General features: G+C 43.3%; 1 protein-coding gene across 2 annotated transcripts; it reads right to left on the reverse strand.

Annotated features, from left to right (window-relative positions):
* Positions 1-38,313: 38,313 nt before the first annotated feature.
* On the reverse strand, positions 38,314-95,267 carry PPARG (peroxisome proliferator activated receptor gamma). 2 transcript variants are annotated; one of them, XM_066596480.1, is made up of 7 exons: positions 95,073-95,267; positions 68,786-69,035; positions 65,318-65,487; positions 61,184-61,322; positions 48,253-48,452; positions 43,843-44,293; positions 38,314-39,110 (listed from the first exon to the last, which is right to left on the reverse strand). In XM_066596480.1, exons 2-7 carry the CDS (start codon positions 69,018-69,020, stop codon positions 38,863-38,865), a joined length of 1,443 nt encoding a protein of 480 aa, XP_066452577.1. In that variant the 5' UTR covers positions 69,021-69,035; positions 95,073-95,267; the 3' UTR covers positions 38,314-38,862. The 2 variants fall into 2 exon arrangements, with proteins under 2 accessions (XP_066452577.1, XP_066452578.1); XM_066596481.1 differs by lacking the exon at positions 95,073-95,267 and having other exon boundaries at positions 68,815-68,983.
* Positions 95,268-135,283: the final 40,016 nt, after the last annotated feature.

Genomic DNA, 135,283 nt, shown 5'->3' on the forward strand with positions numbered 1-135,283 from the left:
GAGGGCCATTTCCGCTGTTATGGACTCCGTAGACCTAGTCATCTCGTTATATATTAATTCTACATTACTCCACAATTCTCTAACTGGGGGGCACTCCCACCATATGTGGAACATTGTTCCGGGGCCATCTTGACACCTCCAGCAAGTCTGGGGAATCTGGTTATCGAGTTGATGCAGCCTCCACGGTGTCCAATACCAGCGGGATAAGACTTTGAAATTCTGCTCCTGTAGCCTGCCATATTTAGTACTTTTGTGGCACATGAGGAACGCTCTCTAACAGTCGGCCTCCGTTTGATTCCTGCCCATCTCCTTCTCCCACTGACTCGTGTAGCTAGGAGGTTCGTCCCCTGTCTCCCCCCTCAGCAACAGCTTGTATATAGTTGATATCCCATGTTTGATAGGAGTCGGCGCCATGCACAGGGACTCGAATGGCGTCAGCTGTTTGTTTCCGCATCCTATGGGCACCAGGGACTCCACGTAGCCTCTCACCTGGAGGTAGCTCAGCCAAGCCCCTATTTGGAAGTGATTATGAGTGAGAAAATTGATTAAATAAAACAGCTTTCTCAAGAATTGTGTTTCTTTTTTTTTTTAATTGAAAGATATGATTGACATTCTGTGTAACAGATCACCAGGAAACTGGAGATTTCATACAAAGATGTCCACTACTGCCATTATCTAAACAATGAAGAGGCCACAGCACTCCCCAAAGTGCGACGGAAGAACCAGGGAGTTGAACCTCCATCATTCTGGTATTGATGGTCTATCCTTAAGGGCTTCTGCTCACGGCAGAGGGATTCAGCATGCGGTATCATGCAGTGTAATCCGGCTCTGCCAGCAGCGCTGTCCGCATGTATCTGTTTATTTTAGTTTTAATCTGTACTGCGGATGACCTGCATGGCGAGCCATCAGGCATGCGCAGTACAGATTTTTTTTAAATTCCTGCTTTTCCCGCATCATCACCTAGCGAAAACGCGCAATTCGCGACCTTTCCGCAATGTGATTACGGAAGAGCCGTGGATCAGACTGCTTCCATTGACTGCATTGGAAGCCGTCCATGCAGAATCCGCAAGAAAATGGAGCATGCAGCAATTTTTCCTTCGCTTGTGCAATTGGTTTCCACAAGTGTGCAGGAAGAATCGATTTCCCATAGCATGCTATGGGGGTTATTTGCTGCAGATCCGCGGTGTGGATACCCGCCTCGGATTCCGCAGAAAAAATCCATCTGTAGGCAGGAGCCTTAAGGGTGCAACTATATACAAAAAGTTGGGTGCAATCTAGCTTGGTACTTAATGTAATAATTTTTTGAGATTTTGATCTCCACTTTTCAAATTTCATAACTTTTTTATTCTTCTTTTTAAATAAGCAATGAGGGCATGTTTGGTGCACGGTGTACGTTGCCATACATATAATGCATTGTCTACCTTTTAGTATTTTTTGGGAGGGGAAGGTATGGTAAGGGCATATTCAGAAGGAAATCTTTTTTTTTGTCTGTATTACAGTACTGGGCAAAAGTTTTAGGCACATGTGGAAAAAATTCTACAATGTAAGAATGCTTACAAAAATAGAAGTGTTAGCAGTTTTCTGGTGAATGAACAAAATAAAAATGTAAATCAAATCAATATTTGGTGTGACTTCTTTTTGCCTTCAAAGTAGCATCAATTCTACTTGCACACAGTTTTTGAAAGAACTCAGCTGGGTGGTTGTTCAAACATCTTGGAGAACTAACCACAGATCTTCTGTGGATTTAGGCTTCATCAGATCCTTCTGTTTCTTAATGTACTCCTAGACAGACTGGATGATGGTGAAGGCACTGCAGGGGTCATATCATAACTTCCCGGACTTCTTGTTTTTCCTTATGCTGAAGATTGTTGGCTGTGTGTTTGGGCTCATTATCATTCTGCAAAATAAAATTGGAGCCAACCAGATGCCTTCTATTTTAAAAAAAAATATATTTTTCAGATTTTTTCTTCACATCTGACTAAAACTGCTACACAGTACCGTACCCCCGTATTTTGTACAGACAGCATAATCCATTGATTTTCCATGGAGTATTCAGATGAGCCTTTTTTTATGCACCAAAAGGTCGCCCTTCCTTTTGTGAACCATATAAAAAACCACAATCAACATTGATAGAGACATGCAAGGGGTTAACAGTGGGGATCGTGCTCTCATTGATCCCCGCTGTTGCAGCAGGAGGCTGACTGTAACTCACAGACAGCTCTTGCTGCAGATGGCATGGGCTCAGCTTCTGAGCCTCTGTCATCTATAGTACATAGGTTTATATCTATTTGCAGGAACCCCTTCCTAGCCAGGATATAAAGTTACATCCTGTGGTGGGATGGGGTTCAGTATGTACTTGGTAGATAACCAGTATGGGGAACCTGTGTGCATAGGCTCAATCACATGGCTTACCGGGGATCAACTGGTAGAATTGGGCCTTTTGCCAAATAGGCCACCTCAGACAGGCTAGCTTGAGGCAGAACTGCTAATTGAAATGGATGAGTAGCAAAGAGTCTCAAGTTTGGTTGCACCAGATTGCACAGAGATGGAGGGCAGCAGGCAGGTGAGGTAGTGAAGCGTTTAAACACAAACTCTTGGGAAATCCGCAAGGATACTAGACAGATCAAGATGTGTCTTCCCATTCTATGAAGCCGCTATCTTCAGATGTCTCCTTCCTCTTGAGGACAGAATTGGCAATGGTGCTCGGCACCACAAGTACAGGGAGAACACAGCTCTATCCCCATCACACATTTTGAAATTTCGCCCCTGCACCCTGACAGAACAAAACATGACATTTTATTTACCTCCAGTTGCCTATCAACGAGATGATCCACCCAGCTATTGGTCCCACTACTCTGTATTTGAGGCACTTACTTATAGTAGAATATAACATTAAAAACATTAAAGGCATAATGAACCTTTGTAAACAACCATTGCAGAAAATAAAACTTTAGCAAGAATTCTCCTGCACATAACACCGTCTTACACAGCTTTTGAAATTTAGTATTGTATGACATGTAATACATGGATGGTCCACGTCCAAGATGGAGCCAGTGATTATCAGTAGTTGTCCACTCTGGCGTATAGACAGGGGTGCCAAATGGGATAACCTCTTTAAAATAAGAGATAAGGCCAACCTTGTCTGAGCCCTCTCTTTCCAGGGGTGCTATGTAAGTGTAGGTGTTTGTGCCCCAAATTCCAGCAACCTGTTTCTGACAGAAGAAGAAGCTGCTTATTATAAGCCATGTGTCACGTCCGTGCTGAGGCGCTGTGCTTTAGTGTACTCAATGGATGTAAGATGATATCATGTTCAAACAGGACACGCTGGCTGGAACACCAAAGGGACAGTAAACTGCATACTAGACTCATATTATATGGACTGACAAACAACCAAAACACACACCTTGCATACCCGCATGCATAATCAGATGGAATAGCTATCACATGTAGGAGGTATTGGTTCATAATTGGCCAAGTTACTTAAGCCTGTGGGCCCACGTCACAGGTCCTTGTTTTGCGGGTCCCTATTCTAACGAGACAACATCCACAAGAACCCTGCTTGCAAGTAGGGCGATTGTCCGAATAAGGATGGAACTTAAGGACCTAACTCGCACAGAGATGGTAAATGATCCACAGCAGGACAGAACATAGTTCACACCAACACTAGGAATAGCATGCAACACAGAACAGGACTGTTTTCATACCTCATGTCTGGCCACCTGCGCAATACACAAAACACACCACTGTTCACACATATATACACTAAATAAGCCTTGTCACGCCTGATATCTGGCCACCTGCACAGACACTGAACATGACACTGTTCACACCTTTGACACAGAACACATAACAGGCATGCAAGAAACCCAAACCCTAAAGTGAAGGGATACCAGCTTCCTTTTCTAGAGGGACTGGCATATATATGCAGCAGACCAGTGGAGATTGGCTGGCTGGAAAACACCACACCCAGCCAGCTCAATCATGCCACACCTGTGGAAATGTGCTCCTGGAAACCCATAATACTACAAGTCTCAGAAACAAAACCTAGGACCATGTAGGCTAGTTTCACAAGGCAGAGTGTGCTATCGGGCCATGAAACTCGGCCCGAAATCGTGCTCGGGAACGTGCAATGTACCTGTGGATGCGAGGCATTTTTGTGTCAAAAACGCCTCCCAGCAATTCAGTAGAGTTTCGATCCTCCGGCACAGCTTTCAGCCATGTCGGAGGATCGGCCAGTGTTTCCCATTGTTTCAATGGGAAACCTCGCATGCACATCACACGGTATGCTCTGTATTTTCCAGCCCCATTGAACACTCAAAGATAGGACATGCCATGAAAGGATAAAATTGTTTATGTATATTCATCCATTTTTACTTGTTGAACACAACTGTAATATATTCACATTTTAACAGCTGGATTTCTCATGCAGTCCTGTTGAAATAGAGTTAAATAACCATAGGATTTTCTTGTGATCTAAGTTTGGTGCAGGAGAACTGTGGGAGGTGGGTGTTGCAACCCTACACATGCTAAAATATGGCTGGTCTTGGCCAACGTGTCCCCTAAGTCCTCCTGCTGTCGGTCGTTGCCAGTGCCGTCTCCATGTCCTATGTAGCAGACACTGTATCTCCTGTCAATGACTTGGTCACCGTAGAGTGTGCAGTCAACCGGCCCGCCTGCTAAAGCAACGGGCACACCCAGTTTTTCTGTGCCCATACAATTTGAGCAGGTCTTTGGCTATTTTAGAAACCCTCTCCCACTAGCAGGTGCCTGAACAATTAGTCTCCTAATGTGCAAATGGGTTACAGCGTTTGGTCTGCTCTCCTAGTTTTGATCTCTACCTGGTGCAGGCAGCTTTCCTGATTTGGCCTGTTTATTGACCGCATTTACTCTGTTTGCTGCCTGCCTTGACCCTCAACCTGTTTCATCATTACAAAAGTATTTCTCGTGTCCTGACCTCTGCTCTGTTCCAGGTCCAAGTCTTTGTCTGTACCCTCCAATACTACATTATAGAAAACTTGTGCTAGAATTTCGCTTGTCCTAACTTCAGCTCTGTTCTGCCAGTGGCCTCAGATTGCCAATAATACTGCCCTCTTATTGATAAAATCTTCTGGTGATTGGCCGCCATGTTCTAGACTGGGTTTCATTAGCACACGAGTACAGCATCGGGGTACTGTACCCTCAGGGAAATGTAAAGAGCAAGTCGTGTCTTATGAATGGAAATATTACCATTACTTATTGCATTGATGAGGGAAATTGAAGACAACTATAAAGTGTAACATGTCCTCAATAAAGCTTCTTTTATATGCCATAAGCAACAGTGAAAGAAAGAAAAACAAAGTTTCCCCATTTTATTGTTACATGATAACTTTTCATTCTATTCAAAAATACATAGTAGGTTAACAGGCTTTTTCCTGTCCTTTTTTATTTGTTTGCATTTGCCTAGTTCAGAAGCTGATCTTACTACTGCTGACAAGGGCAAGCTCTGAGATAATGTAGATGTCAGGGATTTTAATGTGATTCGATGGATGTGAAGAAAAGGGGACTATCTGCCAGACATTTACAGTCTATGGGGACTTGTGACGGAGACCCCCTCCAAAGTCCCCTGCTCTCTGCGGTGACTACAAATTCCCACACACACAGGAATGACATAGATCTTCTCAGTGGTTCACCACTGCTCTCTTCCACTTGCCAAATTCAACAATGGAATCTTAAAAATATGTCTTTCCTAGATAAATTTCATGCATTTTTACGACTACACTGGCTAAATTCTCCCTGTGTACCCAATGTATTTCTTTCGTTTCAGTTCACGACAAGCTTAGTTATTGTGAAACTCCCGGTGGAATTTTGGTTAGAAAAGAATTTTGATTCAGAATATTTCCCTGTTCCCCTAAATTATAATGCAAACACTGAAATAAGGGGCATTTTGTGGTTTGCCCCTGGTCAGCTTAAAAATAGCAAGCAAGTCAAATAAAGTATCAATGCATCAAGTCGCCTAATCTGCTATAGGACAACATTTTAAAGTATAATTTATTTTATATGATATTACTATTATATCATATTACAAGATGTAGTTTTTATCAGTTGTGCACACTGAGGAGAGAAGACCCCATAGAGAGGGGACAGAATAATGGCACTACCTCAGTTACCAACCTTCCTTCAGGAGAACATGGGCTCTGCTGAAGACACAACACACAAGATTATTTTCTGGTAATGGACACCTTCCATTGCACTTGGAAGACGGACCTACATGCTAGCCTGCCAGTAGAGATTTTTCATTTTTTCTATTCTATTTTTTTTGTTTCCACCTTCCAAAAGTCATAACTTTTTTTTCCATTGACATAGCTGTATGAGGGCTCGTTTCTTGCAGCACAACCTGTATTTTTTAATGGTACCATTTAATGTGCCATATAACTTTTAAAACTGCAAAGATTTTTAAGTGGGGTGAAATTGGAAATAAAAATTAAATTGTACCATTTTTGGGGGGGGTTAATTCGCTGTTTGCTGTACAGTAACAATTAAGAATGAACTTTCATGGAATAGTATGATTATAGTGATATCAAATTAATATAGTTTGTTTTACTACTTTTTAAAAGTAAATACACACTCTTTAAATATTTCCATATTTCAAGACCGATAATTTTTTACGTTTTTTTATTGATTAGGCTGCGTGAGTGCTCATTCAAGGTTTAGTTTTTATTGGTAATATTTGGAAATACACAATCTTTTTTATCACTTTTTATTTAATCATTTTGGGAGTTGAGGTAGCACAAAAAAAAACACAATTCTGGCAATGTTTATTTTTATTTAATGGCATTTAACTAGAGATGAGCAAGCACCAAAATGCTCGGGTGCTCGGTACTCGAGTCAAACTTTTCGTAATGCTCGAGAGCTCGTTTCGAGTAATGAACCCCATTAAAGTCAATGGGGGGCTCGAGCATTTTTGTATGGGACCGATGCTCCACATAGGGGATGATTTGTGAAACACCTGAAAACATCAGGAATTCATGGAAACACCACAAAAACGGATAGGGAACGGCAGGGGCAGCGTGCATGGCTGCATCTGAACATCCCGGTCCCACTATTAAGCTGGCCTCATGCCACACGCTTGCTTCATAGCCACACCACCCTTATGTAGATTTATAAGTGCGTCTGCAATGAGGAGGAACCAGAGACACACACTGTAGAGGGTTGGCAGGACCAGGCAGCGACCCTCTTTGAAAGTGTGGGCGATAGCCCACAATGCTGATGAGAATTGATGATAAATTGGCGTACGATCATCATTCCAATCCCGTGCCACCTCCGTCACAAAATTGTCAGAAGCCGCAAACGTGGGCATAAAGGGGACTCAGGTGCCAGCACTTCTACACATCTCCACAATGCAGCACCGCATACTAACACCAAAGATTGGTTTGAAGCCGGACGTGTCGCAAAAGTAGCCACCACAGGTGTACAGTGACCCTCTGAAAGTCTCATGAAATCTCTTTCGTTTCCTGTGAACGCTCCAATCCAGTATCTCGGATAACTGTAGTAATTTGTGGCATGAGAGATAATACATGTCGCCCAGCGCTGATCCCCAGAACCCAAGCAGGAGGAGGAGGTGGCATAATAAGCCCGAGAAATGATGACCAAGTTAGGACCCGCAATACTTGAAGTACGTGAGCGGGTCCAGGGTCAGGCTCGGTCCCAGCCTCCACCTTGTGTGACCCAAGGTGCCGTGAGTTACATAGCTATGGGAAATCCATATGCCCCAACACACTTCATTCTGTGTATGTGTCAGATAGCTGAACACTGCGCTTGGAAAGCCGTCTGCACTCTGCACCCTACCCATCTCATTCAGTGTATTTGTGCCAGATAGGTAAAACACCGCAATGGGAAGTCTTTGTGCACCCACAGCATAGGTGAGCCCATGAAACTAAAAGACAGTATTACACAAAAAGAAATCAGAGTGCCCAAACATGGCAGAGTTTAACCCTGCCAAGGACCTCGGCATCGGCCCACACCCTCAGCAATTGTGGGCATAAAGCAGATTCGGATGCTAGTACAGCTGTAAATGTCTCATTAAATCAGTTACAGTGGCTTTAATTGCTCCAAAGACTGGATGAACCACAAAGAAGTTCCACAGGCCAAACCTTGCGCAGTTGATTCTTTCCCTCCAAGACCTCGGCCTCTGCCTACACCCTCAGTAATCGTGGGCATAAAACTGACTCGGATACTAGTACAGCTGTGAACTTCTCATTAAATCAGTAATGGTTGCTTTCATCGCTCTAAAGACTGGATGAAACACAAAGAAGTTCCACAGGCCAAACCTTGCACAGTTGATTCTTCCCCCCCAGGACTTCGACCTCTGGCCACACCCTCAGTAATCATGGGCATAAAGTGGACTCAGATGCTAGTACAGCTGTAAACGTCTCATTAATTCAGTAACGCTTCTTTTGTTGGTCCAAACCAGTGTCTCAGATAACTGTGGTAAGACGAGTGCAAATACATGTTGCCCAGCGCTGATCCCCAGACCCCAAGCAGGAGGAGGAGGTGGCATAATAAGGCCGAGAAACCATGACCAAGGTAGGATCCGCAATACTTTGTGTGGGAAATATGTGAGTGGGCCCTGGGTCATTCTCGGTCCCAGCCTCCACTTTGCGTGACCCAAGGTGCCGTGAGTTACATAGCTATGGGAAATCCATGTGTCCCCACACATTTCATTCTGTGTATGTGTCAGACAGCTGAACAACACTATGGGAAATCTTTGTGCACCCACAGTATAGGCAGACCTCTGAAACTTTTCTGTTGCAAGAGTATAGGCGAACCCCTCAAACCTTTCAGTAGCAAGTGTTTAGGCGGACCCCTGTAACATTTCTGTAGCAAGAGTATAGGCGGACCCCAGTAACATTTCTGTAGCAAGAGTATAGGCAAACCCCTCAAACCTTTTAGTAGCAAGTGTATAGGCGGACCCCTGTAACATTTCTGTAGCAAGAGTATAGGCGGACGCCAGTAACATTTCTGTAGCAAGAGTATAGACAAGCCCCAATAACATTTCTGTAGCAAGAGTATAGGCAAACCCCTCAAACCTTTTAGTAGCAAGTGTATAGGCGGACCCCTGTAACATTTCTGTAGCAAGAGTATAGGCGGACCCCAGTAACATTTCTGTAGCAAGAGTATAGGTGAACCCCTCAAACCATTCAGTAGCAAGTGTATCGGCGGACCCCTGTAATATTTCTGTAGCAAGAGTATTGGCGGACCCCTGTAACATTTCTGTAGCAAAAGTATAGGCGAACCCGTCAAACCTTTCAGTAGCAAGTGTATAGGCAAAAACCTGAAAAAATTTGGTTACCAAGAGTGTAGGCGAAGGCCAGAAAAATTAATTCAATAACCGTATAGGCAAGACCCTGAAAAATTGGTGTACCAAGAGTACAAGTGTACCCCTGAAAAATTGCTGAACTGCGAGGGCAGGTGAAACCCATAAACATTTTAAGATACAGCTCGTTGTTGCTTAATTTGTAAGAGAGCCTGGAGGCAGCCCTCCGAAAAAGTTGGTTTCAGTTAAAGTATAAAACTTTTGAAACTTTAGCATCACTTTTTCCACCAGGGCCCTGTGATATTGCATCACTCTCGTACCCTTTTCCTCTTCTGGAATGAGAGGGAAAAGGTTCTCCTTATACTGTGGGTCTAGAAGGGTGTACACCCAGTAATCCGTGTTGGCCAGAGTGTGTCTAACACGAGGGTCACGGGAAAGGCAGCCTAACATGAAGTCAGCCATGTGTGCCAGGGTCCCAGTACGCAACACTTCACTATCCTCACTAGCAGGATGACTTTCAGGATCCTCCTCCTCTTTTTCCTCCTTCTCCTCCTTCTCCTCCTCCTCCTTCTCCTTCTCCTCCTTCTTCTCCTCCTTCTCCTTCTTCTTCTACTTCTCCTCCTCCTTCTCCTTCTCCTCCTTCTTCTTCTCCTCCTCATTCTCCTCCTTCTCCTCTTTCTTCTCCTCCTCCTTCTCTTCCTTCTTCTTCTCTCCCTCCTCCTTCTCCTCCTCCTCCTCCTTCTCCTCCTTCTCCTCCTCCTTCTCCTCCCCCTTCTCCTCCTCCTCCTTCTCCTTCTCTTCAGCCCATACACGCTGAACAGATGAGAGGCAAGCAGCATGGGTACCCTCTACAGTGCGGCCAGCAGTCTCTTCTCCTTCCTCCTCCTCCCCCTCCTCCTTCTTCCCCTCCTCCCCCTCCTCCTCCTTCCCTTCCTCCCCTCCCCCTCCTCCTCTAAAACGCGCTGAGATATAGACATGAGGGTGGTTTGGCTATCAACCAACATACTGTCATCCCCAGTCTCCTGTTCTAACCACAAAGCATCGGCCTTTATGCCTAGCAGCAAACCTCTCAGCCGGCAAAGCAACGGGATGGTAATGCTAATGATGGCCGCATCGCCGCTCACCATTTGGGTAGACTCCTCAAAGTTTCCAAGGACCTGGCAGATGTCTGCCATCCATGCCCACTCCTCTGTAAAGAATTGCTGACTACCACTCCACAGCCCAAGTTGCAGCTGGTATTCCACTATTGCTCTATGCTGCTCGTACAGCCTGGCCAACATGTGCAGCGTAGAATTCCAGCGTGTGGGCACGTCGCACAGCAGTCGGTGCTCTGGCAGCTGAAACCAACGTTGCAGGGTCCTGAGGGTGGCAGTGTCTGTGGTGGACTTGCGGAAATGTGCGCAGATGCGGTGCACCTTGCCGAGCAGGTCAGACAAGTGGGGGTAGTTTTTCAGATGCCGCTGAACCACCAGATTGAAGATGTGGGCCAGGCATGGCACGTGTGTGAGGCTGCCAAGCTGCAGAGCCGCTACCAGGTTACGGCCGTTGGCCAGTTGGAGGCTCAGTGGCGAAAGCCAGAGGTCGGTCTGCTCTGTCAGACCCTGCAACAGCTCGGGGGCCGTGTGCCTCTTGTCACCTAAGCTGATTAGTTTCAGCATGGCTTGCTGATGCTTGCGGACCCCAGTAACATTTCTGTAGCAAGAGTATAGGCAAACCCCTCAAACCTTTCAGTAGCAAGTGTATAGGCGGACCCCTGTAACATTTCTGTAGCAAGGGGGGGCTTTGGAAAACAGTCTTTGCTCTGGCCCTGCCTCTACCCCTGGCCACTCCACTGCCTCTTCCAACCTGTCCTGCTGCTGCACTTGCCTCCCCCTCTGAAGCCCTATCCTCAGTAGGCTTTGCAAGCCAGGTCGGGTCAGTCACCTAATCGTCCAGCAGCTCTTCCTCCAAATCCTCTGTGCGCTCCTCCCTCAGACTTACTGCCCTTACTACTACCTTACTGACAGACAACTGTGTCTCATCCTCCTCATCCACAAAAAGCTCTTGAGACAGTTGCCGGAAGTCCCCAGCCTCATCATCCGGACTCCGGGAACTTTCCAAAGGTTGGGCATCGGTCACGACGAACTCCTCAGGTGAGAGAGGAAACATTTTTTTCCCACTCAGGGCAGGGACCCTAGAACAGTTCCTGGGAGTCTGCCTGCTCAGAATATGTCATTTTCATAGAGTAAGGAGGCTGGGAGGAAGGGGGAGCAGCCAGAGGATTCAGAGGTGCAGTCCCTATGCCGGGAGTAGTGAACTGTGTAGAAGACTGGGTGTTCGATACATTGCTGGACGCGTTTTCTGCCATCCACGACAGGACCTGCTTGCACTGCTCTGTTTGTAATAAAGGTCTACAACGTGGACCCGCAAATTGTGATATGAAGCTGGGGAGCCCAGAAACGTGGCTCTCTCCTAATCCCTCAGCAGCTGGCTGTGATTCACCCCGCCCAGGAACTCGGCCTGTGCCCACACCCTCACTTGGACGCCCGCATCCGCATCCTCGACCCTTACCCCTACTCCTCATCATGGTGGATTAAGGATAGAGCAGGGCCCAAATAAATTACCCCACTGTACAACGCTGACAACTGTGGCTAATTCACCGCACACAGAGACTTGTAGATAGCGGAGGCTCTATGCTGTGACTGGAAAAAATTAAACCACTGTCTTGCGCTGATACCTAGGGGTAATTTACCGCTCACAGTGACTTGTAGATAAGAGAGGCTGTATAGAGTGGGAGAAGACTCTAAAGCCAGTGGATAGTGGTGGTAACTGCGGCTATCTCAAGCACCCCAAGGAAAGGGTATTGTGAGATGCTCTGCACAGCGGCAGAGCTGAAATACTTTGCAGTGGCCTAGGAAATATAAGAGTACTGTTTCACGGTGAGACCTCTGTCTAATGCACTGCAGACTGGGAATGGTATAACTGAAAGGCTCTGCACAGGGCTGGATGCTTAAAAAAAAAAGGGTGCACTACTGCTCCCAGCCAACCACAAGTATAATGCACATGGTGAGGAGTAGCCCTAAGGAGGACCGTTGGGGTTCTTGTAGAGAGGATCCCGACTGTAAAACCTTTCCTATCTCAGCAGCTCTTTCCCTAAACTCTGCGTAATGCACTGCAGACTGAGAATGGTATAGCTGTAATGCTCTCCACAGGTGAATGACAAAGGCTTAGAGGGAAAACTGGCCAAAAAACTGTGTAAAGCAGCTACAGTACAACATATGATAGCTGGAGGGCTCTATATAACAGCTACAGACCCTATAGTATAAGCACATTGTTCTTACAACATTGTTAGCTGCAATACTCAATAACACAACCACAATACCCCCACAATGCAGCTGCCGTGCCCCATAAGAGTGACAGCTGTAATGCCAAAGAAACACCCCTAATGTCCCCACAGCCACAAGGATCACACAAGAAAATTGCCCCCTCTACGCTAGAGATCTTTGCGCACTGTTTCTTTCTCAAAAGGAAAGTTAGATTGCCCCCATCTGTCTCAACCAAGCAATGTCTTAGAGATGACAGTCATGATCATATGCTGGCAACATGTAGAATGGGGAGCAGACATCAAAAATACAGGACAATTGAGAGGCTATTGTTTAGAGACCAAGTGTGGTCTATACCCATGACATGACATTGTGATTTTTTTTGCTGCAGATTTACGTACATTTTTCATTCTCTAAATGTAAAGAAGGGTTAAATGCCCATTATCCCCTTAATGACCACTAATACGGCTACTTATGGCGGTCACTGAGGGGCCTTATTCCAGTGCATGTACCTTTTTATGGCAAATCAAAATAAAGCTGGCATGGGTGTCCCTTGCTCAAAAGGAGTCCCATACAAAATAAATAAAAAAAAACATGCCAAAATTGCAAATTTTGTTAATCTTGCCTCCATAAAAATGGAATAAAAAGTGACCAAAATGTTATATGTTCCCAAAAATGGGATCAATGAGACTGGCTGTAACATTCAAAAAAATCCTTGAGAAGCCCTACTAAATAAACGCATAACAAATATCTCTATAATTTCCCAGAAACTAAAGGCCCATTTAGACACAACGATTCTAACTCAAAATTCGCTCAAAGCCAAGTGATAACCGTTGTGTCTAAACAGTTTTCTAGAATTGAGTGATGAACTCTTATCTGTGGTGGAGGCTGTTATCACAGTTGGCAGCGCTGATAAGATTCTTTCAGCTCGTGTCCCACTGGAAGGTCACAGTGGGACACAAGCTATAAGGACGGAAAACAATGCAGCTGTTTGCTTATGCAAAACAGCCGTATTGTTCGCCGAGCGATAGTGGTGGTGTCCCGCTCTGCCTGCAAAGCTCTTTAGTAGATAATTAGCTACTATAGACTATGCAAAGATGATCACTCAAAACGGTCACTCAAACTGTCGTTTGAGTGATTTTTGAGCGATCATCTTTCATGTAAATGGGGTCTAATCAATCTATTTTTTTAAGCCAACAAACAGACTATAGTTCAATCCTGGTGAAAGGCTTCTTGGGACTTTTTTAAAGGAAAAAAGAAGAATAAATTGGTATCTCATTAATAAAAAACTAACTTCAATATTGTTAGACTGCCATGAAGCTTTTCGGAGTCTGGAATCCATGGGTGAACTACCGGTATATTCTGCACTCTCAATATGGCAGATCCTTAATTTCCTTATAAATCTTGATATGAAATATTTCTTTACTACCCTGCACAATGTGTTTTGGATTGTAACCCCGTGAGAGGTGGGGACTCCACCCCTTTACCTTGCTCCCCTCAAGGATACGAAAGAGGCCTTGGCCAGGTGACTAATTATCTAGAAATCCCCTATCACATATAGAAGTATCATTCTAACTGACAATGGCCAAATGGGGATCTGTTATTTAACAAACTGTTTAACTTTTTAAAAATGCTTTGTTTGGCACTTGTATTAAGGCATACTATGATTATATTGTAATGTGTTTGCTAAACACTTATGGATACTATGCTAAACTAAAATAAAAAATTGAAAGTGAACAAAAAATGGGATCAAACAGAGCTCATCTTGCAAAAAAAGGCCTTATAAAGCTCCATCGAAGGAAAAATCGATGAATGCAGCAACACAAATCCATTTTTAAAGCATTTTTTTGTGTACAAAAGTGTTAAAGCAAAACTGTTTAAGCTTGGTATCACCAGATCAAGCTTTATGCCAAATCATCTTTGTGGAACAGCAGGTGCAAGTCTGCTGTCTTGACAAAAACTTTGTGCGTGGCTTATAGAGGCTGCTTGCTTTTACATATTTTGTCAAAAGTTTAAAAAAAAAAACATATAGCGAATGCGATAAATTGATTAGTCCAATAAACGATACATATGTAATAGTTGCAGGGTGAACAAAGGTAACATGGTGGCTTGGATGTTTATCCCTAGATACAACTCACACTGGTGATGGGCAAAAACCCTGGAACAGCTGTCTACGTATGGTATTCTGGCTTGGCTTACAATTCCCAGTCATTGTTGTAAAGCTTGTTTACAGAGTCTGACATTGACTTGCAAGAATGCTGCCTTCCAATAGGTGGCACTGCAGATGCATTGTTTCATCTTCCCTATTTACATATTTCCCAGAGGAGCATGCATGGCTTTATAAGTCTCCTCACACTTTCTAGGTGCTCTCCTTAAGGAAAAACGATACCCTTCTGGGCTCTCCATTTTATTGCTATATGATGACTTTTCAATCTATACAAAAATACATAATAGGCTCACAGGAAAAATGTCTGATAGGTGTCCCAACCCCTGTCAGTCTGGTGAGGTGGTCACTTGTTGCCACATCCAGGTGAAGGATTAATGGAAAGATTAATAATTATGACTTACTCCTAAGGATGGTCAACTATAGTGGGTGCAGTCGCACCCAGGCCCTGCAGACTTACGGGGCTTATATGGTTTCTCTTCTCCATAAGAAAATAATAAATATAGCCTCATAGTTGGGGTTCATGTTACACATCTTACATTAGACCCCAACAGCCTGAAGTTACACGACTGCTTTCTCAATTCACTTCTATTGGAGTTAAGAAGACAGCCAAGGCAGGATGGGGTCAGTGGAGCTGCATTCTCAACTCAGGCCCCTTTTACACAGAACAACTATCTTTCAGATTCTCGCTGGATTGGGGGAATTGCAATGATAATCGTTCAGTGTAAATTCTGTCAGTAACTGAATGAAAAATGATAATTTGTTTGCTCATCATTCCTCATTCAGTTTGTGCAGGCCTAAAAATCAAACTATGATCGGCCCGTGTGAACAGGCAGTCGTTCATTTATGAATGGTGACCTGTTTACTGTGAGTAGAGGTGGGTGGCTGGAGCGATCTGCCACCTACTCCGCCTGTATTCATTGAGCGATCATCACTCCTGTGAGAAAGCTTCAGTGCTTGACAGTTGTCCCATGTAAAAGGACCCTAAAGCCTCCTTCCCACGAGCGTGACGGGCTCCGCCGCGTAATATTACGCAGTGAAGCCCGTCACGGCGCCCCCCAGAGCCCCTATACTTACCTGCGGGAGATAGCGTGAAAACGCTTCCCCGCCCACCGCCGCCGCGTCACCGCCCGTCACCGCCCACCGCCGCCGCGTCACCGGCCATGTCACGTGCGCGGCCGGCCGTGTCACGTGACGCGGCCGGCCGCGTCATATGGCGTCATATGACGCGCGTCGGTGGGCGGGAAAGCGTTTTTTCACGCTATCTCCCGCTGGTTGCAGCGGGAGATAGCGTGAACGGACGGCTTCCATTGACTGCAATGGAAGCCGTCAGCGCGTACAGCCCGTCCTCACCCGCAGAAAATAGAGCATGCTGCGGGTGAGGACGGGAGAAATCGCGGTGCGTAATTCCGCGGTGGAATTACGCATCGTGAGCATTGTGCTATTAGGTTCAATAGAACCTAATAGCATGGTGCAACGCAGCGGATTTTTGCCGCGAATTTACGCGGCGTAAATCCGTTCGTGGGAAGGAGGCCTTAGGTTTGGGTCCTATAGGAACCTACAATTGTTAGACATATATTGTCCATCAGAGGCAAACAAAGCAGTTTTAACACTTTTTTTGTTTAAGATTACCATCTTTTTAAGTTGGTGTGACCAGTAGGGGGAGAATACTCATGATGTTAGGAGGAGGAAGCTGGGTAGGTTTTGGTGTGTATGGGTGGGGCTCAAACCATTTATATATGTAAACATTACTAGAGCATGTCAATGTTACAGTCACAAACATCATGAGGTAGTTTGGGGATAGGCCATTATTTGTTTGCTGTGTATTTTTGCCAAACTTATAAAACTTTTTTGCAGATCAGGGACTTTTGGTTGAGAACGTTTCTAAGGAATTTTTGCAAAGCCGATTGTTCAAATCAAGGATGAGAATGAAAAGAGATAATATTTTAGTGGTTTACCATACACACATCGAAGTAGTAAAGTCAATAGCAGTTATAACCACAATAGTAGTTAGTATTTCATGACAATGAACCACAATTATTTTGCCTGTAAAACAGTTTTCCCATAAAAATGTGGATGCTCAAAATATTTTATATGTGAAATGACGCAGGTGAGTAAATAGAATTACTTGTCACAGGTGTACTACAGGTATCATGTGCCTGGAACATGAGAAACAAGAAAAGAACATTTTATTTGAAATGCCAGTAAATCAATTACAGAATTGTTAAATGTTCAGAAATCATGCAGTGCATTTAGGCCTGTCTGACATGGGCATACTTGCACATGAAAAGTTTGCACGTGCAATACGCAGTAAATGGAACCCATTGATTTTAATGGTTTTGTTCCCAAGCAAGTATTTTGCATACGCAATTACGTTACATTAAAAAAAAAAGCACGCTCTATTTTTCTGTGGTGCATGTTTATTTTGTAACCTACTTTTGCAAAAAAACACGACAACTCTATTTTTGCACATTGCACACACACATTTATATCACAAGGTCCCATGACATACAACAACATACATTTTCCAGACATAACCCAGACATTAACCCATTCAGTGCTGCAGAGATGCAATACACATACCAAATGCACACTACAATTAAGACACTGACAGGACAATGGCACCAGACAAACATATAACATTATAGAGGGGCCCCGCTGGTTCTAGACCACTACATTGCCATACAATTTGTGGACTTTGGATGCATTGGGAACCTTCTGGAGAGTTAATTAGTGAACCTGATTTTTAGGTCCATTAGTTACTGCAAGCAACCCAGTGCTCCATTCACTTTCAGTGGGGCTGCAGAGATACCTGAACAGCACCTATTCAGGTATTTGCATCAGGCCCATTGGAATAAATGGTGCGCTGACTGCGCATGCTTGACCAATGCTTCCTTCATGCTGACATTACTGCAGAGAGATTAGCAGGGGTCTAAGTAGTGAGACCCTCACCAGTCATCAAGTTATCCTCTATCCTATGGATAGGGAATAACTTGCAATCTTGGTGCAACCCCTTTATCTGTATTAGCAGTATTAACAGATGCACTGCAGTACCACTACCTGAACATGTGAATGTGCCCTAGTATGAACACAATGATAGCTGAACAAAACATAAAAAGTAGAGTGCCAGGCATCTCCTACCAAAACAAATATAATGGCATAAATTAAAGGGAGCATAGGCGTACATGATACATTAAATAAGATATTAGTTTGACCATATTGTAAAGAATGCGGCTTATTTATTATTCAAAATACAACAGTTTTCTGGTGGAAATTAAGCCAAAAAACTGCCTTACATGCTTGCGCCACATTTGTCATTTGCTTTCGAACAGTTTTTTTCAATTTGTCTAAAAAGGGGCATGGCCTAAGTTACACTAAATATTGCACCAAATTGCGCCAAAATTTTGATCTAAATTAAGATAAGTAATAAGAAGTCTAAACTTTAGACTAGACAGTCTTAAAATTCAACAGAATTATCATGTACTGATAAATCTGGTGCATTTTAGTTTCAATGGTTTTTATTGGAATATTTTCAAAAGTGGTACAAAAACATACATTCTTACGTCCCCTCGCAGGGGGCTAATTATTGTTTTCTTAGCGTAAACTAGATTTTAATATAACATTTTACTCTTAGTATGGAGTATTGGGAGGGGATAAAAAAGGGTATAAAACAGGTCGTCAAGGGTCCACATCAGCTTCCTGGCAAAGCCTAATAGAGAACTGGAGCTGGCTTCCAGTGGGGACATTTTAGGTAGATGAGAAAACGTGACGTAATCCTGGGACTTCAAGATAGCTAATCCAAGGTTGCCATGTAGCTAGAAAATTCGTCAAGGTATCCGTCCGAATCGCATGGATCCTTTCATATAGCATAATTGTAGACAATCTATTGATCACCTCTGGGAAAGGGAGGTTCAGGGATTTCCATCTTGAGGCGATGTAGATCCTTGCGGCCATACAAATAACCTGTATAAGCTTATGTGCTCTAAATCTGATCCTATAAGAGCGATCCCCCTGGACCGTGGATAATTTAGTTATCGGACCTACAAACAGCTGGTTTAGCAAATTATGAACTTGCGTCCACAGTTTCTCCACCTTCGGACAAGACCACCAGGTGTGAAGCATACTGCCCAAAACCTGACAGCCTCGGAAACAAAACAGGGAGGAGGATGGGAACAGGTGGTGCAGTCTCCCGTGACACCAAATACGTTCTGTGTAGGATTTTGACAGAGGTTTCCATGAGGGGAACCTGGTGGCTGCCCTAAGTGATCGCGGTGCAACAGTGCAGCCATCTTTATAGGGACATTTCCTTCCCCACATCCTCCTCCCATCTTCTCATGAACGTTAATTTTTCCTTGGCCTCAGGCATATTTAACATACTATAGATATATGAGTGGGTTCCTCTCTGGGAGGGATCACTCGCACAAAGCTTTTCAAATAGGGTGGGTAGGGGAGATATAAGGGGCACAAATAAGGAGTGGACAAAATGCAATACCTACTTGATCCTAAGATATTCTTGTGTAGGTGGCTTGAATGGGGCTATAAATTGTATGGTAAAAAGCTTTGTTTTGTTGTAGAAATGGCGAAGCATGGTTATATAATTAATTCTCCACCATGTAAAAAGAGATAGATCAAGACTGGGAGAGAACTGCGGGTTAGGGATTATCGGTAGCATTAGGGAGAAGAATTTAGATGATAGATTGCACTTAAAATGGGTGCTTCTCCACAATAGAAGAGAATAGTATGAAATGGGGCTCATCTGTAGCAGTCGCGGGGGAAGGGGATTCGTGGACCAGATTAAGAAAGATATTGAGTGTGGATTTATGCGTCTTTTCTCTATGTCCACCCAAAGCGGGCCGTCTGCGCTACCCAGGCAGACTGCCCATTGGGCTATTTGTGCTGACTTGTAATATTTAACCAGATTGGGCACCGAAAGACCTCCCAGATGTCAGTGATAGTGCATTACCGTGTACCTGATTTTAGCGTTTGTTGGCCCAGATAAATTTAATTATGACGCGTTGGAATTTGCAGAAAGTAGGTATAGGGATAGGGACTGGCAAATATCTGAAAAGGTAAAGTATCCGTGGTAATGTGACCATTTTAATTGCATTTATTCTTCCCACCCAGAACAGATAGGGTTTATCCCATTTTAATAGATCTGCTGCAAGTGTATTAATTAAGGGAGGATAATTCCACTTGTAGAGGGACTGTATTGAGGTGGTTAAATTGATACCCAGATATGTTATGTAATGCAGCTTCTATTGGAATTAGAAATTAAAGTTAATTAATTTTTTTAGATGTTCTGGGGTATTAATAAAAGCTATGTCCGATTTATCTATATTTACTCGAAGCCCTGAGAAAGTAGCCTATGTGTCTAATATAGACATTAAATTCGGTAGGGAGGTTAAAGGCTGGGATAAAGTCAACAAAAGGTCATCTGCAAATAGGCTAACTTTATATTCACTATCTCCCATCCTCACCCCCCTCACGTTTGGGTTATAACTTATTGCGAATTGCCACTGCCAACGGCTCAATAGCCAGAGGAAACAATACCAGAGACAGGGCAACCCTGTCTGGTCCCTCTATGGATTCCAATAGGGGTTTTTACTTGTGGTGGCGAGAAAGCAGAGAGAAAGGCCCCCCGATTCCAATGCGCTGAAGAACCCATAAAATGTAGCTCCATGATAAAGTGTCAAAGGCCTTTTCCAGATCAAGCGCCAGTAAGGTCATCTGGGCATTTATTTTGGAAGCATAGTCTATAACGTTTAGGACCTTGTGTATGTTATCTGAAGCTTGTCTTGTCGGTATAAATCCCACCTGATCTCTGTGAACCAAGACTGGGAGCAGGCGGTTTAATCGTGTAGCGAGAATGGAGGTGAAAATCTTGTAATCAAAATTGAGTAATGAAATAGATCTATAGTTCTTTGGTGACAGGTGGTCTTTATTTTCCTTCGGGATAACTGTGAGTTGGGAATCTAGGAATTCGTTAGGTGGGATCTCTTCCTTCAAAAGATCTTGAAATATTTTTTTCAGGGGTTGTAGTTTAATATCTTTACATTTTTTGTAATAGATGGTGGTAAAACTGTCAGGGCCAGGTGCCTTTCCTAGTTTGAGATTTTTTATAGCGTCTAGTATTTCCTCTTCAGAAACCACAGCATTCAAGGAATCCAGTTAGGTACTTTATAGGGAGGGAAGATTCAGTCCTCCTAGAAATGAGGTTTCTGGGAGTGGCACTTTACTCGTCTGGGCCTTATAAAGTGTGTCATAGTAGTTGTGAAAGGTATTCTATATTAGGTTAGTGTTACCATACATCGCGGCACGGGGTCCCGCGGTCGGCGCGCGTCGCTCCGGCGTCGGCTCCGGTGGCCTGGAGCCCTGTGTCGAGGTTATCCCAGCAGCTTGGGGCGGCCGGTGGGCGGCGGCGTGGGCGTGTCCGCCCGTAGGGTGCCGTCCGCACTCCTCCGTTCTTGTTATACAGCAGTGGGTGGAGTTGCCTCCTCCCACTCTCCGCCCCTGGGCGGAACCTTGTGGTTAAAAGACTGGCAGTGATGTGAGTTCACTGCCAGTTATTGGTTCTGCTTGCACCTAGCCAGTCTGTCTGCGGTTTCCTCAGTCAGTCCCTAGTTGCCGGTCAGCTCCCTCTGGTTCCCTTTTTTCTGTCTGCTCTTGTCGGTTCTGTTAGCCTCTAGTTTAGTCTGGCCCAGTCAGCACTAGTTGCTATCCAGTATCCTGTCACTTTGCCTGTGAGCTCCATCTCCAGCTTGGTAGTTTTGTTGGTCGGTTCCATCTGCCTCCCCTGTCGGCACTCTGTTCCCCCCATTAGGTAGCTTGCTTCTTGTCAGTCGCCAGGTCCCTAGCCAGGGCAGGGACCGTCGTCCAGTTGTCCGCCTGGGGTTAGCCAGGGCCGAGGCAAGTAGGCAGGGACAGTGGGGTGCGGGAAGATCAGGGCACCCCATCTGGCGCTCGGGGGGGCAGAGTGCCGTAACATAATAACTGGCCCTTAAAATACTGTTTTTCTTTTCATGGCGGCGATCAGCGCCCTTGCAAACCAGCTGCAAGACCTGGTGCCGGTGATCAGGGATTTGTCAGCTCGCATGGTGGCCCAGGAGCAGTGGGCATTGTCGCAGGGGCAGAACGCCGTTACCAGTCCCGAACCCAAGTGCCCTCTTCCCGAGGTGTTCTCTCGGGAGAGGAACAAGTTTTTCGTTTTTCAACAGGCGTGTCGCCTGTTTTTTTCGGATGCGTCCCCGTTCTTCCGGCTCGGAGGCCCAGAGGGTCGGGCTTATAATGTCCCTGCTGCGGGGCTCTGTCCAGACTTGGGCCTTTTCCATTCCCGAGGGTTCCCCCTCCCTGCAGTCGGTGGACTCCTTTTTTCAGGAACTCGGGGGTATCTTCGATGAACCGGACCGAGTGGGGTTGGCGGTTTCACGGTTGCTGGCGCTGCATCAGGGGTCGCTTTGTGTGGAGGATTATTGCTCCAATTTCAGACGCTATGCGGGTGACACTGCATGGAACGATAGTGCCCTGAAGGACGTTTTCCTGCAAGGTCTCTCGGACGCGGTCAAAGAACTGTTGATCTCCCATCCCGTTCCCGGGTCCTTAAAGGAGGCTATGGAGCTAGCGGTGAAGGCAGATAGGAGGCTCAGGGCTGGGAAGCAGGACAGGCAGACCAGTAGAGTCAGGGAGGTCGTTTGTCCTGTTCCCTCCCCTTCCTTACCAGTCTCTGTTCCCGAGCTTATGGAACTGGACCCGCTGGACCCCAAGGAGCGACGCCGAGTTCGGTTATTGCATCATCTTTGCCTCTACTGCGGGAAAGCTGGACATCGGGTGATAACCTGCCCCCTGAGGCCTCAGCGTCCACAGTCTGAATCGGCAGAAAGATTTCCAGTCCTAGGCGATTGCAGGGAGGGTCGCCTAGGACCACAGGTACGTCCTAGACTTCTGATACCCTGCCAGGTTAGATTCCGGAACTTCTCCCGCCTAGGGCAGGCGTTTATTGATTCCGGAGCAGCCGCTAACCTGGTAAGCATGCGTCTCGTTGAGCCCCTGAGGGCTGAATTTGTGGCGCTGAAGACGCCAATTCGTTTTGCTAGCATTGATGCTACTCCTCTTGCTTCGGGCTTGGTACGATGGAGGACCCCAGTGTTACAACTCACGGTGGGGGGTCGCCATTCGGAAGGTCTATCATTCCTGGTGATGGAGAAAATGTCGGTAGACATGGTACTAGGGATGCCGTGGCTGGCGTTGCACAACCCCCAATTCGATTGGGCCACTGGGGAGCTAACCCAGTGGGGGCCGTCCTGCCATAGCCATCGCGCTTCCCTTCCTCCCTGCTCAGTTGATACCGCACTCAGTCCCCGAGGTCTCACTTACCGTCACACCCCGTCCACCTGCCCTGCTGCTGATGTCGCCACCGATGCCCTGCAGGGGGGACGGAAGAAAGGGGTGGGGTCTCGTATGCAGTTGCGTTGTGAGGAGAGTCTGTCCGTATTTGAGCCGTACAGGGTGGGACTGAAGGGGTACCTGTCCTCTGGAAATTGCAAAAGGAGGGGTCGCAGGGGGTTCCATAAGTCTTTGTCGAAACCTGTTGTCCCTTCGGAGGTCCCCCGTCAGAGGGGGGGTAATGTTACCATACAGCGCGGCACGGGGTCCCGCGGTCGGCGCACGTCGCTCCGGCGGCCTGGAGCCCTGTGTCGAGGTTATCCCAGCAGCTTGGGGCGGCCGGTGGGCGGCGGCGTGGGCGTGTCCGCCCGTAGGGTGCCACCTGCACTCCTCCGTTCTTCTTATACAGCAGTGGGTGGAGTTGCCTCCTCCCACTCTCCGCCCCTGGGCGGAACCTTGTGGTTAAAAGACTGGCAGTGATGTGAGTTCACTGCCAGTTATTGGTTCTGCTTGCACCTAGCCAGTCTGTCTGCGGTTTCCTCAGTCAGTCCCTAGTTGCCGGTCAGCTCCCTCTGGTTCCCTTTGTTCTGTCTGCTCTTGTCGGTTCTGTTAGCCTCTAGTTTAGTCTGGCCCAGTCAGCACTAGTTGCTATCCAGTATCCTGTCACTTTGCCTGTGAGCTCCATCTCCAGCTTGGTAGTTTTGTTGGTCGGTTCCATCTGCCTCCCCTGTCGGCACTCTGTTCCCCCCATTAGGTAGCTTGCTTCTTGTCAGTCGCCAGGTCCCTAGCCAGGGCAGGGACCGTCGTCCAGTTGTCCGCCTGGGGTTAGCCAGGGCCGAGGCAAGTAGGCAGGGACAGTGGGGTGCGGGAAGATCAGGGCACCCCATCTGGCGCTCAGGGGGGCAGAGTGCCGTAACAGTTAGGATTAGAGGTCACTTTTCCCTGGGTTGTATTTATTTTGAAGGCACTATAGACTCTTGCTCTATTTCGGAGACTGGCTGCCAGAAGATGGTCTGGCTTATTGGCAAATTTATAGTAAGTCGCCCCTGTCCACTGGAATCTGGCTCATTTCAACCCCAACAACAGCCCATTTGTCTTTTGATGGCAGCTGCATGAGAATCGTAGTGTGGGTCTACTGTGCCAGGGAGAGACAGTGCTTGGCTATCTAACACTGGGAATCAAAGAAACCTCAAAAGATCTCAGTGTTTAACCCTTTACATGCCATGATCAGTGTGACCATGGCATTTAAAAGGCTGACAGAGGGAGGGGGCTCCCTCTCTCACCCATCAGACTCCCTGCGATCCCATTTATTTGCTATGACAACCTGAGGCTTGAATATAGTCTCCGGGTCTGTCGGCTACAGTGGCCTATGAGCCCAGCCTATGGCTGAGCTTCATAGGCTTTTTAATACACTACTAGTCTTCACTATAGTAGTATATTAGAAGAATGATAAAAGATGCTTATAATCAAGTTCCCTAGTGGTTGTCTATGGGGAATCTCTGTGAAAATCCCTATAGCCCTGTCCCTAGCCCCACCCACTCTCTCTTCGCTATGGGGATATTCCTCGGGGGTCCCCATAGCAGGGAGAGAGAGAACAGAACGATGGATTTACCCATAGCAGGTAGAGAGAGTGGAGAGAGTGGAGCTATGGGGGGTTTCCCCATAGGAAAAAAGAGCAGAGCAATGGGGGATTGTTACGTGTGCTGCTGAGACATGTTGTACTATTGTGATTCCAGCAGCACAGCACTCTCAGGGTTAATGATTGAGCTGGCTTGGTGTTGTACTGTCTGCTAGCCAATCCCCTGGATCTGTGCTCACATATAAACCCAGCACCGGTCAGTCACTGCATGGCCCCCTCATGTGAGTAGTCATGAATGCTTGTCTGGTGGAGTTTGCAGTGTGACCTGGTTCATGTCTGTTTGTACGTTTAAATTCTGTCAGTTTTGTGTTAGTTTGCTGTGTGTCCTGCAATCTGTGTCCTGTCCTGTTGCAGCGTGCGGTGTGAACTCTGTCCAGTTCTGCTAAACTCCTGGTTAGTGTAGGGACTAGCAGTATAAGCAGGAGCCGTGAAGTGGCCTGCTAGCTTTCAACATATTGTACAACATGTCAACTAATACCTGGTATTTATATTCAGCTTCCTATCTGTTACTAGTGGTTGCATGTTGTATGCGGTGTATTCTGGGTCTGTCATGTGGCATATGAATGCATCCTGTTCTGGTGCGTGGCTCCTAGGATCAGCTAGGGTCCAGATCTGAAGACCACTGGGCTGCCCTTATTGGGGCAATGTCCCCGCTTAGGTAGGGCCATTTCTACCTCCCGTTAGCACAGGGCCAGTTGCTTGAATCCTGTGTGTGTCCCCTTTGGTCACAATCGTGTGGGTCCCGTGCTTTGCCTGCCCACACGATCGTAACATAATGCCCCCCCACTTACAAAAGGGGGGGCATTATGTTGTGTGTGTGAACAGTGACTAGTCCAGTGTCTGTGCAGGTGGCCAGACGTCAGGTGTGGATGGTCATGTTCTGAGTATGTTATATGTTGTGTGTGAACAGTGACTAGTCCAGTGTCTGTGCTGGTGGCCAGACATCAGGTGTGGATAGTCATGTTCTGTGGATGTTGTGTATTCATATGTATGGTAGACACACTGTTGTAGTGTCTGTTGCATGCGGTTGTTGGAGCAAGTTTCCCCGTACTTCCCCACAGATGGTTTGGACACCTGCTGTTCCTTCCCTTCCTGGCGTTCTGGGGTGGTGCACTCAGTAGGTGTGGTACGGTGACCGCGCGAATGTGTAGCCACTCGCAGGTTTCTCCTTTCCCTTGGCAGGTGCGGCCTCCGAACATCTGATTTTGTGTGCGTGGTGCGAGCTGGTGATGCCGGCCACGATTTTCCTTATAGCCAGATAGGAGTTCTGGCGGTCCTGCCCCTTGTACGGTGGGTGTGGTGGCTCCATACAGCTTTGGTGGCATGCATGTTGTGTCTGAGTTCCATCTCAGTCTGTATTCCTGTTCCGGTGTCCGTTTTGGGGGGAGGTGCACCCTGCGGACGTAATTTGTTGTAGCCCCCTGTGCGGGAGGTACCAGGGTGTACTTCCTTCTCCTGCTGACAGGCTGGCGTCCACATCAGGCCGTAGTGATAAGTCCTGTTCACGCTATGTCAGTAGGGAGGGTAGCCATCTTTCCCTCTGGATTGTGCATATTCTATGCAGGCTACTGTTCAGTGGCCTTTTGGTATAAGGCGCAGTGGTCCTGCTCAGTTATTCCCTTACTCTCTCCCATTTTGTCATCTTTGCCTTGGTGTCAGGTCCTTTTTAGATAAATCCTGTACACGTGCGTGGTTTGGAGGAGTTGCATAATTTTTTTTGGGTTATGCTTAAAGGGTCCAGAGGCCCCCTTTTTAAAGGGGAGGTACTGCTATGTGTACTGCTGAGACATGTTGTACTATTGTGATTCCAGCAGCACAGCACTCTCAGGGTTAATGATTGAGCTGGCTGGGTGTGGTACTGTCTGCTAGCCAATCCCCTGGATCTGTGCTCACATATAAACCCAGCCCCGGTCAGTCACTGCATGGCCCCCTCATGTCAGTAGTCATGAATTCTTGTCTGGTGAAGTTTGCAGTGTGACCTGGTTCATGTCCGTTTGTACGTTTAAATTCTGTCAGTTTTGTGTTAGTTTGCTGTGTGTCCTGCAATCTGTGTCCTGTCCTGTTGCAGCATGCTGTGTGAACTCTGTCCAGTTCTGCTGGACTCCTGGTTAGTGTAGGGACTAGCAGTATAAGCAGGAGCCGTGAAGTGGCCTGCTAGCTTTCAACATATTGTACAACATGTCAACTAATACCTGGTATTTGTATTCAGCTTCCAATCTGTTACTAGTGGTTGCATGTTGTATGCGGTGTATTCTGGGTCTGTCATGTGGCATGTGAATGCATCCTGTTCTGGTGCGTGGCTCCTAGGATCAGCTAGGGCCCAAATCCGAAGACCGCTGGGCTGCCCTTATTGGGGCAATGTCCCCGCTTAGGTAGGGCCATTTCTACCTCCCGTTAGCACAGGGCCAGTTGCTTGAATCCCGTGTGTGTCCCCTTTGGTCACGATCGTGTGGGTCCCGTGCTTTGCCTGCCCTCACGATTGTAACAGGGATTAACCAATACATAGTAACATCGTATGTTAGGCTGAATAAAGACAATGTCCATCTAGTTCAGCCTGTTTCAACCCCCCACTTGTTGGTCCAGAGGCAAAAAAAAAAACAACGAGCCAATTTAGTTCATTTAGAGAAAAAATCGTTCCTGATTCATAGCCCCTCTCCGTCTCTCCCTGCTATGGGTTAATCCCCCATAGCGCTGCTCTCTCTCCCTGTTATGGGGAAATCCCCCATAGGTCCGCGCTCTCTCCCTGCTATGGGGAAATCCCCCATAGGTCCGCGCTCTCTCCCTGCTTTGAGGAAATCCCCCATAGGTTCGCGCTCTCTCCCTGCTTTGAGGAAATCCCCCATAGGTCCGCGCTCTCTCCCTTCTATGGGGAAATCCCCCATAGGTCCACGCTCTCTCCCTTCTATGGGGAAATCCCGAAGCCCTGCGGGGCTTCTTCTCTCTGTGCTCCTGGAGCAGCTGCGCTTTTCAAAGTACAGCTGCCCCAGTGAATGGGCGAATTTATTGCTTATGAAACTCGAGTCTTCTGCGCTTAAAAAAAATTGCCCATTAATGGAATGTCTGCAGATGCAAGCGGCGATTTTTTTTTTTTTTTTTTTTTGCGCGCCTATTGGGGTGCAAGAAAAACACTCGTCTGTCCGAGGCCTTACTATGTAAAGAAAAAACACATGTGGTATCAATGTGTTCATAATGACCTAGAGAAAAAAGTTGGTACATTATTAAATCCGCACAGTGCTGTCATGAAAAAAAAATACAAAAAACATGGCGCAGATTGCTAATTTTGCCTACCTCACCTTAAAAAACACAGAAAAGTGATTAAAACATTGTATTGAAAAAAAAATAGCGCTAGTAAAAAGTACAACTCATTTTGCAAAAAGAAAAATGTTAGGCGGCTTTCAATGCTGCGATAAACAAAATGTACATTTAAATAAAAATTGGGAAAAAGTTGCAAAAACAAACCTATATAAATTTGGTATTGACATAATCATACCATCCTGCAGAATTAATTTAACATATCATTTATACCACAAGGTGAACGCTTTAAAAATAAAATAAAAATGCTGGAATTGCAGATTTTGTTAATCTTGGCTCTAGAAAAAAATGGAATAAACAGCAATCAAAATGTTATATTGGATAAATGAAGACTAGAGTTCATCACACAAAACACAAAACCTCATAGAGCTCCTTCGATGGAAAAATAAAAATGCTGTGGCTCTTGGAATGCAACAACACAAAAGCAAATCTTTAAAAAAGTGTTTTTTAGGTAGAAAAATGGCAAAATATTAAAAAACTTTATCAACTCGGTATTGCCGGAATCTTGCTGACCCAGAGAATAGTGTTATCACATTATTTATTTTGCACACTAAACGCTGTAAAATTAAATAAAAAAAAACAAATGGCAGAATTTCTCTTACCATTCCGTCCATCCTGACAGCGCACATTGGAGGTTGCTCTCTGACCCTGCTGGGACAGGAAGACAAGAGTACAGGCCACCTCCTACTACCATTCTCCAGTGTTCTTCCTATCCCATCGGACACAGAGGAGCTTTTAGAGGATGGAAGGATCGCTAACTAAAGCAATGAAGCGCCGGATTCTGCGCCCGCTCAGTGAGCAGAGGCAGTCTCCGGGTTGCTGGGCCCCTCCTCACATGCACAGCATCCCTATGTATGGGCCCTACATCGAGCAGGGGCACTGAGTGTCAGCCCCGCCAAATTCAAAAGAGTGGGGACTCCACTACCTCAGAAAGCCTCTCTGCAGGATTACGGCGCAGAATTCACCTACGAAAATGCTATGGACATGAAAGGTGACATGGCAAACCTACAAACCGTGAGTAGTCCACTTGGACAAAAAGCTTATTTCCACTCTGTCTATGTTTGGTATAATGGCTTCTCCTGTTGGATGAAACTCCAAAGCTTGATAAAAGGATAAAGAAATGTGCATTATGCTTAAAAAATTAGACGATAACGCAAAGAAAATTAATTGCGCTGACTGTACGACAAATATAGTCAGGGAGCAGCAGGAATCCTTAATGGATAATCTCCGCCAGATGGTCAGAAAAGAGGTTCAGGCAATAAAAGCGGAACCAGTCTCCCAGCTGGGCCCTTCTAGACCAGCAAAATGGTCTATGCTCAAGGTTACATGTCCTCTACATCTGAATTATCGAAGATAGAGTTATCTGAGGGAGAGCTTTCTAAATCAGCAGCCCCCCTGATCGTCAAGGACAATGAAAAAATATATTAGTTTTTCACCCATAGTATCGAAAAATTGCTAAAAGCAGTTTGAAATACTATGGAGGTAGTAAGCGCCCAACAACTGCGTTTAGTCCAGGACAAAATGTTTAGGGGGTTAAGGTCACGCCGTTAAATAGTCTTCCCAATAAAAAAAAGTCAATTTAAAATGAAAATGAAAAAAGAGTTTAAAGATAGGCTTTTGTTCGCGCCAGAAGATACAAAATTCTGGAGTGAAGTGCCCATGTGACAAGGAACAGCGCCTACATAACCTAGACATTAAACGCGCAGTCCTAACCTACTTGCAGGTTGCACAGACTTTTTAGAAGATCTAATAACGTATTTCTTCAGATTCTGGGCCAAAACAGCCCAACAGCCCAAATTTGCAAAGCTGCAATGTGGTCTAGTGTCCTCACCTTTTCTAAGCATTAACTCTTGGATCTCCAATCTGGTAGGGAACTAGCCTTTGAGTGAAAAATACCGTTATAATTTGGTATTGCCTCCTGTCTGCTGTCAGGATGGACGGAATGGTAAAACTAGGATTAATCTTGCTGTTAATCCCTTTTCCATGAGTCCATCATAACAGCACATACTTACCCACCCTGGTAGATTACTGTATACCATAACAATACATTGTATTTCCAGCAGCAATTAAAAAATTGGGCCACATATGCCTTGTGATAATTTGAAGCCACTGGAGAATGGTGGTGGGAGGTGCTATTTTGAACTCTCCTCTTCCTGTCCTAGTGGGGTCAGAGGGCAACCTCCATGTGTGCTGTCATGATGGACTCATGAAAAAGGGATTAAAGGTAAGATTAATCTTATTTTTTCCCCCAATTCCCATAAAAAGTTTTTTATGAAAGTTATACACTACATTAAATGCAAACAAAAATGATGAGATCGCAGGGAGACGTGTGGGTTTCATGGCTGCTGGGGGCCTTCTGAAAGGCCCCAGGGCTGTCTTAGCTGACTGCCTATCAAGCCATCCCCGTGGGGTGGCTTGATAGACTGCCTGTCACATTGCAGTATCATGTAATGCGATAGTATTACATCATACTGCAGGAGCGATCAAAGCATCGCTAGTTGTGGTCTCCCAGGGGGGCTAAGAAAAAAAGTAAAACTTAGATTAGTAAAGTTTTTTAAAAAAGTTTTAAAATTTTAAATCAACCCCTTTTTGCTAGAACTATAATAAAAAAAATCTAACTCATAGAACAAAAATACATATTTGGTATTGCTGCATCCGTAAAAGTCTGATCTATCAAAGTAATGCATTATTTACCCTGCATGGTGAATGTCATCTGAAAAAAAAATAAAGAACGGCAGAAATGCACTTTTTCAGTCACCCTGTCTCACAGAAAAATGCAATAAAAAGCGATCAAAAAGTTGTATGTATTCTGAAATGGTACCAACATAAACTACAGGATGTCTCGCAAAAAATGAGCTCTTGAACAACTACGTCAACGGAAAAATAAAAAAGCTATTGCGCACAGAAGACGCAGCAGAAAATACAAAAGAAAAATAAAATGTCTTTGAAAAAAATAAAGTAGTACAGCAAAAAAAACTATACAAGTTTAGTATCTTAGTAATTGTATTGACCCATAGAATAAAGTCATCATGTCATTTTTGTTGCAGTTTGTGCGCCGTAGAAACAAGACGCATTAAAATGATGGCGGAATGTCATTTTTTTTTTCATTTTACTCCACTTTGAATTTTTTACACGTTTTTTAGTACATTATATGGTACATTAAATAGTACCATTCAAAAATACAGCTCGTCCCGCAAAATAACAAGCCCTCATGTAGCTACGTCGATGGATAAATAAAGGAGTTATGATTTGTAGGGGGGGGGGGGGACAAAAATGGAGAAAAAAAAGGGCAGTGTCATTAAGAGGTTAAGGGAATGAATAAGTTGTAGTACCAAGAGATTTATCAAGTCTATCAATCTCTTCATATGTATTGCTATAAAGGTATAAGCTTATGATAGGTTGAACTAGACTAACATAGACCTTGTGTACTGGTGCATAGATCACCAATGATAGTATTACTTGACAACATGTAACATTCATCGATTATGTCATCATCACTATATTCACAGAATATAACAGAAAATTTCCTTTGCATGAGGCCAGTCTCACATGAATGCATGCTACTTTGTTTTACGCACGTAGTACCAATCTCCCTTTTAATTGTGCTGCATACGTAATATGTGTGAAATATGTGAGTGAAAAAAATTCTGACATCTTTTCATGTATTACTCGCACTTACATATAAAGATAGTGTATGGTGATTGGTGGCACGCAGCAAGTACATATGCCATTGTGTACTTGCTGCGCGCTTGTGGGATACGTTCGTGGCCAGCTGGCAAATATGGTCATGTGAGCCCAGCCTGACAGTGAAAGTTTTGTAGTACGATCTGTGCAAACATGTATTACAGAAAACAGTCAATTAAATAAATGAGGAATATTTGTCACATCAATAATAAATCTTTGTGTATGCCAAATTTCCGAATCGTCATATAGACATACTAGTAGGTAACATCAGCAGATGTCTGTGGATTTGGAGCTTCAACACCATGAATGGTGGAGCGCAATCTCTGATTTAAGATTAATGATTACAGAACACGTATTTCTGCAGTGAACTGATCTGGAGGATCTACAGAGCAACACGGGACATGTGTGTTTGGGGAACTGGTGGAGATCCAAATCCATAATAGGTCAGAAGATACATTTTGCTGGGTGTATTTTCTATAGCTAAATATACTCTTTGTAAAAAAAAAAGCAACTAGAAGGAGTTGTCATTTTGCTAAAAAACTCGGCAGACATGCAAATGATTAGAGTTGTGGCATGATTAGATGACCAGTCTTGCCACCAGAAGCCCTAAAATTGGTTCCACCCTTGGCTTGTAAAAAAGCTCTCAGAGACTCCTTGTGTGTAGTGACCTCTTTGTCCACATGTGTAAAGCTTGTTGACCACTACACACCTCTACAACGCAATCAAAGAGATTTCACCAAGTTAACCGAGTTTGAGAGGGGGCGCATTATTGCAGTGTGAAAAGCTGGATGGTCGTATTGATGAATTGCCCACTACAGGACGCACTTGACAGACCACCAGTAGAGAGGATCATCTGCAAAGGACGAGCAGCTCCAACTGTTTCTTTGTCCACTATCCAGAGACAGGTGGGGCCATCATTATAGGCCACCGTGTCTGCCAGAACCAATCTCAGACACTCAGTGGAAGGAAATTTGGTCTCTTAGCACCCATTGCTTGTACTGCATTTGACACCCACCCACTGTCCCCTCCATTTGTAGTGGTGTAATGACCATGGAAACTGGACTGCTATGGAGTGGAACCAGGTTGTCTTCAGTGACTAATCCGGGTTTAGTTTGGGCACTGACTATGGCCGTGTTCGTGTCTGGAGACCTAGGGACGAGTGTCTCAATCTTGCCTTTGCTGTGGAGTAGCACACTGCCCCCCACTGTTGGTGTGGTGGTCTGCGGGGCCATCGTACCTCTAGAAGTGGTATGAGGGACAATGACAGCTCAGTGATATGTTCAGGACATCCTGCAACCACATGTGTTCCCTCTCATGGCGACTTCCAAGAGGCATTATCCGGCATTACCTCGGCTGCACACAGCAAGGGTGTCACAGAAATACCCCCACAACATTGCCACACTTCAGTGGCCTGCCCGGTCGCTAGACTTATCAGCAATAGAACATGCATACATTCTGTTATGTTGCAGCATTATGCAAATTAAAAGAAAAATCTACTTTTCCCCATCATTCTGCACTCAATACCTCATAATGATGAGGTGATTTCAGAATGTTTGAAATCTTTGTAAATTTAAAAAAAATCAAAAACTAAAATTTTGCATTAACATAAGTATTCCTTTTGGAATGACACTTGAAATTCAGCTCTGGGGACCTCCCATTTCTCTTGATCATCTTTGAGGTATTTCTACATCTTGATTGAAATCATCTGTGGTAAATTCAGTTGATTGGACATAATTTTAAAAGACACATTCCTGTCTATATAAGGTCTCACAGCTCACAATGCATATCAGAGACAAAACCAAGCCATAAGGAGGAAAGTACTATCTGTAGAGCTCAGAGATAGGATTATGTGGAGGCATAGATCTGGAAAAAGCTACAAAAAAATTTCTGCTGCACTGAAAGTTCCCAAGAGCCCAGGGGCCTCCATAATTCTTACATGGAAGAAGTTTGGAACAACTAGGACTCTTCCTAGAACTGGCTTACGCACCAAAATAAGAAAATGGGGAAGAAGGGCCTTCGTAAGAGAGGTGACCAAGAATCCAATGGTCACCCTGGTTGAGCTCCAAAGATTCTGTGTGCAGATAGGAGAAACTTCCAGAAGGTCAACCATCACTGCAGCACTCCACCAATCGGAGCCTTATGGCAGAGTGGCCAAGAAGAAGCTTCACCTCAGTAAAAGATATGTGAAAGTCTGCAGATTGCCAAAAAGTATCCAAAGGACTCTCAGGCCTCGGTCAGACAGGCGTTTGTTCGCGCGATTTGCGCATGCGCATGCGTCCGGCGATTTTATAAAACCATTGCTTTGCAATGGTATCGGACACATGAGCGCTTTTTATGCGCTCGTCCGATAAATTATAGAACAGAAATTGCAGATCGCACCTATCTGCGATCTGCGATTCCTGTTCTCTTCTCTATATGCGCTCAATGGGGCAGGCGGCAGCAGCGCCGACCCCATTGAGAACATATAGTAGACAAATCATGTAACAGCTGTGGCAGAGAAGAATGATGTTTGCCCATTGAATTCAATGGAGCCGGCAATACAGCCGGCTCCATTGAAAGCAATGGGCTGCCGGCGATCGCACGATGAATTTTCGGGAAGGGCTTTTTTTTGTTTTTACACATTTCTGGATGAATTTCAGGGAAGGGCTTATATTTTTAAGCCCTTCTCGAAAATACATCATGAGATCGCCCGCAGCCCATTGGTTTCAATGGAGCCGGCTGTATTGCCGTCTCCATTGAATTCAATGCGCTGGACAGCTCCGGCCTGTTTCTAATGAAATGCGGCTAGAAGCAGTTTTTTCGGGCGATTTTTCAGCCCCGGTCACGCAATTTGCGGATGCGCATCCGTCATGCAATCCGCAAATCGCAGGAAAAAACGCCCGTGTGACTAAGGCCTCAGACTGTAATAAACAAGATTCTCTGGTCTGATAAAACCAAGATTGAACTTTTGGCCTCAATTCTAAGCATTATGTCTGTAGGAAGCCAGCTACTGCTCATCACTTACAGTGAAGCCTGGTGGTGGCAGCATCATAATGTGGTGTGTTTTTCAGCAGCTGGGACAGGGAGACTGGTCCGGGTTGATGGAAAGCTGAATGGAGCAAAGCACAAAGATATTCAGAATGACAACCTGATCCAGAGCACAAAGGACCTCAGACTGGGCAGAAGGTTCACCTTCCAACAAGACAATGACCCTAAGCACACAGCCAAGACAACACAGGAGGGGCTTAGGAACAACTGTGTGAATGTCCTTGAGTTGCCCAGCCCAAGCCCTGACCTGAACCCAATGAAACATCTCTGGATAGAACTGAAATTGGCTGTCCACAGACGGCCCCCTTCCAACCTGACAGAGCTTGAGAGGATCTGCAGAGAAAGAATGGCAGAAAACCCCCAAATTCAGCAGTGCAAACCTTGTGGCATCATTCCCAAGAAGGCTGGAGGCTGTAATCGTTGCCAAAATGCTTCAACTGAGTACTGAGTGCAGGGTGTGAATTTTTATGTCTATGCAAAATGGTAGTTTTTCATTTTTGAGAAATTTACACAGATTTCTACAATCTGCTTACCCTTTGTCATTATGGGGTAATGTGGGGAAATGTAAAAAGAGTGAAAGGATCTGAAAACTCTCCAAATGCATTGTATGTTTTGTGGTATTGAATATCTGTAAGGTGCATTAAAAAATTAAAGTGTTCTATATTTTTTAATGTAATTCTGGCTGTTGTATGCCAATTCATGTGTGATTAAAGACTTCTTCATACAACCGTATTTGTGCATGTTTTTGAGTGTAATATATACATGCACAAAACACTGAAAATAGAACCCATTGATTTCAATGGGCTCACTCCCATGAGGTAGTACCTGCTCTATCTTTCTGCTATTAGCGCAGCAAAGGGTGCCATAGAATCATAGAATGGTAGAGGTGAAAGGGAACTCCAGGGGCATCTGGTCCAACCCCCTGCTCAATGCAGGATTGAAGACGTCTATGGGAAGATGCACAAATACGCAAGGGAAACACTGTGAAAAACTACTGCACCTCATTAGGCTGAATAGCCTTTTAATCCTGGGAAGGGAACTAGCCTTGCATGCAAAAAACATACAGTACTATGCGCAGACACATGCGCAAATCATCCTCAAGAATCTCATTCATGCGCAAATACATTGCACTGGGGCAAGCATTTTCATGCTTATGGGCGTGTGAAGCCACCCTAAATCAACTTTACTTTTGCACAATTGTTTCTAAATCGCCCTGTATAGTGATTACAACTGTTGAAGTTACCGCTGACTCTATGGCATATGTTCTGTATTTTGATTCTTCTAGGATAATCTCCTGGTACTGAAAGTGGAATTAAGGCTGGATTCAGACGAACGTATATCGGCTGGGTTTTCACGCCCAGCCGATATAGGTCGTCTCTCTCTGCAGGGGGGAGCCTGGAAGAGCCAGGAGCAGTGCTCTGAGCTCCCGCCCCGTCTCCGCCCCTCTGCACTATTTGCAATGTGGAGAGGTGGAACGGGGCAGGGCTAACTCTCGGAACTTAGCCCCGCCCCGCCTCCTTTCATTGCAAATAGTGCAGAGGGGTGGAGAGGAGGCAGAGAGGGGGGCGGGAGCTCAGTTCCTGCTCCTGGCTCTTCCATCCTCCCGCCCTGCAGATGAGGACACCGTATATCGGCGTGAAAACCGAGCCGATATACGGTTGTCTGAATTGACCCTAAACCTGATTATTTTGTAGTTCTTTAACTAAAAGCATTGATATAAAAAGGGCTGAAAAAAATCGCTATCATCACAATATGGCTACAAACTACTAGCATGAAAGTGTTCACAGATGTGAAGATAATTCGGAGCGAATAGCTTTGGTTCTGTTTTGACAATGTAATGTTTTGCACAATAAAAAAACTTTGCTGGAAGTTTGTAAAAATATTTTCATCACAAGTCACCAAAGTCACTGTAATTGCTTTAAAATATTTTTCCTTATGCGAGTCAATGCAAAAAATTAGTAGGTAAGTTTTGTTTTTTTTCTATTTGTGGTAACAGTTTTCCATGATAACTATATATGGAATCAGTTGCACATTCCAATACCAAATAAATATTTAATCTTCTATGCTCACCAGGTTAAGTTACCTGATTGCCATATTATTTTAAAGGAGTGTTCCAGTTTTGAAAATTAGTTTTTATATACCCTGTTAAGGAATTTTGTTTATGCTCTGGCCAAGAGATAAAGAAGATATTAGAGAGTGGCTACAAAGAGCATCTTTCATCCAGGTGGACGTCTCCTGCCCCACATTATACAGGGGTCCCATTGATTTTGATGATAACTGTGCAATTTATTTATATCTATTCTATTAATTAATACAGCACCAGCATATTCAGCTGTACAGAGTTTGTGATCCCTTATATCTGTCTTTGTCCAGATTGTGAGAGTCCCAATCGAAATTCCAAAATAACTTTTCATTATGTTTGTGTTGCATAAGTTTTTGTTCTGTGTGCTTTTTTTCTACCTCTGTGTGCCATTCGTTTTTTATGTTCTCAAAAAGAAAAGACGCAAGATGGTCCAACTGATTTTTTTTCCCACTGGCTCCTGGCAACATGAGTAAAAAATGAAGCATATACACATGTAACATTTGTGTTTATTGCAGTTGGCTCCAATAGAATTTCATGGGCAATTTTGTCTTGTGAATACGGACCAAAATAGGGCATGCTGCAATTTTTTTTTACGCAGATAATTGGTCCGCAAAAAAACAAAAAAATCATGTGTGCATAGCTCAATTCACTTTGATGGGTCTTTATGCTGTCTATATTTAATCAGTAACAATTATTAACCACACAGACAGGACAAATGTTGGTATGAATGGACCTTTACTGCCAGGTTCCCCACAGATTAACACTGAAACTTTGGGACCTGCTTATTGAAATGGGACCTTTCTAGCAAATGGACTAAAGCAGACAACTGCCTAAATCAGCTTTGTGGCCAATTGTATCCAAAGTATCAGTTCTAAGTATCAAATTTTCTGGGCTGCCACTTAAAGGGATTTTCTGGTTCCTAATGAAGCAAGGTGCAGTAGATCACGTGTCCTTCCTTATCTTTCCTCTTGGCTGGATATGATCGGATACACATGTTATGTGATAACCAGCTTTTCAAAACAACATGATTTTGTGATACTCAGTCATGAGATGTCTGTCCTATATGTGTCTATTGTGGTCATCCAGTGGTTATGTTGTATGTTGCAGAATCCAGGGGTTTTTCTAGCATATCAAGATTCACAGAGGAAAATTAAATGTCAGATGAGATGCGAAGTGATAAAGTAAACTCTCCAGTAAATATCACCAATCAAATCCAGGAAGAATTGCAGAGTCATTTTAAAAAGATTAAACTAGACAAATTACCCGTTCCCAAATTAAGGAAAAAAATCCTTCTTGACTCCAAGTCTGGCAATCAGAATAATTCCTGGATCACCAAACCTTCTGAAACAGCAAGGACAACTGACGAAAGGACAACTATGTCATATATGTCTAAATTGTGACTCTTGATGGCAAAATCAACTAAGATCCATATTTTCATAAAATATTTTAATATTAAAAGTAATTGTACATGTGCTTTATAAACCAGTTGCATAAAATAGACCAGTTTTATGAATGCTTTACTTCTTTTAAGGCTTTATCACAGTAATGTATCTGTTACTGTTTTCCTCCTAAAAATAGTGCAAATTGTAAAAAGACACAATTAGAAAAGGATAGTTCAGCACAGGTCCCTGTAGTTCTCTTGCAGGAGTGGTGGAGGTTCAGTACAGATCGTTATAAATCTATTACAGATGCTGAGGTTCACAAAATACTTATAGCTGGAAGAGTTGTTTGTAGATCAGTGGCAGGTGAGATTGGACATTCAGAACAAGTCTTTGTAGATCTTTTTGAGATGCGGTTGTAGATTCCACACAAGTCTTTTTAGTTGTGGTTGAATATATAGTAATAATGTGGATAAAGTTTCTGTATATATCCTTATCAACCTCTTGTAGACTTGTGTGGAGACTCAGCCCTTGCAAATTGCTTGCATTTATATAGCAGTTAAAGAAAGACAAATCCTTGTTTAAAACTATAGATGATATTTCAATATAAGTCTTTATAGATCTCTTGCAGGAGTGGATGGAGGTCCATGTCCACCTCAGTTTTCCTTATAAGTTGCAAATACTGGACATGCTCTGTCACAACTTGTCGAAGGTCTGTCATCTTTTGGAGAAGTTTAGCAAAGAGCTGAGAGGAGTCCGGATGGTTCATCTTGAGCTGCAGTTCAAGGGCCTGTAGCAAAGTGTCCTGAATATCTTCTATGGGCTTTACATTTACTAATCCAGGCCGATCTGAATAAGGAATGAGATAAACAGCAATTAATCCACGGCAAATTGATATTTGTGGTCATAACAAGTCATTATACTGTACTGCAAGAGTAATAAATATAATGGAAAATGGCACACGATTGACATACAATTTATATACACAAGTAGACAATTGATATTTATAGGAAGTAACTGTTGTTTCATTTTTTCCATCAATCAATAGTACATACAAAGCTAATAAACTTTATAGTACTCTCATTGTCAAAAAAAAATCAAGCCTATAGAAGGAGTTGTTGGAATTGAATAAAACTTTCTCTATGTGATTGTAATGTTGATATATGTGATTACAATATCAGAGCAAAGGCATCATTTATTGTTGTAAACTGAACCCTTCGAGGGAAACTCTAGTATCTGTCGGGTCGCCCATAACTTGGATACAAGATGTGATACGGACTGGCATGGAGACTCTAGTACCCTGTTGGGCCTCCTCTAGCGTGGATACGAGATCTGATACGAGTGGGCATGGAAACACACAGGTTCTGTATGGTTTCCTGTGGCATATTGGTCCACATTTGTTGTAACTGAGCCTCTAGATCATGCAAACTTGTAGGCTGTCAAAGCTGGCTTCCCAGATGGTCGCATACATGTTCTATTGGCAATAAATCTGGTGACTGGACAGGCCACGGAAGTGTGACAATGTTGTGGAGACATTCCTGTGACCCCCTTCTGTGTGCGGCCGAGCATTACCCTGCTGGAAAATGCCTCTTGGAAGCCGCCATGAGAGGAACACATGTGACTGCAGGATGTCCTGAACATATCGTTGAGCTGTCATTGTCCCTCATATCTCTACCAAGGATAACCAACTGTTGTATGCGATGGCCCTCCAGATCATCACACCAGCAGTGAGGGCAGTGTACCTCTCCACAGCAAAGGTATGATTGAGGCGCTCATCCCTAGGTCTCCAGGCACGAAGATGGTCATCACATTCCAATAATGCGCCCCCTCTCAAACTCTGTTAGCTATGCGAAATCTCTGTCCACAAGCGGAAAAAGAGATCCACTACACACAAGTAGCCTCTGAGAGCCTTTTTATAGGCCAAAGGTGCAACCAGAACCAGTTTTAGGGCTTTAGGTGGTCATTCTAGATGGTTGATTTTATTTTGACAAAGGGTGTATATCTTATTGCAGAAAAATGCCTCCTTCTCCACCAATTAAACTCCTCTTGTCCTCCTTCTCCTGCCTTCTGATTTGATCAATCACTTTGAATTCAGTGGTAAAAATCTGCCTACAGTGAGACAAATATGAAGACAGATTATCAGCTTCCCTGAGAGATCAGGTTACAGTTGCTCCCATAAAAGTGTATGGAAAGGGAGGAGGAGGGAGCAGCAACACAGAGAGTAAAATGCACATAAAACACTGGACTTATGTTTATGAGTTGGGTACATTCATGAAGAGACTACCACCCCTCACCCTGATATTATTCAAATTAATGGGAACTATACACAATACTGAAGAGTTGCCTTAACAACCTGACAGCCCAGGAGGTTAGGCAAAAGAGTATGCCTGGACAACTTTTAATTTCTATACACAAAGAGGATAGATATATATTTTTTAAGAGACACCTTTTTGATCTACAGTCTTGATTGACTCCTACCGTTAGTAGATTAATGAAAGCAAAGCAGTGCATATAATATGATGTCTTCTCTGAAATGTAAGTATTATATTCGCTAGCCTTCATACGGTTGCCTAGGCAATTCATCTTCCTAGCACGCAGTTGTGCCTCTCCATACCCAATGACAAATCAGGCAGAGGAGTATGCCTAGACAACCTCTTTAGTGATAGTGAATGCTCTCATTAAGATAAAGTTTCAGCCAAAAAAGTTTTGAAGCAGGTGCCATTACTCACGCAATCATGACATACAACAGTGTGCCTCAAACGGTTACAATTGAGCAACATGTGGCTGACAACTTGCTGGTAGTAGCGGACACTATTATGTAATAGTGCCACCAGGAATTAAATAGCATTACTAGAACTTGGTACTGGGATTAAAATCATATCACTGAAGTTAACAATTCAATATTAAAAGGGCACTAATTTTTAAGACAACTCATACTCATGTAATAGTCTATGTGTGTCTCATCAATCTTGCAATATACTTCTATTTAAAATGTTGCTGTTTTACCACTGTAAATAAAATTGAAGTGGCTGCCACTAGGTGTCTCCTTTCTAGTCCCTCTGCAATCCACTGTCTATTGTTAGGTATTACGTTTCTGTAGTTACTGAGATGCTAGGATGTGCGGTAGGGGCTATCTTCACAGGCTGTTTTCTGCAATTACCGGCTGACAGATCTGTAGACACAGTGTTCACAAACTCTGCCTTTCCTGCTGTTAAAGCCTGTGTGTGCATGAGAACACACATTACATTGGATTTACAGAATGTCTCTAAATGCCTGAATTGTCCTGCGAAAGCAGAATGGCTGACATTCACCTACTGCCTCCCTGCTGATTGAACCAGAAACAGAAGTCAGAGAAAGGAAGTCAGGACAGTGTACTACTGGCAGAATGCAAGGCTTGCTACACGCTACACCCCTGAAAGTGGATTGCAAACAGCAGGACAGCAGAAAAATGGGGAAGACCATCTGAGAATCAGAATTTCTAAACATGAAACAGGGTGCAAGCAGCTACAAATGAGACTGCTTTGAGTGCACTCTACATTGTTTGCAGTAAGCTTACCACCTACACAAGGTTGGAGAATGGAGATCTCTAACCTGCAGCATGAAATTTTCACAAATTTGCTTTGATCCTACTGTTACCCCACTTGCCATGTTACATTGAATCAAACATAAGAATAAACAGTTCTTTGCTTTTTAACAAGAGTTCGGTATGGACTTATGACAACAGCCAGCAAATGCAGCAGCAGCTGGCCAATAATTCATTGTATGGAATCAGTTATGGATGTCCAGCAGACTTGATTTGGTCAACAAATAAAACGTTCCATAGCATGTGCTGTTCCTTTTATAAAAATGGCAGGTTACACAAAGTTACCTGCATCAACAACGGTAATTTACAGTAATTGCACCTTGTGTCCTATTTAACAGCTGTCTTCTACCACAATGTTGAATTAACAGATACTTGTTATATTTTTATTTGCTTGTCTTTTTATATTTTATGTTGTAAGCCTGGAATGTTCTACTTTAGTACATATAATGTATCCCTTAACTCTATAGTGTTGCAATTCTGAACATTTCAAGAGTACCTAACATTAAAAAAAATCATAATCTCTTCTTTGGCTGATTTATATGTATTAGATGTAGTACAGCTATAAATAGTGGTTCACATTTACTAAAATTGGTGTAGCTTAATGTTAACAGAGGCAGTTGGTGTCACATTCATTAAAAGGCGCATAATATATTTGGTGCACTACGCTTGCTACGATCTATGACTTTTTAAAGTGCTGTTTAAGGCAAAATCTGACATAAACTACTTTGTAACTGTGGGCCTTTGTGTCTGACCTACATCTTTGCCCCCCCCCCCCCCCCCCATTTTTGTATCTGCAAGGAACACATACCGCTGGAATCTGCTGCTCCAGCTCATGGCCCCTCACTAGACCGCTGCAAAGCTCTCGGCTCCTCTCTGCCCTCACTGCTGACAGACGAGGATGAGATCTAATCAGGAGCTTTGGGGCATTACTCTAAATCACATATTGCACTAATACCCAGGAAAACTATTCAGTGGAATTATGAAAGCAATTTTAACGGAAAGCTGTCAGCAAAATTGTATATGGCGTGTGTGTATTATATATATATATATATATATATATAATCTACCATATTTTTCCATGTATAAGTTGCCCCCATGTATAAGACGCACTCCCTACTTTCCCACCCAAAATTAAGAAAAAAAGATTTTATGTATATTGTATGTATGTACTGTATATGTGCTGTGTGTGTAATATATATGTGTGTGTAGTGTGTATGTGTGAGGGTGCAGGCATACTCGCCTAGCCGCACTGCTGCCCTGCTTCTCCATGCTGCTGCTCTGCGCGCCGCTGCTCTGCCTCTCCACTTCAGTAGTGTGACGGAGCTCTCAGGGCTCCCGCACACCCGTGAGCGATACCTTGCTGCCGACATTCATGTAAGTTTTCATCGGATCGTTTCCAACGAAAACTTACATCCTGTGTATAAGATATGGTGCGATTTTTGAGGAAAACATTTGTAAAAAAAAACGCGTCTTATACACGGAAAAATACAGTATATATAATATATAAAATAAGGATTTAGGGCATACACTGTTGATATGCCGTAAATATGGCACCTAAAATAGCACAAAAACAGAAAACAAAAACCTGGTAAAGCATACTAGTTGTTATAGTCTTATAAAATGTCACTTTTTAATTAAAATATGAGTGAAATAATCTTGAATTTATGACATATAATAAAAGGAAAATATTTTATAGGCTATAATTCGAAAACACGCTACGTTCCCCTCATAATCTACTTTTACAAAATGAGTCTGGTTTGAACTTGCTGCTATTATACTTTCTACACCTGTACTAAAGTACACACGGTGAACTTATCCTGAAATGACATTGCTTTCATCTGACATTTACTAGATGGTTATACTTTAACAAATCCTCCCTCCCTGCCCAGTATTGAAGTCATATCTCATAAAATCTACTCATTACCAAGTATAGCTGGGAAGGATGCCATGCTATAACTACCCAGCACACAACACCCACAGGCACCGAATATATCTTACCTCCGCAAAGTATGATGACAGCTATGAAGATGGCGAGGTCACTGTCATCCAATTCTAGTGCATTAAATCTTACGGCAAATTCAAACTTGGACTCCATAAATTCACCAAATGGTTTCCTCAAACTCTTGAGAAATTCTCGGGTCATGAAACCTTGTCCATCGGCGATGAGAACACCATCCTTATTCATGAGAGAGGCCAACATTGTAAATATGATCTCATGTACCCCGTACTTAAGGAGAGTTACTTGGTCATTTAGGTCAAGATTGACAAATCCTGGGATGTTTTTAGCAAATTCAGTGATTTCCCGCACAGATTCCACTGATCGAGATTGACATCTGTGGAAAATGCGAATGGCAACCTCTTCATTTTGCTCCCCATAAGGTGTTAAGTAATTGCACTTGATTTGATCCTCTCCCCTAATCAATGAGTTCATATCATAGATCACCACAGGCTAAAAAGAGAAGACCAACAGTATACATTAGTCATATGTCCACATACCCATAATATTTCACAGATATGCACTGTTACATATTTAAATATGTAGAAGGCCAAGTTTCTGTACTATGGTCCGTCCATGAATATTAGCAAACTGCAATTCAAAAATAGAGATAATATGAGTCATACTGTAATTAGAGATGAGCGAGCATACTCGCTAAGGGCAATTACTCGATCGAGCATTTCCCTTAGCGAGTACCTGCCCGCTCGGAAGAAAAGATTCGGCACCTGGCGGCGGGTGGGGAGCGGGGAGGAACAGAGGGGAGATCTCTCTCTCCCCCCCGCTCCCCCCTGCTCACCGCCGCAACTCACCTGTCACCCGCGCCGGCAGCCAAACCTTTTCTTGCGAGCGGGGAGATACTCGCTAAGGACAATGCTCGCTCATCTCTAACTGTAATGTTTTCAAAATTAGTCAGGACCAAGACTAATTATTATTAAAGATTCCAAACTTTAAAGGGGCTGTCTAAAATTAATAACATTTTGCTGCGTTCTTTCCTTAACAATATCATACCTGTCCACAGGTTGTGTGTGGCATTGCAGATCAGCTCTATTTACTTGGAGATGAGCAGCACTACCAGACACAACCCATAGCCAGGTGTGGTGCTGTTTCTGAAAGAAAGAAGCTATGTTTTACTAATCATGGAAAGCCCCCTCAATGGAAAAACCCACATTATATTGTTATTTGGCTCCAGTTATGCAATGGCTTTACTTCTGTCATGTCTGTCTCTCGACTTTAACCCCTTCATGAAGGCCATATGGCTATATACTTCCTAACTGCAAACATTGCCAATATATGCTGTGTATGGAGTGGGCCCAGAAGCCGAGTCCGCTCCATATACAGTGGGTATCAATTGTCTGTGGCAGTCCACGCCTGCCCACAACAGCCAGTACCAGCATTTAAATATTCAGATCAATCAGGTTTGAGAAGTCCCATACGCCCATTTCCCTACGATAAAATTACAAGGTGCTGTCAGGGTTTCATGGGCGCCTGGGGTCTTCTGAAGCCTCCTAAGATTGCCATGATTGCTTGCCTGAGGCAGTAGGATGTAGGATGTCTGTTAAAATACAGTATAATTTAATACCAGAATTGCATTTTATTGTATAAGCAATCAAACAATCTCAAGTTCAAGTCCCCTATGAAAAAAAGTTGAAATAGATAGAAAAAGAAATTTGCAAATCTTAAAAGTAAAAAAAAACAACTTTTCACAGTCTTCGTATTTAAAATTTACAAAATGTAAAAATTAGTATTGGTGCATCTGTAAAAGTTCAGCTTATTAAAATATCACATTATTAATCCCGCACAGTGAATTTTATTAGAAAAAAATACGGAATGCCAGAACTGCATTTTTTTGGGTCACTCCATCTCCAAGAAAAAATGGAATAAAAAGCAATAGAAAATATGTACCCCAAAATGATCCAAAAACAAAACACAGGTCATCTCACAAAAAGCAAACCCTCAAACAGCTGCATCAACAGATAACTAAAAAAGTTCATGGAGTTAAAAGATAGGGGCAGAAAATTCTTTTTTTAAAGGTATTTTTTAAGCATTACTGCATAAAAAAAACTATGTTTGACATTGACATAATTGTAATAACCTACAGGATAAATATAACATGGCATTTTTACTGCACCGTGAAAACACCCCCCCTCCCCCCACACACACCTAAATGGCATAACTGTCTTTTTTTCTATTTCACCCATTTAAAAAGTTTTTGAAAACATGATATAGTACATTAAAAGGTGTAATAGAAAAATACAACTTGTCCCACAAAAAACAAGCCCTCATATAGTTGGGTCATCTCCCACCTCACCACTATATTCAATCTTTCTCTGACCTCTGGCATTTTCCCATCCTCATTCAAACATGTTATCATATCACCGCTGCTAAAGAAACCGACTCTTGACTCGACTGATGCTGCCAACTATCGACCCATCTCAAACCTGCCGTTTATCTCTAAACTACTAGAACGCCTTATAAGCTATCTCTCAGATAACGCTCTTCTTGACCCCCTACAGTCTGGCTTCCGTCCCTTAACACTCGACAGAAACCGCCCTGACTAAAGTGTCAAACGACCTCCTGACAGCCAAATTGAGGAGCGACTACTCCCTACTGATCCTCCTCGACCTCTCTGCAGCATTCGACACTGTTGACCACAAACTTCTCCTCAGTATGCTTTCGCTCCATTGGACTAAAGGACACTGCCCTCTCCTGGTTCTCCTCCTACCTATCCGACCGCTCCTTCAGTGTCTGCTTTGCTGGCTCTACCTCCCCTCCTCTTCCCCTTGCTGTTGGGGTCCCCCAGGGCTTGGTCCTCGGCCCCCTCCTCTTCTCCATCTACCCAGCCCCCATTGGACAGACCATCAGGAGATTTGGTTTCCAGTACCATCTCTATGCTGATGATACCCAGTTATACACCTCCTCCAGGGACATCACAGCAGTATTCCTCCAGAACACCACCGACTGTCTGTCTGCTGTCTCTAACACTATGTCCTCTCTCTACCTAAAACTGAACCTCTCAAAAACTGACCTTCTCCTGTTTCCACCCTCTACTAACCGACCTCATCCTGACATCTCTATCTCAGTGTGTGGCACCACCATAACTCCCAGACAGCACGCCCGCTGCCTTGGGGTCATATTCGACTCTAATCTTTTCTTCACCCCCTACATCCTATCTCTGGCCCGAACATGTCAGCTGCACCTCAAGAACATCGCTAGAATATGCCCTTTTCTCACCATAGACACGCTAAAAATGCTCACTGTTGCCCTCATCCACTCTTGGCTTGGTTACTGCAAGTCGTTGCTGATTGGCCTTCCCTGCACCAGACTCTACCCTCTCCAATCCATCCTGAATGCGGCAGCCAGGCTCCTCTTCCTGTCCAGCCGCTACTCGGGCACCTCTGCCCTGTGCCAGTCAAATACAGAATACAATTTAAACTCACTACCCTCATCCACAAAGCCCTCCACAGCACCGCCCCACCCTACATTGCTTCCCTCATCTCAATTCATCACCCAGCCCGTGCCCTCCGCTCTGCTAATGAAATCAGACTGAGTGCCCCTTTAATTCGAACCTATCATTCCCGCCTCCAAGACTTCTCAAGAGCAGCACCTGTCCTCTGGAACGTGCTACCAAAAAATATCTGGGCAATCACTGACACGATAAAGTTCAGGCGTGCTCTAAAAACGCACCTCTTCAGGGAGGCATAGCATATCCCCTAAACCAAACCCCTCTGTACTCCGCCTGATAACATGCTCCCTGTCCCACAGACTGCAATCCATGATAGCCGTAATCAACCGGCACCTGCAGTCATCCCGATTCCGCCACTATACAGCTTGACCATTGTCTGTATAGCATCCCTCACTCTCCAACTCGCCATACCGTGCACATCTGCAGCCCCTTTACCTTCTGTATCACCCCATTATCTGTAGTATGTAAGCTCGTTGGACCCTCACCCCTACTGTTTCCATCAATTGATTACTTCATGTAACCGTTGTCTTGTTTTATTTCCCCTGTATTGTAAGCGCTGTGGAATATGTTGGCGCTATATAAATAAAGAATATTATTATATCACCAGAAAAGTTATGATTTTTTTGAAAGTGGGGATGGCATACTAGAACTGCAAAATGTGACCGAAACACATGAGTATCAATAACTCTTGGTCATGAAAAGGTTAAGCATACATCTTAGTTTTTTTTTCAGCTTTCTAAATAGGTTAGACTGGAAGTCCAAACTAAAGACATAATGTGCCAAATAAATATGTCCTGTTATTTTTCATCTATATGAATATCTCAAGATTTCAAAATGTATCACAATTATATAAAAAGAAAATAACCTTCCGAAAATTGTTCCGGTCAAGTCTTACAACAGTAGAGATTACAATCGCAGTAAATCATTTACACTTCTAACTCCCACTTACTGATTTGTCTGTTGTCCTTCCTGTCAATATGGCTCGGGCTTTAGCTTTTGTTGTAGGGAAGGACTTGAGATATGAGTCATATAAATGCTTGGCCAGAACTCGTTGATCAGCGCACTCTGGATTCAGCTGGTCGATGTCACTGGAAATCTCAGCCAGAAGCTTCTCCTTCTCTGCCTGAGGCATCCGTCCAAACCTGATAGCTGAAAACACATTTTTTTTGTGTGTTACTGAGACTGAAATTAACATTATCAACATTATGGAGAGTCACTATATGATGGTAAAACAAGACTGTAGTGTTATAACACTGTAGTATTATAAAACATGCAATAAATGCAGTCCAGTGCATTTAGAGGTGTGTTGTTTTACGCAATATCTCATGCAAAACATGTTTAATCAGTGCCATAATTTTATTGAACTTTGATGACTCCTATCTTGAAATTTTATAAGTGTAGGAAGGAGATGGCAGAAAAATCTCTCCATTTTTATAGAGAATACAATATATGGCAGTGTTTTTGAACTTTTTTTTAGGATACTGATCTCTGAGACAGAGAAACTCCATGACTTGATTAAAAGGTTTCTCCACTTTGGACAGTCACTACTTGTTAGAAAGGTCACTTGACAATAAATAGATTATAGAATGTCCCTCTGCTGGGACTCCCATAAATCTTCTGTAATCTGTGGGGAAACCTGGCGATAGGTGTTCATTTTCCATGCAGAGCCACCGTTCAAATCAATGGGTTATCTATATAATGCAGAATAAGGCAGGTTCTGTAGAGCAAAAACACTCTTTTTAACCTCTTTTCCCCTTGGTCAAGAGATGAGAATCCTGAACAGAGAAGCCCACTCTATTAAAGGGGTTCTACAAGACTTCTACTATAGATGACTTATCCTAAGTATTGCTCATCGATAGAAGATCAACTGTAGTCCGCCGCTTGGGATCCTTACTGAGCAGCTGATCGCCGGGCCAGCTGTCAGTGCAAATCGCAGTGGAAGCAAAAAGCGTCTGTATTGTAGTGGCCCGCTCTGGTACTGCAAGTACAGCTCCCATTATATTCAATGGGAACTGTGCCTGTAGTACCAATGTGGGCTGCTGCAATGCTTACAGTGCTATCTGCTTTCAGTGCTGTCCTCACTGACAGCAGGCCCAGCAATCAGCTGTTCGATGGGGATCCTGAGCGATGGATCTCCGCCAATCAGCTACTGATGACCTATCCTAAGAACAGGTCATCAATAAAGTCCTAGACAACCTCTTTAACCCTTTACAGACCAAGTGCCAGAAATATTCAGCGCTTGGTCCTGGGCTTTAATCCCATACCATAGTAAAAATACGGTGTGGGATTAGAGCTGCTACTCCTACAGTCTAGCAGGAGCAGGTTGGGTGTTTGGTTGTGAGAAACGTCCGAAGACACAAAAGAGAAGACAGAAGCGATTTTTAACCACTTCTGCCTTTCCTTTTATAGGCTACATAGCACTCAATGAGCGCGATGTAGACAATATAGGAAGTGGCAGTGCCGTTTCTTCTATGGGAGCGGACAATCACATTAATGCCAGGGACCCCCAACTTGTCAGAGTTGCAATGTCTTAGCAGATCCCAGCCCAGTTTTCACAGTGACTGCTGTCACTATAGGCGGATGTTTTCCCCTATAACTGGGACTCCATATCCGATCTGTAATCAGAGACTATACAAATTATGTATCAAGGTCCAAAAACAAACTGGCCTATTCCTGTACTTTATTTTAGTGTAAATATAATAATTTTTAAAAATAAAGAACTATAAATTTAAAGCCTTTAACTTTTTCAACACATTATTCCTAAATAAACAAAAAAAGCGGGGAAAAAATTCAGTAAAAGTAGTATTAAAAATAGCCTTATATATCAGGTTAAAAAAATGCAACAAATATCATTTTGGCAGTGCAAGGGAAAAAAATAGAGCCATAAAACTACCACTTGCATAAAATTGCTAAAAAGCGATTGGTCCTTTAGGCCTGAGTCATTTTGGTTTTTAAGGGGTTAACTCAGCATTCACTAACAGGGTATTATAATGGTTTTTGTAAACCGGAAAAACCTTTAAGGTGTGGCTGACAGTAAAAAATCATATTTCAGCTACGGGCGAATCCAGTTCTGTGACGTATGTGCAAATGAAATGTAAAACACACAGTGAAAGTTCCACTGCAGAACCAGAAATGATTCAGAAAGTTATTACATAAAGAATAGCAGTGTTAGAGCCATAACAGACGAGCGTGTTACGTAATACACTCGCTCCAGTGTAATTTTTTTGCGCAGTGAACGAGTGTATTTAGTTAGCGCTCTTGCCCTGATTTAAAAGGCTAATTACCCTAATGCGGTGCCAGTGATCGCGGGTATGCGCTGCGGGTGGGCAGATGTGAGTGTTAGACTTCTATGGGGCTCTTCCGTGCGCAAACACGCAGGTCCTACTTTTTGTGCCCATAAAAATAATGGGCACAAAAAAAACGAAATGAGAATGAATACACTGAAAATCAAGTATCACTGAGTATCACGCTGATCTGTTGAAGCCCTTAGGCTGCCTTCACATCTGCGCTGGAACCTCTATAGAGCATGTAACATACTTTTTATTACCCCTATGTAGGAACATGAAGATAGAACATGCTGCGTTCTTTTTTACGCGCGTAGTATACGCAATAAATATACACAAGTGTGAGTGGAACAACAATGTACTTTCATTAGTGCCATTTACCATATATGATGCGCGTGTACATACACCGCGTAATACGCAATGCAAATACGTTCATGTGTGCCCAGCCTTCCAAATACGAACCAAGCAGATTACAGTTCATATTTCTGTGAAGCAGATAAGTTAATATAGGCAGAGACCTCAATGGCCACAGCTGCTAACTCCATAGTTGTGTGAGCCGCTGCCATAAAGCGTCCTATTGTTCTGGTAATATGACATTTCTTACCCTGCAATAATACGAATGACCTCTCCGAGATCTGCTAAACAAACAGGAAATATTTCCCTTAAAGACAATGTGAGCTGCCAGCCCAAAAAATGTGATCTCCACAAGTATCTCATGATTTATTGGTCACTTGACAATGTTTTTGCAATACCCGCAGTAGAAAACAAGCTTATGTTCCTACAGTTCAGGATCGCCGCCAGAGAAGCCTCTTGTATGATCCGTGGCATGTAATAAACAAAATGCCACACTACAATTAAGGGCTTCGACAGACAAGCGTATTTCGTATTATGCTTTCTCCCACAGATCTGTATGGGGCTATTTGGTGCACAAATATGCACAAAATAGAGCAGGCCCTACTTTTTTGCACCCGATGGCACAAAAGTAAGAAGTGAGAATGATCCCATTAAAAAATCAATGAGTTCTATTCCCCACGTTTTGCAGGCGGAATTTTCCCGTGGCGCAACGATGAGCAAAAACATGCTCATCTGTCGAAGCCCTTACATGTGCGATGTATGTGTGTGTGATACGTGGTAATTTGCAGGCAATCAAATACATTGCTTTACGCTGTTTTGCTCGCATTTGCGTGTATGCATTAAGGAATATGCAAGCACAAAAAGAATGCAGCACGTCCAATTCGCCCTATCTTACGCATAAGAGAGACTATTGTTCTCTATGAATGCATAGTCAATGGGAGAATAATCAATGTAATTGCGTTTGGGCGACGTATATGCGCGCCATTGCGAGTAGTCAGTGTGGGAAATTTAAACAAAAGAAAACAAGAAACTTCACATGACAGCGTGTGTGAGATACACTGTCATGTGCAGTACAATATTGCTGCCGTACGCAGTGATAGGCCAGGTCCCCGTCAAATCCACAGCGGTGAAACTCTGCATGACTCACACAGCGCTTTAGGTCTTCTGAGCCTGGTATAATTCTCACGACTGAAATCTGGAAGATTTTTTCAAGAAAACATCCAATACAGTCGGGAAAGAAGATGAATGAATCGTTTCATGTAAAAGGGCCCATAGTCTTCAATCAGATGCTTGCATTGCACTCGTGTTTAAGTGTCTGTATGTTTCAGATGTCATGTCCAGATCCTTATGACCAGAAGTACAATACTAATATCTGCATAAGGGCTCCCACCCATTGGAATTTTTTTCTCCACTGCGATGCGATTCTAAAGTAAAAGTCTCGCATTGCAGTGCGAGAAAAACGCAGGCAGATATCCCCAAATCGCTGGGATATCACTGCGACATCGCCAGTCTTTTCAATGGGGCCAGCCGCAGCAGCGCTAGCTCCATTGAAAAGATATGGAGAATGCCGCGGACTACAGCCGGGGATGAAGGAGTCCTCTGTCACAGCTGTGACAGTTGTCACAGCTGTGGCAGAAGTCCGTGGCATGCTATCCCATTGAAAGTAGTGGCTTCTGACAAGCCCTGCAGAATGATTATCGGAGAAGGGCTTGAAATATAAGCCCTTCCCCGATAATCATAAAAAAGTGGTTAAAAAAAATAATAAAAAAGTTACTCACCTCTCCTGCTGTCAGCCGCGTCCTCCGGCTGACTCCCCGGCACTGCTGTCCAACACTTTCAGCAAACGGGGATTTAAAAATCCCTGCCTACTGAATGGGCTGTGCAGATTGGCTGAGCGCTCAGCCAATGACAGATAGCTCTTAGCTATTCATTCATGAATAGCTAAGATATTGCTATTCATGAATGAATAGCTAAGAGCTATCTGCCATTGGCTGAGCACTCAGCCAATAGCTAAGCAGTAGCTGCTATTGGCTGAGCCCTCAGCCAATCCGCACAGCCCTTTCAGGAGGTGGGGATTTTTAAATCCCCATCTGCTGAAAGAGCTCAGTAGCAGTGCCGGGGAGCCAGCCGGAGGACGCGGCTGACAGCAGGAGAGGTGAGTAACTTTTTTATTATTTTTTTAACCACTTTTTATGATTATCAGTGAAGGGCTTATATTTCAAGCCCTTCTCCGATAATCATTCTGCAGGGCTTGTCAGAAACCACTGCTTTCAATGGGATCGGCAGCAGTGCCGATCCCATTGAAAGCAATGGGATAGCATGCTGCTGACTTCTGCCACAGCTGTGACAGAGGGTTCCTTCATCCCCGCGGTCCCTGCGGGGATGAAGGAAACTCCTGCCACAGCTGTGACAGCTGTCACAGCTGTGGCAGAAGTCTGCGGCATTCTTCAAATCTTTTCGATGGGGCTAGCGCTGCTGCCGCTGGCCCCATTAAAAAGACTATCGCAGCGATTGTCTTGCACTGCTCTGCGAGAGTTTTTACTTACTCTCGCAGCACAGTGGAGAAAAAAAACGCTAAGGAGGATTTCCAAAACTATAGCAGTGAATCTGAAAGTGATTGTGGAATTTCATAATATAATAATATAGAATTCTGAAAATAACTTACGTACCGTATTAGGGAATTGCTATTCAACGCCTAATGACCTATGATGGGTATACATGATGGGTATACTTATCATGGGTTGCTAGGGCATATGGAGCGGGTTTGGAAGCTAGATCTGATCGGGACCACTTGAACGCCACCGTTAATCCTGACCACAAACTCTAAGCAGCTGACCAAAAAAGGGGCCTTCAGGTCACCCGTCAGCCCCTCCTGACGCAATCATGCTGTGCCAATTGTTGACAAAAGCAGTCTAGGGCCTATTGAAGGTTCCCAGGCCTGACACAAAATTTTACCTATAAAGCCGTGCCTGTGGCAAGACTTGATAGGCTGCAGGAAAAGAACAATATACTGCAATACAGAAGGATTTCAGTATACTATACAAGTGATCAGATTATTATCACAAGTTTTTAGTCCCCTTGAGATGGTGGGTTTAATAAAGAAAAAGTTAAAAATCTTAAAGGGTCAAAAAAACGTTTCTCCCAGTTTTCACATTTAAACCAAGACAATAAAAAATGCACAGTTACTATTGCCGTGTCTGTAAAAAGTCTGTAATAAAACTATATAAATTTTGGTATCCCAGTTGTGCTCACCCACAAAATAAAGTTAACATGATTTTTAACGTATCGTAAACACCAAAAAAACTAGACCTTCCCAAAAATGACAGAATTGCGGGGGTTTTCCATTTCAATTTTTAAAAGTTTATTAATACATTATATGGTAGTTTAAATTATTGCATTAAAAAATACAACTGGGCCCTCAAAGCACAAACTTTTATAGGACACTGTCAATGGAAAAATGTAAAACTTATATCTCTTGGAAAACAGGGATGAAAAAATGAAGAGGGAAAAAAACAAAAAAAATGGCTGGTCATCAGGGGATTAAGCAATAGGAATTTCCAAGAACAATTTCCAGGATCCTTTTACCAGTATTTCCCACAAAGTTCAAAAAACTCAGTCGAGTAGGCAGGTTTGTATTACAACAGTAAAACAAAACATTCTGCACCAAAATTCACATGAATACATGTGGGTTAGTGCGGCCTCAGACGAGTATATGTGGAAATATGCATGCTTCAGCGTAACATTTTTGTGCAGTGCATGAGGTTGATCTATGGCTAGTTCTCCAGGATTTTTGAAAAAAGTGCCCAGCTTTTGTTCCTTCAAAAACTGCGTGCAAGTGCACCTAGAAGAATTGAGGCCGTTTAAATGCTAATCGACGGTCACACTAAATATTGATTTGATTTACATTTCTCTTTTGTTCATTCACTTTGCATTTTTTTGATTGACCAAAAATCTATTAACACTTCCATTTTTGAAAGCATTCTTAATTGGTATTTTCTCCACACCTGCCTAAAACTTTTGTACAGTGCTTTACATATTAAAATCCATGGAAGACATTGAACTCATCACAGGGGTTTATATGGGACTGAAAATGGCAAAAGATTTATCAGATGCCTCCTAGTAGTAAAATGGTACTGTTTTTATAATACTATAAAATGTATAGTCAGCTTGATCTGTTCACAAAGCTAAGAGAATACAAATAAACAGTCTATCTATCTATCTATCTATCTATCTATCTATCTATCTATCTATCTATCTATCTATCTATCTAATCTCATATCTATCCTATCTCATATCTATCTAATCTATCTCATATCTATCTAATCTATCTATCTCATATCTATCTATCTATATATCTATCTATCTATCCCATATCTATCTATCTACCTATCTATCTATCCCATATCTATCTATCTATCTCATATCTATCTATATAATCTATCTAATCTATCTATCTATCTCATATCTATCTATCTATCTATCTATCTATCTATCTATCTATCTATCTATCTATCTATCTATCTATCTATCTATAATAGGGAAATTAGATTGTGAACCCCGTTATGGACAGGGACTGATATTAGTGAGGATATGTGCTATGATATATATGTTTATTAGCCACTATAGCAACATCTTTACAAAATGCCAAATTGCAACCACAAATCATCGCTATATAGAAAATAGTCAGTGAAAAACAATATTAGGCTGGGCTCACGTGTTTGAATTGCGTAGTACACGCAGTAATTCACAGGCCATCAAATACATTGACTTATGCTGTTTTGCTCAGACTTGCGTGTATGCATTGCGTATTATGTGAAGGACGTAGCATGTTCTGTTTTGATGCATATTACGAGCACGAGATCCCATTGTTCTCTATGGGCCCGCAATCAACGCTGTCCACATGCAATTACGTTTGCGAAGCGACAGTGTCGGAAATTTAAACAGAAAAATAAACAAATCAGACTGTGCCTAAGAGCGTGCGTGAGATATACTGTCACGCACAGTAGAAAGTCACTGCCATATCGGATATAGGCCGGCTCTGCACCTCTGTAAATTGTTGAGTAGAGATGAGCGAGCGTACTCGGAAAAGCACTACTCGCTCGAGTAATTTGCTTTATCCGAGTATCGCTGTGCTCGTCCCTGAAGATTTGGGTGCCGGCACGGAGCGGGGAGCTGCAGGGGAGAGCGGGGAGGAACGGAGGTAAGATCTTTCTCTCCCTCTCTCCCGCCCGCTCTCCCCTGCTCCCCGCTGCGACTCACCTGTCAGCAGCAGCGGCACCCGAATCTTCAGGGACGAGCACAGCGATACTCGGATAAAGCCAATTACTCGAGCGAGTAGTGCTTTTCCGAGTACGCTCGCTCATCTCTATTGTTGAGTCACACCACGCTTTACACATAAGGTCATGTGAGCCGGCCTTAGTTTGAGCATTTTTGTTCCTGTGTGTAGACATTTCTTTCCCTGTTACAAAAAAACATTAATCCTATAATGAGGTCTGCTGGATTTTTGGCTGGTACAAAGGACGATTAACCTGTACGTTTTATCTGAGGCCATTTGTGCTTCTGCGTACGGCTAATGTGCAATCCATTTTGATCACAGCGATTAACACTGAATTACAGGTCCGTCTATCAGCACATTCTTCCCGGACTGCTCATGCTGATTAGGGACTCGGCGATCTTTCTAGAACTAAACCCACACAAAAAGCAAACACTAAATATTAATAACTGAAAAATGACTTCTCAAGAGTCCACACCTATTGTGTTTGCTAGAGAAATACATCAGTCAGCGTTTCCTCGTTGGTTTCATAGACACTGGACGTTGATACGGATCTAATCCTGCAGCTTCCAGCAGTAAGATGATTTTATTATAGAAGATACAAGAAAGTATAGGACATATATTGTAATAAGATTCTAAACATAACGCTGTGTAAAGGGTTGTTTCACCACAAAACCCATGTCCGAATGTCATTTGGGGTATGTAGACATCATAGAAGATCATACTTAACACAGAAACCCCCTCTAGATGCCAGGACAGAGGACCATTTTGCAAAAGCGGCTCCAATTCTGGCAGACCTAGCACACCCCTGCATTACATGAATGACTATTTCAGTAGTCTTAGGCCAGTTTCACATGGCCAAGAATCTCTCACGAATATGAACCCCATGAATGGGGTCATACATATGTGCGATTTTTTTTTTCCAGCATTGTGGTGCGGGAAAAAATCACGGCATGCCCTATCTTTGGGTGTGCCCTTGCATTGCATCGCCCATCGTTTTCAATGTGGCTGGCAAAGCATCGCACGGCCTAAGACGTGCACGTGAGTACAATTCAATGCAAGGTTTCCCAAACCTGGAAAAAAAACAGTGGGAAACACTCCGCAATAAAAAAAAACATCTAGCAGCCATAGAGAAATCAGCTCGATATTACACTCACCCGTGTGAAATTAGCCTTAGACACTATGCACACAATTGCAGAATTTAGTTGTGGATTCGCTGTGGATCTCACTGTGGATTTCACCCATCGCAAATGGCAAGATGAAGCAATGCCTCCAGAGTACCACCTATAGGAAGGTAGTAATTCTGCAAGTCAATGTCAGACCTTTTCATGGGCCTTGGAACAATGACTGGGAATATAAGCCAATGCCAGAGTCTTCTCCAAAAAGAAAAGATAGTCTGTCTGTGCTTGGTTATCTTTTCCTTCTGGAGAAGACTCTGGCTTTAGCTTACATTCCCAGTCATTGTTCCAAGGCCCATGAAAAGGTCTGACATTGACTTGCATGAATAGATGGTGCTGCAGAGGTATTGTTTCGTCTCCTCATTTGTATATCTCCCAGAGGAGCATGGATGGCCTTGTAAGTCTCCTCACACCTACTGGGTCATTCCCTAAGGAGAAAGTATTCCCTTCCTGACCCATCTACATTGAAAGAGGCAAAATTCAGGATAAAAATACGCACCAGAAACTTACACGCAGTAGATTTCAAAAACTGCCAGAGATTCATGGTCCAAAACACTAAAGAGGGGTTAATCCTACAAGTAACTCACCTTACTGGTTATATCTATGTGTATTATTTCACTGACGGCATGCTACTGCGCACTACCACTCCATTCATCACCATAGCTCAGCCCTTCTACTGGGTTATCTTAGTCAGTCCTATAGAAAGGAGTAGAGCCATAGTACACATGCATAATCACTGCTTGCTTCCTCCCGGGTCACTATGGACCTTCTGGCCGGCTTTACGTGAGCGTAAGCGCAATTGTGCACGGCTCAGCACTGCATTTTTTGCTCACTGAGCTAGGCTTTGTTGCACGCATTTCGGCATATTTAAGCGCACTTTTTCTGCCTGCAGGGCAAACGCACTGATTAGTTCCAGATGTGTCCTCCTTTCAGTGGAATTATGCAGTGTTTCACGTATCTACTTGCATTTTGTGTGCGTATTTGCGCCCCCCCCCTATTGACTCTATTGACACTGGCTGATCCTCCAATGCGAGTGAAAGCCACACCAGACAATCGAAACTTCAGGGCTTAAACAGATGGGAACGTTTTAGACCCGTTATGCATCTGTGAAAATTACGTAACGGGACAAAAGTGAAATTGTTTTGTTTCCACTATTGGGATTCTCGCGTATTATTGCTACGCATGAGAAAAGATAGGGCTCGCCCCACGTTTCTCACACAGAGTTAATACTACGTGGGACAGAGTGATAGCGCAGGACCTATTTTCCTGCTTTTTCTTTTTCAATTTTGTGTGCTATAGCGCAGAGTCTGAATAGACCTGAAAAAAAACAACTTGATACATGCGCTAATAAGCTCTGTAGCGGCAAGTGTATTAGCGCATGCACCCATGTGGTTTTTGCCCTCATAGAAGTGATGGGAGGAGTTTTTGACACCACACGTGCGCAATATTGGGCCGAGTTTCACAGCTCAATATCGCGCTTGGCCGTCTGTAGGTAGCCTTAAACAAAAAGGTCACTGTGTTCTAAAATACATCTTTCTGAAATTAACTGGATTTTCTGGAAATCTCCAGCACAACACACGGTAGAGCCACCAATTCTAATGGCACTCTCTTTAGATTATAAACCTACTGTAATTTAGAAAACATGTCTGACAGGAAAACTTGCTTGTTGCCCATAGCAACCAATCATAATGCAGCTTTTATTTCTCCAGTGCAGGTCAAGAAATGAAAGCTGAGTTCTGATTGGTCGTTATGGGCAACAAGGCTTACTGTATCTTTCTCTGAGGTAATTGTGACAGGAAATTAAACACGTGTAATGGGGAAAAAAAGGCAAGTCATGACCAGTATCGATCGTCACCACATATTGCTGATAAGCCTGCCTGCCGAGAAATAGCTGACACGTTTCTCATAATCTGAATGATTTAGAGCTGCGAACCGGAGGGAACGTAGTGACAGCACCAGACGTTGGTCGCCTGGTGACATGTTTGCATTACTTCGCAATTCATGTTTAAAAGCATTGTCCACTCAGCCAGCTTAACCGGTTTCCCTTCCCGTAACAGTGATGGGATGAGACGAAGGAATGAGGTAATTCCTGTCAGACTCCTCCTTTCTAGCCGGCCATTCTGGTGTGGGCTCTTTAGTAATGGCTGCTTGGTATGCCTGAGCACGCATTGTCACGGATGTATGCTGTTTTGAGCACATTCGCTACACCAGTCCCTTCAGAAATCGCTAAAGCAACATGAGAGAATCAAGGCGGCAGATGCAGAAATTCAAGGTGAAAGCCTGAGGGAAAATTAGCTGATTGTGCAACAAAAATTCTACAAAATGGACATCTAAGGCTAACTACACATGGGCAAGCGTGATAACGGGTTGAGAAACTTGGACCAATATCGCGCTAGGAAATCTGCATTTTAGGTTGCTGTCACACGGTTGAGAATCTCGCACAAATATGAACCCCATTCAGTCACATACACAAGTGATGTTTGCCCGAACCGCATCGCGGTGCTGGAAAAAATCGTGACATGCTATATCTTTTCACATTCCTCAGAACGCATCGCCCATTGATTTCAATGAGACCTTTAATACCTCCCATGCATTGATGAGCATGTGAAGTTTCCCACTGAAATCAATTGTAAACACTTCCTCTAATGCAAGTAAAACTTGCGTGCAAGGATCAGAATTTCATACATAATATGAGCCTAAAAAAAAATTGTCTCACATCCGTGGGTAAAACATAGGCTGCCAAGCACTACATTGGCCCGAGTTTCTCGGCCCGATATTGCACTCGCCTGTGTATAGGTAGCCTTACAAATGCGAGGCGATTTTCAGGCAAAACCGTCTTTCATCGCATCTGTAAAATTCTGATCCTCTCATGAAATCAGTGGGCAATGCGTTCCGAGGAACTCAAAAAGATAAAGTATGCCACGATTTGACATCGCTCGTGTATATGACTACATGCAAAAGAATGGGGTTCGTATTCGCGCAAGATTTATGTCTCACAATGAAAAAATCTTGCGCGAGTTTCTCGGCCGTGTGATAGTGGTCTAAGGAAGAGACCTGTCCTAGGTTGGGGAATGACCCTCTACAATGGAGCCTAACAGCACACAATTCGGTCTTGCCAAGCTTACTATTCAGGAACCCCAAATTGAACCGCCATGTATGCGAGATTTGTGACATATAAAGGAATAGAACCCTAACGAGGATATGTACCAGTGGGGAAAGGGGGCGTTTTGTTACAGTGCCTTTCCTCCACTGACAGCTCAGATTTCTTTAAGGCTGGGTTCACACAGGGCAGATTTGCCGCGGTTTTGCCGCAGCAGATCCGCCCGCGGCAAATCCGCCCGCGGCCGCTAATCTCGGGATTAGCCAGCCATGTGGATGAGATTTCTCAGAAATCTCTTCCACACGGGACAGCTAATCCGCTGCGGTAAATCCGGTTGAAACGCGGCTGCAGCTGCGGCTTCAAAAGATTGAGCATGTCTGTTTACCTTTCCTTTTTTGTTTATTTACGTCGCGGCAGCGCTATCCTCTATGGGAGCACCGGCTGCAACGGAAAAGCATGCGGCCGAGCCGCTTCAAAGCCGCCGCGTCTTAAACCACGGCGGTTCTCCCGGCGGAAATCTGGCGTTTTTTGCTGGGGCCAAACCGCGAGATTTCCAACGGGAATCCGGCCTGTGTGAACCCAGCCTCACCCTACAATTATTTTGTGTGTCTGCCCCATTGCACAACGATTATACAGCAGTTTTTGGGATCAGCACATATTTACAGTACAGAGTGGCAAGCCAACATACTCACCATTATGGGACATTCCGACCGCCAGACATTTCTGGAACCTGCAGTACTGACATTTGTTCCGGCTTTTCTTGTGAATACGACAGTTAAGCTCACATCGGTCATAAATTAACTTCAATCGTATTGTTCTTCGAAAGAATCCCTGCAGAGAGAAGAATATAACGTGTCCTTATTTCTGCTTCTTCAAAAGGTTTTGTAACTTGATGTAGCGCTCAATTGCGTGAACGAAGAACAACCGCGACCAAGTAATGGCTATTCTTCGCAAGTTTACATTGCTGGCTGCGGCGTCTTGCAGTTCACTGACACCGCAGCCCTGAAAAATCATTTGTCAAAAAAACATTCAATTTTCTCACGAGACTTAAATGCAGGCAGCAGAGATGCGATATTATTCTAAAAAAAAAGCATCGCTGACACTCAAAAATCACAGGAACAAAGCTGCAATTTTAGTGCAATTTTCTCGCACCAAAATTGCGATCGCCTGTTGGAAACTAGTCTTAGGTTCCATTACAGATGAGATGTGGCTGAAGATACCGGAAGAAAAAGCGTTGCACACAGCGCTTTTTCTTCCATCCAAAAGCCGGGCAGAAAGCGGGTGGACCCTATTATACTCAACAGAGTCTGCCCGGTGCTGTTCGTTTCTATCCACTGACTGAATCGTTCGGCCGCTGGATTCCCCTTTACTGCTCCCTGAAAGGAGCAGGAAAGCAGAATCCCCAGCGTAGATGTGAAACCGGCCTTACTGTAATACATTTATCGAAATGTAAATCCGAAAATATCTGTATAAAGAAAAATAAACAGGACTAATTATCAGTTGTTAGCTGTGCAGCATCGTTTACAACTGCTACTGGACCCAATGTGTGGTTTGGCTGGTGTCCGGTGGTCAGAATATTATTTTTTAATAGCCATGAGTAATGAGTTAAACACTAAAAATGTTAAGGAAAGTTAATTTTTCAGCACAAAATTATTTTTTTGCTCTTTATGTGGCCGTCTATTAATCCACTCACAAATTAGAGGGCATATACGATTACAACAAACAAACTTAATCACCAACTTGTATTATGGCAATTTTTACGGTTTACTATATTTTATTAGCTTCTTATTTACAGCGCAGCTACAATGTATACCGGACTGTTGCTGCAGCAAGACCTTGTCTTATACAGTCAGCAGTAAAGAGCTGGCTCTAATTTTCTTACTGTTTACAATAGAAAACTAAGTGAATTAGGGAAGGTCGCGGGGCTGGGACCACACAAGCTTTAGATTTGTTATTGGAAGAAGATGAAATTAGGAAACTGTAGTAATAAAGTGCTGAATAATACGCTACACAATAGAAGTGGCTACATTTAAGGTCATGATGCACAGGCTGGTGAATGAGTCCGAGCATTCATATGTTTGCCCGAACATCAGCCCAAGTGAATATGCTCACTATCAGGGCAAAATAACATGGCTGTGTGCGCAACTACGCTCGCACTACAGGGTGTAGTTGCACACGAACGTCTTTTTTTCTATTCTTCTCGGACCTTCCAAACAGATGGGTCCTGCCCTATCCTTCCTGCACATAGTATTAACTAGGGCAAGTCCTATCTATTGTCAGCCGTACTATTAACAGGCAAGAATACTGGAAATGAAAACGAAACCATTGAAATCAATGGTTTAGTTTCTTCCCGTTATGCAGCCATGAAATACGCCCATGTGAAGAAGCTTTTAATTGACAAACGAGCAACCGCTCATTTGTTGGATGATTAGATCTTTTATGCGGACAAAAAAAATGTACACTTATCCACAGCACATCCCCCGATGCATATGATTATTTGTAAATGGCAATAATGAGCACCAAGCGACATGCTACGTTGTTAATTGGCGCTTATTAATGGGCACCTACCTGTGCCAAACCATCTTTAAAAACCCCAGTAGCATACATTGTTTCACTATTTAATTTCATCTTCTCTTTTGGCCAGTTTCACACAAGCGTGCAAGTTTTGTGTATTATGAATAGAGATGAGTGAGCATACTCGCTAAGGCAAACTACTCGAGCGAGTAGTGCCTTATGTGAGTACCTGCCTGCTCGTCTCAAAAGATTCGGGTGCCGGTGGGGGGCGGGGAGCGGCGGGGGAGAGCGGGGAGGAACGGGGTGGAGGGGAGATCTCTCTCTCACTCTCTCCCCCCGCTCACTCCCGCAACTCACTGCTCTCCCCCGCCGGCACCCCAATCTTTTAAGACGAGCGGGCAGGTACTCGCATAAGGCACTACTCGCTCGAGTAGTTTGCCTTAGCGAGTACGCTCGCTCATCTCTAATTATGAAGCTTGTGTTCTGTTCTTTTGAATAGAGTCATAGACATGAGTGATGTTTTCCCTCCCAGCGATGCTGCGAGGAAAAAAAATTGCAACATGTTCTATTTTTTCGCGTTCCTCGGAACATATCGCCCATTGTTTTCAATGGGACCTTAAATATATTGCATGGCTCTCACATACCGTGTGATGTGCATGCAAGCAAGCTGCAAGGTTTCCCATTGAAATCAACACTGCCAATCCTCTATCGCGCTTGAGACTAGTGCGAGAGGATCAGAATTTCACAGAAGTGATGCAAGTAGCTTTTGCCTGAAAACTGCCTTGCATCCACGGGTAAAACGCACGCTGACGAGCGCAATATCGGGTCGAGTTTCACAGCCTGATATCGCCTGTGTGCAGTTAGCCTAAGGTATCAAACCTATGATGACTCCATGTTTGAAACTATCCCATTCTTTGAACATTGAATTTTTATTAGCATTTCCAGAATATACAATGCACTCAAACGCAAAAGTATATTGAGTTACATCAGCAAATTCAATTATATGCATATTACAACTTTATGGGCAAGGAAGATAAAGGAGGAGGGTGGTGGTGGTGGTGGTGGGGATGAGGAGGGAAAATTTACAACCTTGGTAGGTACCTCACAAACACATACATTCTGCATTTTAAGGGAGCAATTATTAGGATATGTAAAATTGACACTTTCCAGAAAAGGTTTTTACGATATTAGAAAGTTATATTCTAGCTGGTGAAAAATACTGTTTGGTTCTTAGAGCGTTTAAGGAGGAGGATGGGGGGTGTTGAAGACTAATTAAATCCGGGTGGCATTTTTAACGTCCGGGTCCACACTACCCAGGCCTTCCTGCATTGACCCAAACTGTTCTTTTGATTTGCAATCAATTTCTTGTGGATACCGTTTAAAGAAACGGCATCCTGCATTTCTGCTATAGAAGGTGTATATTCAGATCTCCAATTCCTTGCTATTAAGATTTGAGTAGTATAGAATATGTGAGATATAATTACTCTATGGCTCCGAGGGATGTTTTATATGCCTATAAGAAGCAGGGACAGTTTTGGTTCTATTTTTCCAATAGAAGGTTGCAAGTTAGATATGAATTGTGAGATCTGGAACCATCCCATTCCTGAAGTCGCTTAGGCTGCATTCACACACAGCCAATTTGCTGCGGATTCTGTTGTGGATTTTGGTGCAGATTTGCAGCAGATTTCATTGGACATGCCTGGGAGTAGGCTGGAGGTGTGGCTTGCTCTTCATTCTGCCAGTGTTTAGGTGCAGAGTGGCTATATATTCTCACCCCTCCTGGTGAGCAGTGCTGCTTATTCCATTCCACAGTGGAGAACTTGGAGTTTGGAACTCTGCTGGGTGTTTCACAACTTGCAGATAAGTAGCTGCTGGTTCCTTTTACGTTTGTTTTGTTGCATTTCTTTTCTGTTTTGCTTTTCGTGTTGGTTCATCTCTCCTGGGATTCCTATAGGGACAATCAGGGCCCAGAAAGAAGACCGCTGGGCCGCCTTTTATAGAAGCGATGTCCCTGCTTTAAGCAGGAACCCATCACCCTCCCTGCTAGGTTAGGACCAGGCTTCCTTCCCTCTCCCTGGAGTGGTGCTACCGTCCTGCATAGTGTGGTGAGCACTGTTCATCAGTGCAAAAGTCTATTTTTCACAGTCATGGTTATCATCACCCTGCATCCGTGCTGAGCTTAGTGCTCATGTGCTGCATGGACGTGCCATTATCCTCTATCCATAATATGTAATCAGGGTACAACCCCCTTTAATGGTACTCAGCATGGCCGACATCATCAGATTAATAATCTAGTCACAGAAGTATGTTACCTTACAGCCTTCACACGCATGGACCCCATAGTGGAACCCGGAGGCTTTGTCACCACACACGCGGCACTCTATGGCAATGAAGGAGTTGGAGGTCTCATCCTGACATTTGTTAAAGGACTGGGACTTGTCTGAGTAGTACGGTGGAGAAGGAGGCTCCAGTTTTATTGTGTCTGGGGAGAAAAAATAAGCACTCGTCTATAAGATATATTCATCTACAGGAGTATTTTGTGGGATGAAATAATGTTTACAAGGAGAAGTTACAGGTGACTTTCCCAACACTCAGTCAGTATATTTGTATGGAAATACTGTATCTTACGGACACATCATGAAGTTACAACTAAAGTAATACAAAGTAATAAACAAGGGATACATCTAGTAGCCTCCGTTAGGGCTCATTCACATTCGGCGTATGCGTAAAACGCTGGGTCTGTCTCGTAGCATTTTTACCACTGTCTGAGCCAGCTATCACTGGTAAGGCAGCGATAGTTACACTACACATGACTAGTTTCTTTTTTTGTAATTCCTCGCTCTGTCTCTTAGGGCGGCCTCACACAAGCGCATTTGTGCAGAGAATAAAATGTTTTCAATGGGTTTATTCTCAATTTTGCTTTTTGGCGATTGCAAAAAATACCCCTGCGACATGCTCTATTTTGGGGCTCATTTGCGCACCAATGTCACCATAGGAGTCTATGATGGTGTGCAAATGCGCACCCAATCTTCTCGCAATGAACTGCGCAATTTTGTGGGGAAATCAAAAACACTGGGGACGAACTAGGCTGCACAACCTTTCAAATCACAGCTTGGGTGGGTCCCACGCCAATGTGAACGGTCCTTAGCAGTGCAGAAAGTACAGTAAAAAGCGCAGATGCGTGCACGAAAGCACAACCGTCACAGCAAGAAGTCATGCAATCGCAAGTGTTTCTGAGCTTACGTTCGTCTGAGTGAGCCCTTAGCAACATTGTGTATTAAACGCTGCACATAAGCAATGTATAGCATTTAATACGCAACCCATATGAAACAATAGGGTTCAATCACGTGTAATTTGCGGTAAAATAGAGCATGCTACATTCATTTTTGTGCGTATTATATGCAATTTAAAAAAACGCTAGTGTGATTGAGCCAATGAAAATCAGTGTACTTTCATTGACTCCATTCACTGGGTATTACGCATGCATACCTCGTAATACGCTGTGAAATTATGTCCGTGTGAATGAGCCCTAAGAAGTCATTGTGCAGATTTTGCGAAGTGGAAAATCCATAACAAAATCCGCATCAAAACAAAAACCGTGCCAAAATGCGCAACAAGGTTGTGGCGTGGTTTCTACCACGGATCTGCAGCAGATTTCACCCTTTCAATTGAAGGAATGAAGTCTGTTGCAAATCTGCAGCCAATTTCACAGCTAAATCCACACCAATGATGCAGATGTTGCTGGAGATTTTGATGCGGTATTTGTTACAGATCCGCAGCAGATTTCACCTTTTCAATTGAAGGGATAAAGTCTGCTGTTGATCTGTGTCAAAATCCACATCTGCACCAATGGGCTTGTTTTTCACATGCTTTTGACGCATTTTTTGGTGTGGATCTTCCGCTGCAGAAAATCTGCACTATTTCCTCTACATGTGAACTTACCTTAGGGGTGGCTTCCCACACAGCTTTTCTTCTAAAAGCTGCAGTTTTTATGAAAGTTTCTTATGCAGTTTTTTTCAGCCAAAGAAAGAAATGGATTCAAAAGATATAGGAAATATACAGGAAAGACTTATATTTCTCTTTTTTGCTGGAACCACAAGAACATAAGCTTTAAAAAAAAAAATCTTTGTGTGAAACCATTCTTCAGCCACTGTCACATGGACGCTGCACAATTTCCACCGGTGGAATCGCTGTGGAAATTCCTCAGCATTTGCAGTACAAACCATGTGGAGGAGACTTTAGAAATCTTGTTCACATGCTGCGGAAATTACTGCAATGAATCTGCAGCATATTGGAACAATATCGCACTCGCCTTCTATAGTTCTGGGTTATTGCGCTGCTGATATCTTATAGCAGGTATACACTTTTCTGGCCTGCAGAAGATATAAGGAAGTGTCCAAAGGAATGGACTCTCTTAATATGCCCCCTAATATTCGTAATTTTGTAGGGAAAATTCAAATGAGAATGGCTTTAACCAAAATGGCAGTGGTTTGGGAAAAAAGTCTAAGTATACGGATAGTATAATGGATAGTACATTAACTGTTGCAGTTAGCAAACTTAACAGTTATAAATGGAAAAAAGTTACACTAGTGGCTGAAATAAGCCAAAATATAGTATACCAGTGTTCACCAAAGACACGGTCAACATAAGCATACAGGCTAGACATTATGTGATCCATCATAACCATCCAGTTTTGACATTCTTAACTGTTGAAGAGGACTTTCAATAATTCAAAGTGAAAGTTATATGCTTTAATGCAATATAATGTTATAACATGTTTTACAAAGGTGCAGAGATGTAACTAAACCTGTGCCCCCCCACCCACCTACCGCTTAGTTCTCCATTGGTATCCAATGGTTACGTCCTACTGTTTTACTGGTCAGGCCTGCTTTGTGCCTTTAAATTCCGTATTTATGACAGTTTGCATAGTCGTGAATGCGCATTCGTTAGTAACTGGCAATAGGGCATTATGGGAGATGTAGTTTTTGCATTCCCTAGCAGCCATTTCAAATAACAATACCAAAATCTGAAGCTGGTTGGAATGCAGCGGTGGTGCAGTTTGGTTAAAAAAAAAAAAAGTACTGCTGCACCGTTTGATGATTTAGATGGATGTTTGGAAAAACTACAATTAGTTGAAACACTAGGGGAATTTAGAAAATTTCGCTCAGTCTCTGGAATACCCCTAAGGCTGCTTTCACACATGCGATTTTATAGCGTTGCGACAGCGCTACAAAACGCATGTATGTGAAGCCCATGGTTTCCAACGGGTTCCTTCACATTAGCGATATTTTGTCTGATGCTATGTTGATAGAAAAAAAATCGCGGCATGCTCTATACTGCTGCGATTTGTAATTTTTGTAGCCCATGTTTCTCTATGGAGCCTCCTTGTTTATCGCATAGCACGAACTTGCGATTTTTCTGCAATGCAATTTTAACATTAGAAAGTCCTATTAACGTTCTAGTGATAAAATCACGTGAAAAAATCCCGGTTAGCAGCGACACGATGCAAGATTTTTTCACAACAAAAGGCATCATTGATGCTACAAAATCATGTGTACAAAGCTACGATATTGCAGCAATTTTGTAGCGCCAATAACGCTGTCGCCCGTGTGAAAGAGGCCTTACACTAAGTTAATGATGCATTTTTTACGCCTGTAGGACATAGAGACTGCCTGTATATAAAATGTCCTATATATTAGTGAGCAATTACATTGTATTACATGAAGGTAATTATACAAGACTCCAGAGAATAATGATGAACATGAAATGAGTCAGCATACTTTGGCAGTCTTGTAGTTTCAAATCATACTTGTAATCAGCGTCCATCTGGTCATTTCGGTACAGGAAGTTCTTATCTTCTAGAATGTCTTCATAATGGGCAGCAGAAATACTTGTATAGTCCACTGTTGCAAATGGTTTAATGTCAAAGTCATGGGAATGGCTCTCAAGGCCAGACAGGTCCATTGAGTTCATGCCAAAATTCATCCCCCAAAATGGCATCTCCGTGTCTACCATGGTTGCTGTTTCTTCCTAGAAAATAGTAAATAATGTGGTCATTTTATAAATATACAAGATTATCCTCCACTTCAAGCAGGCTGCGGAGACTTCAGATGCTGAGTCATTGGTATAGAATAACAGACAATGTAATGTATAAAGTTTTGGTTAGCTTAAAGTAAACCTAAAGTTTCACAAAACTTTTCCCATGTCATAGTGACAGCTAAGAAGTTGGTGGTTTATATACTGAGACCCCAACTGCTAGCTAAAATAAAAGGGCAGAAGCAGTCAGATGAGCATTGGGCCCCTTTGTTTTTGATTGACCTTAGCCAAGACATACTTACCCATAGACTCTCTAACACACACCCTTTTGTCTCCCAGGCAAAATGCTCATCTAAGCACTAAGATGAACACTTCCGCCCCAGCATTTTATTAATCTTTGGGGGTCTCAGCACCCGAACCCCAACTAATCAAAACTTTTGACATGTCACTATTACATTTCAAAAGTTTTATCAAATTGTAGGCAAACTTTGAAAAAGTCCCATATCTTACTTGCATTCCAGTAATTCTAATCTCTATACGGATAACCACTGCAAGGCAGAGTATGATGTAATGATATTAGTGTTACTGAGGATATAGCAAATTAATCATGTTTGTCAAGGGAGGGTACGTAGTGACAGAACAGTGAGCACATTTCCTAATACCCCTGTATACTCATTACTTTCTTTCACCTGATAAGGAACAGGAAGACAGATTACATAACAGTGCATATCATTATTAGAACATTTTGTCTATTTAATTGTATATTTATAGAGAATTTAGAGTATGGTGACACATGAATGACACGTAAATACATTTATAATGGTGGTTGTGTGTGGATAAAATCAAGTTGTCACATAAGATATCAATCTGAAGGCACTACTCCTACGCTGTGACCACATATGCCCATTGATCATGAGCTACGGAAAAGTAGTCCAACTATCATCCCAGCACCACACTCTTATGAAAGTTGTCTGAAAGCATAATTTTATTACAGATATAGTAAAGAATACTAAAGATACTGGAATATATAGCACATGTATATGCTGTATTATCAAATGAAGAGGGATAGTGAGCAATTAGGCACAGGCAGCGCCTCGTGAAGCATATTGGCACGTGTTTTCCATCTCTGCACTACAACTGGCCATAGACATGTAGGCCTTTGGCCAGCAGAAGCCCCACAATGTCCCAGCAAGAGTAACAGAGCACTCTTTACAGCATAGGATGACAGTCACCCGTAATTGCTCTCTTGAGCAATCACTCAGGCAACTATCGGCCCGTGTAAAGGAACCCTAAAACTTAGAGCACATGTCAATACTCTATGACCGCTCTCACATGTGCACTTTTTACTGCAGTATAATGCCCCGATTGATGTCAATAGGGCCTCGCAGACATGCGTTCGATCGTGGTGCTGCGGCTTTCGAGCGCTGCCTGCTCTATTTTTCAGCGTCCAGCGCACCTCATCGCACTAAAACACACTGTCCGCCACAGAAATGTGAAATCGCAGCAAAGCGCGGCAATTGAAATCGCGGGGTTTTGCCAAGCGCCTGTGTGAGAGTGGCCTCAGTCTAATATAAGCAATAATGCAGATGCCTCCTTCATTCCAAAGCAAGACTTGCACAGCATCAGTTACTCATCTATATTAGTAATTACTGCCTATATTTATAATTATGCCTAAATTAATGTTGTTCAGGTTCTGACGTGAATCTATTATCGTAGATGCAAATGTTTCTTAATTCCTTATAGCCATGTGAGCAAGTAAAGGTACCTTACACAGAGCAAGTATTGTTCATAGTCACTCAGAAAAGTCGGTGAAGCGTACGAACGACAGGCGACTATTTGCTTTTATACAGAACGATGATTGTTTATTAACGAGGTACTGTTCATAGAGGGGATCTCCGTGCAAATTCGTTTGCAAGTCATTCTAATATGAGTAACTATAACTTTACATCAGACAGCTTTTGATCAACCAGCGACAATTTTTTTGGAAGTTAAAACTGGAGAATTATCGCTTGGCACCCTGATGATGAACATGTTTACATCGAATGACTATTGTTTAAATTCACTCAACTAATTTGGGCAATTATTTGACCGTTAGTCCCTTTCGACCGATTTTTAGACTATTGAGATTTAGGGCTTATTCACAGGAGTGTATTGCAGACGCAGTTTTTATGGTCGGTTTATATACGCTACCATCTAAGCTATCTATCCCCTTCCCTCCCTCTTGCCGTCTCTCCTCCCCTCTGGCTGTTTGCAATGGGAGGGGGTGGAGCTAGACTCCGCCCCATCCTGCCCCTCCCATTGCTGGATGCGAACAAGGGGCGGGAAGGAGAGAGGCAGCGAGCAGGCGAAAGGGAAGGAGGGAGATAAGACAGCTCAGATGGTAGCATATATATCGGCCGGCCGGGCAATATACGCAGCTGTGAATAAGCCCTTGAGCTGGTCTCACACGATTAGAATTGAATCGTGAATCTCGCGATCGTCGTCTGCGCAGATGATCTAAAGTAAAACACGGGCATTTAAACGCATGTATTTCTTTTTTTTCCTCTCACACACGTGGATACGTGTTGTGTATTGCGCAAGAGGAAGAAAAATCGCAGCATGCTCATTTTTATTGTGGACTCTGCACAGATGGACTCCATTATCAATGGAGGCGTCTGGCGTCTGGCCCCAATGGAGGCGTGGGTACCTGGGATTATTGCTAAGCAATGGCACAGGAAATACAAACAAAAAATACCACTACTGTGCATGACCGCCTGCGAGCCTCCGAGATTATTAGCAACACAGGTTAGTACCATATGCAGGGTCACCGGCTGGGCTCACAATAAAATATGCTGGAACAGTATAAAAAAACAATTTAAATGACTATTCCAATATGACCTGATGACTTCTTAGGTTAGGTTTTCCCTAAGAGGTAAATGATTGTTTTGACTTTTTTTCTATTTGAAATGGTAATCTACATGTATAACACTTGTCACTGTTTCTTTTACCTTTCACTGTCATATGGTAAATGGTGAACTATGCTAGTATGCAGTTGATATGAGGTTGAAAAAATGGATTTATGGGCAATGTTCTCAGTCTTATGAATCATGTAAACACAAAGGATTAAATAGTTTTTCCAGGCAAATGCTATTGATGTCCTATCCTCAAGATAGGTCATCAATAGTTGATCAGCTGTAGTTCGCCACTCGGGATTCCTACTGATCAGCTAATCCTCCAGCCCGCTCTCAGCACTGCTATATCTAAGGATCCTGATGATAGGTCATTAATAGTATTTCCCTTGAAACCCCTTTATGGATATCCATGGGCAAAATATTCAGTGGGGGCCTCTATCTCTACAATGTAGAACCTATCTAAGCCTTATCTGGGTTGGTCTTAGGGGGGTATGGTCACACAGGTACAATACATCAGATACCCTTGCTGACGTCTGTACTACACATAGCCTAGCACCTAAGAATTGTGGTCACCATGAATGTTAATATTAATTACATAGTGTTAGAGCATACGTTTAGTTGAGGCAATGCTCAAGGGGTACCGTAGCCTTATCAGTCAGGTATGCCTAATAATTTTTTGATGCATCGGGGAAGAAACAATGAGAAACACTCAAGTGATGTTTCCAAGCTCTTCTAAAGCCTTTTATTATTTGCATTGTATTTATAGAACGCTGCGCTGTGGAATAAGTTGGCGCTATATAAATAAAGATTATTATCATAGAGAAATGCAAAGCAGTGTTAATAATCGTCCAATTATCTTAATAATAAGTGTAACATTTTTTTCTAGCATTTTGTTGCAAATCACAAAGAAGGTTTTTTATGATGTTTGCATACATTACTTCATTTCACACCTCCCTCCACCAACTGCTTCTAGCCATCTTGCTCTGCTCTGTATTATGGTATTTACTTAGGCAATATGCGACACTGATACATGGGGACTGTATGGTATGGTGGCAGTGGTGAAGGCACTGTATGACCACTTACCATGTGGTGGGGTAGTGCCCACTGAAGGTATTGCATAGTTACTCATCCAACATAAGGCTTGGCGTGCCATTACTGCAGTGGCCTCCTCCACTGATATTCAGAGAAGTTATGCAGACAGCTGAATCAGTGACTCCTTTAAGAACCTAAGAGAATGTCACACACATGCATAGCCATCTTGCCATGAATAGGATCACTATATGGACATCAGGGAGAGCGGGCGCCAGAGGCCCCTGGGTTCCCCAGTAGTTGGAGGTACTTATAGACCTGTAGCAGAGTTAGGACATAATGTCTAATAATTTCAGTATAATTAACAATCATACATTCGTCCAAAGTCTTGCCACAAAGCTTTTCTGGAAATTCTTGAGTATGATCCCGGAGCTACTCCCAAGAATTCGTCTTGAGAAGAAACAACCAACCTGTTCTGCAATTCAGTGACTCACCCAAACTGGCATTCAGTTCTTTAATTTTTCAATGTTAATACAGAGAAGATAAATATTTCAGCATCTAATCTGGAAGGATTACTGGATAATAATTCCGCAATAAACTGATAAACAGCTTTGGTTAGGTCTTCAACTCAACCTTTGTCCTCATTGGAAAGCCAACAAATCTAATATTAGACCCTCAAACCACTTGATATCTGACATCATCAAAAGCAGCATGACTGTTGCAACCAAAATTCAGATAACTAATGAAACTTTTTTCTTGGTGGACAATCAAATGATGATGATGTTTAAATCACCCCAAACACTATTTGACTCTTATCCTATTAAGCACACAATGAATATCATAGCGTGAGCTCTTCCTCTTGTGTACATGAATGCACAAGGCCACAAACTTTGATGTAATTAGATGTGCAGTATGAAAAAATTTGGGTTGAAATTTTATTGTTTGCTGTGTTCAACATCCGTTTTTTCTTTGCATATTTATAATAAATGTACTTTTAAATGTACAAAACAAATCCTTGTCCTAACATTCAGCTATCCAAAGACAGTTGCAATAGCAAGATAAGTGATTTGCAACCTCCAGTAGTTGTTTGCAACTTTATTTTTTATCTATAGCATATGTACTGTACATGAGACGATCACATACCTCAATGCATTGCCATGGACTGTCACACAGCAAAAAGTACTTTTAGTCTATAGAAACATCGGAAATTCATTATATTTCCTTTCACTACAATTGCTCATTCAATTACACTGCATTATCTCTCCTCTGTGGTTAATACATTGTAATGTGCAGTACAATCACGTACAAGTTTTAGAAAGTTCTGTTTGACAGGATGTGCGGCTCCTGAAAACTACAGCAAACTTTTGACCTTGAATCTGTGATGTGAACATTTTATAGACCACAATTATACAGTGGAGGGAAAATGCTAAAATGTTCTGTAAAGGTGGAAAGCCTTCTATAGTTTATTTTTATTGCATTTTACGGGGCAAAACTTGCTAATGGTAGACATATAGAGTAAGCTTGACATTTCCAACGCTGGGCTTAGTATAATTTCCCAAGGTGTACAATGCATCTCATACATGAAGAGGCGCAAGCCTCTTTACGTATTGGTCACATACTGGCATCTTCATGCACCTTCTCAAGAATGTATTCCAGGTTCGACCTGGAGTACAGTCTTCGCATAATTTACACCAGTTTCTGGTGTAAATTATACATCCAGGGAGGTCATGTCCCCTTTAGACAAGCCCTGCCCAATTTTTCAAAAAGTATCAGTGCCAGTGCATAATGAAGAAAAATTGCAAAGTTTTGTGCAAATAACCCCTTGCACAAGAATTAACGACTTTTTACGCAGATACTAGCATAAAAATTTTCTGAATGTGCCTCCGTATTTCTTAGCCAATGTACAAATATGTGAATTCAAGAGGGATGGGAAATATAAAGGAAGGACATAAAGTACCTCTCCTTCTTATTGAATCCACCTTGGATTAAAAAGTTGCATCAAAAACCTCAGTTGCATTTTTGGAAGGATATAGCACCCATTAATTTCTATGGTTGTATGCACACTGGCTTTTTTTATTAATCAGAATGGTAGTCCGACTAAAAAAAAAACAAATCGCAGCATGCCCTATTGTTATCTGATTTTCAGATGAGTGTATACTGTGTTCAGCACACTGGACAGCACACAAATGGTATGTCCGAGCGCTATCCAATGCTTGTTGCACCCGAAAATCTTGGGGCGCAAATTTTGAAGAGCCCTGTGCATGTACCCTTATTCTGTGGATTTCAACCCTTGAAAGTGTTAATCTGCAGCATTTCCCCAATTATGAATGTGGTCACCATTTGAGTGTGGATTTCACCACTGCGGATTTAGGCCTTAGTCAGACGGGCGTTTTTTCGCGCGATTTGCGCATCGCATGTCGCATGCGCAAATCACGTGACCGGAGGCGAAAAATCGCAGGAAAAATCTGAACCTAGCCGCGTTAATCGTCGCAGCAAAAAGCCCGTCTGACCGGAGAAAAATCGCCGTGCGCATCAAAATGCGCATGAAACTTAGACTGACCGGCAAAAAAAATGATTTTGGTGCGCACATAAAGCGCCGAACGCAATTAGGCGCGATCTGCGAATCATCATGTCCTATAATTTATCGCATATCCGCATAAAAAGCGGACATGTGACCGATACCATAGCGAACCATTGGTTCTATATATGCGCGAATCGCATGCGCATGCGCAAATCGCGCGAAAAAACGCCCGTCTGACTAAGGCCTTAAAGAGTATTTGCTGCAGGTTTTCCCCTGCGGAAAGTCCACATCAGATACGTGACATGTGAAACAGTTTTTGATGCAGTTTTTGAGAGAAAAGCTAGAAGTGGATTCAGCAGGATGAAAAAGTTCTTCCTTTTATATTCATCATATGTTTTTAATCCATTCTGGGTTTGGATTAAAAAAAACTGCACCCATGAAAAAACTGCCAGAAAAATGTATATGTGAAATCACCCACTTTTGGATATAAGCAACTTTCGCATACTGCTAATCTTTCTTAACAATAGGGGTAAAAAGATTATAGTTGCATTCAGACCCTGCTGGCTGAGGTGCCCAAAGGCCCCTCTGCCACATAAGAGTATTATAAATGAACCATGGTAGTTCAGGGACCCCATTATAGATTTCTAATTGAAGGCTTGAAGCTTTAAGATGCACTTATGACCATGGAGTTATATCTCCTTATGTTCCAATAAGCACCATTACCATAATCCAAGTGCAAACCTGTCCTTTAGTATTAACCAAGCAGCTCTGTCATGAGCCAGTCATGAGTATCTATAGGAGATACTCCAATGATCAGATTGGTGGCTGACAATAGCATAAGGGTGGTTTTACATCTGCATTAGGGGTTCCACTTTCCTGCTCCTTTCGGTGAGCAGGAAAGGAGAATCCCTGTGGCCGAATATCTCCGTCTCAGGGCAGAACCCAACAGACCCCATTGGCCATAATCGGGTCTGCTCAGCTGACCGGCTTTTGGATGATAGGAAAAGAACCACACAAACACTTTTTCTTCCAGTATTTTGAGCCAGATCTGTGACAGAACCTCCGACCATTGGTTCCAGCGCAGATGTAAAACCGGTCTTACTCCGTTGTCATGTTGTCACTTTCCTTTTGTGTTACTCAACAAGATACTTCTGCCATCTAATACATCATAATACTGTATAAGGCCGGCTTCACACGAGCGTGCCGGACTCCGCTGCAGAATATTCCGCAGTGAAGCCCGTCACGGCACCCCCCAGAGACCCCATACTTACCAGCGGAAGATAGTGTGAAGACGCTTCCCCGCCCACCGCCGTCGCGTCATGTGACACGCCCACCGCATCACATGACGCGGCCGGCCGTGTCACGCGACGCGGCGACCGCGTCATATGACGAGCGGCGGTAGGCGGGGCAGCGTTTTTTCACGCTATCTTCCGCTGTGTTACAGCAGGAGATAGCGTGAACGGACGGCTTCCATTGACTGCAATGGAAGCCGTCAGCGCGTACACCCGTGGCAAATAGAGCATGCCGCGGGTGAGGACGGGAGATTTCACGGTGCGAAGTTCCGCGGTGGAATTACGCATCGTGAGCATTGTGCTATTAGGTTCAATAGAACCTAATAGCAGGGGGCAACGCAGCGGATTTTTGCCGCGAATTTACGCGGCGTAAATCCGTTCGTGGGAAGGAGGCCTAACCCTTATTCATATCATTAGTATACACACCATGTGTTGAGTCTGCAAACACCACAACCTCTAAGTCACATTGTGTCTCCAACCACATATGATCATTGTTTCTTGCTGACTCTTAAAATCCTTCATTTGTTGAACAAGTTTCTTTTGTGGCTAAGAATGTATTTGCAGGCAGTTCAGTCTTAGAATAAAGCAGCTTGCTCCATAATTTGCATATTGTCTGCTAAGAGTGCTAATATATAACTTACTATTCTCGAAATGTATTCATTTGGCAGATTGCCTAGATGTATAGAGCAACGCAACGAATGAACATCAACCTGGCAGGTTTCCCAGATGTATATACTGTAAGTGCTCATTTATACGTGTGCATGCAGACAAACTAAAATAACCCTGGTTATCTTACATACTGAAAGGGCTTGGACATAGTTACATCCACCAATGCATCGCCTTTTTATTGGTCATTATCTGGTTTATGGCAGTTCATATAGAACTTAACTACATAAAAACCTGAGTAGCTTTCACTGTAAAACCGCCATACAAGTTTGTAAATTACAGTCTGGAGCTGCAGTCATAATTCTGCTGGTTGTCATTGGAAGGAGTTGACAAGCTGAGCCATAGACATCCCTAGCATATTAGTGAATGTTCACATCTGCACCAGAGATGCCGTTCTGAGCCACCAGCACAGATCTGGCATAAAACACCAGATTAAATAGCACAGCATACTGCACTATTCACTGAGCTAGTATGGAATACTTAGAGATTTCAGCTCTGAAGTACCCAGTACTGTTAATGCAGCTCTAGACTTTAAAATATGCTGTAACTCAGGATCAGTTAGATAAGTAATGCAATGTATTTACAAACTTACTCTTTCACTTAATTACACTTGTGTTTTATATCATTCAGATTATCAAACTTGTAGGGTAGCAGATTTCTGCACTAAAGTAATATTTTCAGGCTCAATACATGTTCTAATTTTATTAGTTATTTATTAGTTTATTGATTCCCAACCAAGGTTCACTGAAGAGTGCAGAAAGGGTAGTTTCACATCTGCGCTCGGGGCTCCACTTTCATGCTCCGTTCGGGGTGCAGGAAAGGGGGAATCCGCGCTGCCAAAAGGCTTCGTCTCGGGGAGGAACCAAACAGTGCCGGCAGACCCCATTGACTATAGAGCCCTGGCTTTTGGGTGAATTAAAAGCGCTGTTGTCCTGTTAGGTGTGTGCAACAGGTGTAAGAGCGATGGAGGCTTTTGTATGTCATTTCTGGATTATTACAAGTTTGTTACGTCAAAGCCATAATGCCTGGAGATCTACAGCATTAGTGTCTGTGGGGGAATTTAAAGTATTTACACCATATTGCTAGCACTTGGAAGTCACAAACTTTGGTGCACGCCATATTTGCACCAAAATTTATAACATTCTCGCCACTTTTAAAAAGTGGCAAGGGAGGTGATGCTTGTGTTTACACGGCTCATTGGCATACATTTTAGATGGAGTCTACATCAGCTTGTAGCTAGATGTCATATTCTGGCACACAGATGGCCCAAAAATACACTAATACAGCACTGTCTTTACGCTTGCTGGTGTATAAAACGCTGGTCTAGGTAAGTCATCCCTTATGTCTATGGTACTGTATGGCCATGATTAGTCCTGTGTGATGCACAGGAGAACCAAATAAGACTCAACATGGCATCAGTCATGTGACCCCTCTGACAACTTCATTACCAACATGACAACACCATAAAGAGGCAGCTAGCCATGTAAACACATATATAGTTAAGGAGTTGTAATGACCACAATCAAAAAATCATTGCTCCATCTTAAGGGCTCATTCATAAGAACAATTTTTTCATCCGAGTTCTGTCCAGTTTTGTCACTTAGCAAAATCCAACAGCATTTGTATTTTGGAGATTGTTGGCTATTGGTGTATCAATTTCTTGAGCTTTGATAAAGTATTATACAGATATCCGAATCTAAAGTAAGTATGTCGCCTTGACATGCTTCCTATAATTTTGTCACCAACTGAAAACCAGAGCTCAGCAACATGACATTAGAAGGTTCAGAGGTATTTGTTGCCCCTAAACCCTTTGCTTCTGTTACATAAGATAAAGCTGCCTTGCCTCGGATTTTGTATTGGGGCCCCAAAGCTTGAAGTCAAGCCTCTAAAAACTGCAGTAGATGAGAAACAACATCCAGATACTTACAAGTGCTAAAGAAAACTAATGAGAAATGAACCAGAGTAACCGCCAGTCATTTCCCAGAAGCCCGTTACACATTTGATAACAAACAGAATCCTGCTCACTTGATTCGAGTTTCACATGCACGTAGACAATAAGACGTCCAGGATTGGAGTCCCCTGCTGTTACTCCTACTCAGTAACGTTCAAGGAATTATTTCAAGCTTCATGAGAAGCTCAATGTGTACAGTTTATTAGGATACAACCTTTCCCTCACTTTTCTTTTTTTAGTATCAAGCTTACACGTAATCGTCCCTAAGGGAGATGGTGAACTTCCTCTATGCAGAGGAATATGGCAACGGATCATTGAGATGACTTGAAAAGAGAACCTCAAAATGATCAGACTGTGTGTAAGCCTCCAGAAAATGCAATAGTCAGCAGTGTTTATAATGGGTGGACATGTACCTGGTTGAAGGTGGGCTGTCAAAATTGTCAACAAAAGTTGTCCAGTCTGACATTAGGATAGATCGATATTATTGGACTTTTATTGGAGACGCCGGATCTTTCACTATTGGACTTTCTCTATATGGAAATGAGACCCGTGACCTTGAAGTGCAACATAAAATCAGGTGAGCAAGTTTTCCGTGGACTAATTTCAGTGTGAATCCACATTAGAATGCGAAAATCCAGCAATCTGAGCAACTTCCAATGAGACGCAGATAGTAACTAGTTGGGGCCAGTAAATCAAAAACTGCCAACCTTATGGGGTTTTCTCATATGACAGTGTAGAGAGTAAACCAAGCAGGGTATAATTGAGGAAAAACATCCAACAAAAGGAGATCCTGTAGACATGAGCCAATCTTTGATGAAAGGCGTCAAAGGATGTTGAAATTGTTCTGATGAATAGGTTGGACAGTTTCATGCAAATTGCAACCAAACACAATGCTGGTGTTCCAACTAATGTCTCAGAATGAACAACTCATCATTCCTTAGCTCGGATATGCTATAACAGCAGATGAGCAGTTAAAGTACGATTGCTGTCTAAAAAATGGTAAGACTCCAATGGGTAAAAATATGCAAACAACAGAGGGATCAGCAGCACGTACAAAAGGTGCTTGATGTAAGGAGGAGATCCACCGCGTAGTAGAGAGGTAGAAAAAAGCGTACCTTTATTAGATATCCGAGATAATTTTTACCATTATCCAATGGGCAAAAGCCTGCAAAGACTGGATGATTGAGCAGTGAAAAAATATTGCTTGTCAGATGAATCCAGATTTCTGTTGCACCGTGCTGATGGGAGGAGGGATGGAATTTGGCACAAGCAGCATGATTCGATGAAACCTTCTTGTCAGCTTATCAGAGCATGTCAGTACTTCCAGCTAATTTGCAAGACGTTTCCTGTTTGCATGGGCCAGTATTCCTTTGGAGCAAGTTGAACACCTGGTGGTATCTATGTCACAATGTATTGCTGCTATTCTGAATGCCAAAAGAGGTTCAACGCGCTACTAGTGGCAAATGTCTAATACCCCATTTACACTGAAAGATGATTGCTCAAACAACAGTTTGAGTGACAGTTTAAAGCGATTATTTTTGCATAGTCTATAGTAGCTAATTAGCTACTAAAGAGCTATGCAGGCGGAGCGGGAGACTGCCGCTATCTCTTGCTGAACACTACAGCTGCTGTGCATGAACAAACATCTGTAATGTTATCTGCGCTTATAGCTCGCGGCCCGCTGTGAACTACCAGTGGGACACGAGCTGAAAGAATCTTAGCAGCGCTGCCGACTGTGATAACAGCCTGCACCGCTGATGAGAGTTCATTGCTCATTTCTAGAAAACTAGAATTGAGTGAGGAACGAATCGTGCACGAAAACTGTACGATGTCTGTGCATTTAGACGCAACGGTTGTTGCTCAAAAGACGGCTTTGAGCAAATTCTGAGTGAGAATCATTGTCTAAATGGGCCTTTATAAATTGACCATTCAGTGTTAGATAGATAATATACAAAATAGATAAACTTGATTGATTCATTCAATAACATTACTAATATAGAGAGAATAAAACTTTCTTTATGTTATTTTTTTCTTCATTAACATTAGAGTCTACAATTCCCACAGACCTTGGATATTTTCTAAATTTGCTATTTTCACCCAACTAGATGCTCTGGTGTCCTTGAACTGGGACTTAAACAGACTTACAACAGGAAACTTAAAATGGAAGTTATTGGCTGCGGAACAGCAATAGATGCAGTAGTTATTTTCATTTTCTATTTGCATGAGAATGTTCACAGGACATGGAGACCCAGAGGTTCCTGAAAATAGAAATAATCTACCCCAAACTCAAGATTATGAGAATGGATCCCTTTAATTAAAACAGCAATGACCACAGCAGAAATGTTTATCCACACTTAAAAATATATTTTATTCACCAAATTTCCATATGGAATGAAAAAAAAGTCTTGCATCATTTTTACTAGAAAACTACCATAGTGTCCATTGCACAACCCGAAGCCTAGGTCCATCAAAAAGGAACATAGTCTTGCATATTAGGAAAATGTATTAACATAATAGTTTCCTAATAAGTTTAAGAACGGAGCAATTTAATATACCATTAATTTTTCTTACTGCAACCTGTGTCTATTGTGCTTTAGACAGAATACAGGTGGCCATTATGATGATTTTCTTGCAGGTCTGCAACTAGGACCTGCCGCTGTTCAGCTCTATTATCTTACTTGCTGGAACTTGTGCTTCTATACAGACTGCAGAATTATAATGACCTACTATACTTCTGAACTAAAGGAAATGACTTTTCTAAATTTTTACCACCAGTGTTTGCAAAATCCAATTATCTCGTATTTGAGTTTTACTTCTGGGTTGCCCACATAGGCGTGAAGCTAGAAACCTTCGGCTGTGAGTGCTGTTTGCACAGGGCAGGACTGCATCTTGCGTGTGAACTGGTATTGGACTTGATAATGATCTGTATATCCCATTATAATTTCACTGGCTTGTGATTTGCTGTCCTGGACACACCTATCGTCCAGTTCCTCAGCCATAAAATCGGCGGCACTAACTAGCTAGATATCTTTATCAAGGTTTTTTTTGCTTGTCAGGAGTTAATATGCTTTGTACTTATGTTCTCTCTTTATAGAATCATTTCTTGGAGTTATACATTAACTTCCCAGTGGGTTGGATTTTGATGATTTCCTGCATTTGGCAGAGTCTGAAATACTTCGTTACAAGAATTTGCAGATGAAGAGATTTTAAGAAAAAAAAATCATTAACTTACAAATAGCGTTTTATTATAATGCAGCAAGAAACATTACAAAATTGAGAACCACATATCTACTAAAATATTAAACTCTGCAAAGATTCAGACAGAGCAAATGCACAGTCCTGAATTAGTGAATAGCCAGACAATAAGAGACTCCCTTTTAGGGATTTGATTTAGGCATCATTAAAACCACATTCACGTCTGCGCTAATCAGTTCCGTTCTTTGGCTCCATTATAGGAGTAGAGCAATGAAAATTGCGGTGTGCCAGATCTGTTATATAATGGACACCAATGACTTGCAATGGACTCCATTGACTATTATGGTGTCCATCTTGTTTTTATCATGATGTCTGTCATTTTACTGGACAAAATAGCGCAGTACTTGATATTCACTATTCTCTTCTGTGAGATCTAAAACTTATCTAGTGAATGCCAACACTAGTCATTAGAGATGAGCAAACTTTTGAAGTTGTAGTTTGGTCGATTTGCTTAATTTTGGAAAGAAGACGAAGACAGAAGAAGAAGCCTCTGCAATCAGATTTGAACCTAAGACCCCAGTGCTGCAAGGTAGCAGTGCTAACCCCTTCATTCTCCCCATTTAGCCACAACAAATCAGGTGAGTTTCAGGTTCGCCACAACCCAAACTTTTAGCTAAGCTTGACCTGAAACAGAATTCGACTCGACTGGTTCGGTTCGCTCAACACAAGTGATATTTAACTAAATAAATCTACCCATTGTTTTGAGAGGAATAGGCTTATAATTGGAATGGAGGGAATTTGAGAAGTGGTCCACTGACACTCCAGGCACCACTTATCTTATCTTATAGATAACAAAAGACTGGAGAGGTAGAGTGCCTTTGAAGAGGTACCTCAATTGTAAACTTATTGTATGGCCCACCATAAGGGAGATCATAGTATATAGGGCCTTTTCTGGTAACCTCCACCTGTCACACGTTAATGGCCTACCCTTAGCCATCAGTGTGTAGCCCTGGTAAACCTCTTTAAAGCGACCCTCTGGTTTTGGGACAAAATTCTGTCCTGGGATCAGAGGGGGCGAGGGGCAAAACCTGCAGTAGTTCTTCTCTGCCAGCCATCTGACCCACCAGTTCTGGGACCCGATTTTGGCTAGTCAAGATGGCTGTTGCAATTTTCTAACTACAATACTTTATGCACACTATGCACTACTCTCTGATTTGGCCAGCACTGATCATGTGAGCAACCCTAGCCATCAGAGAGCAGATATAGTGCATTGATAGTCTAACACTACCATGCAGTGTATGGATTAGGTAGTCTGAAGATCGCGTCAGCCATCTTGGAAACCAACCTGTCTATCACAAAGCAGCCATGCTTTCTAAACCTCTAGAATCCCATTAAACACAACCAGAGAAAATAGCAGACAGACAATAGAACCTGTCTATAAAGTGCTTTCATTCCACTTTAATTCTATAATATTGTTTGCAATACTGTTTTTTACAAATGACCCCCAATCAGCTGATCAGAACCTGTTGGAGAGAGATGGAAATATAAATCATGGCTGTAAACTAGTGTTGACTTCTACACAGCTGTCTTTAGTCACTCCTTGAAATGTGAGCTTGTTTCTTGCACAGTTCTACTTCTTCAGACACGAAAATGGGAACTAATGTAAAAGACTATACATTATCTACAGAAAGCATGAAATTTTCAGCATTCTTATGCTGACTATGTATTTTGTAGCTGAATGTAATATATGTTCTGTTTTAGCTAGGGCTAAAATATCTTAAAGGCATTATCTGACAGTAATAAGTTATACTTTATCCACAGAATAGGGAATAACTATCTGAGCAAAGTTTCTGACCACTGAGAGTTCTGAGCGACCTCAAGTTAATGGACTGGTGGCCACATGTGTACACTACAACCCCATTTATTATAATGGGACTGCTGGAGATAGCCGAGTGCTTATACTCGACTATCTCTGGAAGTCTCATTGAAATTCATTATGCAGTAGTCTACACGTGTGACCACCTTTTCAGACCTCTTGAGCTACATGGCATGGGTGCTTTCTCTGCACCCTTATAACTGTTTCCTTGAGAGTTTTTTGTCACAGATACACAATTCTGACCAGTTATATGGTTAACTTAAAGGTAAAAGTATGAAGAAATTGAATGAAGGTGGAAGTTTTTTGCAAGGGTGTTTTAAAGGGAATCTCTCAGCTTCAATACACTGTCCAAATTGCAGGCAGCATGTTATAGAGCAGGAAGAGCTGAGCAGATTGATATAAAGTTTTATGGGAATAGATTCAGTATAACTTGTAAGTATTTTATTCACTTAAATCTCTGCTAATTCTGAGTTTGGGCTGACAAATGTTTGGGCTGACAAATTCCCTTTAAAGGGGTTTCTGTCTGTCATTAAAAAACAAAAATTCTATACTCACCTATTCCTCCCTCATCAGACTACTTACCAGATCTGCTCCTCACTAATTTGCTCCTGTCTCCTGCAGTCCCGGTGGAAAGAGGTGGTCACCTCACCTCTAGCTGGCTGATTCTTCTGTTTCCTGTGACATTACGCACATTCATAGGCAGTCTCCTTCCTGCCTGGCAATGTACGTTACGTCACAGTTCAAAGCCTAGCAGGCAGTGCCGGGCTATTGCAGAGACTGCGCATGCCTGCTGTCTCTGCAATAAATAGATCAGCGTTCCTTCCTAGCCAGTGAACACTACGTCACAGGGACATGACCTTCACTGATGTGCCGAAAGGAGAATGCAAAGTATGCTAGCTTCATAGCAAGGAGAAGAGAATGCAGACAACTTTTGGTGAGCTGACACGGGGGACTGGTTAACACCAGTGAAGAGAAGATGTGGTAAGGAGTCTGCCTGTGGAGGAATAGGCGAGTATAGAATTTTTTTTTTCTTTTATGATAAAACCCCTTTATGCCACTTTCATGCTAGCATATTTTTGCTCTGTACTAGATCACCTAATGTAAGTTTACAGGGCTAATCAAATGGTCACATTATTTCGGCCTCTTTTTGAAAATGCAGCATCTAATTTCTGCCTATTTGCCTCCATATTTGTACTCTTTTCTATTAGGCAAATACAAATCAGTATTTGCCCAATATAAAACAATAAAAACACAGAGGAAAATATGGATGAAAATGATGACATACAGATGTAATGTCTTTCAAAACACATCCGTAATACGGATCTGTATTACGGACGTGTATTTATACGCTCGTCTGAAACCAGCCTTAAATCTGGATAATTTGTAATTATTTTGTGGGTTTCCCCTGAGAAGTTCTATGAGTTCTTTGCAATATCGTTTGCAGGGACTTTGTTCCCCTTCCCTCCCTGAATCAGTAGATCATATGAGTTCTTTATTGACCTTTTCCCTACATTCAATTATATCATATCCATTGTGCAATAAAAGCCACCTACACAAGTGATGTAATAAATGTAGGCTCTTTAATGCCTGTGTCATTGGGATGTGGTTTTTGTACATTTTTTAGAAAGGGTTCAAGAGAGTGTAAAACAGAAGTGTCTGAGACGTGTGCATTTCACAATTCACAAATGACATATTACAAATTGTGGGCAGAAGCTGATGACTGATTATGTGGTTTGTTAAAACATAAAAGTCACCAGGTTATCCTGGATTACTCTTTATCACATGTAAACTTAAAGGGGTTGTCCCGCGGCAGCAAGTGGGTCTATACACTTCTGTATGGCCATAATAATGCACTTTGTAATATACATTGTGCATTAATTATGAGCCATACAGAAGTTATAAAAAGTTTTATACTTACCTGCTCCGTTGCTGGCGTCCTCGTCTCCATGGTGCCGACTAATTTTCGCCCTCCGATGGCCAAATTAAACGCGCTTGCGCAGTCCGGGTCTTCTCCTGTTCTCTATGGGGCTCCGTGTAGCTCCGTGTAGCTCCGCCCCGTCACGTGCCGATTCCAGCCAATCAGGAGGCTGGAATCGGCAATGGACAGCACAGAAGCCCTGCGGTCCACGGAGACAGAGGATCCCGGCGGCCATCTTCAGCAGGTAAGTATGAAGACGCCGGACCGCCGGGATTCAGGTAAGCGCTGTGCGGGTTGTTTTTTTAACCCCTGCATCGGGGTTGTCTCGCGCCGAACGGGGGGGGGGGGGGGGGGGTGTTAAAAAAAAAAAAAAACCCGTTTCGGCGCGGGACAACCCCTTTAATTTAAAGGGCAATAGAAATAGTCTATAGCTTATAAATGGAGCTGCTAATATCATTTGCACATTATGAGTGTGATACGACATATGTGATAAACATAAGTGAAGAAGATATGGACTTCTGTTATTAATCAAAGAAAACTACACTTGACTGCCCGGAGGAGAGCTGGGTTATAATTTAACAAAGAATCATGGACAAGTAAACTTTTTTTTATGGGCAGATTATAAAACTGAAAATCATAATACATGAAGAATTTTGTAAATTTCATATTGGAATTGCTGCGGCAAACGGCTGACTCCGCTGTGGAAAGCCGTAGCCGGACAGTCATATTCCAAGTAGTAGTCACTGCAAAGGTAATGTACAGTAGCATTACATGGCAGCCATTTAGATGCCATAGCAATACGGAGTCTATTGTAAAGATCGGATAATGGCAATTACATGACTAGGAGGTCTGGCACATCCAGTTTGGGTTACTAGGAAGATGAAGATGCCAGATAATATTCATCGGTAGATTGATGATGATTGTTTCAGTCTTGCTGTTCAGGGATGATAAATTAATGTTTCTTCAAAGACTTTCCCTATCTGTAATTATTTTCACTCATGTAGGCAGTCATGCATGCACTAAGTAAATTATCTGCATATAGCACCGTGATGCAACTGACCCTCACTAGAAGTCACATGCAACTAGTCATACACACCACATGCAACCTGTGCTAAATATCAGCTGTGACCTTTTCTAAAGTACATGTATTAATAAAAATATATCTTGAATCCTTGGTGCAATAAAGTTATGCAGTTATTTTATTACATTTTCACATCAAAGTGCATCCTAGTGCAGAGCATACTGTATTATATTGTATGGCAAAGTATACATAAAAATACCATAAAAGGAAATGTGTAGTGAAAGTGAATATCTGCTTGCTACTTTACATATAATGCTATATTTGGTATAATTTAAAAAATGATAAAACAAATACATGGAAAACTATTAAATTACTAATACAAATAATAAGAAAATAAATATTCATGCATAATACATAAAAGTAATCATATAAAAGCTGGTATAACAGGCAAACTAATAAAACACTTGAAAGAAAAAGCAAATAAACTGCACTATAAATATGTAAAATTTAACCTTTATAAAACCCACATAAAATCAGCAAATGTGCATTTGAAGGACAAACAAATTTAACTTGTTTCATACCCTTTTACCCCCCAATGTTGATCCAGAGGAAGGCAAAAAACAGAATGAAACAATGAGGTAGAAGCCAATTTTATATTTTACAAGTCCAGTGCTTGCTATTACTCTGGTCTGGTGAGGCCACAAAATTTCCACCATCCAGTGAAGAGCTGGTGGTGTCACTATAAAGGATTAATGGCACTATTAAGTGGTTCTAAGGCATGGCGGTTCTGGTGTATCTTGTCTCCACCAGAAGTATGGGTGGAGAGCTGCAAAGTGACAGGTAATGTCTTTGTTCCGCCCTGTTAATGCCCCTCTAAGCTTCCAACTTTCTGTAGCGGCACTCACCGCGGCTTCTCCCCTTCTCTCCTTGTTACTGCATAAGTGAAGAAGAACCTGATCCCACCCTACACCCCCCAATTCTGCATCCCCCCCCCCCCCCCCGCCGGCCGGTTGCCGGCGTTCGCGCTATGTGACAGTGTCCAGGCGCGAAAGCACAGATGTCTGCGACTGTTGAACTCCCAGGGGTCAGCGGTGAATTACAGGCTGCAGCCGGAAGAGGTGAGATGTGTTCCCCCTGTGAAGTGTGCTGTGTGGCCTGGTAACAGTGAGAATGACAGGTGGAAAGTTACTGAAAATCCCTGCCCTTACCAAAGGTAAGCCTTCCTTCCTGGTTGAAGCTGCCTCCTATACTCTCTCAGGTCCTGCCATCCCGGCTTGCTGCCGGCTTCTTGCTTTCCTACATGCCAGCAAAACATTGCAGGTGGCCGTGCCTGTGGACAGAAGGTGTGTTTCTGGCAGCCAATGAGAAGTGTTGTGGGCGTTAGCTTTAGCTCAGACAGCCCAAGCCATACTGACGGTGTCGACAAGATACACCAGTACCAGGCATGTCAACAGCATCTCACAAGCATAATGAAGTGGGCCCCTAGGCAAGCAATGTATGGAGGCCATACGACCCCTTATTGTGGAGCTGTACAGCCTTCGTGCACTGGTGTACAGGCTTTGTTAGGTGCCATATTTACAGAAATGTTCTGTATGACAACCCTATTATGGCTCCATACAAAGCAAAGACATAATGCCATGGTGTGCATGAGCCCTTACATTTTACTTAAGCATGCTGAATAGAAGCACTGCAACTACCATTAGGCAAGACCCTCGCTGACTAAAAATCAATCAAGATCTCTGCTCCTTCAGTTTAAGGGCGGCTTCACATGAGCGTATTTGCGTGTGTAAAATTTACGTGTGCAAAACACAGAAAACAGAACCCATTGATTGCAATAGGTTTGTTGTTCTTTCCCAATTTTGTGCGTGCAAAAAATGGAACCAACTCTATTTTTGTCTGCATTTGCGCACCAGGTGTCCCCATAGAAGCCTATAGGAGGTGTGCAAATGCACAAGCAATGCATGCACAGATGTACTGCACATTTCTGTGAAAAAAAAGGACACATCTGAAACTGATTAGGCTAAATAGCCATTTAAATCAGGGTGTGTATGTCTGCCGCATGCAAATAAACATGCATTGCGTGCATAATAAAGTACAGTTAAATGCACTGTTATGCATGTAAAAAAGCTTTGTACATAGCACAAATACATTGCACTGAGGCATGCGCAAAAGCACATATGTCCATGTGAAGCTGCTCTAAGTCAGAAATTTCCATATCTCACCCATATCTACCCAAAGCTTATTGAACTAAATATGAAAGTGGTTATAATATGAATCCCATCAACAATTTTAAAATACATGAAAGCATTCAAAAGTTTGTTCGAGTGAAATAAACATCTGATATATATAAGAAGTCATTACTACTACAGGAATACTTAATATACCATTTATCCAGCTTGTTTCACTTTACATTATATACTGTTTTTTTTACATAACATGCAGAAGCCACAAATCTGATCCCAACTAAAGCTTTGTAAGTCACTGAGCTAATTCTATTCTGTTGCCCATGTGATTTTATCATGTTTGTGTTAATGTGCTAGATGTGTATCATCACTGCCGCTACTTTTTAATGTACCTTGGAAGGATGAAGTGGGAAGTTTTTGTATTAGAGCAAACATTGATCAATGCTAATTCCCCTCTACATTCTTTGTCAAGGTCCGATTGGCTGACCAGAGTACTAAAGGATTCCCCGTGAGCCCAGCCTCAGACACCTCAATAAGCCCAAATGCTCCAGCAGACGGCATCCTCATTTTGCGTTGACTGTGCAGGGTCTAGATCTATTACGCCTTACTGATGATATGTCCTGTGTGTACAAGGATAACTACAAAGTTTTCTCTGGTGAACCCAACGAAGTCAAGTCAAGCACTGTTCTTTGCATCAAATTATGAGCCTAGCTTAGGTTCATTGATAGATAACTATGGGCTAATATGTACTAAATAATACTTGTCAATGTAATGTCTACAAAACATCTAGAACATGTTTGGAAGGCTTGTGTGAAGTTGTTACTGTATGGAAGTGAACTACAGAGGTAGATCCTCTCAGTACTTTTTGAAATGACGTCTTTGAATTTATAGATTATCAGTAGCATTCCGGCTCAGATGGGCAATTTCCAAGAATAAGGAGACAAACCCCGTAAATATACAAATCTTACATTAACAAGAGAATTTATAGACCTGAAAAATATTTTAACTCTATTTTGTCTCTACTGGATATTCTCAGTCAATTATATGTCCAGAATAAGGAACTGAGAAACTACGATTCAAAAAAATTCTACGAGGAACCTACAACTACTGGGTTACGCTTGATTTAAAGTATTCCAGTGAAACCTTTTTGAGATGACCACTCAAGATAGCATTGCAAAAATGGTCTTTTATGGAGATGGTCTTCTCAAAGAAGATTGAAGACCATCAGTTATTACAATGGCTGAACTGAAAATTTGTCACAAGAAGTTTGGTCTGAATAAGGAGGTGGTCTTCTCAAAGAGGTGGTCTTATGGAGAGATTTCACTGTATTTTTAATGCCTTATAATTAATAAAGACTTTGCAACCTGAAAATGATAAGAATAGACGTCTCTTACAGCAGAATGTCCCGTTCCATACTGGAGCATAATGCAACATATTTCAGATTATATCCCTTTGCAGGAACATACATAGAGGAGAAAAGGCCAATTAGCAAAAGAGGAGTCATTTTCCATTTACTGTAGGACAGCCACCCATCTTTAAGCTTGATTTTCTCTGTCTTCTCATATTGTGTTGGGAAGATGTGCTGTTTGATACTTGGCCCCGGCTTAAGGCCCTTTTACACAGAACGCTTATTATTTAAACGAGCGAAAATGAATGATAATCGTTCAGTGTAAACGTAGCCAACGATCGCAACCACTACTGCTAATACTGGAGTGCTATCCACACACATTTTTAAACTATAACTATTGGGAAAGAAGAAATAATAAGCTGGAGGCCGGGATCCAATGCTTGTACAGAATCCCTTCAGCAGGGGCTCTATTGTCCCTCTATATGAGATTAAAATGCATTTTTCAAGTAGGGTTTTTTGAGTGAATAGGGCTGATGGGTGGGTGCAGGTACAGTTAGGGTTCATTCACACGACCATATCCGTAAAATGCCGTTGGAGTCCTGCAGAGTTTTACCGGTCTATGTGAGCCAAAAGAGACCACGTATGGCAGCGAGTGCACTGCGCATGAGTGCGTATCTCACGCATGCGCTTATACACAGTGTGACTATTTTTAAAAAATTTATACAAAAGTATGGGGCTCACGCTACATGGTACAGCGAGAAATAGAGCATGCTGCAATCTATTTCTTGTGTGCATTGACACACAGTGTCTACAAGCTAATGTGAATAGATCAATGAAAGTCTATTTACTTTCATTGACTCCTTTCACCACGTGTCACATGGCTGTGCATTGCGGCTGCTATACGTGTCAAAATCACGGGCGTGTGAATGATCCTAAGGGTGAATATTGGCATTTAAATTAATATATAGGTTTGTATCTATTGCTTTTATTTATGTTTCTTGATGGAGAACATAATGTACTGGAAAACCAGGTATATATACTTCTACAAAGTTCGTTTGGCTCTGTCGTTATAATAATTACTGTTTTCAGTTTTCTAACCAGGCTGAGCATCCCGTAAATCTATAAAGCTTCTTTTTTTTTTATTTACACTTAAATCTTGGCAGTTTCAGAAGAAGGCCAAGTGCTAAGGCTTGGCACTGTAAAGCTGTCTATACATGTTAGATAGTAGTCATCTAACTGTTCTGATCTCCCCGCATGCACATGGTCGCTTCGCTCGGCATGTGTTCTCAATGAGGAGAGAGAAATACATCCCCTATCAGACTCCTCCTGTGTCAGCTTATCTCCTCTGAGAACAAAAGGGTTAGGCATTTTGAAATCTGACTACTCAATACTTCTGTCCCCTGGCATCTGCCATCGGGGCAGAGCGGGCAGGCCCCATACACAATCGATGGTTGGCCAATCCCACCAAATAGGAGGATTTAGCTGAACTTGATCTAATACATCATAGGTAATATTAAAGTGTTCTTAAAGAAAATGCAAAACTAACTAGTAAATACACTGGAAATACCTGATTTACTACTACGTTAATGATTTAGTGACTTAGACATAAAGGTATTTAGTTTTGAGCCTGGAGATTAGTGGAGTCTTTCTACAATGACATATCTTCGTTTCCTAAAATACAATTGAGCTGGCAATTAGCTAATGTCCACCTGTATGCATATACTGTACATACAGAACAAACAGGAACCTGACTGTCAAGGAAGAATGCTGCCTAACATCACAATCATTTACAGATGGAAGGAATGTGACACCACAAGCGGTTAACAAAGTGTAAGACATCACGAAAAAAAGGCCTCCTCGGTACGCACAGTAGAGTGCACACTGTCAGTATAAAGTAACCTGGCATGGTGACAATTGTAATGCCCTATTGTAACTCATGGGGCAGAACATGCACTCATTTGACCTGAACTTTTGATAAGGTTCAAAGGCATTCTGTGGATTGACATCATTAGGGCTCCTCTAACAGAGTACTTACACTTGCGGAACTTAAATTTTGTCACTATGTGTTGATAATAGGAACATGATTTATGTATAGACAGAACACATCCAAATCCCTTAGAGACCTTTCATATAAAACGGGATATTCCACAATAGCATTGCAGAGTACGCCCTCCTGCGGAATATTCAGCCCCCAAATCCGCGCTGATAACATATAGAAAATAGCAGAATCCTTCCAGCACTTATGCATTAAAATCTGCAGTTAGTAGATACAATTTTGGAGCGGAATTCAGGAACGGCATATTCCGCAACGCTGTTGCAGAATATTCCATCCCCTGCGAAAGGTTCTGTATGGTACGGTGCAGGGTGCGCTACATTTTATATTTGTATATGCTAGGAAACAATACAACCACATATAGAGTCAAGCTGATTTTCCACTCCTACTTGAACTGAGAGTTTTAAAGAATGACCCAGCCTGGATTTGGTAGCAAGCTGGTTCAGGAAATGTGCGTAATAAATGCTCATTCTATTAAATAGTATTATGAAATATCTTTTATTACATCTTAAACATCTCCTTATTTCCTGATATACTAAATTCTTTTGCAACATTTCCCTGACAGAACTTGTCAGCAACTGCTGATTGCAGATCACTTAAGACGCACACGTGGGCTCCCCACAATCCACTTCCTAAATCTCTTTACATCATATGACCCAGCAAATGAAAACTCTGCAAAGTATTCCTGCTGATTCACATGAAGAATGTGATTTGTGACGTCTGAGGCCAAAAACTGCTTCGTTCTTAGCTGTTTGGCTAGAGATTTATAAGTTGTATGAGAATGATAGATCACAAGCAATCATCTTTACTCTAAAATAACCGTTTTATTGTTTCCTAATTTCCAAAATGTATTTGCCTTTTAGTTCTTATACCCACGGTCATACAATAGAAAAATCGCAATGCAAAAATGACATTTGTATTATTTGCTTTACTATGATCAGGATGATTTTCCATGCAACATGATATATTGCATGTATGGTGTTTGCCTGATCAGGGGAAATGTTTTATGTCCATGTCATGGATAATAATAAAAAAAATGCCAATTATATAACTGAGAACTTTAATCTATGCTCACTTTAACTAATCTGTTATTGCAGATGCATCCCCCGCAGTAGTCTGAGAGATTACCATATTACAAAATAGGTAAACTGATATCACAGTCTGTTGCAATCAGACTCTAACCTGCCCGCAGTACATGCTATATCAGCTCTAGAATATCACATATTGAATGGTTCTTATTCCCTTGCTATACCAAACAGCAGTAAAAATTCACTTATTTCCATCAGTAACCACCCTCCAGCCCGAAGTACATTATATAACTTCCAGAACAGGTGAGTTATTACTGACCACTCTCCCTCTCTCAGTACATCACATACTGACCAATCAGCAGTGAAAGATATATGGCTAAACTTCTATATCCATTCAGTACCTTCCTGGATAGATTGTAGCCCACAATATGTAACATACTGACCATCCTATATCCCTAAGTACAGTAGATAATGACCAGGTTGTTGCCTCCAGTAAATCACTTCTGGTTATTCTCTTACCATAGTCTATTATACACTGATGAGAAAACTGAAAACTCTATAATTAATTCATAAAACCTTGATATTGCAATGGCAACAATATTGCAACATTGTAAACCAACCTATATATACATTAATTAAGATTATGTAGTCGGTCCATTATATAAGATTTGTACAGTTACTTGCAGATGAAAATCCATGTGATAATTTGAATGAAATAAAAACTTAAAAAATTAGTCTGGTCCTGATATTTCAATGGAAATGTGTATAGGGTCACATTAGCAGGGGTCCTGGAGCTGAGGGCTCCACCACAGATATCCAGGATGAACAGGTCCTTGCAATGATCAGCCCATTAAAATCAATGCAGGGCTCTGTTTGTTTTGAACATGCGTTATTAGGGTCCAAATTCAAACACCTCCATCAGTGTGACACTTGTGACATATATAATAGACATGTTATTAAATGATCAGGATACCCCTTTAATTATGTGCATTCCTACTAATGCAATGGAAGAAAGTGCATGTGTATGGAATATAAATTAGTGAGATGAATAGAACTGACCTGCAATGGTTATCAGTCTGTAGGACAAGTTGTGCTCTTGATGGCCAGTTGTTATCTTGCAGCTCAGTAGTAGTCAGCCATAAACTTGGAGGAGAGTCCAGGCTGGATGTGGTAGTGTCCACTTAGCTGCAGCTGTCACATGAAGTGAGGACACTTAAGTCTCTCTACTATTCTGTGTGTCTCTTCCCTTTCATCAGTTCCTGCCTGTACTATAGTGTCAAGCTGTCTTGTATCTGTCACTCCCCTTTCCTCTCTGAGGTCCTCCTTCTCTCCACCCCATGCCTTCATAGACTGTGGAGGACACATTAGTTACTGTCCCAACTCCACAGAACTGACCATCAGCCTCTGCCTGTATAATTTCATTACTTTGTAGGGTGATTTTAGCATTTTCCAAATACAGTAATATTCCAAATAAACCTGATTAAGGTGATGCTGCCACCTACTGGACTATTAAGTTTTTTTTTTCCTTTTATCAAAGTTGGGTATTTTTATTCCATGATCATTGCAGCTATACTGCACAGATAAAGGATAGACAGAAAAATAGATAGAAGTATAAGCAGTTATATATTGTGTATATTTTTGTGAAGAATTGTAAATGATAATGTTAGAACATAAAAATATATTGTACATTTTTATGAAGAATTATAAATAACATTATGTACTTGAAAAATACGTAAATTGAGTACGAACTAAAACTAATAGCTCTCTAACAAAGAGGACTCATTAAACTTATGTAAAAACTCCCATCTGCTCACAACGAAGAACTGGTGGGACCAAAAGACCGAAAAATAGTTAAAAACGAAGCAGTAAAAATATTGTTTCATTTTTGTTTACAAAGCCATAACAGGTCAAATCATTGAAAAAAAAGGGTGTGCTTGTCAACATTGCTATACCCAGGGATGGCAGGGTCGATGGCTAACAGCAGAAACTGGGTGTCGTGCCTAAAGACTTTCACCGGCACCCAATGTGCTGATTAATAATAATGATAATTCATATAAACGTATGCATAAAGATTTGTAAGACGTAAGTGATCCTATGTTATACATTAGAAATGATTTCAGTCATAGTACACATGTTGCAGACCTGAAAGGTGCATTGCATAAACACAACAGGCAGGGGGCTTCAGGTGTTGGGTGCAGAGGTGGCAATAAGTTACATTGTCTTCTTTAGGGTATTTTAATATAGGGCCGGAGCAGTCAACTAAGTTCTGCTATATCACAGACACCAGTCAGGATTGCCTGGATTTTAATTTTTTTCAGGACAACTCACCCAAAAACCATGGGCAGGTGCCCTTTTTTATGGATATGTTTGAAAACCATAATACATCATAATGATCATGAGCAATATATGCCAACAGCCCAGAATACTGAGGTGAGCAAATTAGCAGCATGTAATCTGAAACATAAAATTATTCTAATTACAGTCATAACTTGTACAAGATCCTCCAGCTGTAAAAAAAAGACAAAAAAAAACCTGTCCAGTTTATAGCTATGGCCGCAAACGTTTACAAATGAACGTCTGCCTAGTTATATGCTGAAGAGGTGAAAAAAAGAGTAAAGAGTTTATCAAATGATACACGCTACATGTATGGACACCAGAGATGCACGTGTGGCTTCCTTGGACTGTCTCTTATGTGTTATGGACATTCTAGCCATATCTTCATGAGTTGCCTAGACGTCAATTATAGTTTCTTGTTCTGTTGTGATCGTGTTGAGTTCTTTAATGTTAAGGATTTACGTATAATTTGTGAAATAGTATCACAAGAGCATATTCTGTTTTTCCAACCCTTTATGACAAATATTTCTATATGCTCTTCTTCTCCTTTTCATTTGAACCAGCAACATTGCGAGAGTTGGTGTTTGCTGCTTGCTAATGCTGCTTCAATATGTTGTCATAAAGCGGCAATAAAAATGCCTGAAACTGAAAAAAAGATCATTAACTTTTCTATATGGAGAATGGGAAAAGGTATCTTCTTTTTAGAGACTGTCCAGGAATTTACAGACAATTGGCAACTGACGCTGCCTCATTCAGGGTCCAGACATTGGCTAGCTTCTCATATGCTGGGCTGAGCTTCCTTTAGAGAACCTTGTCAACTCTGTCAAAGGAGCAACTGTTCAAAATACAAGAGCAGTTGCTTTACTGCATCCTCCAATCCATGAGTCGGCGCCCTAGGCAGTTGCACTCCCAGCCAGTCATAGAGATGGTCCCAGAGGACACACCGATTATGACAATGACCCCTTTGTGACAAAAATGAGAAAATGGCAAAGGTCACACAATGAAGCAAAAATTAAGTCTATACTTCTACATTCCCTTTAGACATTGTTTGACTTGGATGTGCCAAAATGTAAACTGCCAAAGCACAAAATAATTATACATTTGTGCTATAGATATGACACACATTCCAGTCTTGTTGGCACATAGCAGAATTTTTATTTCATGTTTTATCAGGTTACCTGTCTTAAGGTTATACTAATTCTGAACTGAACGTATTACAGTATAACAATTGGCATTTTAAAGTATATGGTTATGATAGATTTTTCTGGCTAAAACGGTACCACCCTATTTTTGCCATACAAGTACACAGTCACAAATGCCGAAGGAATTGTCTAAAGAAAAATTTCCCAATTTAATACTGTAAAGTACAGTTAAAGGGGCGTCCGGTTACCAGACAACCTGGCTTCAATAGGACCCCCAGCATTGAAATGTTAAACTGAAGTACATTTACCCCTCCACAGTTGTCAGGATCCAGCCCTGCAGCTCGCTGTGGTCCCGATGATTGTTATGATATATTGTAACAGTCTCTAGTTTGTGTCTATTGTGCCATAAATTTGGCTAGGTGTGTAGTTGTGGGTGATGGCATGGACATTTTAAAAATCTGCAGCACTAAGGAAAGATTGACAGTATATACCTTTGTTCCTAAAAGAGGTATTTTCAATAATGATAATTATCATATCATCATACTCTATTTTGCCAGCATGCAATTCTCCAGGGACCTCCATAGATTCTGAAAAGAAACGGCTGTAGAACTTGTTATGGGCTACAAACTCTTCTAATCACTTCCAGGAAAAACAGTAAAGGGGAAGTGGTGTTAAACTGATGCTGCGTCCCCTTCATTCTCCGTATTGGTGGTGATCCCAAAGCTTGAACCCTGGCTGATCATTTAGTAATGACGGCTTCTGGTGAATTGCCATCACTTGACATGATGGGTAGTGATGAGCAAACTTTTGAAAACTTTTTAAAACAGGTCTTTTATGGACTCAGGCTTCTTTACCACCAGCATATATCAGTCGTCCGTTTTCACAGCCGGATGATATACGCTATGTTGCGAGAGATAAAATTGGTGAACGGGCACACAAATCAAACGTTTGTAGGCCCGTTCAGGCGGCATGGGCCCCTGCGCATATGCACCGAGACCAACATACCATTGCCCCTTTTCCCTCCCCATCGCAGGCTCACCATTCCTCTCTTCCCCGCTTGTTCTTTGCAACACCTACACCCCTCCCCTTGTCCACAGCCAGCAATGTGAGGGGGTGGGGCAGGCCAGCACTTAGCTCCGCCCCCTCCTATTGCAGAGCACCAGCGGGGAGGAGAGGACAGGTGAGGCGGCTGATATACGCACATGGGAAAGATGCCTCAGACTGTGTTCAGGACTAGTGTTGAGCAAACTGAAGCAGTAGAACCTTGTTTTGGGTAGAACTTTGTTAAAAGCTCAGTTTGGGTGCATATTGAACTTTTAATAAAGTTTGACTCAAAACAGGGTACTACTGGTTTTCATCCGCTCAACACTAATGTTGGAAATACCCCTTTAATTTGATACGTTATTGAGTATCAGTTTGATAGCTTTCTATGCTACAGGTGTATGGAACAATCTGTTAGTCTTTCAGGTTGTCACTGATGGATCTTTTAGATCAAGGTAAATCATTCTGCACCCACATACTACATCTCAGTAGCTTAGCTGGGAACAGCTACGGTACAAAAAACTTTTATGAATTTTTATTTTTTTTAAATGGTTATGACTTTCAGTATATCGGTAAGTAATTGTTTGTTCTAATGTTGCCTTCAATCTGCATGGTTCCCTTAGCTTGTGGGGTACACACAATCTGAAAAGGTATAATATAACCTGTCCAACTCCTTCAAGTCTTAAGTTGTGAAAAGTGCATACTGTTACAAAAGCAAAATCACAATCCCTCCTTTAGCAGCTGTAGATGCATACAGGGGTGAAAGTGTAGGGGTTGCAGAGGGTGCCGTCGCACATGGGCCCAGGAGCCCAAGGGGGCCCATAAAGTCTCTTTTCCCTATATTGCAAACTAATACTATCAATGAAGCTTTAAAGGTTGTGGGCCCAGTTCCAGAATTTGCACTGGGGCCCAGCAGCTTCACGTTAAGCCTCTGGATGTACAAATGTAGTGTACCTCCCTCTTTGAGTTTAAATGAGCATTTATTCTTTCCATGCCCTCTGGGAGTACAGGCTCTCTTGTGGTGTGATGCAAGAACTGAGCTATGTGCTCCATCTGCAGCTTCACTCCACTCTTGCAGGGAGGGAGAGTTACTGCTGCCAGTATATCCTCTTCCCTCATCATCCCTCTCTAGTCTGTACCATACAATTGTTATACTACAGGGAAAAAAGATGTAACGTCCGAGCTGGGAGCAAAACACCTCATGCAGATCAGACAAAATTTGTTGTCCTAAAAGGACGTATATACACACAATATACTAATACTGAAGAAGATGCTGCTTTCCTTCATTAAAGATATATTACAAAGTGTACTATATCCCTTTAACTACCAGCCAGTTTGGGGGTTCTTACTAATGTTTTTTTTTTATCCCTGCATTCCAAGAGCTATTCAATTTTTTTTATTTTTTTATTTTAACTTTCAGAAAGTTCATGAAAAAAGATATTAAAAAATAGCCCTATATGTCATCAGAAAAAAATGCAACAAAAATAATTTTGGTAGCTGAAGAAAAAAAAATAGGGCAGTAAAACCACCACATGGGTAAAATCCCTAAAAAGTGTCTGGTCCTTTAGGACCAAAACATCCTGGTCCTTAATGGGTTAAAGTAGTTGTTGCACAAACATACTCTCTTAGGGTGCATTCACACGAACGTATATCGGCTCCCGCCCCCTCTCTGCCTTCTCTCCGCCCCTCTTCACTATTTGCAAATGGGAGAGGTGGGACAGGGGCGGGGCTAATTCTCACCAATTAGGAGGCAGAGAGGGGGTGGGAGCTCAGTTCCTGCTCCTGGCTCTTCTATCCTCCCCCCCCCCTCCCTGCAGATGAGTACGACGTATATCGGCTCGGCGTGAAAACCGGGGCCGATATACGTTCGTGTAAATCCAGCCTTAGGCTGCCTTCACAAATCTTACACAAATATGAACGCCATTATTTTGAATGGGGTCATACACATGAGCAATGTTTTCCTGCTATGCTATACGAAAAACAAATCGCGGCATGTTCTATCTAGCTGTGTGCTCTCGCCTCTTAGTGCCCATTGTTTTCAGTGGGGTCGGAAGTAGCAGCACTGGCCCCATTGAAAGCAATGGGAGAGCTCCGTGATTTTTTACCGCGGCTTTCACGCGGCCCGATATCGCCCACGCTAGTGTGAAGGAGCTGTCAACATTGAAGTCAGCAAGGGAAAAAAGTAGTAATACAAAGGGCCAATCCAATAAATGTTTTACATGGACCTGAATCCATCAAATCAGGAGATGCTGATGCTTAGCAGCTTTTCACTCTGACTCATAAAAAGGGCTCCAGGATGGAGGCCCCCTCTAATATGTCCATATACCATAATATAGCATATGAGTAGGGGTTGTTTTTATGAGACAATTCCTTTAATACATTTTAAGGGGTTTAGGATGAACGTGTAGCTCTTCGATTTTGTGCACGGGAAAATCCTGCCCACATAAGGCAGAGAATAGAAGCCATTGATTTCAATGGGTTCATTCTCACTAATTTTTTATTGCGCCTGTTGTTTTTGCAGGCTTAAAAAAATAGGACCTATACACATTTATATTTGCACAGGCACGAGTGCAAAATACACTCGTTCACTGGGCAAAAAAAATGTGCAGGAGCGCAACACGCTCGTCTGTCGAAGCCCTAACTGGAACATTCTGTTCACCTGTTTGCAGTCTGGGCAGTGAGCTTATTAGCAGGTAACTAGGATGAAAATACACAACTAGTGATCAACATAAATCACAAGTGTCCCATATCCCGGATGCAAACTGTGCTGAGACAGCAAATTCAGTATTGCTCAATTTTTCACATTTGTCATTTCAGACGTCGATGAACATCCACAAACCACTTTTGAAATCAGCCTCTTAAAATAGGGATGTACAGTATGCAATTTTGCAGGGTTGCATATGCATACAAAAATAAGAATAGAGGGGGGCGAAGATACAATAGCCTGACCTTTAAATACACCCATGTAATTAGTTTGTTACCTGTTTTGGAGAAAACTGAAGTTTAATATATAAAGCTGTTTAGTCATTAAAGAAAAGAAAACTTTTTACTATAGTATACTGTAAGCCACTCTTCCTGGCAGAGCTTCCAGTTATCTAAATGCAACAATGTGAAGAACAGTTTATAATACACTGAACGATCTCTGCATTAGGACTCCTCCACACTGGCGATCGCGATATCAGCGTGAGAAAATCGCGGCAAAATCACATTTTTGTTCACGTGATTTTTGAGCATCAACAATGCTTTTTTCTGGGGAAAAAATCTCGCATGGCTTGTGATTTTTTTCGCACGAAAGACAGTAGGAATTTCTAATGTGAAAAACTCATTGTATCACACAAACATCACAAGTTTGTGCTTTGCGATGCGATAAAACGGAGGCTCATAGGCAATGAAAGAAAGCAAAACTCAGAAAGATGGGACAGGCAGCGATTTTCAAATCTTGCAACATTACAGGACAGAGAAAACATTGCAAATGGGAATGAAACCATTGAAAAGCATGGACTTCATAATTCTGAGATTTTCTTGCATCGCGCGATTTTACCGCAAATGTGAGGGCAGCCTTACGAACACCTACTTAATAATGAGGATGTCCTCTTTTATAGGTGATTAAGGTTTTCAGCCGTCGAGTAACAGATTCCACAAAGTGGTGAACCTCCTCCAAAGGGCCCATTCACATGAATGTGTGCTGACAGCATATAGGTATCAATTTCCTATAGGCTCCCATGTTGCCTCACACATATTGAATCTTAGCATGTATCACATGCGCATACACGCCAAGATAGTTCATGGCGACTGGTGGTACACAGCAAGTATTCAGTGTCTCATGCGGGTGGCACGCAGTGAATTACGCTCATGGGAAACCGCCCAAACTCAACTTGACCCATGCACACTACAGCAGCTCTGTCACTTGGTGTCCATTTTGCAGATAAATGGGAGCATAAATATCACAGCTCTTACCAGCGTAAACCAAGCATGTTTAATGGGGTTACAATCCAGTGAGTTTGTTGGCCAACACAGTGTGTAGAATTTATTGTCTTGTTCCTCCAACCACTCCCTAGTGATTCAAGCTCAATGACACAGAGGTGTCCCGTTGAATAATGGTTCTACAGTCGGGGAAGACTTCTGGAAGACATGGGTGCAGATAGTCCGCTAACAGGTCCCTGCAGTGTTCACCATTTAAGGATTGTGGTATGATGATCAACAGTTCTAGGCCATGCCAGGAAAATACTCCCCAAACTATAACACCGCCACCACTGGTCTGTTAAACTTCAACAGTGCACCCATGGGATATGGCTTCCTGCTGTTTATGCCAGATATGGAACCAGCCATTCATATGGTTCAGGAAATGGGACTCATCATTCCAGACTACCTTCTGCCATGTGTCAAAGGTCCATTGATATCTTTCCTGAGCTCATGTGAGGTGCTGTTGGCATTGATGTGGGGTTATCAGGGGCACTTTTGTCTGTCTTTGGCTATTGAATCCCAATTGTCGCACGGTATGCTGCATGGTCACTGTGTAGAAACTTATCTAACTTCACCTCTGTTCTACTGCTGGGTCACTTGGTCCACTGTGACACGTTGTTGCTGAGATCCCAGCCATGCCACCTGACACTCGCCTTAAGGATCAACCACAAGTGACCTGCTGCTGTGTTTTTGTCAGATACTGCATGTCGGAAACAGCTAAGAAGTGCTAGTATTTCAGAAATACTAGCACCACACGTTTGGTACCAACAATCTGCCCAAAGTCAAAGTCACTCCAGTTACCACATTTACCCATGACTGCTAAATGTTGCCTTCTACGGCGTAGAGTAGAAAAATTAATACTTATCTGAAACCAGCTTTTTATGCAGGCATCACACATTACTAATCACAAGATGTCATGTGGTGATGTCATGTTCCCAATGGCTCTTTCACACTGGTGCTGTCCGCCCGCAGTGTAGCCGCATGCATAACTCAAGTGTAGTGGCCCAGTACATACTATCCTGCCCCCCTCCTTAAATGTCATACATGTCATGTCTTTTCTAGACGCACTGTGCAAATTGTCTGTGTGTGTGTTGCACAGCTGCAGCGTGTAATAGTTTAAGTATTTGCAAAAGTGTAGGTGATGCATGCACTGTATCAATTTGTCAGTCACGTGGTATGAGTGAGATTGTAAATGCGAGTGTTTTAGGTGTGACTGAGAGAGAGTCTTTGGTGATTCCATTGCTTCTGGGTTCCTGAAGTTCCAGACACATGGGGGTACCATCAACTCCTGTGTAGTGAAGAATGGGGAGGAAGAGAGGTTTCCTATGTGTGTATGGACTACGGATGAAGAAAAAGTGAGTTCCTATTTATATGAGAGAGAGAGCGTGAGCAATTGAAGGTGCATACGGCCAGGCCTGGTGCAGTCCGTCCTGAACTAGGGGATCACTGCGTAGAGGTACACCAATTGATTTGCACACCCTGTCGTCCTGAAGTCTGGGATCACCGGGTGGAGGTACTCTCAAGTCTGTTTCTTTACCTGCACTGCCAAATCATGTATAAATTGTACTTTAGGTCCACGACTTGTTTTAGTAAAGTTTTTTCAGGCCCTGACCATTCCCAGGGACCTGAGGTACATTACTTCTGTCTGCAGCTCCCTTTATTTATTGCCGAGGGTAACTCCGGTGGTGGCATCAGCCATGACAACCCCTATCCCTGCCTACAAGCTTATTGGGCATCTTTCTCCTATGGGTGTCCTGAAGAGGCCCAGTGCTGCCCTGGCCGAGGCTATGAGTATCCTTCTGGGAGGAAGCCTGGTAAGTGCTACTATATCAAGTGCACATCTTACCCTCCCAGCTCCTCAACGTATGCCCTGTGTCCGGGGTCACCCTACGGGACGCTGCACAAGCTACATAAAGTAACCCGTTCACATGATCCGAGGTGCAGGCTGCATGCTTTCCAGCTGCAATATGAGTGCACGCAGCAAAGATATCTTTGCTAGATGCTCGGATTCTGCGCATCTAGCAATTGTCCATGTGAACCCTTCTACAGGAACCTTTTGGTTTCTATAGAAGCGCTTTCTATGCACAGAAATCTAACGTTTGTGCGCCGTTGAGACGGCATGGGCCCCGGCGCATATACGCCGAGGCCACCATGCCGTTGCCCCTTCCCCTTTCCTCCCCCTCGCCAGCTCACCTCCTCTCTGGCTGTTTGCAATGGGAGGGGACGGGGGAGATCAGCTCCCACCACCTCACCACCCCTTGTCCGTAGCTAGCAATGCAAGGAGGTGGGATGGGGCTGCGCTTAGCTACGCCCTGTCCTGCCCCCTCCCATTGGAATCTGCCAGAGGGAGGGAGAGAAGAGGAAGGGAGTTTAGCAGTCACTCTGCTAAAGTCCCTCCCACCTCCCTTCTTTGGCCGCTGTCATTGGCTCCCATAGGAGCATCAAACATATTCCGGCGCAAAAGATAGTTCCAGGACTATCTTTTGGGCCAGACGTAAAAGCACACGGCGTTATATTGGCCCGGTCGGGCGCTTTCAAGTCGCGGGAATACGGCTATGGGATCTGATGCATTGGAATCCAATGCATCAGATGATAGCGTATATCGGCCGACTGTGAAAACGGCGGTCCGATATACGCTTGTGGAAACAAAGCCTTAGAATGGTGAAATCCAGCAATGTGAATGACTTGAAACAAGCCCTGGTTATCTGTGCTAGAGTAGTCTGGCCTGGTATTTCAAAAATTGCCATGCATAAAAATCAAATCCGCTATCATTTCATTGTAAGGGAAAACAGGTTAACAATAGAGATGAGCGAACACCAAAATGTTCGGGTGTTCGTTATTCGAAACGAACTTCCCGCGATGTTCGAGGGTTCGTTTCGAATAACGAACCCCATTGAAGTCAATGGGCGACCAGAGCATTTTTGTATTTCGCCGATGCTCGCTAAGGTTTTCATGTGTGAAAATCTGGGCAATTCAAGAAAGTGATGGGAATGACACAGAAACGGATAGGGCAGGCGAGGGGCTACATGTTGGGCTGCATCTCAAGTTCACAGGTACCACTATTAAGCCACAATACCGGCAAGAGTGGGCCCCCCCCCCCCTCCCAACAACTTTTACTTCTGAAAAGCCCTCATTAGCATGGCATACCTTTGCTAAGCACCACACTAGCTACAACAAAGCACAATCACTGCCTGGATGACACTCCGCTGCCACTTCTCCTGGGTTACATGCTGCCCAACCGCCCCCCCTCCCCCCCACAGCGCACACCAAAGTGTCCCTGCGCAGCCTTCAGCTGCCCTCATGCCACGCCACACTCATGTCTATTTAGAAGTGCGTCTGCCATGAGGAGGAACCGCAGGCACACACTGCAGAGGGTTGGCACGGCTAGGCAGCGACCCTCTTTAAAAGGGGCGGGGCGATAGCCCACAATGCTGTACAGAAGCAATGAGAAATAGAATCCTGTGCCACCTCCATCAGGAGCTGCACACGTGGGCATAGCAATGGGGAACCTATGTGCCACACACTATTCATTCTGTCAAGGTGTCTGCATGCCCCAGTCAGACTGGTAATATGCACCTTAACAGTAACCGCGTTGGTGGTAATGTGGTGGTGACTGCGGACCTAGTAGCACGGTTGTATTTTGTTGGTTTTCGGAATGCGGCCAGGATTAAGTGGGCCGTGGCGGGGGGATGGTGTGGGGGCTCTCTTGTTGTGTCGGTAAAGGTGAAATTCTTGGACTGCCACCAGACGAACCAATGCAAAGGCATTTGCCAAGAATGTTTTCCCTGTTGGAGGAGGAGGGGGATGTTTTTGAGGCACTACGTGTCCTCTCCACGTGTCCGTGGTTATATGTACCTTAACAGTAACCGCGTTGGTGGTAATGTGGTGGTGACTGCGGACCTAGTAGCACGGTTGTATTTTGTTGGTTTTCGGAATGCGGCCAGGATTAAGTGGGCCGTGGCGGGGGGATGGTGTGGGGGCTCTCTTGTTGTGTCGGTAAAGGTGAAATTCTCGGACTGCCACCAGACGAACCAATGCAAAGGCATTTGCCAAGAATGTTTTCCCTGTTGGAGGAGGAGGGGGATGTTTTTGAGGCACTACGTGTCCTCTCCACGTGTCCGTGGTTATATGCACCTTAACAGTAACCGCGTTGGTGGGAAATGGCCTCGCCGCCATCATGTCTTTGGGAAGCCTCTGTTTCCACACCCCAGAGACATACCATTAGCAGCGGTATAGGCAGAGCCCAGAATTCGTAACATTTCAGCCGTAGCATTAGGACAGGCCCCACTAACATATCAGTAGCAGCATTATAGGAGGAGCGCAGTCTTCGTTCCATGTCAGCAATAGTAGCACTCAAGACAGGCCCCAGTAACAATTCCGAAGCAGCAGTATAGCGGGAGCGCAGTCCTCGTTCCATGTCAGCAATAGTAGCACTCAAGACAGGCCCCAGTAACAATTCCGAAGCAGCAGTATAGCGGGAGCGCAGTCTTCGTTCCATGTCAGCAATAGTAGCACTCAAGACAGGCCCCAGTAACAATTCCGAAGCAGCGGTATAGCGGGAGCGCAGTCTTCGTTCCATGTCAGCAATAGTAGCACTCAAGACAGGCCCCAGTAACAATTCCGAAGCAGCAGTATAGCGGGAGCACAGTCTTCGTTCCATGTCAGCAATAGTAGCACTCAAGACAGGCCCCAGTAACAATTCCGAAGCAGCAGTATAGCGGGAGCGCAGTCTTCGTTCCATGTCAGCAATAGTAGCACTCAAGACAGGCCCCAGTAACAATTCCGAAGCAGCAGTATAGCGGGAGCGCAGTCTTCGTTCCATGTCAGCAATAGTAGCACTCAAGACAGGCCCCAGTAACAATTCTGAAGCAGCAGTATAGTGGGAGCGCAGTCTTAGTTCCATTTCAGTAGCCTTAGTATAGCCAAGGCCCAAGTTACATTTATGTAGCTAAAGTGTAGGCCAACCCCACACACCTTTCTGTACCATGAGTGCAGGCGAAGAACATACAAATTGCTATGATTACACTGTAGGTGAGGGCCCCAAAAAATTGGTGTACCAACAGTACTAATGTACCTCAGTAAAAATTGGCCATGCCCAACCAAGATGGCAGGTGAATCGCTTTGGTTAATGTGGCTTAAGTGGTAACTAGGCCTGGAGGCAGCCCAGTGTAACGAAAAATTGGTTCAAGTTAAAGTTCCAACGCTTTTAAGCGCATTGAAACTTATAAAAATTGTTCAGAAAAATTATTTGAGTGAGCCTTGTGGCCCCCAAGAAAAATTGCCCGTTCAGCGTGATTACGTGAGGTTTCAGGAGGAGGAGCAGGAGGAGGAGGAGGAATATTAGACACAGATTGATGAAGCAGAAATGTCCCCGTTTTGGATGGTGAGAGAGAACGTAGCTTCCATCCGCGGGTGCAGCCTACGTATTGCTTACGTATCGCTGCTGTCCGCTGGTGGAGAACAGAAGTCTGGGGAAATCCAGCCTTTGTTCATCTTGATGAGTGTTAGCCTGTCGGCACTGTCGGTTGACAAGCGGCTACGCTTATCTGTGATGATTCCCCCAGCCGCACTAAACACCCTCTCCGACAAGACGCTAGCCGCAGGACAAGCAAGCACCTCCAGGGCATACAGCGCTAGTTCAGGCCACGTGTCCAGCTTCGACACCCAGTAGTTGTAGGGGGCAGAGGCGTCACCGAGGATGGTCGTGCGATCGGCTACGTACTCCCTCACCGTCCTTTTACAGTGCTCCCGCCGACTCAGCCTTGACTGGGGAGCGGTGACACAGTCTTGGTGGGGAGCCATAAAGCTGGCCAGGCCCTTAAAGACTGTTGCACTGCCTGGGATGTACATGCTGCTCGATCTCCGCACCTCCCCTGCTACCTTGCCCTCGGTACTGCGCCTTCTGCCACTAGCGCTGTCGGCTAGGAATTTTACCATCAGCTTGTCCGCAAGGGTCCTGTGGTATAGCAACACTCTCGAACCCCTTTCCTCTTCGGGAATGAGAGTGGGCAGGTTCTCCTTATAGCGTGGGTCGAGCAGTGTGTACACCCAGTAATCCGTTGTGGCCAGAATGCGTGCAACGCGAGGGTCACGAGAAAGGCATCCTAACATGAAGTCAGCCATGTGTGCCAGGGTACCAGTACGCAACACATGGCTGTCTTCACTAGGAAGATCACTTTCAGGATCCTCCTCCTCCTCCTCCTCCTCAGGCCATACACGCTGAAAGGATGACAGGCAATCAGCCGGTGTACCGTCAGCAGCGGGCCAAGCTGTCTCTTCCCCCTCCTCCTCATCCTCCTCATGCTCCTCCTCCTGTACGCGCTGAGAAATAGACAGGAGGGTGCCCTGACTATCCAGCGGCATACTGTCTTCCCCCGCCCCCGTTTCCGAGCGCAAAGCAGCTGCCTTTATGGTTTGCAGGGAATTTCTCAAGATGCATAGCAGAGGAATGGTGATGCTAATGATTGTAGCATCGCCGCTCACCACCTGGGTAGACTCCTCAAAATTACCAAGGACATGGCAGATGTCTGCCAACCAGGCCCACTCTTCTGAAAGGAATTGAGGAGGCTGACTCCCACTGCGCCGCCCATGTTGGAGTTGGTATTCGACTATAGCTCTACGTTGTTCATAGAGCCTGGCCAACATGTGGAGCGTAGAGTTCCACCGTGTGGGCACGTCGCACAGCAGTCGGTGCACTGGCAGCTTAAAGTGATGTTGCAGGGTGCGCAGGGTGGCAGCGTCCGTGTGGGACTTGCGGAAATGTGCGCAGAGCCGGCGCGCCTTTACGAGCAGGTCTGACAAGCGTGGGTAGCTTTTCAGAAAGCGCTGAACCACCAAATTAAAGACGTGGGCCAGGCATGGCACGTGCGTGAGGCTGCCGAGCTGCAGAGCCGCCACCAGGTTACGGCCGTTGTCACACACGACCATGCCCGGTTGGAGGCTCAGCGGCGCAAGCCAGCGGTCGGTCTGCTGTGTCAGACCCTGCAGCAGTTCGTGGGCCGTGTGCCTCTTATCGCCTAAGCTGAGTAGTTTCAGCACGGCCTGCTGACGCTTGCCCACCGCTGTGCTGCCACACCGCGCGACACCGACTGCTGGCGACATGCTGCTGCTAACACATCTTGATTGCGAGACAGAGGAGGAGGAGGAGGAGGAGGGTGCTTTAGTGGAGGAAGCATACACCTCCGCAGATACCACCACCGAGCTGGGGCCCGCAATTCTGGGGGTGGGTAGGACGTGAGCGGTCCCAGGCTCTGACTCTGTCCCAGCCTCCACTAAATTCACCCAATGTGCCGTCAGGGAGATGTAGTGGCCCTGCCCGCCTGTGCTTGTCCACGTGTCCGTTGTTAAGTGGACCGTGGCAGTAACCGCGTTGGTGAGGGCGCGTACAATGTTGCGGGAGACGTGGTCGTGCAGGGCTGGGACGGCACATCGGGAAAAGTAGTGGCGACTGGGAACTGAGTAGCGCGGGGCCGCCGCCTCCATGATACTTTTGAAGGACTCAGTTTCCACAACCCTATACGGCAGCATCTCAAGGCTGATGAATTTTGCTATGCGGACGGTTAACGTTTGAGCGTGCGGGTGCGTGGCGGCGTACTTGCGCTTGAGCTCCAACAGTTGCGCAAGCGACGGCTGGACGGTGCGCTGAACTACACTGCTGGATGGGGCCGAGGACAGCGGAGATGAGGGTGTGGGTGCAGGCCATGAGGCGGTAGTGCCTGTGTCCTGAGAGGGGGGTTGCATCTCAGTGGCAGGTTGGGGCACAGGGGGAGAGGCAGGGGTGCAAACCGGAGGCGCTGAACGGCCTTCGTCCCACCTTGTGGGGTGCTTGGCCATCATATGTCTGCGCATGGTGGTGGTGGTGAGGCTGTTGGTGTTGGCTCCCCGGCTGAGCTTTGCGCGACAAAGGTTGCACACCACTGTTCGTCGGTCGTCAGGCGTCTCTGTGAAAAACTGCCAGACCTTAGAGCACCTCGGCCTCTGCAGGGTGGCATGGCGCGAGGGGGCGCTTTGGGAAACAGTTGGTGGATTATTCGGTCTGGCCCTGCCTCTACCCCTGGCCACCGCACTGCCTCTTCCAACCTGCCCTGCTGATGCCCTTGACTCCCCCTCTGAAGACCTGTCCTCCTGAGTAAGCGTTGCACACCAGGTGGGGTCAGTCACCTCATCGTCCTGCTGCTCTTCCTCCGAATCCTCTGTGCGCTGCTCCCTCGGACTTACTGCCCTTACTACTACCTCACTGCAAGACAACTGTGTCTGATCGTCATCGTCCTCCTCACCCACAGAGAGTTGTTGAGACAGTTGGCGGAAGTCCCCAGCCTCTTCCCCCGGACCCCGGGAACTTTCGAATGGTTGGGCATCAGTGACGATAAACTCCTCTGGTGGGAGAGGAACCGCTGCTGCCCAATCTAAGCAGGGGCCCGAGAACAGTTCCTGGGAGTGTTCCCGCTCCTGAGCAGGTGTCATTGTAGTGGAGTGAGGAGGCTGGGAGGAAGGAGGAGCAGCAGACAGAGGATTCGGATTGGCAGCAGTGGACGGCGCAGAACTGCGTGTTGACGATAGGTTGCTCGAAGCACTTTCTGCCATCCAGGACAGGACCTGCTCACACTGCTCATTTTCTAATAACCGTCTCCCGTGTGGACCCATTAATTGGGCGATGAATGTGGGGACGCCAGAAACGTGCCTCTCTCCTAATCGCGCAGCAGTCGGCTGCGACACAACTGGATCAGGAGCTCAGCCTGTGTCCACACCCTGACTTGGCCCTCCGCGTCCTCGGCCGCGTCCACGTCCTCTAGGCCTACCCCTACCCCTCAGCATGCTGTATTACCAGTGATTTGATTTCACAGGCAGGAAATAAATTGGCGCAAGACTGCAGCCAAATATAATTTTTTCCCTTTTTTGAAAACGAAAGGCCCCACTGCCTCTAGTGAATGAATAATCTAAGTTTAATAACTGTGCTGTGTCCCTGCTAATGTGTCACAGAACGTGAGGGTAGCAGAGTTATTAACTCTGGCAGAGCAGGTATTTTTTTTCCCAATTAAGGAAAGCAAATGGCGAAGCCAGGAGTAAAACGTAGCTGGGTGCGTCTGATTTTTAAACGTTGCACACGCAGCCGACACGTGTCCACCGCCCTTAGGACGGACAGAGGCAGGACAAATAGAATTATTTTCAGTTTTTTTCCACCAAAAGGCAGCACTGCGTATATTCAATGAACATGAGAAGTTTAATAACTGTGCTGTGGCCCTGCTAATGTGGCACAGAACGTGAGGGTAGCAGAGTTATTAACTCTGGCAGAGCAGGTATTTTTTTTCCCAATTAAGGAAAGCAAATGGTGAAGCCAGGAGTAAAACGTAGCTGGGTGCGTCTGATTTTTAAACGTTGCACACGCAGCCAACACGTGTCCACCGCCCTTAGGACGGACAGAGGCAGGACAAATAGAATTATTTTCAGTTTTTTTCCACCAAAAGGCAGCACTGCGTATATTCAATGAATAATAACTGTGTTGTGGCCCTGCCTACACAATTCTTTCCCTGCAGTATCAATGGAGGGTGCAATGCTCTGCAGAGGCGATTTTGAGAAGAAAAAAAAATGCAGCACAGCTAACAGCAGCCAGCACAGTACTGCACACGGTTAAATATGGCCCTAGAAAGGACCGTTGAGGTTCTTGAAGGCTACACTCACTCCTAACACTCTCCCTGCCTATGCAGCACTTCTGTCCCTAATGCCGGGTGCAACGCTCTGCAGAGGCGATTTTGAGAAAAAAAATAATTGCCACTGCTAACAGCAGCCAACACACAGCTATCAGTGGCCCTAATAAGGACCTTTGGGGGTCTTGAAGCCTACACTAACTACCAATTCTTTCCCTACAGCAGCTCCAGTACAAACAGCACTGTCCCTCATCTAACTCACACGGCATCTGAGGCGAGCCGCGGGAGGGGCCGACTTTTATATTCGGCGGACACCTGATCACCCCAGCCACTCACAGCAGGGGGGTGGTATAGGGCTGGAACAACACAGGGGGAAGTTGTAATGCCTTCCCTGTCTTTCAATTGGCCAGAAAAGCGCGCTAACATCTCAGGGAAGGAAGTGAAAGTAACCCGAACACCGCATGGTGTTCGTTACGAATAACGAACATCCCGAACACCCTAATATTCGCACGAATATCAAGCTCGGACGAACACGTTCGCTCATCTCTAGTTAACAATCATAATTAATACTTTCCTTACATCCCAAAGCAGCACAACCAAGGGGATCTAGCACTTTTTAAAAGCCATAACTTTTTTTATTTTTCCGTCGACTTGGCCATATGAGGGCTTGTTTTTTGGAGGGCCAGGAAAGACAACACATCAATTCTGCCATTGTTTTATTTATTTTTTTACAGCTCTAACCATGCAACAAAAATTACATGAAACATTTTTTCTGTGGGCTTCTACATTTATTAAAATAGCAAAATTATTATTTTTTCTAGTTTTTTTTTTACATTTATTACCCCTATACTTTCTTTTCTTACATTGGTGCATTCAAAGTTCCATAACTTTTTTATTTTTCTATGGATGGACTTCTGTGAGGGCTTGTTTTTTGCATTATAAGCTGTAATTTTTATTGTTATCATTTTGTAGAACATATTGCTATTTTGATCACTTTTATTGTTTAAGTATTTTGCCACTGTTTTCTAGTTCTTTTATAATAATAATAATAATCTTTATTTGTATAGCGCCATCATATTCCACAGCGCTCACATAGACGGGAGATACAGAAAGACAAAAGTACAAACATTACAGAACCACGGTTACATAGTAATCAATTTATGGAAACAATAGGGGTGTGGGCCCTGCTCCAACGAGCTTACATACTACAAGTAATGGGGTGATACAGAAGGTAAAGGGGCTGGCAGTGTGCACGGCATGGCGAGGTGGAGAGTGAGGGATGCTATACACATAGACAATGGTCAGACATTTAGCCGTGTGACGGCAGAAACAGTATGACTGCAGGAGCGGTTTAAGATGGCTAGCAGGGATTGCAGTCAGTAGGTCAGGGAGCATGTTATCAGGCGGAGTACAGAGGGGTTTGTTTAGGGAATTCGGTATGCCTTCCTGAAGAGGTGCGTTTTTAGAGCATGCCTGAAGTTCTGCGAGTCCTGGATTGCTCGGGTAGCCTTTGGTAGTGCGTTCCAGAGGACTGGTGCTGCTCTGGAGAAGTCTTGGAGGCGGGAATGAGAAGTTCGAATTAAAGGGGCGCTCAGTCTGGTTTCGTTAGCAGAGCGGAGAGCCCGGGATGGTTGATGGATTGAGATGAGGGAGGCGATATAGGGGGGCGCTGCACTGTGGAAGGCTTTGTGGATGAAGGTGGCGAGTTTAAATTGAATTCTGTATTTAACGGGCAGCCAGTGCAGTGACTGGCACAGGGCAGAGGCATCCGAGTAGCGGCTGGACAGGAAGATGAGCCTGGGTGCCGCATTCAGGATGGATTGGAGAGGGTAGAGTCTGGTGCAGGGGAGGCCGATCAGCAATGAGTTGCAATAATCGAGCCGGGAGTGGATGAGGGCGACAGTAAGCGTTTTTAGCGTGTCCACAGTGAGAAAAGAGCGGATTCTTGCGATGTTCTTGAGGTGCAGCTGACATGTTCGGGCCAGAGATTTCATGTAGGGGGTAAAAGAGAGATCAGAATCAAATATGACTCCAAGGCAGCGGGCATGTTGTCTAGGAGTTATGGTGGCGCCACACACTGAGATGGAGATGTCAGGAGGAGGTCGGTTAGTGGAGGGTGGAAATACCAGCAGGTCAGTTTTAGAGAGGTTTAGTTTTAGGTAGAGAGAGGACATGGTGTTAGAGACAGCGGACAGACAGTTAGTGATATTTTGGAGTAAAGGTGCAGAGATGTCATGGGAAGAGGTGTATAGCTGGGTGTCATCAGCGTAGAGGTGGTATTGGAGGCCAAATCTCCTGATGGTTTGTCCAATAGGGGCTGTGTAGATAGAGAAAAGAAGGGGTCCGAGGACAGAGCCCTGGGGGACCCTAACAGCAAGGGGAAGAGGAGGGGAGGTAAAGCCAGCAAAGGAGACACTGAAAGAGCGGTCAGATAGGTAGGAAGAGAACCAGGAGAGGGCAGTATCCTTTAGGCCAATGGAGCGTAGCAAACTGAGGAGGAGTTTGTGGTCAACAGTGTCAAATGCTGCGGAGAGGTCGAGGAGGATCAGTAGGGAGTAATCGCCCCTCGATTTAGCTGTCAGTAGGTCATTGGATACCCTAGTAAGGGCAGTTTCTGTCGAGTGTTGAGGTCGAAAGCCAGACTTTAGGGGGTCTAGGAGAGAGTGCTCTGATAGGTAGCTTACAAGGCGGGAGTAAACCAGCCGTTCTAGTTGTTTGGAGATGAAGGGGAGGTTTGAGATGGGTCGGTAGTTGGCAGCATCAGTCGCGTCCAGAGTCGGCTTCTTTAGAAGTGGGGATATAATGGCGTGTTTGAAAGAAGAGGGAAAGATGCCAGAGGTCAGAGAGAGGTTGAATATAGTGGTGAGATGGGAGATGACCACTGGGGAGAAGTAACGGAGGAGGTGTGAGGGGAGGGGTCGTTAGCGCAGGTGGTGGGGCGAGCAGAGAAGAGCAATTTGGAGACTTCTTTCTCTGTCGCTGGTCTGAGTACAGACAGTGAGCAGGAGCTAGATGCAGTGCTGACAAGACTAGGGTCAGGGCTAGTCTGGGGTTGGGAAGTTATTTCCTGACGGATGTCATCAATTTTCTTTTTGAAGTAAGCAGCCAGCTCTTCGGCACTGAGATCCGTCACCGGGGGCTGTGGTTTAGGCTGCATTTTTCTGTGCAGGACGAAGAGTATGTTCAATTTATTGTACAGGTTGCTACAGATACGATGATACCAAATATGTTGATTTTTTAAAATGTTTTAAATTTTTTTTATATAAACAGGGAAGTGCACAAAATGGGGGGGGGGGGGGGGTTTACACAGTTTTTTTTCACTTTTATGGGACTTAAACCATTAAAGGTATGATTGCTATGGTAATGCATTGCAATACTCCTGTACTGCAATGCACTATCGCTCACAATAGCGTTTATAGAGCATGGCAAGCCTGGACAACAGTGTATGGCGTCCAGTTGCCATGGTATCCTATTGACCATATGAGATTATATCGCGGAGTGCCAATGAAGTCACAGAGGGAGCGCGCTCCCTTTACATGCCTTAACATGCCACAATGTAGATTGATTGCAGCATTTAAGGCGTTATGAGCGGGGATCGATATTCTCATTGATCTCAGCTGTTGAAGGATAATTAGCTATATGTGAGATTAGTATAAAAAATTTTAAAACTAAAACCGAGTCCCTCTTTTATCACCGGTCTGAGGATGATAGATATCTTCATGTAGACCCATCTTACAATCTTTTTCACTAAGGCCTCTAGGGCCAAGACCTATTTTAAGGATTGAAGCTTCCGTCCTAGCACACGACTTTCAGGATCCGTCTCACCATGGCCTCCTCTTACTGAGAGCATAAGTGCCATAGATTCAAGGAGCTTTCTCTGCAGCTACTTACATAAGAAATAAAACCCCTGCTACCAAGATATTTTTCTGCCAAGAGGAGTAAGGCAGCAAAATATCTCCTGGGAATTCATGACAAAGCCTAGGACATATTTGTTTGACCTGATACCAGACTTTATCCAGTCTAATTTCCAAACCCAAATGTTGGAGTAATTGGACTGTAGTCTGAAGTTGAAACTTATTAGCTCATCACCCAGATATGAAAACACAGATGTTCCCTGTACTCTTAAAAAGGTGTGAGATGCTGAACCTGGAAAGAGCTGTGAATTACAGGTACTTGATACTCTGTTTTACTGCACAGCTATTCTTAGGGATTTCCTGTGAAGCAGGGAAATAGGTAAACATTCTTCCAGTTCATAGAGGTCAAATATCCTTTGCTTAAAAAGCTCTTGGACTGCCTAGAGAGAGGAAAAATAAAGGTGCATAAGTGCAACAAGCTAAACACACAATAGCAGACTGCAAGCAGCAACATAACCTGCTGAGAACCCAGTATAGGGTTAATGCAGCACCTTTGTATATCTCTCAGCACAATGGAGGAAGTCCAGTATAGTACATTTAAAATAGAACATTAGCAGTAAGCAAACAGTTTAACAAACCACCTGTCTTAAGGCCCTTTTACATGCAACGATTATTGCTCTAAATTCGTCCGAAAATGAGCTACAATCGTCACGTGTAAACGCGGACATCTTTTCGTTTGATTGATGGCTTTTGGTTCTCTTAAAAACCATCCTTCAGCCACTAAAAAGACTGAGCAAATACATTCAATTTGAATGCATTTCTCTCATCTTTCAATGGATGCAGGATGTTCTCCCTGTGGCATGTTTACACTAGCTGCGAGGAGAACAAGTGTCAGCAGCTGCTTGCACAGCTGGGAGTGTGTTTAAACAGATGCTAGGCTCTGCAAACCACTCCTTCAGGTTCTTTAACATACAAATGAAGATGATTAAAGTGTTAATGGCCATTAACACATTGGGCAAATAGATCGCAAAATCTTTCAATCTTTCAGTCATTTGAAACATTAACTTTGTGTGTAAAAGGATCTTACATCCATACAGGACAAAAAAAAATATGATGGGAGGGGCTAAACATCCTTTTTATAGGGTCAGGGGGCTTTAGTTAATTAGAGTGAAATTTGATCCATTCAAAATTCCATCTATTCTAGTAGTACACAGGGGAGGAATTAACTCATTGGTTGTGCTGCTGTTGGACGTAAGGGAATATAATGATGGTGCTTCAACTAATATGTACAGTCGTGAAAAAAAAAGTAAACCCTCTTTGAATTCTATGGTTTTCTAAATTGGGACATAAAAATAATTTTATCCCTAGAAGGTCTTAAATTCAAGTACGACCTCAAATACAACCTCTGATGAATGCTACGGAATGTCGCTTCTCTTCCTCCATCTTCACCTATATGGAAGCCGAAGGTGCTTCCATGCAGCTCTATGTTAGCACTCTCTTGGAACTCCTGAAGATAGACTGCTTTCCCACTTTCAATCTCTCCCATTTATAACTTCACTTGTACCACATGACAAGACAAACTGATACATCTACATGCATGCAGTGATTTTACTAGAGTTAACCTCTCAAGCACTGCAGCTGTGCAGCACACACACTGGATATGACAGGACAAGCTTTGCATAGGGCATCTACATAGGACAAAACAGGTATGATATTTATGGAGGGGACCAGGATGGTGTTCTGGGCCACTACACTGAGGTGCATTGAAAAGCACTAAAACACGTGAAAAAAGAGCTGACAGCGCTGGAAAATCACAGCATTTCTAATGCTGGTCTGTGAAGCCTCATTGAAATCAGTGGTAGCATTGTACCACAGTTAGCTGCGCTAATCATGGTAAAAAGCAGGCTGCGTGAAAGCAACCTTAATGTCTCAGATGCAGTTCTTGGGGGGTTTTTTGCAGTTTCTCTAAGCATTGCATGGTCTGACTTTGAGATGTATTTGCTGGGATGTCCTTGCCACTGAAGACAGGTCAACTGTCTTAAATATTTTCCTCTTGTGAATAGTCTTTCTCACTGTAGAATGATGGGCTACAAATTGTTTGGAAATTGCCTTATAACCCATCCCAGATAGATGGGCAGCAACAGCTGCTTCTATAAGCTCGCCACTGATGGTTTTCCTCCTTGGCATTACGTAAACATATGCCTCATTGCTCCAGACCAGCAAACTGCCCAAACTTCTGCTTTCATAGATGTGGTCACACTTGCTAATTAAATCTTCTTAATTTTATTTATCAGTAATAACTGGCTGATACGTACCCTCTTAATTCCTTTAAAAACTGTAAGGGTATACTTAATTTTTCACACACTGCTTCTGCATTTTGGCCTAGTTTTTGTTAAATAATGACACAATGTAATTTCTCATGTTGTTGTTCATCCCGGGGTTGTATTTACCTAATTTTAAGGAGCAGATTCTTTCTATTCTGTCCTGATATGTAAAACTACAGAATTCAAAGAGGGAGTACTTAGGTTTTCTCATGACTGTACAAATACAGAGCTCGTGGTTCCTTAGTATTGACGGCTATAACATCAGGCAACCACACATCCTTGTCTCAGTTTCTTGCTGCTCATTGTTCACGCAGAATGAGCCTACAGATGTAATCCCTTTAATATACAGGTGAATTTCCAGGAACCCCTCCCCTAATGCAGAAGTAAGGAAATGCTGGTTTTCTGCTCTATAATGAGTGACATTGCTTGGTCTCTGGAACTTATTATGGCTTTCCTAGAATTCACAGGATTTATGGTAATCCTGTAGATCTCTCTATTGAATACTAACAATGGAAGATTTTGTTTACTGGAATTACACTTACAACAGATTGTAAGCCATAGTTTCCAATTACAGTAACTGCCCAGTTGTAAACATATAGAGATTGACATAATTGTGTATTATAAAAGTATATTAATAGAGAAAAAGTGTTGGTGGATTCTGAAAGTATGTGAATTTTTGCATGAATACCTTGTAAAATATGATTTAATCTTTAACTATGTAATTAGATACAGTCATACTAAGCAAACAATTAGGCACCACCAAAATCCTCCGGTCTAATTGTGGATTTTGATGTGGAATTGAACGCAGGTTTTATGCTATTTTCAATCCTGCATCAAAATCTGCAGGGAGCATACGAATTTTGGTACAGGATTTACCGTGGCTTGCAGAGCATTGTGAGGCCTATTCCGTCCCATGTGAAAGGTCCCTTAGAATGATGTTGTACAGAACTATACCTTTTATGGATTGTTTTATAGAACTATAACAAGAGTATGGCACTTGATTCTAAATACATTTCAATAGGTTACAAAAAAGAAAGGATGGAACGTTGAAACAGGGTAAGTGGGAAAACCAACCACAGGAGTCCTGTTAACTAACAATGACTTCTGAAAGCAGGGAACTCAGTAAATGGGGCCAGGAATAGGGTGGTTTAGGAATAAAAGACAGAGAAGATCTAGATTAGCTTTATAACTTTCAATAGCTAATCTATCAAGACCCAAGGGCTGAGTTACTCGAGAAGGACTTTGTCCATCCCATGCAGTACTGGATCTTCAGAGAGTGTAATCACAGATTACCTTCATTTACGATTAAAGTATGAAGTGAGCAACAAATTATGGAGCGAAGTGCCAAGTAAAGTGAAGGTGTTGCCAAGTTCATGCTACCCGAACTACAGGCAACATCAATCTGGGGCAGGCACTCCTTAAAGGGATTGTCCCGCGCCAAAACGGGTTGTTTTTTTTTCAACCCCCCCCCCCCCCCGTTCGTCGCGAGACAACCCCGATGCAGGGACTGAAAAAAAGAACAGCACAGCGCTTACCTGAATCCCCGCGCTCCGGTGACTTCTATACTTACCGGTTGAAGATGACCGCCGGGATCTTCTTCCTCCGTGGACCGCAGCTCTTCTGTGCGGTCCATTGCCGATTCCAGCCTCCTGATTGGCTGGAATCGGCACGTGACGGGGCGGAGCTACACGGAGCTACACGGAGCCCCATTGAGAAGATAAGAAGACCCAGACTGCGCAAGCGCGTCTAATTTGGCCATTCGACCATTTTAGACGGCGAAAATTAGACGGCAACCATGGAGACGAGGACGCCAGCAACGGAGCAGGTAAGTGAAAAACTTTTTATAACTTCTGTATGGCTCATAATTAATGCACAATGTACATTACAAAGTGCATTATTATGGCCATACAGAAGTGTATAGACCCACTTGCTGCCGCGGGACAACCCCTTTAAGGACATGGCCTGTTTTGGCCATAAGGATGGGATAATTTTTGGGGCATTTTCATCTCCAATTTTTAAAAGACATAACTGTTGTTCTGAGCATGGCAAACTGCAGTTTTTACTGGTGGCATTTTTGCGTACATATAAGGTATTTTAAGACTTTCATAAATATTTTGGAGGGCGCGGAGAGAAAACATCGATTCTGACATTGTGTTTTTTTTGTTTTTTTTTACAGTGTTAATCGTGCAGCATAAATGACATGATACATTTTTAATGAAGGTTGGTAAAATTATGACTATTAAAGTTACTAGTTTTTTTAGGCTTTTCCACTTTTGCACAATAAATGACTTTTTTTTTGGAAATTAGTTTTTTTTTTTTACATCACTGTATCCAAAATCCCATAATGTTTTTATTTTTTCATGGACGGAGCTCCGTGAGGGCTTGTTTTTTCGTATGACTAGCTGTAGTTTTTATTGCTACCATATTGGGGTACATCTGACTTTTTTGATGACTTAGGCCTCGGTCAGGCGACCGTTTTTTGCCGCGATTTGCGAATCGCATGACGGATGCGCAAATCGCATGACCGGGGCCGACGATTCGCCGAAAAATCTGCAGCTAGCAGCGTTTTCGGCGAAACGGGCCAGACACGAGGAATCGCAGATCGCGCCTATCTGCGATCTGCGATTCCTTGTGTTCTATATATGCACTCAATGGGGCTGGCGGCTGCCGACCCCATTGAGAACATATACCACAAAGATCATTCTCCTCTGCCACAGCTGTAACAGTTGTGGCAGAGAAGAACGATGTTCGCCCATTGAATTCAATGGAGCCGGCAATACAGCTGCCGGCGAGCACGGGATGATTTATTTTCGGGAAGGGCTTAAAAATATAAGCCCTTCCCTGAAAATCATCCTAAAATGTGTGGAAATAAAAAAATATATATACTCACTTTGTCCCTGCAGCCGGAGTTCAGCTGCGGCCGGCTGGGAGTTCCCCTGAACTGCTCCATGTAGTATTTTTTTATACAAATGGGAAAGTGTGTAAAAAGGGAGTTTTGTTTATATATAATTTTTTTTACACTATTTTTTTCTCTGTAGGGGACTGAAAACATTGCTGCAATGCATTATCATAGCAATCAAAGCTTCTCTCATGTAGTGCAATGACTAATCACTTACTGTAGTGCTCATAGGCCCTGGCAGGCCCAAACGCCAATGTCTGACGTCCGTCGCTACCTCCTTCCCACACACAATTACATAGTGGAGAGCTGATGACATCACAGAGGAAGTGTGCTTTCTCTGTGAATCCTTTACATACCGCAATCTACATTTATCATGGCATGTAAGGGGTTAAGAGCGGGGATTAATATTTTCCGTTCAGGTGATGATAGATAGGGGCTGAAGAACAAGTATCAATCCAGAATATTGATGGCTTTCCTATAAAGACCAATGGCCCATCGAGTTGTAGGGAAACGATGCCCGGCAGCTCATCCAAGTGATGCTTGTTCTTGTGCTGTTACACAGGGGAGAGTATCGCTGGCTTCACTTACAGTGCTGTCGGAATGAAGGAAGAGCGTACAGGTGAGCGTTCTCCCCCGCCCGCCTCCATTCACTTTAAATAGAAGTCTTTCAGAAGTGAACGACTGCTGTTTACACTGAATGGCGTGTCATTTAGTTTTCTACATTCAGAAACTGAACGACTGAACTACTCTCGTTCAGTCACTGCATGCATTTACACGGCACGACTATTGTTCAAATTTCCGCCAGGGCGCTAGAATTTTAACAATGCTGAACCATAATCCTCCCGCGTAAATGGGCCATTAGTAGTTTCTTTATACAGTGATATGTAGAAGCTGCAGAAGAGAAGTGGCGCAACATGTTTAATTAAACCCCCTTTCAAAAATGATTGTCAGCCCAAAATACAAGTCTATGAGATGCTCCCAGTATTGGAGCTCCACTGCCCTTGAGTAGGCTTTAGCTGCAATACCATACACAGTTCATGGACAGGCGAGCAGGTGAGGCTCTGTTTCTTGAAGAAAGCGATCCCATAAACCGGCTATAAGAAATAGTTGCAAATGCAATTGTTCTATCTAGAAGCAAAGTGCTTCTCTTGGAGACATTCAGTTCTTTCCCTCCATTATTATAATAATCGCCATCACTTACAGCCCTACAGCTGCACATTTTACAGCGCAGTACGCAAATAGTAGTATTGTGATTGTTGTTATTTTAGTCCCAAAATACATTTTTATTTTGCTATTTTCTATTTCAAAAGGAATAATCCCTTAAAATCTATGGATTCCTCAGTTTATCCGACAACACGGTCTTGGGGACAGAATGCTCCCGGCTTATTTGTATTTGCCAAGAAAGCAAAGCATTTTAATGACATTGGAGGAAGCTCTGCTCTGCTGAGCGTAGCACAAGTCTAATGGTATAAGGGCACCGAGTTTAGAACCAGTTCAGTGACTCTGCGTCACCTTGGACAAGTTATTTTATCGCCCTGTGAGTGCTTCAGACTTTGTACTGTCGGAGCATACAGCACCTAGAGGAATGTCTGCGTAAAGCACAGCAAAACATGCCATTGCTAAAGCAAGTCAGAAACCCAGCTGTCTGTAATGTAATGAATGTACTTGTTATCTCTGCAAACAAAGATGACACATGGTTATGATGTCACAAGCTAATTGTAATATCACTAGTGCGCTCTTTAGAGGTCATTTTTAAAGAGAAAATAAAGTTATGCTATACATCCTGTACTATTTTTTTTTCTAGCATAGATGTGTCTATTCAACTGAAATACAGACTTCTACGTACGCAATGTGTCTGCCACAGTTGTATGTTAACCTTAAGACCAGTTATTGACAAGCTGACTTTAATATTAAAGGAGATGTCCCGCGCCGAAACGGGTTTTTTTTTTTTTCAACCCCCCCCCCGTTCGGCGCGAGACAACCCCGATGCAGGGAGGTAAAGAAAGCTCACCGGAGCGCTTACCTGAATCCCCGCGCTCCGGTGACTTCTCTACTCACCGCTGAAGATGGCCTCTTCCTCCGTGGACCGCAGCTCTTCTGTGCGGTCCATTGCCGATTCCAGCCTCCTGATTGGCTGGAATCGGCACGTGACGGGGCGGAGCTACACGGAGCTACACGGAGCCCCATAGAAGACTGCAGAAGACCCGGACTGCGCAAGCGCGGCTAATTTGGCCATCGGAGGGCGAAAATTAGTCGGCACCATGGAGACGAGGACGCCAGCAACGGAACAGGTAAGTATAAAACTTTTTATAACTTCTGCATGGCTCATAATTAATGCACAATGTACATTACAAAGTGCATTATTATGGCCATGCAGAAGTGTACAGACCCACTTGCTGCCTCGGGACAACCCCTTTAAGAGAGTATCTTTGTGCAACAACTTTATTAACTCCTTAAGGACCAGGGTGTTTAAGTCCTATAAGACCAGACACTTTTTTTAGATTTTACCCATGTGGTGGTTTTACTGCCTTATTTTTTTTTCTTCAGTTACCAAAATTATTTTTTTTCTTTGAAATTTAGGGCTATTTTTCAATATCATTTTTCACTGCCTTTTTTTTACCGATTTTTAGTTTTATTTGGGGTAAAAAGCTAAAAATATATATATTTTTTTAATTTATAATCGTTTATTTTTAAAATTTGTATATCTATGCTAAAATAAAGTACAGGAATGGCTTCCTCAGTATGTTTTAGGATGTTTTGATCTATAATTTGTGTAGTTTTGGATTGCAGGACGCATACAGCGACAGTTTTGATTGGCGGTGGATCAGTTTCCTTATGTATATATATTTTTATTTTTTTTTACTTATTTTTGTAACTTTTTTTTCTTACCATCTATAAACCCCCATGACGCCATACAAGACCTCTGGGAGTCATTCACATTGTCTATTTGTTTTTGTTTGTTTTTTTTAATTTCAAACTTTTCCACTGTAGCCGGTGCATCTATAGGAGCCCCAGTTACGGGGGAAAACATCCCCCTAGTGACATCAGTCACTAACAGAGCTAATCTGGGTCCGTTAGGACCCTGCAGCTCTGCTGTGATGGAGGGCATCTGGCGGTCACATGCTCACCATGTCGGTTAGCGGAGCTAGCACTTCTGCTTTCAATTTTTAGTACATAGCGCTCATTGAGTGCTATGCCTTCCAAAAAGGTTTTTATCTGCTTCTACCTTCTCCCTTGGGTCAGTCCTTAGCTGTGTCTGACAGCCGAGGACCCAACCTGCTCTCGCTTGATTGCTGCAGCTGAGGCTGTAATTCCGCACAGTATTTTTGCCTTAATCCCAAGCTGTATGATTGCTCTGGCTCTGGCTCCCAGCGGTGGGAGCCAGAGCAATTATACATTTATCACCAATTTGGTAGATAGGTGATAAATGATTCTGGTTGGATAATCCCCTGATGCAAAATCTATAACAGGGCCTCCAATCTACAATATTATATGGCATTTTTCGTTCAAAAAGATTTTATTAGGACATTCAATAAAATGACCTAAAAGCAGGGTGCCTCAGAGGGCTTCACATGAACTCAAATACACATAGGAGCGTAAGCATCTACCCTCCCTGCTGCTCGCTCAACCAAGTGGCGGCATAGTTCACATGGTCCTAGATTTTGTGTTTACAGATACTTAACTAACCAAACAAAAATTTTAAATAAATACACAGCAGAGAAGAAAAAAAAAACAACCAGTAAATAGGGTGAGAGCTCTTGGTCCGTTTAAGAGGGTAAGAAAAAAAAGACACAGAGAAAGGAAAAGAAGAAGGAAGAGAAGAGAGAAGGCAAAGGGGTGGGGGGGAGCTGGGGGACAGGTAGGGAGGGGCATAGGGGAGGGTTCACTGTAGGCAAGAGACTATGCCAACCTTGCGCTCCAACTATGGCTTTAGGATCAGATGGTGGTGGGGAATCTCAGCGGCCGCGCTGTCCAACCCATACCTTATATGGCATTTTTAATGCTGGTGTTTTTTTATGTGTCAGAGGGCCTCCAGGCAACCTTAGGATACAACTTCTGGGCATATAAACAGCGGTGATATCGTGAAGATACAACTTTTTTGTGTTAATGACAGTACTAGGCCTGCATGACCTTATTAGTAACTTTTTATGTAGTGGCAATTTTAATCTTTTAACAGTCTGGAATGAAGTGGTATTCAAAGGGTTTATCTATATTAAAATGTGATGGGCCGTAAACTATGAGGGAACCTAGCAGCAAGAGAACTGAATCATTACACTGTTGACATTGAAATCAATACATTGGCCATGTAATAGAGGAACATGCTGGATCCTTTCTGAGCAGGAAATGGTCTTTGCAGCCACTCTTCACTGCGGTGAAGAAAGGATAGTGCAAAGCTAGGGTTCCCAGCCCCCCAGGGGGTTTCTCAGTGTGTTAACTCTGTCTATACTGAATGCTCAGTGTTCCCACGCATTTCATACACTGCTAAATACTTGAATGGCCAGCATGTAATGCTACAGGTGAAATGTATGGCTGCACGTGGCTTCCCTTAGCAATAACAGCTGGTCGGTGGAGGTAAAGAGACGGACGTGTGGCAATAGGCTAGATAAATGTAATCTTATGAGATTGCTTTTAATATGTTATGTCATAATACTGTATGCTACTTTCGTCTTTTTTTTTAAATATATTTTGGATGTCCCATTATTTCATATAAAATTTTGACTGCCGTACAAAATAAACTAATTAAAATTGGAAATGGACTAAATTATGAAACTGAGTATAGCTTATTATTTATATGAATATCCCTAAAGATAATTTTAAGGGTCACTCCAGTTTAAACACATTCTCCATCTCTGCCCCCTCACCTGATTGCCTGTCACACTCTGGAAGTCTGCTATGTATATTTCAGCTACTTCCATGCAATGCAGACCCCTGTCGGATGCCTATTAGGCACTAGATTGATGCTGAGATTTTTGCTTTCACTTTTACATCAATCCCATCATGCATCAGCACAGCATTAAATGAGCAGCTAGAGACTGTACTATTACATTCTGTATTCAACTAAATACACTGCAGATGCATAAGTATACAGTCAGGGGGATCAGCTGCGATCTCGATTATAACTGTGTGACAGGAGCTATGTGATAATCATCAGTCACTGTGACAGAAGTGTCTGTGTCTCCCTTTAAGGAGCATGTATGGTACAGTCCATGTAATATCACAAGAAGTAATGCCAACTGAGAAATTGACTAGTTTTAGAATACAAAAACCCATGTAAATCTGAGCTAGACGGAAGTGAGATCATATGACTATCTGAGGATAAAGAGACTGGGAGATTCAGATAGAAAGGAATAACTAGCTAAGGTAATACTAGCCAACTTATAGCAATAACATACAATATTACTTGGACACAATGGGACAGGTTTTTAAAGATCAATTAACACTATAAACTCAGTCCATGGCCTATGAATGAGATACATGTGCACACTCTTGGAATATCAGTCAGTTTACCCCCTCCTAAGCAACTTAGTCTTTCAGAATCTTCGTGTTAAACAAATGATGAAAACTGGCTGATTAAGGCCGCCTGCAGACGAGCGGGTCGGATCCGGTGGCGAGAATTCTCGCCGCGAGACCCGACCCGAGCGCCTGCAGAGACGAGCGCGTACTCACCCTCGCCCGGCGGCCCTGGCTCTTTCATGTGCCGGCTGCCGTGCAGCCGGCGCATGCGCAGACCGGAGCCGGAGGCCGGGTGAGTGACGGTTCTGTGTGAGGCTCTGCGAGCCCCGCACAAAAATAGGACATGCCGCGGTTTGTTTGCACCGCGACATTTCGCGTGGCCAAACCACGCCCGTCTGCATAGGAGTGCGTATTGTAATGCACTCCTATGCAGGCTTTGAGCGGCAGAAATCCCGCGGGAAATACCGCCGCGGGATTTCCGCCCGTGTGCAGGCAGCCTAAAATATACATTTTCTGTCTATTGAATAACTGATTAGCACAGAACCTTTAGATAAGCTGTACACTGATGAGTCCAACAATCCAATCAGAGATGACGTGAGGTAGTAGTATTCACAACTGCGCAGACTTCTGAGACTTAGCTATTCAGATAATTACTGCTGATCTCTGCTTCACTGCTGTTGTCCTTTATCCCTGTTGAAATTTTAAAGCCTGCTGTTAGTGACCACAATTGGGCAACTTAAGTTGCCTCTGGCACCAGCTTAATCTGTCTCTGTAGCCTGGACTGTGTTGGTGAATGCTGCTTCAATCACTCAAATCTCCCTCTCTCTCAGAGGTCAGCTCTGCTGCAGCTCCCAATAGCTTAGTCTCACTATATCCTGCACTCTCTAAAATTGCTGAGTCCCACCAGAGTCTGGGAACAGGACCTCTTTTATACGAAGCCCTTCAGCCAATCAGTGTGCAGCTTATAGTAACCTAGTATGCTAGTCTGAAAAAACACAAATGTCCATCCAGTTCAGCCTGTTTCCACACCCTCCCCCATGCTGATTCAGAGGAAGGCAAAAAACCCTGATGAGGCAGAAGCTAATGTACCCCATTTTGGAGGAAAAGATTCTTTCCTGACTCCGTGATGGCAGTCATAAATAATCCTTGGATCACCACTTTTCAGAGAAAAGTTCCTTCTTGACTCCAAGTCTGGCAGTCGGAAGATTCCCAGATCAACAACCCTTCTGGTTATTTAATGTCTATATCCTGTAATGTTATATTGCTCTAAAAAGATGTCTAGTCCCCTCTTAAATTCCTCCATTGATTTTGCCATCACAACTTCTTCAGATAGAGAGTTCCATAGTCTCACTGCTCTTACAGTAAAGAGCCCCCTTCTGTGTTGATGATGAAACCTGCTTTCCTTTAAAGGAGATGTCCCGCGCCGAAACGGGTTTTTTTTTTTTTAAACCCCCCCCCCGTTCGGCGCGAGACAACCCCGATGCAGGGGTTAAAAAAACCACCCGCACAGCGCTTACCTGAATCCCGGCGGTCCGGCGTCTTCATACTCACCTGCTGAAGATGGCCGCCGGGATCCTCTGTCTTCATGGACCGCAGGGCTTCTGTGCGGTCCATTGCCGATTCCAGCCTCCTGATTGGCTGGAATCGGCACGTGACGGGGCGGAGCTACACGGAGCTACACGGAGCCCCATAGAGAAGAGGAGAAGACCCGGACTGCGCAAGCGCGGCTAATTTGGCCATCGGAGGGCGAAAATTAGTCGGCACCATGGAGACGAGGACGCCAGCAACGGAGCAGGTAAGTATAAAACTTTTTATAACTTCTGTATGGCTCATAATTAATGCACAATGTACATTACAAAGTGCATTATTATGGCCATACAGAAGTGTATAGACCCACTTGCTGCCTCGGGACATCTCCTTTAACCGTAGAGGACGACCTCTTATTACCATCAGTGTCCTTGGTATAAACAGATCATGGGAGAGATTCTTGTATTGTTCCCTAATGTAAAGTTATTTGGTCACCCCTTAACCATCCTTTTTCTAGGGTGAATAATCCCAATTTCGATAGCCTCTCTGGGTATTTAAGTCCTCCCATTCCGTTTACTAATTTAGTTGCCCCCTCAAGCACTGCAATGTCTTTCCTGAGCACCGCTGTCCAGAACTGTACACAGTATTCCATGTGAGGCCTGACAAGTGCCAATTATATAGAAAAATATTCTCATCTTTCGCCCTATACCTCTTTTAATGCACCCCAAAACTATATTTGCCTTTGCAGCAGCTGACTGGCATTGATTACTCCAATCAAGCTCAGGTCCTGTCAAATCTTAACAACAAAAATCAGAGTGAACAATGTCATGTGACCTCTCTCTGAAGAACCTGGCAGGAACATAAATAAAGTACAGCAGTGATATATTATATAATCTATATATTGAAGCATTTAAATGTATTTTCCATGCAAATACTCTTGATGACCTAGCCTTAGGGCAAGTCATCAACAGTTAATCTGCTGGGTGCATTGCTCGGACACTAACTGTCAGTGCCACAATACACAGGGGTTGAAGCGGAAGCAGTTGGCTTTGACCCATATGTAGTGGCCAGTGTTACGATCGTGTGGGCAACTAAGCACGGGGCCCACACGATCGTGAACAGAGATTGGATACACTGGGGTGCAAACGGGTTTCAGGCAACTGACCCTGTGCTACCAGGAGGATGACATGGACGTGTCTAAGCGGGGATATCACCCCAATATAGGGCGGCCCAGCAGTCTTCGGATCTGGGCCCTAGCTGATCCTAGGAACCACGCACCAGAACAGGATACATACACATGCCACATGACAGGGGCAACAGGACAGAGAGCTGACACACAGAACTGGAATCACACCATACAGCAGCCAAAATGCAACCTCTAATAGCAGATAGTAAGCTATATATAAATACCAGGTATTAGTTGACATTTTGATCAAAACGTGGAAGCTAGCAGGCCACTTCACGGCTCCTGGCTATACCACTAGTCCCTACACTAACCAGGAGTTCAGCAGAACCGGACACAGTTCACACCGCAACACCCTAGGGTTAGCATGCCAGACACCCAACCACATTGAACAGGACAATTCACTCCTCATGTCTAGCCACCTGCTCAGGCATACAGAACTTGACACTGTTCACACCATATACTCCCTACAGGGCTATCCACACCTAATGTCTGGCCACCTGCCAAACACTGGACACCAGTCACACAGCAAGCTGCAACAGAGAAGTAACATGACTGCTTACCCTGGACACCAGACAGACACTGACAGGAGCTGGGTTTATATGTGAGCAAAGACCCAGGGGATTGGCTAGCAGGAGATCACCACATCCAGCTAGCACAATCATTCACCACCTGTGGGGCTGTGCTGCGGTTTTCACGCTGAGCAAATATACGTCGTCCTCATCTGCAGGGGAGGGAGGATGGAAGAGCCAGGAGCAGGAACTGAGCTCCCACCCCCTCTCTACCTCCTCTCCACCCCCTCTCTGCCCCTCTGCACTATTTGCAATGAAAGGAGGTGGGACGGGGGCGGGACTAAGTGCCGAGAATTAGCCACGCCCCATCCCGCCTCTCCCCATTGCAAATAGTGCAGAGGGGCGAAGAGGAAGCAGAGAGGGGCGGGAGCTCAGAGCTCTTCCAGCCCCCCCCCTGCAGAGAGAGATGACGTATATCGGTTCGGCGTGAAAACCGAGCCGATATACGTTTGTGTGAATCCAGCCTAACAGCCAGCACTTGTAATTGCCAGTGCAGCTGTCATTGATTTTAATAAGACTCCAGCCTGCAATTTTAAGTGACAGCCACCACACAGGAATTGTAGCCAACTGCTTCCGCTGCAACCCCTTGTGTATTGTGGTGCTGACAGCGAGTTCCCGATCAGCTGATCGGATAAGGTCTCGAGCAGCGGACCCCAGCTGAACAATTATTGATGACCTTCCCTGAGCTTAAACATGCTGTCCAACCTGCAGGCATCATGTTATAGAACAGGAGGAGCTGAGCAGATTGATATATAGTTTTATGGGGAAAGATTCAGAATAACTTGTATTTTATTCATTTACACTATTGCTCATTCTGAGCTTAGAGGTCCTTTGGGCCATTCTATCATGCATAAATAGCTGTCAGTCACTGATAGGGGCCATTTATATGCAGACCCTCCTGGCCCTTGGACTCCATACCTGCTGTGTAGTCTGCCTACATTGGCAGTAGTCACTGACTGTCCTTTATTTACTTTATCTTCACTACCTATTAACATTAATTCGGCTTCTTAGTTAATAGTGAAGTCAATAACCTGTACTGAGGACATAGCACGTATTATGGCCATGATATGCAGAGGTCAACTAAGGCCAGCAGGAAGCCACAGACACAGTTTGCATTATGAGCACTTCTCATATAGTATATAATACGACTATAAAACTTCCATTAAAATGATGCAGGAAGAGTGCGGTGTCTAACACACGGCTATGTACAAGATAGATCAGATTGCTATTATTCCTGTGATATCTGGCAATTTAGAAAAACAATTCTATAAACGTTTTAATGCTGTAAAAAAGAACATTTATTTTTGGAAATAGATTTTATGTCGTTTTTCAGGAAATACACTTTATGTTCTGTGACAGCTGGCAAAATACAGCTATAACAATTAACCATTATCTTTGGGTACTTTTTGTGTCTGGCAATTCTCCATTATTGTTTGGTGAAATACTTGTTATGACCTCTGCCTACTATAATAGTCAGGTCACGGATATGTCTCAGAGTTGTCTACCTGTTTCAGGACAACATGTAGTTTGGCTGATAATAATGGGGTGAATAGTAAAAATATGAGTGTTTCGAATAAACAAGAGGAAATAAAGTAAATTAATACAATTGAAACTTAACATTTTTAAGCCATCATATGTTCACATATAGGGAATATTATTAAGGGACCTTTCACACGGAAAGAATTATTTCGTATTCCCCACCAAAATCTCCATGCAGAATTAAAATGGCTTAAATTGTCCAGCAATTCAGCATCAAAATCTGCAATGAAACGTTCAGGTTTTGGTATGAAATTTGCAGCCGAAGAATAAGCTGTGGATTTGCATGTGGAATAATTTTGCCCTGTCAGAAAGTACCGCAAAGAGTAGCTTTGAGTGAACCAAAACAGTTGAACCCTGTTACCGATTAAATTTTGCTAAAAGTTTTGTTTAATACGAACCTTGGGCAGTTCATATGGGTTTAATCCAATAAAATTCTTCTCAAAGGAGAAAGAAAGAAAAAGCAGAAGAAGGAAAAATAATTTTTTCTTCTTTACCTTCATTTTTTTTCTTCTTCATTAATTTTGTCCTATAAGCAGCTCAAAAATACTTTAATACATTCCTAGGTGACCTGAGAGTGTTATACAGGGCTTTTATGGCTCTTAAAGCTCATTCACATGAGCGTGGTTTTAGTGCATTATAGATGCGTGAAAAGATTGCATGTAATGGAACCAATGGTTAACCTATAGAAATGTTCAGATGAAGGAATTTTAGATGTGCAAAAAGCTCGCACCTAACAAAGATAGAACATGCATGTGCAATGTGCACATCCAAGGTCCGTGCTGCATGAAAAGATAGGACCTGACCTATATTTGGTGCGTGATGCACAGAAGTTTCCATAGACTCCTATGGGAGCTGGATAACATGCAGCACGCAAATCGCGCGAACAGACAATTTCACTGATAATTAAGCTTTAGACTTAATATCTGGAAATCACCTGTTCATGCTATTTTTAGTGCAGTATAGCTGCGATCTTTTCAAGCACCTATACTGCGCTACAACCACGCTTCTATGAACGAGCCCTTAGACAATGTTATACACCAGTTTTAGGGCTATTGGTTATCCTGTTGGTTTTGAACTAATTCAGATCGAACTAAACCTTTTGCCTATATTTGGTAAACCGGTCAAGCCAAACTTTTCAAAAGTTCGTTCATCACTATCAAAGGGTTGCCCAATCCATTGACATTTAACCAACTAATATAGATGTGTTTTAAATCAGGGAACCAATCTAAATGGGCATGCATACCATAAAGGTAGATCATGCAGCTGTTATATGACCATTAGAGAAAGTGGGTTCAGCCCTGCTTGCTAACACCTGTTACTTCCACCAACTATGCTTCTATCTGAATCTTCTTGCAGTTCATTCCCCCTCGTGGTTTTAGTAGGGGGCTGGTAATGGAACTTAAAAAAGTATTCCGGGACTTTTTTCTTTCGGTGACTAACAGGTCATTAATATCTGATTGGCGGGAAACCCTTGTTTGGATCTTTACTGATCAGCTGATTCCCAGGGCCACTATCACTGCCCAGGAAGCAGAAAGTGCTGACCACAGTACAATGGTTCGGGTTGGTACTATAGCACAGCTCCCGTTTTATTAAATGAGAGCTGTGCCTGCAGTACCAACCCAGGGTGCTATGCTATTATCAGTGCTTATTGCTTCCTGAACTACTCCGCAGTGACAGCGGCTCCAGGAATCAGCTGGGATCCCAGTGGTGGTCTCCACAGATCATCTATTGATAACCTGCCTGTTATCATCAGAAAAAATGTACTATAATAGCCTTTTAAGGGCTCTTTCACACGGGCGTATTTTTCATCAGTATTTTGTGAGCCAAAATCAGGAGCGGGTCCAAAATATGGAAGAAATGCAAATCTTTCCATTATACTTTCTCTCCACTTCTGGTTTTGGCTCACAAAATACTGATGAAAAATACGCTCATGTGAAAGAGCCCTAAGAAGCATTTCTGTCAGAAGAGGTTGTAACCAGAATTCTGGATTCAGTAAGCCAAGCTTCAAATTCCGACACCTGTTTTTCCACACTCCAAATCCAACTTATTCATAAATGGCTCATGTAAAATAATTAATAACAATTTTACTGTACTAAAATTATAACATGAGGTTTAATATATTTTATATTAATTTGTGATGTTTTATAATTTCATTTTGAAGCCGGAGTTGGATTTGGTACATTTCTATAGACTCCAACTCCATGATACTGACTCTGACTCCACAGTCCTGTTTGTAACTCCTGTTAAACAGGCATTTTTTACACGCAGATGAAAGCATGTTCTGTGGCGACACAATATGTTCATATAAAATGTAAATCCAAAATGCCAGCTCACCACACAAACACAGGAACCGCCGGGTGCACGGACAGGTGCATGCTGTCATGTTTCAGTCAGCACATAGTTAAATATTTGCCAGCATACCTTGTTTCTGCAGGCTCTGTCCAGACAAGCCAGGGTTAACAGCTCCTGTGCTTCCTAGTCTTGGTTAATTACCCTGCTAGGGTCTGAGAGGTGTGCTGGTGATTGACATGTCTGTCTGCCAATCAGCTGCTTCCGCCTCCCTACAAGCTCTTGCTTCCTGGAAGTTGCCGATTATTCTCCAGTGATCCCTGAGCAGTCCTGCTGCTCAGACCCGCTGAGTGTCTGGTCCTGGTACTTTTGTCCATTCCCTCTGTGATTTGACTTCTGTCCTGCTCATGTGGATGTTACCTTAGCTCGTTTACAGCTCTGCCTTGGTCCTGTTGTTTTTCTGTTGTGTTGGCTATTCCATCTGCCTAGCCTGTCAGTATCAGTAGCTATCCTCTGCATTGGTACCGCGGTTCCTCCCTGTCCTGCTACTAGGCAGCGTAGGGTCAGTGTTGGTGGCCTGGACCTGTCCACCTTTTGGGCTACCTCCAGGAAGGGACATTGGTGTGGGTGAGAGTCAGGGAGTCCCGCGCCGTGCATACCGGTGCACCCTACTAGTATTGTAACACAGGTACACCCCACAGCAATAGAAAACAAAAACCTCTGGCACTTCCATGGATACCAGGATAAAAGTAGTATTTTATTTTGACATCATGGGTAAAAACGTCCTCCAAAAAAAGTTTTTTTGCACTTACATGTTTTGAACAGAGTTCTTATTATAGCATCATGAATAAGAACTCTGTTCGAAACATGTAAGCACAAAAAACTTTTTTTTGGAAGATGTTTTTATTCATAATGTCAGATAAAATACTGTTTTTATCCTGGTATCCATGGAAGTGCCAGAGGTTTTTATTTTCTATATCCATATAAAATGGTTTCAAACCTGTAAAATCTCCAAGAGGTTCACGGATAATCCTATCAAGTGTTAGAGAGCTCTGTATAAGTCTAGCTATGTTCATATCATTATTTTGTTATCCGTTCTTCTGTTCCATCATAGGAAAAGAAAAACAAAGAGTTGGATACATCCTATGACAGAACTAATTGTCTGCCTATTTTTACAATTTTATGACATATTATAATAAGTTTGCCAAATCCTGTGGAAGATTATGAAGACATGGGGTCAATCTTACCAATACAGCTAAGAGAATTAGAGTATGTTCACATGGTGATATCCAAGTTGGATTCTTCCACGCAGATTCCTCTCTTAAGATTGCAGCAGAATTCCACATCTAAACTGCGAATTTCTGCCCTTCTGTATGCTGGGAATCCACACTCAGATTTAGCCCTTCTCAATGGGTAAACCGCATGTGCAATTCCCAACAAAGATTCCATGCAAATTTGTATTAAAAAGTAACATATCACTTTTTTTTTTTTTTTTTCCGCATGAC

Source organism: Eleutherodactylus coqui, chromosome 3, assembly GCF_035609145.1.
Source record: "Eleutherodactylus coqui strain aEleCoq1 chromosome 3, aEleCoq1.hap1, whole genome shotgun sequence".
Lineage (NCBI taxonomy): Eukaryota > Metazoa > Chordata > Amphibia > Anura > Eleutherodactylidae > Eleutherodactylus > Eleutherodactylus coqui.

Coding starts and splice junctions, on each gene's coding strand:
- PPARG (XM_066596480.1), bottom strand. CDS start 69,020: ATGGTAGACACGGAGATGCCATTTTGGGGGATGAATTTTGGCATGAAC. Junction 61,323..65,317: donor ATGCGTGTGAAGGCTGTAAG/GTAACATACTTC, acceptor TTCTCTCTGCAG/GGATTCTTTCGAAGAACAAT. Junction 39,111..43,842: donor TGTCATCATACTTTGCGGAG/GTAAGATATATT, acceptor TTCCTTATTCAG/ATCGGCCTGGATTAGTAAAT.